The sequence below is a fragment of the Cygnus olor genome, chromosome 7 (assembly GCF_009769625.2).
Source record: "Cygnus olor isolate bCygOlo1 chromosome 7, bCygOlo1.pri.v2, whole genome shotgun sequence".
NCBI classification, from domain to species: domain Eukaryota; kingdom Metazoa; phylum Chordata; class Aves; order Anseriformes; family Anatidae; genus Cygnus; species Cygnus olor.
Genome location: NC_049175.1, coordinates 27,902,884 through 28,047,062, shown reverse-complemented (window position 1 = coordinate 28,047,062; position 144,179 = coordinate 27,902,884). Strand labels below are relative to the sequence as shown.

Here is a 144,179-nt window from a genome sequence, read left to right as displayed (position 1 = left end):
ATTAGAAAAAGATTGGTTTTCACCTTTCTATACTGAACAGCCAGTAACTTTGAGGTATTTATCTTACTTTATAAATTGTTCACATAAGGCTTACAGGAAAAGGCAAACATACATTCCTCTTTGTCCTTCCATAATACCTCAGACAGTATTGTTTTATTATATGTGACGCAGGTAATGTTCAAAACAAGATCCTGAAGAAGTTGTACCTGGGCTTTTATATTACTAAAGGAGGTACAGAACAGCCTCCAAACACATCTAAGTACCGATTGTGACACACCCCTGCTTCTTAAAATTTAACCCTTTTGGTTTTGTGGAGTGGAGTTACTAGGGTGAGGAGAGGTGGTTTCATCATTTCTGTGCTCCCCTTCTCCAAGAGGGGAACAAATTCTGAATGGACTCTGTAAACTTCTTATACCACATTTCTCATTCCGTCTGCTCTGCTGCAAGAGCCAATCTGTAAGTAAAAACAAACAAACAAACAAAAAAAACCATCAGTTGTAGTCTATTACACATCTAAGCTGAAGGGTTGATTACTTTTTCCTCGGAGCCAATGGGAGCTTTGTTACTTCACCAGCAAAACTATGACTTGCAGGCCAGGCTTACCCTTGCAGTGAAGTAACCTTGAAAAGTCTTGGACTGAGGAATCAGCTGAAATACTTGATTATTTATTTGAATTTTTGCCTGATGCTGTAGTTCTGGGATCTGCAACAAAATCACACAAAGCTCCGTGCTGTTTCAGTCAACCTGTTGGTTTCTTCCTAAATCTTTTCAGGTGAAAAGGATGTCTCTCTAAATCTCCTTCTCAGTTTGGTATTTCAGTAATTATACTGTTCCCTGGTGTGTGAGTAGACTAAAATCTTATGGACCCTGGAGTTTTGTTACCAGTTCTGAGCAGTGGACTCTGCCAGAAAACTGTTTTGAAAGTGAAAATCCCATCCAGTGAAGGATCTTAAATGTTGTTTTTCTCTTGTTCAGAAGTAATCCCAAATTCAGCTGGAGATAGGTTATTTTTTTTAAGATTTGTATTTTATTTTGGATCTTTTGGAACTGAATGCTTTGTTTTGTGCTTCCTAGTATACCGCTTGTAAGAGAAAGGGGGGAAACAAGGAACAAAAAGGCTGTGATTCATCGGGGGTTGTTTAAATGCATTCCCCTCTCTCTTCATCATCTAAAAAAAGAAAAAAGAAAACTTGGCTAAATCAGTTCTTTTATCCAAAGCATTTCTTTTGATTTTTGATTGAACTGTGTTTTCCTCTAAGAAACAGTTACAGTGTTCCAAATCAGTTCTTTGTTATTATGCTGTGGACTTTGATTTTAAGATCTAGGTTTAGATCCTCACTTCTTACAATCTCAAATATAAATCCCATATCTGATACTGGTTATTTTTTATCCTTTAACCTGATGTATGCTTTTAGGTGATGAGATCACATTTTCCTGATGCATCCACTGTTCAGACTAGCACGGAGAACATGAACATGACGTACCCTGAGTTAGTACCCATTTTATAAGTGCTATTACTGTCATCCAGCTACTATTTCTGTATTAAGTGGCTTCTGTTCTGATATACTCCATTCATCTGTGTTAGAAAAATAACAGTGGGCAAGAAAGTTAACAGAATCGTTTTCAACAAAATATATATAAATAGCCAGACATATTAGGTCAGGTTGGTAATGATAAAAATTAGCACATATCTTGAATAAACATGAGAGATGATTTCAGTATGTGGCAGATTGGTCCCTTTTTAGTTAACTTTGAGGGAGGAATTTTCAAAATATTTTCCAAAACCTTTCCCTAGCCCATCTCTCTTTCTCCTTTCTGTTACACAAACCAAATTGCTTTGGAAGATTTTTTTTTTTTCTTGGCACACTTTTCTTTCTATATCTGAATAAGATTATTCTTCACTAAAATTTCAGCCTCTCACTCCCCCATCCTCATAATATAGGGAAAATGGTATCACACAATCTGTTTCTAAGGAGAACATACAACACAAGTCATTCTGATAACTTCACGGGAGTGAATAAGGGGAATGGATTTAAATGGAATAACATTTGATAGTTTATGAAGCTGGCAGCGTAGACAGAGCTATGTCTTGGTGCACTACTGTGATCCTGAAACATTCAGGTGAATGCTGTGAGGCAAAGGAAAGCAGTTATTAATGTTTGTCAAGTATTGGGTTTGGTTCTGGTTTACCTGTTTACAAGTGGGGAGCAGGACAGTACAGACCACAGTAGAAATAATTACTTTTTTGAAAGGGTGGCTGCTTACACTGCAGTCTTGTCTTCAGTACTTCATGCAGAAATAAATGAAGGAGTGAATATTGCTGACTGCCAATGATTCTAGTGACCCACTCTGTCTTACTTAACTACCAATTATTGTATTAAAATGTGCATCAGAAATTTTACTGTCAGGCTCTAATCTTTGCCCTCCTTAAGCTTAACATGCAGTGTTATTAGAGAGTATCTTACCTTAACCAGCATTAGAAAAACATCAGAAAACAACAAAATGACACAGATGCAGAAAACAATATGGTAGCTATAAAAGTAGTTATTAAGAATCCAACTACTATTGATAGGAAAAGAAGTCTGAAACAGTCTACTTACGACATAGTCTACATTGTTAGGTTTGTTACAGATAAAGTAAGTACAAAAAGATGCTAGCATAACATGGACATAGTGAGCACGTGTTCACTTGTGCTCAGAATTATCCTGGCCCAGTAATTTATTTTCATCTGCTAGTATTGGGGGCTGTCACTTTTGTATATCTAGCCTGAAAGTTTGGTCTTGCCTTCCTTCCCATCCTTCTGTGAGATCTCACTCAGTTACCAGTTTGTTACTGCTAGAGATATATGAGAAAGCTAAAAGCAGCAGCCAGTCATCCCAGGCAGGGTGACATGACAGAACTTCCTTTGGAAATACTTGCCGTGTTCAGGTGAAGATTCCCAGGTGGTCTTGGGCAATCCACTGACTTCTGAATTACCAAACCCAAGAATGAAATGCTTTGTCCATTGGAGCAGTAGTATAGCTTGTCTGTGGAACTTGCTTCCAGATTGTTTCTATATTGACCAGTAAGCAGAAATACTAATTTTAGGGTCTAGAACTGTCATTATTTGCCCCCTCCCTCATTCAATGCAAATAAGAGTAGTGAGAGAAGCATTTCAAAATACAATAGTTTCTTCTTGAATTCACCTGTAAAAAAAAAAAAAAAAAAAAAAAAAAAAAGGTGATGTCCTTGTACTACCAAGCCTATCTGAATTTTATTTTGGCTGATTAACTAAACAAGAAGCTAATTAATTTTTTTCTTCTGATCCTTGATCTCATTGTATGCATTGATTTCAAAGCTGGTTTTGATTAATGAAGAATTCAGTGCCAGCAAAATCCTGCCAGAAGCCAACTATGTCCTCCAATTTATCACAGGTCCTAGTTCCCATTTTAAGCTGTGATGGGATGGTGTGACTGAAAAATCACAGGCCTGGTGTAGAGCAATCTGTAAAGCAATCACAGAACTATTAATGGTTAACCCTGGGAGTTCAGAGTTGATAGGGCAAATCCCAGGTGACTGGGAAAGGATGACCACAGTCCATTCCACAGAGGTAGAGTAGCAAGGGAATAAATAATTCCGTGTAATTTTAATCTTTAGATAAGTTATGAAATAAATTATTAAGGAAGCAATACATAAAAAGCGTGAGCATAAGAACAGACAGCATACAGGATGAATAACAGCTAACTTGATTTGTGAAGAAATAGTCATGTTGTCTAATCTAATTCATTTTATGGGCCATATGTTTTACTAGGTCAAAGCTGGCATCCTAAAACTGGCCATCAGGCACCAGCTCTTCTGTGAGAGGAAAGATATTGGGTGGAGCCAAGATTTGACAAAAGTGGAGACATGTTTGAGGCTGAGAAGAGAGCGGTGTGGGGACAGGCTGCCCTGGGAAGAGAGGTGGATCCTTGAGGGGTAGGAAAAAAAAAAAAAAAAAAAAGGAAATGCTAAGGGGAGGGCTGAAATAAGACCATAGATGCTGTGAGATGAGCAGTCTAGGGCTCTGGTTGGGATGGGGACGCTCTGTGACAGCAGGAACAGTGTTTCAGAAGCATGACAGATCCTGGAATCCAAAAGATTGTGTTCTCTAATACCGTAGCAGCACTCTAGCTTGGGACTGAAACATTTGCTGCTTCCTTTGCTGTATGTTCTTTTTGTTTTGCCAGGCCTTAGCAGGATGATGAAACTATTGCAGCCTTGAGTAAGACAGTTTCAAGCATTATCATTGTACAATATTTCTTGGACAGCCAAGGGAGACAGTGTTCTTGTTTGTTTGTTTGTTTTACCTTTTCATTAGATAGCTCTTATCTGTTCTAAAGATAATGAAAAAATCTTAAATTGTTTTTCCACTGGAAGATGTTTTCCTTGAACAGAAGCAAACAATCATTTGTTTTCGAAATTGTTTCCTGCCCTGTGAAATACTGCCTTTTTAATGCAAGAATTTATGGAAAACATTAAGAAAAAGTCATGTCACCTCTTGGTTATGAATTATCATTTCACAGTCAGTCCCTCAGAGGTGTTACTGAAGAGGTAAATACAAAGTTCATGTCTTCACAGAAGTCAGTATGTGAGCACAGTATTCTACATGGGGCTGCCCATCTGCAAGAAATAACTGACTGGAAGCGGACACAAATTCTACAGCCTCCGGAAGGAAGAAATCTGTCTTTGAGCTTTCTCTTAACAGAATTCTAGGCCCTTTGAGAGTAGTAAACAGTAAAACTGAGCTTGTAATGTGCAAAACAGGGCTGAGAGAGTGGCATTGGACAGACTTTGGTTGCAATGTCTCATAGAGTTTCAAATACTCCAGACTTTCTGAAGAATCCGAGGTAGTCAGTCCTCACTAACTGCTGCCAGCCCAGTTTTTCCCAAACGTCATGCCCCAGATACTTTCTATAAGAACATAATCCCATTTTTAATGATTCTCTTGGTTAGCCATTCCAAGGAGGAAGACAGCACATCGAACAGAATCATAACATATTCTGTGTTGGGAGGGACCCACAAGGATCATCAAGTCCAACTCCTGGCTCCACACAGGACCACCCAAAAATCAGACCCTGTGTCTGAGGGCGTTGTCCAAACACTGCTTGACCTCTGTCAGTCTCGGTGCCATGACCACTGCCCTGGGGAGCCTGTCCCAGTGCCCGACCACCTCTGGGTGCAGAACCTAACACCCAGCCTGACCCTCCCCTGTCCCAGCTCCATGCCGTTCCCTCGGGTCCTGTCGCTGTCCCCAGAGAGCAGAGCTCAGCGCCTGCCCCTCCGCTCCCCTCGTGAGGGAGCTGCAGGCCGCCATGAGGCCTCCCCTCGGCCTGCTCTGCTCTGGGCTGAACAAACCAAGGGGCCTCAGCTGCTCCTCATATACCTTGCCCTCTAGGCCCTCCACCATTTTCATAGCCTGCCTTTGGGCACTCCCTGATAGTTTTACCTTCATGGAGTATTCGAGGTGAGGTTACTCCATGCTAGTTTTTTTTTTTTTTTTCCAAGTTCCAATTGCTCAGTTTCCAGGAAGAGGTTACTTTTTTTTTTTTTCTTCTTTAACAGAAAAGTAAACCAAGATGAATCTTGCAAGAATAATGTTTCCCAAAGAATACAGTGTTAATGACATAAAATACGATAACACAATTACACTGAAAATCTGTAGTGAGTCAGAGTTCTGTTGTGGTGTTCCCTCAATTTGGATCCATGTGTTTTATAGTTCTGCTGGATGATATCCCATGGGAGATAAAATAAATATCCTATTTCTTAAAGCTTTATGAAGCACGGCAGGAATTTCTGAAACTACAGTCACGTTTTAGAGAAATAACCTCATTCTCTTTCTGTCATCTCTCTGATAGTCCTACAATCAACATACAGATTATCTCTCTCCCTGGAGGAATGCTAGCACACGTAAATGCTTTAGACAACAGTTGAAACTCTCTTTTCTGAGGACTCTGTTACAAGCCTTCAGACAGTGAGTCTGATGGATGTAATGCAAATAAACACCTATCTACTGTCAAATAGATTTTGAGAAGTTTGCTACCCCAAGAAGCTATCTTAGTATAAATAGAGGTTCATCCAGATTATAGTTGAGGTCCCTGTAGATGCATAAGGGAGGCAATCATTACTTACACGGTTACTTCTTTAAAATTGTTTGGAATCCCCAAGACATACTGCAAATATGAAAGAGAAAAGGAGAGATAAAGAAGGAAATGAGGTAGAAAATTCTGGCCTAACTTGTGGTTTTAGGTGCCAGGGCTTCTGTGCAGCCAGACAATATGTTCCAAGGGTTGTCGTGTATTTGTACAAGTCTTGCAAGCTAAATGTCTTAAGATGACAATCCACCTTCCTTCTGTCTTATCTCTATCTTAGTGTCTTCTTGCTCTGGTGTATTATTTCTTGTAAGAAGTCTTTTCATCCAGGAATCTGAGTCTGATGTCATAGCATTATTCTCTTTTGGAATTCTTTCCTTTCTTCACCATCTTTGTGTATCAGTACAGACTGGCTTTTAGTCAGAAGGGCAAAGTGCGGGATGCAATGCACCAGGTTTTAGGGTCTAGGCTTTTATAAAAGTTAATATAAAATCTGTTTCATTCTAGTATAGGGTACTCACTGACATAGGAAAGAGCATTTCTTTGCTACAGGAACTGAGAAAATTCTATTAAGTTAGATAAAGGGCTTCTGAGCTTTTACCTCTGTTGGCTAAAATCTGGTTTCCTTTGAATTCACCTCTTATAAAAGATTACAGAGTGCTTGGTTGCTCTGTTGATATGAAAGGAGAAGGAGGGTGAGTAAACTTCCCAGCCATTATTGTGCTCAAATGCCCAGTCAATGCACACAAACTCAGTTACAGTTCCTCCATTACAATTTACCTAATCTTGTCATGAAACTATCATTGTCATAAAAGAGCTCTCAGTCAAGACCAAGAAGGGAAAGGAAAGTATTTTCTCTTTTCAGAGATGGGGACTGGAGGTTTCTGCATGCCGCTTTTGTTTTTTTAACACAGGATTATATGCAGAATTTGGCAGTTTTCCTCTGCCTCATCTCCAATCTAACCAGTTCACCTTGTCACCAAAGCCAAGACAATCTACTGTTTTATTAAAAATCAGAGTTTAGGACAGCAGGTATAAGAGAGAAATTTCTTTTAAGGTTAATTTCACGTTTGGGAATATCAATCTATTCCCTTTTTTACTGGAAAAGTAAATATTCATATGCATGGTTTATTTCTATCTCTATTTAAGATGTGATGTTTGGAAGATAAGTGCTCTATGTAATACCCAGAAATTCTCTGAGGTAGCTGTTAAATCTTAAACTGCTTATCAGATGTCTGTCTTTGCTGTTTGAGAGTCTTGCTCACCATGATTAATTTGCACCTAAGTTCCGTTGAAATGTCTCAGGATCCTTGAAAGGGCTACATCTAATAATATCCTACAAACACAGTCCTTTCTCTTTAAGCTCAATATACCTTAGACCTTGTTATAACTGTGAAATAATATATTTCTGGAGTGATGCTACACAAGCAGACAATTCAGTGATGATACAGGTTTGACATAGAAAGTTTGTAGTAAAAGCTGCATTCGTAATGATTAAGAGAAGTCTTAACGATATATATAATTTTTTTGAAAACATGCCAATTATATGTTTTAATCTTATTGTTTTAAATTACATTTGACCACTGGTATTTATCAATACTCTGAATTATATATATCAAAAAACAACAACAAATAATTGACAGTTGAGAGGTTAAAACTTGGGTCTATACATTTATGGGTAGACAGGCAGGTGAGAATCATAAATACTATACTTTAGTTGTCAGCAGCTACTTGAAAGTAGCTTGATATGATGTAATACTAAATAATTCTTGTCTCAGCACAGTCTTATTCATCAGACTTTTATATGCCAGTGTATGTTGGTACCAGCCATAGTGCTATCTGGTGCATTTTCCCCATATTTGTTGACTGTTCACTTTACCTCTTTTGCTGTTGCAAATGTCAGCAAAACAATTAAAGAGTCTAGAAAAGACTGATGTAATATAGTTTGCCATTATAGAGGAAGTATTAGTCAATTCATTCTTGAGGCACAGATTATAACAAGGAAAGGAAACTGCAAATCCAAATCAGATTTAGTGAGACAACAAGATTTAATTCATTGTCACCATATCTGGGAACTGTAATGTAGAACCATGGAAGATAGAACTGGAAAATAACCAGTTCCATTATCTCATGTTGTTTTTAAGAAAACTCCTCCAGCAGAAGCTGAGTACAACCTAAAAAGAATATTCCTAGAGACCACCTGAGAAAGTGGCCATAAACCTGACTTGTTCACCAGGAGGATGTACCATATGTTCATCAAAATCTTGCACACCAGACTGGGCTGATTTCTTATCTTGTTTTGTTCAAACGTTTCAGTAAAGTTAGTAAGCTAAAAATATTCTGTACTAACCAGGGCCTGGTACACGCCATGTACTTTGCTTGCTATCACCAGCCTCATCCATTTCTTTCCTGTCTTCTTGGTATGTCTTGACAACTAACACAAAGAGATGTTACGATTTCTGTGCCAATTACCTTAAGCAAGGTTGGGCTCTGCTCTACCTTTACGTCCTTTTCCTTAAGATAGAAAAGACTTTCATGTCTTTCCATATGTGAATATTCAGACTAAATTTCGTAGTATTAATTATTACAAAGACTTTTAGGGCTGAAGAAGACGCAACATAAATAGCTCAGTATCTCTTTTTCCTTTAGCATCTGATCACTGCAAGCAGAAAAAGAAAAAGAAAAAAAAAAGCTTTTTAGCTTTTCTGATAGTCAGTGATGTCTGTGTAGCAAAGCTGTAAGATTCACCTTTGAGTTTGCTCTGCTGTAGATATTTCAGCAAACTTTTCTGTGAGAGATTTTTCTGTGCAGATCCTAAGTAAACATTTTTACCTTTGGCCTTGTAAGTTTGAAGTAAGACGGGATCAGAAAGTCCAGTAGCAGTCTGTGGGTTTGATGGTGTATGTTTTAAGTAGTAAACGTGGAAAGATGAAGGTTTTGAGTAACTCCCTCAGTGTGGTTGTACTGAATGCTAAACAAGAAAAGAAACAGCTGCAAACAGTTCACTGAAACATATTTTGCACTCTCCCTTACTCTTCACTGAACTCCACGGCAAAACACAGCTTCTTGCTTGGTCTGGTAAGAGTCTAATCCCAAGGGAAGCTGCTTTTAAAAAATTTCAGTAGGCCATCTGGCTAAATACACTTGTCTTTACATCTGTACACAGTTTGCAGTATAAGCAATGATTATCACACATCTGTGCACATCCAAGGACAACAGTTGGCTTCATCTTTAATTACAGTCAATGTACATTTAATGCTTGAGGAAAGCAATGGATTTGATATTTCTGGACTAATCTGTTAAAATAATAAACTTCCTTGAGCTGTAATGCTAGTGTGATTTGACCATACTATAGTGAGAATGCTGGTGAGTGGGTAGCTTGCTTAAAAACGGCATAAACCAGACTCAGTTCATGTAGACCATGACAATGTCAGCTTTGGCATCATCTTAGGCCATATTTGCACCAGTCCCCAAATAACACAAACTGTGGCAGCAACTTTGTTGAATATATAATCACCTCTGAAGCGTCCCTGATCACCAGAAGGTGCTAGGATCTTTCAGTCCAAGTGGCTTTGATGAGGTCTGTGCCCACTTAACTCAGGAGGTGGGTGGAGGTAGTTGGACTCTCATCATGAGTTCACAACTGCCATTCAACCTCTGCTGTTGTTCAGAGGTCCACCAGCCTGGCTGGTGTATCATCAGACTAGAGAGTTGTTTGTTTCCTATCTCCACTTCCTTGGTTAATGTAGACCTTTGTTTTCTCCATGATTTCTCACTCTCCGTGAGTGTGTTTGTAACTGTATATTTGCACTTCTAGAGAAATAGAATTGCTTATACATTAACATGCACTGAAATCATTTTGATTTGTTTGATGTATGAAAAATGTTCTATACGTGCACTTTTCATTCTGAGTCCATCATGACTTTAACTATACTTCAGCGAGCTTTTTAAAAATTACTCTTGAGAATAAAAAATTAATTAAAATAGTAAATAATTGTAGGACTTATGCATATGAGCTCCCGTTGGGTCTCTGCAGTTCTAGTTTAAGACTAAGATCCCCATTTGAATAAATGAATGATAACAGGGATTTTTTCTTATTATTTTTTGAATCATATTGATTCCTTCTCTATTGCTTCAGCACAGAGAAAGTTTATTAAAAAGAATGGAGTGATTCTGATAGATTTTTGGTACTTGGCAAGTGTAATTCGTGTTCTTTTAGAAATCTAATTTTCTAGATTAGTGAATCACATCTGATACTGCAAATGAGAAAATATTTATTACTTGGATAGCATAGCATGGAACACAATGTGAATAATGCGGATATTTTTTCTGGGTCAGCATTTCAGTAGTATTAGTGCCTAATATGCTGCAGCCATACAGTGCTTTTGAGTACTGTGCTTGTATTTAGTCAGAGTTCTGTTTTCTTATCAGAATGAAAGGATTCTTCATAAGATACAGTAATATCACCAAGCTGTGATTTGTAGCAGATAAACCTTCAAGCATTTGCACTTGTTTCTTTACAAAGTTGGTTACAAGAAATAGTAGTTGAACTCATAAAAGAGGTAACAGAATCAGAAATGGAAGGAGAGCACTACTTTCTAGACAGAACTGGAATGCCTTGCTTTTCATAGATCTACCCAACCTGTGTTTTGAAGTCTGACTGTTGTTTTTTAGATCAGGTTGGCAATGTTTTTAATACCATAAGGTTATGTCTACCCTACAAGCTGTCACTGTTTAGTGTTTGAGTATATTGAATATCAGAAGCAGGCTACCTTCGAGCTAATTAACCTGCGATACATTAGCCAGCAGAGAGCTCTATATTTCTGCAACTAGACTCCTTGAGACTAATTTAGATATTCTGGGCTGGAGCACAGCTATTTGCTAAGAAAACTGAAAGGCTGAATAACCACTCTTACAACTAATTTTGTTTAACATTTCCAGATTTCACATCTCAAAGAATGAACAACCAAGTCATTGGATCTCTTTTGCGAACATGGCTTTACAGCTTTATCTCAGTGCTGAGACAATGTTTTGCTTGGTTATAAGCTCATTTTTCAGCTGTTAGTGTTGTCACTCCTGTTGTTTCCTATTAGTACCATGCAAGCAGTGTGCATACAAGTTAGATACAAAGGTGCTGGCTGGTACCTCCTTTCTGCTTTACTGAGCTAAAGTGCATGGTTGTGGTTGATCTGTTATCTGGTCATTTACTTTTTAATATTCTTAAATATGTCATAAAATGTTTTTTTTCCCTGTTTTCATTTATTCTTCTGTTTTTTTTATTAAAAGCTGAAAATCCTTCCTTCTTCCACTCTAAAACCTTTCTAATAGCCAGTCTCACATGATTATTCATTATAAATGTTAAATCTGTATTATCAGTCAGAAATCCATATAGTCAAAATTTGACTCCTATGAATGTTCACGTAACACAGTAATGATAAAGTATCTTCATAGAATAATCTACACATACAATGAAAAGAGATTTAAATTATTTTACATTTAGAAATGAGCACTTAAAGAATTTAGCTCTTTTAACAGGGCTGTCACAGCACACATGCTACAGCAAAATTCATTGAGCTGATAGGAAAGAGATAGGATCAAAGGAGAATAGGACCGGACAGTATTTTAAGAGATCAATCCTGACAAATGTTTGCCTCTAGTGTTTCAGTGTTCAGAAGATTTTCCTACTAACTCACCTCAATCTTTCTGGCTTGAGATTGCATCTTATAAAAAGAACAGAGGTATCTTCTTCACAAGCACCTTTCATTTACCTCAAGATTTACCCTGTCCAACTTCATGCTAAACATCACTAGTTTTTTAGGTCTTCAGAGGTCGTGTTTTCTAGACCTGCAATAATTTTGTGATTTTCTTCTGGCATCTTTCTAGCAGTTCTGTGTCTTTAAGATATTATTCCCTGAACTGAACAGAATTCTAGAGCTGCAGCTCTTTACAGTAAATAGAGTAGAAGAATTATTTCACACATCCTGCAGCAATACTCCTGCTAAGGTGTCCTAAAATAAACTTAGAAAAATAAGCTTTCCCCAAAATATCCTTTGGTTTCATCATACTAAATCCAGTAAAAAGCATGGAGACAAATGGCTGGGAGGGATTGTGGGATTGTTTATGGTCTTAAATTGATGAAATGTGTTTTTCTACTATGCAGATGCAAGCATAATTTTTTCTGTGATTGATAGCTCAATCCTATGTGCCTAACTTGAGATGACATTTGAATTTTATTGGTGCTGGTGGTTTTGTTTTCTCAAAAAGGAGAATTACTTTTTTTCCTGTTTCTGCCAGTTTTTTTTTTTTTCTTAAATTTCCTCCTCTGTTTGCTGTATTTCGTTATGAAAGAAGAGAAAGGGAAAAGCTAGTGCTTAGTATGAAATGAGCTGTAACAACTAGCTTCATAAGAAGAAAATATGAAATTGAGACTAAAACTTTCTAGACTATGCAGATAGATTAAAAAAAAGATTAATTGATTTCAGTGGTCAATTTTTTATTTTTCTAAGTGATAAATTTTTAATTTTTGTATTGGTTCTTGTAGCCTCAGTTGCTGTATTCAAGAGTGTTGGTCATAGAGTAGTGGACAGAGAAGAAGAGGATGAAGTGCCTTTCTGGGGGAGAAAAATATACCTCTCTGCAGTAACCCTGAGGTGATTAAGCCCTTGGAGTTCCCTCATGCCGAGATATGCAATCTTTTACTCCTTGCTTACTGCAAGACACAGGAAAGAACGGTGGCAATGAACAGTTGAAAGAGGGAAAGTAAAACAGTTTAATCTAGTGAAGCAGATTCCAACATGAATACATAGATGGAAGAGAGAAAGTAAAAGGTAATAAATGCAGATTAGAAATAAAGGTGACATTTGTAACAATAAGAGTCAAACCACTGAAAGAGAGGAATTAGATTTTCAGTCTTTTGACATTTTCGCATATCTAAGCATCTTTCCATAAGTGCCTTTGCCACAGTCAGGCTCTTGACTGAATTAAATGTATGACCTGTGCCATAAAGCTGGTCAGCTCCTGATGAGGTAGTAGTATAGGTGACTGTCTGGGTAGACGGAGGTCAGAGTCAACAGACTTTCTTGGTCACTGGTTGGCTTTGTCAGCAGGTCTGTTTAGCTTCAAAGGTGATACTAACCGCTAATTAAAGGCTACCAAAGGCTAAATATGTACTTCCAATGGGCAGCATATCTCAGGGTTCATCACATTATGTAACGTTTTGCAAACTCAAAACTATCTTGGTGGGGCTTATTGTTCCTGTGTTTGCTCCCTGTCTCAATCCCCATACTCTCTGCAGCACCTGAGCTTCTCACACTGCCACTTGCACACTGGGCCACTGAAATCAGCAGGTGTCCCATAAGGTGTCCTTGTAGTGGTCTTTTTATGATCCTGGCTTATGTCACATAGTAGGTCAATATAAGCAGTAATTAAAAGCTTTTCCTGTTCATGAGGTTCTTTAAACATTTCTCCTTCATTATCCTACCTGCCTGTTTCAACAGCTATTGCTGTCCATGGGCTAAAGTTTATCATCTCCTTTAATTGCCTCTTTTTTTTTTTTTTTCTTCTCTCTGTAAAATTTACTTGCCTAAACGTATTTTATTCTTTATTTTCTATATTTATGTGGGGTCAATTCTGGTCACTTAGAAATATTGAATTACTAATTGGTATTTGAATGTACTGTGTGGAGTTATATATTAACATTTAGTACCCTAACAGGAATATGTGGATTAAAATGTAGAAAGCATTACAGAGATGTGTAGTTTTAATCAACTGCTGATCATTGTCATCACGTTAGCATTATTGAACATGATGACACTTTGCTTTGAATGGTGGACTGTATCCCACTTTTGTAGTTTGCAGAAACTTAATAGCTCTTTGTTGGGCTTGAATTTTTATTGGCAATAAGAAAGTTTTGAAATGTTATACAGCATGTTTTCTTGAAAAGAAAACCTCTTTTACCCAGCTAAGAGTAAGAATAATCTGGTCTTTATTACCTTGGTTGAAGTATATTTGTATTTTAGTTAAATTAGTTCTCTCTTTTTCTTTTATTATTATTATTTTTATTTTCATGAATACATTTCAGAAACCAGTAAGAAATGTTTATTTTGGGATCTTACATACATATATAAATCCCAGAAAGACTGGTATCATCTTCATAACTTTTGCACTACTACTTCAGTTTAACAGCTATAGATCAGACACACCAGATTCAAAGCTACCTATCTTCATTGCTCTCCACTCTGTTCAAGTCATATATTTAGTATAAGTAAAGGACCAAGATACAGGCTAGGAAATGAAGCTGTGCTGGTTTTATAATGGCCAAAAATCTGGTCATCTGAGACTCAGACCCCTTTCTGAGTACCTATAATGTCACAAAGAAACGACTTTAGAACATAAGGGCTGCACTGGTGAAACTGATAGCCCATCTAGTCCATATCGAGTCTCTTACAGGGGCTGCAGGCAGGTAACTAGGCTGGCGTAAATACAGGGCAAGCACCTATGATATTTCCCCTTGTCTCCTCAGCAATTATTTATTTTCTGATCAGGGACTTCCCTAGCTGGACATGATTTCTGTGAATGTAGTAACCCTCAATGCTTTTCTCTTCCATTAGTTAATTCAGTATCTCCTTAAACTCAGATAGACTTTAAACACCTACAGAACTCTTTTGCAAGGATTGCCACACACCTGCTGTCATGTAGTGATGCAGAGTTGAAGAAAATGTAGAAATTCTCATGCCGTCCTTCCTGACTTATGGTGTGGATTCCCTAGTGTATTATATTGTGTAGACAAGTGACTATCCCATCCCTAAAACACTAGAAAGAGATTAGAGAGAGGAACAAGAAGGATACAGATTAGAAATGCACTCTTTAATTCATAATTATGTATAGGGAGAGTGTGCAGAAAGGCTGCAAACAGTGCATGTTTCTATATTGTCTTATAACTCCCAGATTGGACATACAATAAAATTACTGTGTTAATAGATCGTGGAATTTGCTGGAATTTGCAATGAGGATTGCAAATATATCTGGAGTTACCAGATGATTACAACTTTGGCGGAGAATATTAAGCTTTTAATTCCGGGACTTGAGCTAATTTCTTGTCTACCCCAATTCATTCCTTTCCCTGATGTGATGGACAGATTGCACCATATCAACAAGGTTCTCACAGCTTCTTCAGAAGCACCCATGTGTCTGGTGGCTCCTATTAACCAATGATAAATCCTTTGCTCATTCTGTCACACTTCATTTGAGGTCTATTTTTTTATTTTTATTTTTTAAATTAAAACCCTTTAAAGATGCTGCCTTTTAAACCCTTTAAAGATAATGCAAAAGAGTTTTCAGACATATGCATTTAAAACTTTGGTGAAAAATCTCATGAAGTGAAATTGCCAAAACTTCCCCAGCTACTTTGCATTTGTTGCCAGCAGAGAAGAAGATACTTCTCTACTAACTCTCAAATGAGAAGCAAGTTTTGTAGGTATGAAAAAAAAAAAAAAAAAACAACATAAAGAATCCAAATTTTCAGGTCACAATACATAACGTGCAGCAGTGCAACAATTTGAAAAACCTATTTAAAGACTATGAGCTTACTATTGCTATTATTACCTTCCTGCTAACCCTGGTCAGAGATGTACAACAGGTACTGTGCCTGAGATCAAGAATGTGTTTATTATTCTATCAGTTAAAGCTGTTTTCCAGCAATTTCAACACCCCACCTGTGTAATGATGGCTTAAAAAAAATGAATAGCAACAACAAAAATGCCAAAATACAAAAATACCTCCCTATTTCCTCCCCCAGGGAATAATTTCACTGCCCAGAAGAGCAAATTTTCCACATCTGTTTGCAGTCATCCCATCTTGCCCTTTGCATTTACAAAAGCTATTGCTGCTTAATTAGCTACATAAGAAATTACAGGCAAGATAAGTTTAGCAGAATTTATTGTTGAGCTTCATTATGGAAAGATTTGGGTACTGTGAAGCACAAAATATTAATCTCTTTGCATTGATGGAGCTGCATCTTATTTACATAGAAGTAAAGGAAAAGAGGGTTGGCACTGGCTTCTACTGTAAGTATGAAAAATGAAACCATATTCTGCTATGATGTAAATCACCCTAAATAGGGATTTAGACCAATATGTATCTCCAAAGAGCTGGTCTGAAGAGTATTTTTTTCCCAGTGCCTTTTAAATAAATAATTATGCTAAGACTTCAAGTTTCACCAAAAAGGTGCATTTATCTTTGTTCTGAACTTTATCTAATAGCCTATTCCTCTTAATCATATTACAGGAAGACATATGAAGTTCAACCATACCATTAATCACAACTGGGTACACAATGTGCTAGTACAGAAGCTTTATTGGTCTGTCTAAACAGGCAATTAATGCAAATAATTTTGACAACTTGGAAATACTGTTTTTTGAGCAATTAAAACCTTACTGCCAATGCAGTCCTGTGCTAAGTGAAGTATCTTTAGAAGTCTAATATGGGGGTCTTTTTTACCTTAAAATATCCTTTTTTTTAATTTTTTTTTTTAATTTTTTTTTTACAGGAAAGACATTTAATGAGCCCTATGTTCATACCTCTAGCATCAGATTACACAAAGCTAATTGGCTAATTGTAATGTTGAAGCTACCATTACACACAGAAAAGTCTGCATACAAAAAGCATCTGTTTAACTGATGGAAAGCTGCTCATTGTTTCTCCTTCATTTCAGAGCAAGCAGAAGAGAGAATGAGATATCCTGAATCATTGATTCAATGAAAGCTTCAGGAGCTTTAAAAGGTGCTTTCTCTCTCCCCCTGCTTATTTCTTTTGTTTCCTTTGATGGAATGCTGAGGCTATACCTTCAAAACAGTCTTTAACTTGAGGGGCCAAAAAAACTACCTTTTTTTTTTATTGCTCATTCTGTATTCGGCATTTTGCTCATTCTCAGCATTTTGCTCATTCTGTTCTTTGTGTATTAGAATACACATGAACACAAAACATGAACTTGTGCTAATAAATCCCAATGAAGTAGATACAAATTTGTGCATGTGGACCAGAAATATGATTACTCAATGATGGATTTAAATCACTCAGATAGAAAAGCAGTGCTTTTAGTTCACCTGGCAAATGGGTCTGGGCTATTGACAAGGATTAAGTGTAGGTTTCAGTATAAATTCAGACGACCAACTTCAGATGTTTTCAAATTTATAGGTTTAGATTGAGATAATTTGAAAAAAAAAAAAAAACAAAGCAGAAAAACATATTTAGTGAGCAAAACTAAACTTTGCAACAACAAAAAATATCAAAAACCAAAAACACAACCACAAACAAATAAAACATCTATGACCAATGCCTGCTTGTCTAGTGAGTAATTTCTCTGTTATCTTTAAATATTAATTGCAGAACCTGAGGGTCTAGCCATTCATAGATTAGCAACAGAAAAGAGCTTTGGATTTTTCAGTGTGAGTCTATTCTGCCAGCAAAGTAGAAATAATAAAAAATCAAAGTGTATAGCTGCTACCAAAATGAATCCATTATCTTGTCATGTTTACCCTTTTAATGGGATATAATGAGCAGGTCGTACTGTGAATGAAAAAAGCTAGATGTTGAAGGCACCAATTTATAGTCCAGTGGTTTTCATCAAATGCTTTAATTTTTAAAATGTGATAAGCGGGGAACATAAGAAGTGCCATATGTAAAGCAATTTTCTGTTATCAGAAAATTGTCGTGCTTTGAGGCTATCCTGTTGCCTGTTACATACCTCCATTATGAAGAGAGTCCCTGAGCCCCTTAGCCTCTGGATTTCTATAAGATAATCACATAAAGGATATTTCCATTTCATCACATAATTGTCATATTCCAGTTGTCTAAATCAGCTATAAGTATCTATGATTAACTTACAGTGGTGCTGGATAACATACCTTTCCTAGTGCATCTGTGCATTGTTTGGGGTTATCCAATAGCCAGGCCCCCAGTCCAGGAGGAAACGCGAATGTATGGCTAAGTGCTTTGCTGGATATGGGCCACAAGTGAGTGAACAAAAAATGGTGTTTTGTTTCTCCCTTTGGTGAGAATCGTATGTAATAGAGTGGCAATGCTTTTCAAAAATGCATAGCTTGTTCCTATACTGGTTGAGAAAGCAGTATCTATTTACAGGAAACACGTTATTCAAATACTGCTGCAAGAACAGAAGTGGAGAAAGTAATGCACAATATTACACACAAGAAAACTACCAAGTAAATGAGGTCTTAAGGTGGAATTGTTGAGAAAATTCAGCTCTGTATTTGTGTTTCACATTACACAAAAAGTCTGCCGAATAGACTCAGTATCTGATTAGTGTGTATAAAATGAAGTCATGGTCTGAAGTTGGTAATGTAGCCTAAATTCTGATTGCACTGAAAATAGATTGACAACAAGGACTGTGGGAACAAAGAGATTAATTTGTATCTGGTTTTACACCTGAGCAGATCTGTCAGCTCTATTGATGTAATGGGTTTATGCTGTCATAATCAGGCTCCAAGGCTTGAAAATACAATAAATTCATGTTTCATAAGGTAGATCCAGATGTATTTTTCAAAGACCCAAAACTGGGAGTTCATTTTCACAGAACAGACATATGTTTATGCTACAGACTGCCAGACAGCATGTAGCAGTGGGTTTCAACATTGGATGAAGGAATCTGTGTTACACAGTGGAGAAAAAAAACTATTGTTAGGAGTCTAAGGTTGCTTTACATGGGGAGGAGGGAGGTTGCATCTCTGTTGAAACATTTTAGGAGTTTGCAAGTCAGAAAAGACTGAAAATCGCCGGCTAAAAGTCAACCTAAGTTAGTTTAAGAACCCGAGACAATTTATCTGTGACTACACAGAGCTTTGCTTTATCACTTGTCAAGAAAAAAATAGTCATTTAGGGAACTAGATTAATTGAAAGCCACCCAGGAGGAGAGATGGTTCTACTCGAGGTAGTAAAAAACCCAGGGCAAAACTAAAGGGGAATTTGTACTTCCTAGTGGTAGACAAATCACCTCTTCAACATTCAAAAATTGTCATGGTTGCTCTGACTTTAATGAAGCAAAGGTAATCACTATGTGTGAAGCATATTCCTTCTTTTGTTTTTAGAACAATGTTTGTATTTCCCAGGGCTCTGAATTTTAAGTCTTTTCCCTCCATAAACCAATCTGTAAAATTCCTTTGTTTGAACTGCAGATTAGTTATTATTTATTGGCTCCTTCCAGGATCCAAAGCTAGCAGAGCAAATATACAGCATATTTGAAAATGACACAGAAAAAGTAGGAGTTTTTGGAAGAGTGGAGTAACTTTCTCCAACATCTCAAGAAAAGGTCTATAAGAGGTGGGGTTAGAAGCAAATCCTTGTCCTTCAGGTGAGCCATTACCTGAGGAGACATGCAAGGAAATAGAAATGTTTGGCTTTCCTCACACCACCACTGAGATCTGAAGATCTCTGCTGTATTTCACTGGGAGACTTTAGAAATTTAACCTCAATTAAAACCCCTCTGAGCTGTAGCTCCATGTATATTCTGGAAATACAACACCTACCTGTGCACTTATTTATTTGGAGCCTGCTCTGCTTCTTATTCCAGCATTCTGTAAAGGAAAAGTTTCGTTAAATATATTTATGGGAAAATGATCTTTACAGTGGAGGCCAGCAGGCCAGCGAGCATCCTGAACTAAATCACTCCAAAAACCCTTAGAAAACATTTTAAACAAGCAGTTGAAGTCAATCCATTCATCTGTTTTCTGATATGTATTCTGTCTGTTCCTCTTATTCTTGTCCTGTATTTCTTTACTGCAGTTGCCCATCCTACTCTGACTTTGCATCCAAAACATCTCAAAATGTGTTTGCATCGATCCTAACCCTGTAGAAGTGATGAAAAGCCCTAAGGGTAAAGAGACCCACATGGTACTTGTGGGTGGCTTTGCTGTGGGTTGCAGTGATAACACTCTTCTCTATGGCCACTTGAGGGAGCTGCTATGAAGTATGTGAAAGAGATGGAAAGAGCTGGACTTTGCAGAGAAACAGATGTAGAGAGGTTCCCTGTAGGATCCTGACCTGCGAGTTTTTACGAGTGTTATGGCATTTATACTACACCAGCTTTTTTCAAAGTTACACTTTTTAACTTTATATGGCTCTGAATTACATCACTGCATGTACATATATTCTACAAAACCTACATCTTACTGATATCTGGTTTGGATTTTATCTGAAATGAAACAAATATCTGTTTCAATTACCTAAGCAAATCAATTCAAAGGGGCGATCCATTTTTGGCCACAAAAATTAGAGATTTGTAATAGTATATGGAATGGGATTTATTTCTTTATGTTTGTTTATTTTTAATTTCTAGCCATGCCATCCCACTTGCAAAAAGTAATCTTGTTAAATAATGTAAATATGAAACCATTCAGCATAACCTAAATCTAGTTCTCTGTGGTTTGCTTGCAAATCAAGATGATGACTGCATGCTCCAGCAGAAGTGGTAGATGTCATGGCAAAAAATGTAGACTCTGAATCTTCAAACCTAGAAAATGATTATAGAATAGTGTGTAAATAGTGAGTAAGGATTCAGTCCTGAGGCAAACCTGTTTGTGTTATTAGGCACAAAAAAAAACCCAGGGACATAAGAACAGGATTATGTGTTGTCAGGTCAAAAATGCAGCTTACTGAGAAGAATGAACAAAAGTTGGGCTAGAGACCATGTTTCTTCCTTCTCTCACAAGTTCATGCCAAGCACACAAGTGATCAGAAAATTAGGTGAAACAAGTCTGCATGAAGTTCTTGATATTTTAGGCTCTTTGTGTTTGGGAACTTAACTGGATAAACATTCTTATCATTTTGTTCAATTTCAGTAGGTGGTTGAAGAGCACATTACCTTCAGTGTTCACTCAAGGTGCCTGCAGAACCTCAGTGAAATAACTTTTAGCTGTCCACACCAGTAATGATCTCTTACTAATCCCATAATATATTTGTTTCTGCCAGATTAAATTGAACCCTTAGAGCTACAAACCAGCTGTGGAAGTAACCACCTGAGATATCTGAGAGGTCTTTCTGAAGTATCAGGTTATGTTGTCTCCTTCCTTCACAATATCTATTTTTTAAGATTTTCAAGGTATCAGGAGAAATGCCGCTTAATAAATATGTATGCAAACCATAAAAGTTTAGATTTGGTTTTAGCTATCCCTGCTTGCTTTTCTTTTTTCACCTCTCTGCAACTTTTCAGGCTTTCTTCAGCTTTTGAAATGCAGGTCAACACAAATGCAAAATGGAGCCCTCTGATAGTCTGTTTTCCAAACTTCTCCAAGAGTATCAAATTTTACAGTGGGGGAAGAGGAAGGAAACTTTATAATTTAGTGCTAGAAATATAGAAAACAGAAAATGTCTCAATTAAAGTTTACAAAATATCAAAAATGGTGTGCTCTTCAGAACTCTAAAAGAAAGGAAGATTACACTGGGGACAAAGCTACTGTTATCTGTTCTTTCTGAGAGTCTCTATAAATTGTCAAAAAGGCATTTCTAATATAAGGAATTGCATTCTTTATCAAATTTAATTTTGAGACATTAAGTCTTTTTGTTCCTATTTTCATCAACAGAATTTCTAGATGTGTCTATTTACCACGATATCTTGATTTTAGAATTATCAACTTGTGAGCCTGCATATGGGAAACCTGGCAGATAAAAGATGTAGTTGCTGACCTTTTTTTTCAAACTGGAAAAGTTTGTTTCCCCTTAGACAGTTCCTTTCAGCAGACTGAATCCTCCATGATGCCCTGTGTTCTGTCCTTCAGGAGGCACAGGACAGGACTCATGAGAGCTCATGAGCATGGACTGGGGTCGTGCAGCAGCTGTGGTAGCACTGGGTATGGACTGGACTGAAGAGGGAACCAGAGATGGGCAGTAGCTGAGCTACAGCTCTTCTGAGGCACTTCAGCGGCATTACCACATGGAAGAGCGAACTGTTTTGAGTTGTGGGTGTTTTGGTTGTGGGTTTTATTTGGTTTTGGGGTGGCTTTTTTTTTTTTTTTTTTTTGTGGGAAAAGAAAAATTTTTTTTCTGTATGTGGTTAGCAAGCATGGACAAAATAATAGTGGCAATTCAAAAAACAGTATGTAGCTGTGTTTTTCTGTAAACAGCTCTAGTAGAATGTTTATAAATGCCCCCAAATCCCACTTGGATACATAAGGAAATTAGCAGAAAGCGGTGCTATGATTGGAAATAAACAGGTCATCTCTTGGCTGTCTTCATGTGGAGGAGGCCAGTGCTCCCCATGACCAGCACCTCTGCTTACTGAAGACGTGGTTGCAGTGGGGAAACACTCAGCTGTTATCCATGCTGTCCACATTCTGGGGATTAATGAGAGATTTCATGCTCAGCAGTTGTCAAACCACGTGTTTTATAGGCATTAAACTTACCATGCAAAACTTCTTATGGTTTTGCATTGTTTCTCTGCAGGATGTGCTTGGGCTTAATTAATACACCAGAGGATGGTTTGTTCTTCAGAAAACATGAGCCTGTTAGTGTCCCTAAGAGCTCTGACATTGTGGAGATGTGAGTCACATCACTGAAAGCTGCCTGAGGCTACGTTTAACCTTGGGCACTCAAGCTGAAAAATAATTAATAAAATACTCCCAAGTGTTATGTTCCCCCCCCCCCCCCCCCCCCTCAAATCACCATCTTAATTACAAGGGAGTAGGTACAGAGAGAGCTGCTGTATTTGTAGAGCCATCTTGCCTTTCTTTCATGTCTTGTGACCTTTCTCACTGAAAAATGCTTGTAGTCTCAGAGCAGAATACCTGCAGAGATATCACCAAATTAATCCCAGTACTTATTTACATAGGTACTGTATTCTTCTTTAAGATGCAAGCTTAGGGGGATTACATCTTGCTCTTTATACACTGCCTGATATAAGTAGAACCGTGGTCCCAAGTGGAGCCTTAGTCACTATAGCAACACAGGTAACTATGTTGATAACATTATGCTTACTAACTCCATACGAATTATGTTCAGGCAGCCCAAATTCTACTCAAGTTCCCATGTCTAGTTAACGGAGAGAGACAAACATCTGTAAAAGTGACTTGGAGGGTTTAAGTGAGATGGTAAGAGGGAGACACTAGACACAAGAGCAGAGGTAGAATTTGTAACTTTTTTAGTTTAGTTATTGTTGTTGCAAGACAAAAAAAAAAAGCTTAAGAAAAAATTAACATGAATGAAAATCATGGGGCAAAAGGTAGAAGTTTTGTTTGTTGGCTTTTTTTTTTTTTTCAAATACTAAAGAAATTCTGATATTTGTAGAATTGTCAAATTTAGTGAGTAATCACAATTTCTACAAAGGATCAGGAAAAGACATTTCTGTTTTTGTTTAAAAATCACCACGTTTCTGCATGGCCTCAAATATAAAAGAGAGAGAGATGGAAATGAAGGTGTATAACCATGGATCTTTAGCACAGCTAGTTGCAAAGTTTTTAATCAAAAAAATTAAACCAAAATACTTTTTTCATTAAACGAAGGTGTTTCAAAAAACATATTTTTTCATGTGTTTACAAAAAAAGCCCACATTTTTTCATAGAATTGTTCTTGATAGAAGTGCTCATACAAAGGTACATTGTGATTAATTTTTCACTTTGGAAAACATGTTCTGGAATTTCAAAAAAAAAAATAGAGGTCATTGAAGGCTGTGTTTTATTACTCAAATCATAATACGGGGTACACAGTACTGAAATATTAGTTTCTATTTGAAATTACCAAGGACTGTTGCTGATGACTGAAATGTGCTTTCTGCATCAAACATCTTGTATTTTATGTTAGTCTGACATTTAGGATACTCAGATTTTCTTTCTATGATCTCTGTCTTAGATACCCAAGTATGGAATCTCACTCTACTTGAAAGAGCCAAGAGAGGTTATTCAAACCTCTAAATGAGGTCTCTGTAACTCTTCATGGATTATCTGGAGGCTTCAGCCTAAATCCTTACTTAGATTACATTGCTGAAGTGGGATGATGTGAATACTCCCTGGAGTTCAACTACAAAGGAAATATTTTGATCTAAGTGCCAAGTGATTTCAACACAGCAAGGGGAGATGCCTTGATTTGTTAGAGGAAGATGTTTGAGCTAATTCTAACTAGCAGCTATCACTAATGCTTTTAAAAACAAGATGGGTTGGTTCAATATATATGCTGTCCCAACACATGATGTCAGGAAGAGTGTTTGTGCTGACTCAGTTGTTAATGTGAAAACAAGAGCAAAACAAAAATGAAAAGACCACACAGTAACATAAGTTGGAACGAAAGTCTGAAACTCTGAAGTGGGACCTTAGGAGACTCTTAACCAGTTTGTGAAGCTGCATTCCCCCTCTGTCTTTTTCTTGGAGAAATCCTAGGGGATTTCATCCTGATTAGGAGCAATAGAAAGAAGGGGTTGAGACTTTCTGGAAAAATAAATATATATATATATATTTGACAATTCTAATTTTTAAATGTGACATGACATAAATTGAAATTTCTTTGGTGCAGAAAAGCCTTGATTCTAAGTGCTGTACGTATATTTAATACTGCTCTGTGCTTGCCATTGATATATTCTTCCACAGACATCTGCTGCCACCCATTTTGGAGATAGGACCATAGGGTCTGACCCTATAGGGCTATTCCTATACCCTGGGTCTAGAGGGAGAGGGAAATTCAGCCCACCAGGTGAATGGTCATAATTCAGTCTAATAAACCTGGTGCTCCACTGTTGGCATGTCATCATTTCTCTATTTTAGAGAGATTTAGATGTGAAGGATATCTGAGAGTATTTCAATTGGACAAAGATACTGAAATTGCCTGTTTGGAGAGGTCAGAGCCTGTGCATGGAGTGAGGGAATGCATCACCAGCAAGTAGCAGAAGAGGTATGAGAAAGAAACACAGATGAGCTCTAGAGTTGCTGTTGGAGTAACAAAAAGGATAGGAAGAGAAGTGACTGAGAGCAGTAGTGAAAGAAGAGAAGAAGAAGACAGTTTAAGTGTGCTAGCACTAATTTCATGTGTTACCCTATAGATTTGTTTCCATGATTGGGTCACAGTCATTAAGAACAACTGAAGTTTTAATTATTCTAGACAACAGCAGAACGTTTTTCTTGCACTGCTATCTCCCAGAGATATCTCCTGGACACTGGTGAATGTCATATGTCTCTATGGTTAGAGAAATAAACAAACAAGCCTGACAAATGTTGAATAGCTCATCTGCTATTTGCAGTGGAACAAATAAAAGCAGAGTGATGCCTAAGGGGAATTTGGGTTTGAGGATAGAAGGGAAAGTTGTTGAATACCAAATTCAACATCACTTAGGAAGACATAAGCAGGACTGAGAACTGCTGAACAAATATTTAACCAGTGAAGAGAGAAGGATATTTAAGCTGAGCTCACTTTCCTTTTCCCTTCATTTACCAAAGAAAACAAATCCAGAAGAGACATCTTCATGTATTGATTGATTGACTGATTCCCATGGCCTAGTATAAACCTGTGTGGAGCGCTCCTTGTTAGAAAGCAGAGCAACCCTGCTTTGAGGTTTTCATCCTTACCCCTTCTCTGCCAACAGCTTGCTGAACAGCCCTGGGTAAGGCTGCTCACCCCCTGTGATTCAGTGGTCTGATCTGTACAGATCTAGTAGTGAACTCCTCTGAGTGTCCCCAGAGAAGGGTCACTTTGTAAATAAGGCAGCAATATGCACCAATTGTAAGAGTCAGATGAAGGCTTTGCAATATGCAACAAAGACTGCGAGCGTTGTCTGCTGTAGGGTGAGGGCATGACAAGCTGTGGCACTGTGGTGGCACAGGACTCAGAGCAATTCTCTGGGGCTGCTGCCCAGGGTCCCTAAGAGCGTTCAGTGCCCTTCTGCTCCTGCAGAAGGACACTGTAGACTCAGCAGCCTACCAAAAGTAGGGCTTCTTGTTAAAAACTGTATTTGGCTGTAACTGTGGAACATCCTGCTGAAAGCAAAGAACTCTTAACATTAAGAAAGCCTGATCCAGAACTAAAACTTAACTTGCAGATACATAGTCTTCAGCCTGTGTGGTTGAATTGGCAGTGATTTTGTAAATGATTCTAGATAAATGTGGTGGAAAACATTTATGTTGCCAACACAAGGAGCAGGATTCTCTTGACTATAAAAGGAGTGGAGAGAATTAGCTCAAATGCAGATACTGACTGTGTCGGTATGTAAAATTGGTCAAATGAATCCTGACCTCTGTGTTTTGAAATAACAATGATGATGTGTGAGGTTTCCAGGCTACTAAGCTTGGACTTTTTATATGCTTGTTGTGGTTTCCATGCACTTGGGGCTCACATTGCTAACCTTTCCTCTGCCCTAGGCTGGGTTGCAAATCCCTGCAAAACAAAATCAGTCTTTTGTAATCACCTGAGACCAAGAGCTAGAGAAAGTAAAAAAAAATGCCTCACTCAGCTAAATATTGAGAGACTGTATTATAGCCACAAGATCTGACAGTGCTGAAATTTTGGCTTCGTTTCAGTTTCCCTCTGCTGCATCTTTCTCTCTTGCTTGACTCCCAAGCTCCGTTCAGAGGTAATCTTGGAAGCAGCCACATCTTACACTAGTGAATAAAGATGACATGCTGTCTTGTTTTCCTTCTTTCCTGACTCTACCTTCCAGTGATTTATTAAGCCCCTGAGTTTTGATGACAAACTGTTTTTCACCATACTTCTCTGAAAGGGCATTTATTATACATAGATTGTTGATGTTGGTCTGTGCTTCCTCTTGAGATCAGTGTCTGTGAATGTTTTTGCTCAGATTTATACTTGTTTACAAGCTATTCTGAAGTAAACAGTACTCATGCCGAAGTTTATTGACATGATTTTCATATGTTTTTTGTTTGTTTGTTTTCCCCCATTCTTCAGTGAAGTGTTTTGTCATGCTCCTGATGGGTATTGGTTGAGGTATGAGTCATAGAAATAAAACAGTGTTAGTGCACTCTTCACTGCTTTAAACAGATCACACTTAATAGAACAATAGCGCATTATGTCGCGTATTGTTCTATAGACCAATTACTTAATCAGATAATGTCAGGGAAGCAAACTTGTAGCAGACACTAATTATCAATGCATGGCCTGGTAGCAGATGGCAGTATTTGCAGTGGAGAATAAGCTGATGGTTCAGTGGATTAATTAAAGCTTACGCAACTTCATGCCCTCCTCTCAAAATCCAGTGTAATAATAAATGTGTTTTTTAAAAAGGGAAAACAATATTTAGCTGTGGTTCTTTAACTGATAAAATTTTCCCACTAATAGTAACAGAGAGTGAAAGAAATAGTCAATTTACCCCAAAAAAACTCCAGCAGTTGCCATGAGCCTCAGGAGTGCTCAGTATAGTTTTAAAATACTGTGTATTTATTGTAAAGCACATCAACAGTTCTGGGAAGAGGGACTAGATGTAGCTGTGTGCTTTGCTTTCTAGCTATTGGGCTATAGAATCCTACTTCATGTTGCTTTGTCTGTTGGCCACATTAATGGACATAGCTTTCCTCTGCATCTCCCGCTGGACTACATGAGAATAATGGGGTATCCATGAGATGTGAACGATCTCAGCACAAACAAATGAATGCAACTTTCTACTTGCCAAAACCTAAGTAAAAAATGTTGCAGTTCAGATCTCAGAGAAGAACAGAAGTGTCCACCTCCTATAAAGGAGAGCGTTCTTGGCTGGGGGAACATTGACCCAATATCCTGAATAATCCTTGGTGTTTTAAGTGACTCTGAGAACCATAACTTTCCCAAGGGAGGATATGTGGGGCCATGGCTCTTCCCAGGAACCTCAGGAGGTTTCTAGAAAAGGCCAGCTGGAGCCTTCCCAAGCCATGCTGGCGTGGGAGGGCATTTGCCAAAGCTGGCCAGGAAGCTGTGAATGAAACATCATGCACCAGTGTGGAGGTCCGAGGGGAAAGGAACACCAGAGCGGTTTCCCACACCCAGATACCAGGGAGAAAGCTGTATTAGAAATAAATTGATAGGCGTCTAGACACGGCTGGGTAGCATGCCTCGTCAGAAGCAGGTATTGAAAGGAAAAGGGTTACAGAAAGAAATATCCTAATTCTGTTACAGCCAAGTTTGCTGTGATAAATTGGCTAGGAGTGTAAGAGAGAGGCATGCTATCACATGGTCTATTCATGAAGGAAGAAAAAGCAATAACTGCTCCGACACTAATGAGGTATAAAATATCTCACCTGACAGCCACCAACACATACAGGTCTTGATTTTTCTCTCGGCAATATGAGCTCAGTCTAGATTTTATTATCTCCTGCTGGCTGTAAACTTTATCGAGAGACAAAACCGAGACACATTATGCTCCCTCTGTAAGGTATAAATAAGTTTAAAGATGCAACCGTTAAGGTTATTGTCAATTTTTGAACTTTTGACAGTGAATATCTGATTTGGTAAGCAATAAACTCATGGTACCTGGCACTTTCATGCACACATCTCAGCTTTTGTGGCTGCTGCTTTTGCATAGATCACATCTGGAACCAAGTGCCTCAGTTTTCTGCAAGCCCCAGTCCTCCTCCCGAAGACACTAGGGTAAATCAAGAATAATTTTACACAGGGTAGTAATTCACTGCTATAAATTTGTTCAAATGACTGAATAATTTGCCCAAAATGTATATTCTTATTGACATAATCTATGCCCCATAAAACCCTGCGCCTGGTCAGTGGGAAAGAAATCAGCATTTTTCCCCAGAGTCCAGAAGAATCCTACACAGAGATTCTTGCCTGATTATTTAACAAACACATTTTCTTTTTTCTTTTTCCATTTGTAATTCACTTTGAAGTCACTCTAGAAATGAAAGATAGCTTTCCCTGAGTAACGAAAGATTTTTGGTTTCCCTGTCTTGCCCCCACCTCCCTGCCCCATTACTTGGATTTCTTGACTAATCAGCAAAATTTCCATTTATAAACCACCCTCAATATAAAAAATATATATTGGCTTGCAAAAGCCTGACACAAAATCTAGAAGGAACTTTCTATACTGAAAATCTGCTCTTCCCAATTCAAAACCCTGCTCTTCTTTCCTCTTCTTCCCTAATGACTAAAGAGAGAGAGAGATCAAACTATCATGATTTAGTTTATTCATGGAAGTTGCAACGTTTGGGTTGGCTTTGATTCAATATTCGATCAATTTTTAAATTTTTTGTAAATATATATGTACATGTACAGACACATGCACATAAGGAAATGTGCTCTTTCAAGCACTTTTATTAAGATCTCCTTCCTCTAATCACGACCTGAGCAATGTAGTTACGTTACTGTCTTTGTGTGTCTGTACAGGCTGTATTCTACAGTTTTGGAGATGGACTGCAAATAGTTTCCCAGGAAGGAATAGATGTGTTAGTGTGAAGACCTAAAGCACGCTGCTGCTCTCTACCTCAGGCAGTAAAGATAGGTGTAGGGAGTTTCTTTGTAGAAGGAATGACTTGGGGGAATAAACATAGGGATGAAAAGGGAGGTTACTACTGATTCAGATGGGAAGAGGAAGGAGTGGAGGAATTTTAAACATCTTCAGAGCTTAGAAATCTCAAAGGGGGGGAAATGCTATATAATCAAGATTTTATTATCATTATTATTATTTGAGTGTTTAATCAATCTGTAATCAAAATGATGGAAAACTAAATCTGAACTACCACAAATACATTTTAAAAACTTCTGATCCTTTGGAAACTTTTCCACTTCCCCAAATCTCAGCAATATGCAGCATGGAAAATCTATTTTCTCTTTTAGTGCATTCAGTGAAACTGAGGGATAGGTAATAACTTTATTTTAAAAATTGAAAAAGAGAAGTCATTATCCTGCAGGGTCTGGCACTGTTTCAAGTCTAACCTCTGGAAGACATGGTTAGGGGTATTGAGCCAAACCCCTTGTTTGGTTTTTGAATGATATTGAGCCCATTCAATTTTTAATCACTTATTGGTAGTTGGGTTATCATAAGTTGGAGTGACTTTTTGAACATGTTCTGTTTGGCCAAGGAATTAAGAAGAAATCCTAGGTCACTTAGGTGGTCTGTGCATAAATCAAACTACTGACAGCTTCACAGTCATCTGTTCAAATGTGTTCATTGCCAGGAAGAGCAGCATTCAGGTTGTTTGCCCGCATGCATTCCAATGCGATAGCAAAAGCTGCTGCAGTCACCAACCTGCATATACAGATCTGTCCTTATATCTTTCAGTAAACTTCTGGAAAGTTCAATAGTGCTGCATGACTAAAGGCATGTGGAAAACTTAAGATTTAAAAGAGGTACTTAAAGGACCAAGGTCTAGATGGCTTGATGTGATATGGCTGGATTGCTTGGAAAATATTCACAGAGAGTAGGAGTTATTGCCATCGTGCTCTTACTCTCCATTGCACCCACTTCTGACAAAAGCTCTCTAGCTGCAAGAGCACTAGTTTGATTAGTTGACTCTACTTTTATTTTCCCACCCTATGAAACAGAGCTAGTCCTACAAAATCAATCCCAGCAAGACTCATTGGAACTTTCCTGCTGACTCCTTTGTGTTTCACAACTGGCTTGAGGCTAAAACTCTCTGACGTGGCTAAAACCAGTGTTCGGCTTTAATTTTAAAATATTGTTTCTCAGAAGTTCATTCAATATCTTTCTCATAGCTTTTTGCCAGTCACAAAATGTGTTTCCACAGTAACAAATAGAGCAACGTAATTGTCTATGTACCCTGCCATAAATCCTTCTGGTGGTGACTTTTTAAATGTGGATAGCATAAAGATTTGGACAACTTAGCTTTTTCAAAGTAAACTTGTAGATATCAGAGAGATTTCCTACTGAGTTTTGCTCAGCTGGAGTTGTGAATATGTCTCTGAGATTACTCAAACTCTGATTTTTCTGTTGTTGAGTTTATATTGTGTTTAAAATCCTTCCTATTCCCTCCAATTGTAGAAGTGGGTCAAGTAGAATCAGATGCAGGGAAGGATTTGCCAAATCGTTGGCATTTTTTTTTTCTTTTTCTTTTTTATTTTTTAATGTCATGAGCCCCAGCAAGGGCAGGGTTGATTAGAGAAGAGCCGATCTTCCTAAGTGCAGGAATCTAAGTGGTGGTCATAGATTAGGGATGGGAAATGGCTACAGCCTCACCAAACTCCTCCATATGTTATAATCTCCTCCTGCTGTGCATATTTCTGTTTAAAGAAATGTGTGAGTGACCCTGTGTATGTATCAAAAACAATCAGCAAAAATACTTATGTGTTTTTGAACAGATTTCATTAAAACATAGAGAATAATGCTGGACAGACCCCAGAGCAGTCCCCTAGGCTGACCACAACCTCCGTGTGAAATTTGCTCATCATCATGTGTCTAACACGCTCCCATGAATGTCTAAATATGGACAGTCGTCAACCTTTCTGGGTGATTTTTTACGGAACTTAAATATAAGTAAAGTCAAGGCGTTTTTTGTTGTTGCTGTTGTTTGTTGGTTTCTTTTCCCACTCACATCTAACATAAATTTCCTCTCTGCATTTGAAATAAAGCCATTGGGCTGACAAACTATTGTGTGTATTTGTGCCAAAGACAGTGGGTGATGTTGCCAGCATGCTGGGTAAAAATTGGGTAGTTGAGAACCAGCTTCCATAAGGCCTATTTCAACCTTTGCCACTGAGCTCCTGTAACAGCACAGTTAAGACACGTAACGTTCAACTGGGAACTCATGCTACTCTTTTAAGCAATTGTATGTTGTTCTGGCAGCACAGAGGTTGCAATGTTTAAAAGTCAGGAGGACAAGAAGGTTAGAGCTGACTTCAGAGGAGCACGATATTCCAGCCTTCATCTCTATCAGGTGTCTCTGCTATATCAAGGTGCTACATCAGCCTATCCTTCAAAGCTCCTTTTTGTGCAACAGGAGACCAATGGGCTGAGGCGAGTTGCTCCATAGAAGAATTTGACATCAATGTGATAATATATATGGGAACAGCATTAAGTCTAATTTTTAGTGCATTAACCTGTCTCCTGCCCTGATTACTAAACTCCTGTCTGGATCAGTAGAAATGTTCATATCAAACAGCTACATGAAAAGTACGTAGATTAAGGAGAAATGTATGCTGGTAATCCATTTAAATGCAAATAACTGGCTGTTTGACCTAAGATGGAAACGTTGAAATATGTTCAATATTAAATTCATAGATCCAACTATCAACAACAGTATTTTAAAAAGTACGTGCATATGCTTACTTGAGCAAAGTACTTGAAAGTTAAATTCAGTATGTTTCAGCTGCTGCTAAGGGAAAAAAAAAAACAGTTTCTTTCTAATTGGATTTAACTAGAACACTGCATTTAGGTACAAGCAAATGTTTTCTCTATTTAAACCCCCAGATTTTCATTTTGTTTTCCTCATTCAAAAAAACAACCTCAAATCAAGGCTGCAAAAAGGATGACTGTTTCATATAATTGTTTAATAAACTTCTAAAAATAGTGCTACCAAACACAGATACTTAGTAGTCATGAGCTGAACTTAAAAATCACAAGTTTTTTTTGTTTGTTTGCTTGTGTTTTTAATACTTACATATGTGCGTGTGTGTTTATATATATATAGTATATATATAATTATCTTTTGGGATAATTCCTGTATCTTTTTGATTTTTTAAAAATATTTATCCTTCACATCCCTGGAAAGTAGAGTTTATTTTTCACTCTAGATTCTCCAGATGGCCTCAGGAACTATATGTTCAATACTTATTTGTTTATTTATTTATTTATTTATTTATTTCTCTTTGTATGAAAACTCTACTCATAGTCTATCCCTGGATGATGAATAATTCTAAAATTTGAGTTAATTTCTGCTTAGGGTTTACGGGAGCTCAGCTCTCAGGGAAAAAAAAATCAAAACTTAGGCTAGATGCTTTCTAATCTAATTGCAGATTGGGAAATTTTTATTCTTGCAAATTCTTGCAATCAAGTTTGACCATTCTCCAGCTGCTTTGAAATAAGCACAGTGCAGGTGGGTGTAGGGAAGGTTTTAGCTACATAACAGTTCAGCAGCAATCTTGCATGTCTCTTCAACGAATGTTTCCAGCTTCCCTGTGATGCTCTGTCTGTGGCTATGCTGACTATCCCCTGCAAATGATCTGCTCTATGAGCACCTAAGTTCAGCTTCTGGTGCTTTTTTTCACTGGAATTTGGAGTCGTACTGCATCTTAGAGCCACAGATTTGTCAGATTTAGTCAGTCTGAACTCTCTCTTTGAGCACAGTCTGGATGGGATTATTACTGCGTGCCCAGCCAAAATTAGGGGCACCTTTCTCCATCACAGCCCCAACTATACACCTCTCATGATCATTTTAAAGTCTGTTACTTCTGCTACCTTACTGCAAAATGAGGTTGCTGCTGACAAGAGGAAATAATGAGGCTTACCGAGATGCTATCAAAAACCCATTTCTGTGAGTCTTCTTTGGCTGTGAGAAATAAATTCACACAAGAATTTCACGTGACTGTATGAGCACACCTGGACAAGAAAACATATATATAATTCTTTTTCCACAGTTCTCTTTGTTTCTGTATGTTAGACAGTGGGAAGCTGACTACCACAGAAAATAATTCAATGCAAGTAGTTTCTGTTATTGTAAACACAGCTTGTCAGTAAGAAGTGCTCCTGAGGCTCTCCTGGGAGCTGACTGGCAGTGTAGGTACACAGACACCTTCTAGTTTATAAACAAAATACAATAAAACATTCTTAGCACTAATGTCATTTCTGTACCCTTGGGGATAACATGAATATCAATTTGTATTCTTATTGGTTCATTAATTTAAAATCATCTGAATTCTTCATGGCAGACTGTGAGATGCTCTGGTCAACAACAGGTCTCTTTCAGAATATTTCCTCTATTGTTCACCTCTTTGTTCATTTTAAATGGATCCAATTGGCTTGAAAATGGGATTATTTTTTTTAACAAAGTAATCATCTGATATAAATGATAGTGGCTGAAAAGTCACTGCAGACACATTATTTGTATAATTTTCAAAATCTTGAAGGTAATGAATTTGACCATGGATGGAGGGGACGTGAAGTAGAAAGTCATCAGCAAGGAGCTCATTTGTGTTTCTTGATCATGTGGAGCTGGAAATTCTCCTGCTGAAACCTCTTTGAATCCTCTGTTTTCTTATCATTATTATGGAATATTTCACTCGCTTTTGTCAAGTTAGCTGCATTCCCACTTGCTGAGGTTACAGCTGATGTGCATCACTTTCGGGGCTGGATGCTGCCTGTGTAAGACTCTGAGAGATGAGTGGTGTATCATGTTAAATACCAGTAACCTCTCAGCTCTGCACCAGCTGGTGTGAGCTGTGGGAATAAAGCTCTCTTAGCAAGCATCTCCACCCCTGATCCCTCTGCCTGCTGTAAAGCCTTCTTTTGGATAGTTTGCCATATGGCTTGTTTTCTGAAGTATCTTTCAAATGGTGTCTTATAGCCAGGTATCTCTTCATCTTGTGAGAGTTATCTCCAGACTCTTAAGGACCATGAATGTGGAGCATAAACACCAATGTATGCCAGCCTGGCAATTTTTTCAAGTTAATTTGACAAAACTTGCTTCCCTAAAACACCGATCACATAAAAGCTATAATTTCTGGATCACAAAGGATGAAGCTGTCCAGAGATAGACATTGTAAGTCAGGCCTAATCAGTCTACCTGTGCTGATGGCACTGGAGCTTTACAGGTTCAGACCAGTTGATCAGCCAGCCAGCAGTGATGGTAAAGCTGGCCATGTAGAGGTAAGAATTATCAAAAGAAACACTAGGAAGGATACAAGGCCAACAGCATTAGGAAAGCAGGTACATTTGTGGCTCAGGAAGTCCTTGAGAAAAAATGTCCTTACAGTTAAGCTTGTGATAAGGTAGGATGGGACTTTGTTTCCTCTTGTAATGAAAGTGTTCTTGTGAAAAGAGAAAATTGCAGGTCAGAAAGTCTTGTTGTTTCTATATAAAAAATTTAATATAATCAGCTGTCAAATAACAAGTCGCCATTCACATTCCCTTGCACAGAGCTTTCACTCTTCAGGAAAGAAGCTTTTCCTCCCTCTCTCCTTTGGAGGAATCATCTCTGATAGCAGCTTCCTACCAAAGTAATGCTAGGGTCCATTAGCATCTAGAGTTTTAATCAGTATGTAGGATGTTTCAGTGGTGCAGTTTTTAAGGTAAAAGAGGAGAAATGCTGTGTCAGATCTTCAGGAAACACGCTGCCAGCTTGCTCATTGCAGGTGCCAAATTACAACAAAACTGGATTTCAGATATGATTTTTTTTTTACATCATTATGATTCAGAGTAGCACGTTGCTCTCCAAGCAGAGAAAAGAAGTTGCTAGAACATGAAGAGCTTTTATAACTAATGACTTAATCATTGGTTTTGACTGGCTTTTTTTTATTAATGCAGACATTATGACTCTGGTCATATTGCTAGGTGTTTCTTTGGCCTTTGATTTGCATGAGTAACCCCTGTTAGCCCTGACACCTTTTGAACTTTCAATTTGAATGTTAATTTTGGGAAGGGGGAAGTTGTGAGTGGGAGAGACAGAGAGGGAACAGACAAGCATTTCTTCATACCACAGCACTGAGCTGTGCTCTCCCAGCCCCTCATGTACCATGGGCATACAAATGCACTATCCCCAGTGAGAACGCCACGTGCAGGAACAAGACTGGAACAACTCAGTATACCTAATGCTTGTCAGCTGCTTGATCTTTTTCCCTTTCCACTTTTCCTTCTCTTGCAGATAAAACTGCCTACAGAAGTAATTACTAAAGAGACTAGAGACAAAAATATGCCACTAATTTGGGGTAACCAGACTCACCAACCTGTAACGTGATTAGTCATTGGAGCTCAGCGTGACAGCCTCCCAAACTGTTCCTCACGCTCTATTCCTCATCCACTGATGGTTGTCTTCCTCTTTCTAAGCTGTTCTAGTATACCTACAAGTACAGGAGCAAGCTTTGCCTGTTAATACTGAGGCAAGAAAGGCAGGGAGCTCTTCAGCTTTTTTTGTCGTCTAGTACCATGCTGTCTCCCCATTCAGCAGCAGACACACATTTTCTCAGAACTTCCTTTGAAAATATCATACCTCTTGAATATCTTCTTATAACCCTGGACATCCTTAGCTAGCTTTTGGTCCAGCTGGGCTTTGGACTTTTTCAGCCCTGCAAAAGCAGTTCTTTCATATTCCTGCTGCCTGTCTTCCTTTCCACTTCTTGTATACTCTCTTGCATTTAATTTCAGTAGTTTGTTAAGAAGTTCCTTACTTCGTCAAGTGGGCCTTCTGCAAAAATTCCCAATCTTCCTGCAAAGTGAAATGATATGTTCTTAAGTTGTCAGTAAATTTTCTCTAAAAGTCAGCCAGCAACTCCTTCTCTCCCATAGCAGCTTCCCAGTTGATTCTGGCTACTCTAGATGAGCCAACCCACCCTCTGTACTTAGCTAATGAGTGACTCATGGTGGATCCTAGTTCTTCATCCTTTATATGGACCAACATGAAGCATCAGTGAGACCGTCATTGGCCAGTGTGTTTCACAGGTAGTTTCTTATAGAGAACAAACAGATGTGGAAATTTTGGATGCATTTTAGGGTTTGGGGGAGATATTTTCTGCAGCGGATGGAGAAGCTCTTCTGCAGAGATTGCAGGCTCTTCATTTTATTCCCTTAAAATTGGCTCTCATCTTTTTTCTCCTCTGTGTTTACTTGTTTGCCTAAAACAGTGTGTGATCACATCTGGTTAACACTTATATCTGTTGAAGGAATTCATTTGAATTCAATTTGATCAGGTTGATTTATTTAAGATCCATTACCAAAGCGAAAAAATACTGTAAAAGTATTATGCCTGCAAGTTTCATAGCCTAACTTGAACCCAGTTATCAAATAAGGCAAGCAAACCCATGTATACAGAAATTACAGCTATGGTATTTTGCCAGTCCCAGAGGAGAGGATAAATGAGGGTAGAATATTTAAAATCTTAGTTCAGGTCTGTTAGTGCTGTTAGTTCCTCTATATTTTTAGTGTTTTTCTTAACATTCCCCAATAAAGTGCCTTCATTTTGCTACATAAACGTAGCAAAAGGTGAGCTTAAGGAAAGTGAAATCTTTGGAGATTAGAGTGGCTAATTATATAGTCTACAGAATGTGTGATGTGTAAGTTGTATTTTTTCCAGCCTTATTGCATGATCAAATTTGGAGAGCTTTTCACAGGAATGACAAAAGACATTGATAAGAGTTTATTTTCTCCCCAGACATAAATAGCTGCTCCAGAATGTAGGGAAAGATCACTGTTCAGAGAAATGAAGACCAGGATCTTACAAGTCAGTAAAGCCAGTGTTATATATTTTCCCTTAAAAATGATTTCAGCAATGACAAAATAATCATTTCATCTGAAACTACCCACAGTTTGTCAGTCTTGGATGGTCAGCCAGATAGACCTAATATGTAAAAACTTCATCTCCATATGGTGGCCAAAATTCTGAATAACTGATAATGAAGAATGAGTTTGCACAACAAATTCATTCTCTGTACTGTCAACTGTGCTTGCTGTAGGTATGATTGTGTAGAGGACACTTATCTCTCTGTATCTTCAGTTAGGGTATTACCGACATATATTACACAAGTCAAGGTGTAACACAATTGCCAAGAGCTCTGACTAAAAGCTTAAATCTTAGATTGTTTTTCAGAACAGAAAATCAGAACTAAAATTTTGTGGTAACACATGCGTTAGTCATTTACATTTCATTGCTGCAAGGACTGCAAGAAAATTCTTTTGCTTTCTGGCCTGTTGATGTCCCTGTATAATTAATAAGGTACTATGCTCCTTTAGATCTCTTTCTTGTTCTTCTGACTCCCTTTTCCATGTAATAAGAAAGATGAATCAACTAAGACTGAGTTGCTGAAGACGTGATAAGATGCTTAGCTAAACCAAATAGTTATAACTTCAAAGGACAATAGTATCTGAGAGATTTTTATGAGAGTTAAGCAGGGATTTGGAGATATTTGTGGATCAGAAAATACCGAGGTTGTTGAAATTCAACCTGCTCCAAGAAAGAGAAGTTAGCACATTTTTTATGTGAAAATTAAATTGATAAATTTTGCTATGTAACTCTGGCACTGGATTTCCTTAAGTCACTGAGTCCATTTCCAACATAAGTAACCAACCAGCTGGTAGATGCCTGGTGTATAAAAGTCCAAATAGTGTCTCTGTATGCCATCAATGTGTTGGCCTGTAGAACAGTCCATCAGGTTTGCATCAACTTTTCTCACACTAACATCACATCACTGCTCATAGTCATTCCCTGACTGAACTGTCTGTCAAGGTATATTCACTTCATCATGGCATTCATCTGAAAAGTCCCATTTTATGACAAAGTTACAACTGATCTTGAGGCAACTTGCCTTCAATATTACGTGTCAGTTCTTTGAATAAGCCGATGTGGAAATTATCCACAGCTTGATTTTGACACACTGAATAATCACTGATTTTCTTACACTTTAGAGGTTCTTTTTGCTTTGCTTTTTGTTTTAAAATTTCTCTTCATTTGAATAAATAGCTCTATTTGTAGTGGAAAAAAATATATATATAAAATTAGGCAAAATATCTATTTTTTGAGGGATTTTCAGTTTTTGGAAATTGTCTTTTGTGTCTTTATTCAGAAAGAAGAGACATAAGATTTCAAAATCTTGTAAGTTTTATTTGGGCAAGAATATGCTTTCCCTCTAAGTTCTTGTTTTGGTCATGTATTGCATAGTGATCAGGGGAAGCAGAATAAATGATTAGGAAGGAAAGGTGACATTTTCTGGACTGTTTTGACATATAATGTGAAAGCTACACCACTTTTCTCTTGCTTTCAATAGGACTTGGGTATTATACTGCAATTGCTAAACACAACAGAAGTGTCAGCTTGGTCATGGATTCTATATGCTCAATAGCAGTATAGACTGCTGGCAATTTGCATATGCATACAATTATTTTCTTTTCTGTCTTCTTTTGCTGTCATGCATACAGCATGACAACTCCTGGTAAGAACTCTCTTTTCCAATGATGTGAGTCACTCGGTCTTCGCAAGGTCAATCCGATCTCTCAAATGTTCTCCAGCTCCACTGCAGCAATCAGCTCACTCGCTATTGCCTGCTCACAACATGATGCCTCAATTGGTCCAATTTGTTGTCCTTGTAAAGGGCTGACCCTAGCCCTGGAAAAAAGGAAAAAAAAAAAAAAAAGGAAAAAAAAAAAGGATTAAGTCCACTGCTTTCAAATGAAGGAAGTAGATCTGGTTTGAAGTTTCTAATTCAGTCTTTCTAGTGGAATCCATCATTATTTTGAATTCTGTCCAAGTCTCTGGCAGCTCCAAAGATTGTCAGGGACATGCAGTGCAAAGGTACTGCTATTCAGCCCAATGTCTGATATAACATATCTGAGAGGAATATTGATTTTTCACAGAACATGAAAAACAGAAAAATAGGAAGACACTTCAGCATGACCTTCGCCTTCTACGTGAATAACCTAATGTTTATGGCTCAGCTTACTTTCCTTGTACTTGTCTGAAGTCCTTTGTGGAGCTTTTCTAAAGACAGTAATATCAGCTGCAATACAGATGTGATTTTGCAGTTCTCTGTAGACTTAGGTTGCTATTTAATTTTCATGTAAGATTTTTCCCTAGATGAACTGAGATGCCTTCTGGAGCACTGAGGGATAGCGTAGCCTAATCAGAAACTCACTTTAACATGACACAGTCAAACGTTTGTCTCCCACTTGAGTACTGTTTGTTTTGACATCCTGCTTAAGGGATACTGGGAAAGAAGAAAAAGGGCAGGAAGAGAGGTAGGTCTGGAGAAAACAAGTCTTATGAGACATGATACTTAGAATAGCCCTCGAGTACTGCCATCACTAGGCTCCTCAGGCTGCAGTTTTGTGATGGCTTTAAGTTAATCTGTGTGCGGTTAGTTCCAGTTCAACCCTGCTCACACTTTTGAACCTACTGGAGGCCATGGGAGCAAAATCTGGCTGCTGGGCTGCAGGGAAACCTGCCTTATGTCTTCAGAAAGTTGACATGAGAAATGGAAAGCCTTTGGGCAGTCCAGATGTCTGAAAAGTGATTGGAGGTCTATCCATTCTTGGCTCAAAAAATAGCTAGCTGTCACTGAAGAGTTGTTATGGAGAAGTAGTTGCATAATTGAAGCAAAGAAAAATTATTTTCCTTGCTTAGAGTTTAGCATTACCAAAACAAAAACTTCAGTTGCATTATTTTCAAACATGATTTTCATATATTAGCCTGCTAAACTCATAATAAGAAATGTAGTCAAGAGAATATCATGCTTTTCATTACAGCAAAGCAGCCATAAATATCATGACAGTTAATGATGGTGAGTCCTGGAGACCCTTCCAATATTATCTAAGGTCATTTTTATTTATGTCTCCACAGACACATCCAGTTATTGTTATGATGAATGAAATGGGCATTCTGGACTTTGTGTTATGGTGCTCCTGATGCATGGGAAGAGGTATTCCAGCTGTACACCAGCATGCCACAGGCATCCCCCAGTAAGTCAGAGAGAATGGCAGAAAACCATCAGAACAGAACCGTTTCAGGAGCTGAGGGATCATTTAATCTCTATCTGGTTTAGGAACTGTTTGGCTTCTGCTGTCTTCATTCTACCAGAGAGTACAAAATACGATACTGTCATGGTATATAAAGGAGTAAGATTTTGTATAAATTTGAGTAAGATGAACTTTAAGTTCTGGGACACTACATTGATTTTTCTATATTGAATTAATAGAAAATATATTTCTTCTGGATGCTAAATCAATAGCTTTAGTTGCACAGCTTAAATGCATTGCATCACTTAGGTTTTATTTTTTAACATAAAGAGAGTATAAAGAAAGAAAAGAGGTTTACAAAGTAAAAGCTTCCTGTAAGAGTTTCAAAAGGAAATGTGTTTGTTGTCAAGGTTGGATTGGGAGCACAGATTTAACAGCTTATGTTGGCTGTGATTAAAAAAAAAGAAGAATTAATTATTTATAAAATTAGCTTAAAATTACAAATGGAAAAATGGACAGAATCAAAAATTAAATGTGCTAATACCAATTCATCACTCGGCTTAGGCCCTGATGATAAATCACTGGCAATCCCTGATATAAACAGATGCATTAGAAAGAAGTGTAAGCTGAGTGGAAGATGGAGAGAATGCTTCTTCTGAGACTTTCTTTTTAATTTGATTCTGATACCAACAGAACAAATGTGCAGAAACAAGTAACCTTCTCCACCTTTTCTGCCCTCCTTTCAAGCTTTTAAGACCCTGCATCCACTGGAGTATCACTCAGCCTTTATTTCTCTGACCTTCTGAGGAACCCTGACCAAAGTTTGCCACACAAGTAAAATTAGTATTTCTCACCTGGAGCATAACTTATCCTCCCACTGCTGCATACCTCTCATTGCATGCTCTTTCTGTTTCCAAGTCTGTTTACTTTCTTCCTTCTTTGCCTTTAATGAAATGAAAGAATCTGGTTTGACCAAAAAAGACTGTATCTTTGTCTTTGCTGCTCTCAGTCTGGGGCCAGGGAGGCAGTTATTTCTTAGAGAGAGCCTAACAGCAATGTATGTTTAACTGGCTCTAGGCAGCTGACAAGGATGTGCAGAGAACCCATTTCCCACTTACATAGTCACTTTGAGCAAAGATCATTAGTAACAGAAACAGCGTATTTATCTTTGCTGTTGTTTCTTCCTCGCTCTCTGGGTATTTGTCTTATTTTGTCTTCAGGAAAACTTGTTCATATTCATTAGAGATATCAACAAAAACAGCCTCAGCAGATCATTTTGGCTTTCTTGAAGGAGGGCAATTAATGTCACCTTCATTACCAGCAGAAAAGACTGTTGAAGAAGGGGCAGCATCACAAAAATGTTTCTAAGAAAAAGGGAAGAACAACTAGTGTTAAAACAAAAGCTTCTCTTATTATTTTAAGTTTCAAATGTTTGAATTATCTGGAGTTTTGTTAGTTTGCTGGAGATGTACTCAACCTTGAATTAAGGATGAGATATTGCATCCAAAACTTTTGATCCTCTGCATTTTTTCTTTTAATGAAATGAATGCAATAATTGACTCCACCGGATTAAAAATCAGAATTTGAGATTTAAACCCCATTTAAACTGTTTTTGTACTTTCAGATGCCTGCAGTTTTGAACATTCCCTGACTGTAAAGCAGAGCATCACCTTAAGAAGAAAAAATTTTCTCTTGCAACTACTGCCACTATATTTTAGTACCAGTGTGCTGTCTCAAACAGCTAAAAATCAGCCATCTGGATTTCCTCAACAGCCTGGCTAACTGCTGTTTAACTAAAATTACCCTCAAGTCAAGGAAATTTTAAGAGCGAAGCAGTCATACAGCAGAGTTATATGATATCATTAACCAAAAGCTTACATTATCTCCAGTCTAATTAATTAAACACCAACAAAATCTAAAAGATTATTTGCATCATGGTGTCATCTGGTCCTTGAAATTTGAAGCCAATAGCGACAGAACCAGATTTATTGATTCTTCCTAATACTTAATTCCCATCACTAAAAATCTGTTACAGGGACTGCTGCCGTCCATGGGAAGTTATCAGTAAGCTTTTCTTTGATTTTTTTTTTTTTTGTAAACAAAGACAATTAATCTTTAACTAACATACAAATCACATATTTAAGATTATTTTTTTTATGGCTGTTAAGTCTTGAAGATGAAGGATAAGAAATAAAAAAGCCTCATGCTGATTTTCTTGTCATAGACGTTGCAACTTTGACATGCTCTTGACAGTCCCTGCATGATTTCCTTTTCTTGTCTCCTTCCTTAGTATTTTGAGTTATTGTCTAGTTAAAAATAGCCACTGTGCAAAGAGTTCAGCCCTGTGTTTCTTCTTTCATTGAACGTGTCAGGTTGTGATAGATTTGTATGTTTCTAAACCGAGTCTTGAGGACATAGAAGTTAGAAGCAAATAGCCTTAATTACACACATCACGTTTGAATACGAAACTCTTTGGCAAAGTAATACTCTCCCAGCTTTTATTATTATTAATAATATTATTTATTTATTTATTTATTTATTTCTCACACAGGCATAGAGATTTGGAGATATCAAAATTTCTGGCTATCCTCAGAGGTGCTGCAGACACCCAATGACCACTGAATTCAGAAGTATTTATCTCTGGATGATCAGCTGGTAGCTGCTTGTTATTTTGAACACATGCTATCCCGATGTGCTAGCTGCACGCATCCCCCTCTGGTTCTACTGGAAGAAATGCAGAACTTTTACATGTGTGTCAGCTTTACGTTACTTTTGATGGTAAAGGTAACTCCCCTTCAGTTTCCCATGTAAGAAATGTTTTTTGGGGGGAAAGGCCATGTGGCATACAGAGATTTAAAAGTTTTGCAGTTAGCAAATCTACATGCCTGACTGTTGTTTTTCATCCACCGTTAAAAGCAAGCCTAGTCTGCATTTGAACTAATAGTGAGGGAACTCTCAGGTTGTTTTCTCACTTCTTGGACAGTGTAATAGTGTTTGTCTTTATTTGACTTATGATTGCTTGTAGTCAAGTCAGATGCAACACCTTACTATTGAGTCTGCCTCCCTAGGCTAGCTATTAAGAGTGGTTACAAGCTCTGGAGAGTCTTAACTGATACCTAGCACAGTATTGCTGTGTATGTGTATTGCTGTATATCAGTATGTGTTGTCAAGTGGGCATTTAATTTCTTCCATGAAAATGGAGAACTTTTTTCTCATCACGACTGAAGTTCTGGGTTCCTCCTAAGATTAGGAATGAAAATGATAAAAATATAATGTGATTTAATCCTTTTTCTGGTGTTGTGGTCTGAATCTACCAGATGGATCTTGTTTTTCAAAGCACAGCCTGCACAGAACTAAGATTTGGAAACTTGGTTGAATGAATCAGCCAAGCACAATGCAAAGAGCCAAAAATGCAAAATCAAAAGAGACTGATATATTTGGCTTGAAAAATTAATGTTTTAAATTTTCACCAATATTTTTGCATTGAAAGTTCAGAAGATGTTTTTGGAATTTAGATCTTGTATTTCTTTCCTTTTTTTTTTTTTTTTTCCTGGTAAAAGTCCATTTAATAATTATTTGTAATGAATATCTGAAAAACATCCTGAAAATATGAATTATTTTATACCTGATGTGTTATTATTGCTGGGGACCTTCACATATATGTACATAATTTGTGTTAAAACATCATGCTCTAAATTATGTGGGCTTTTGTACAAGCCATCCTTAACTCTCTGCATCTCTGCAGTGGGCTCTATACTATGGATTAGAATAATCATGTGATGTTCCAGCTGGGATTAAGTTCTTGGTAAACTCTATACGATTTTAATGAAAAGAGAAGTGCAGTTGAAACAGCGCAGAATATACATGAAGAATACTGCAGAAGGACTGAGAAGTATTTACATTTGCTGCATCTTGGCTTGTGTTCTCTTGCCTTATTTGTTTTTTCTTTTATTAGCTTTTATTGTTGTCATTTGTTCAGTCCTGGGGTTAACTGCTTGGGTGCCTTAATACATTAAGCGTTTCATAGCACAGATTTCACTCTCTGATTGCGACAAGTCGGTACAGAGTTTTTACAGTCAAGTGTAACAAGTTAAACCATTTTGATCCAATTCTACTTTAATATGATAGGAAATACTGTCAGCCCTGTAGCACCTGCTCTGACTTGCTCTCCAGAGGAGCTTGTCCTACTATATCAACTAAATTGGGTGTCTTGGTACACTACTCACCCAAACTGAGTGCCTAAAATGTGTGTCTAAAGTGTCTTATGCCCCTTTTTAGTTGTTTTGGGCACACAGGAAATATTTTATGAAGTTGTGTCATAAATTCATTGCCCATTAATGGTTTACCCTATGTGTAAACATCTCCGGGCAGTCCCATATTTTCTATCTGCTTCCTCTGTCCTTCAAAGATACTACCTCTGGCTCAATTTTCAATTTCTGTGATTAAACTGAAGCATAACATTTTTTTCCCATGACATTTGTTTTGTAATGAAGGCATTGAAAAGAACTCAGCATTTCTAACACATTGTTTCCAAATCAAGCTAGAAGAAGGGCTATATGTATAAATGAGAGGTTACAGAATAGTAGTCCATGTTGGCCGAGCAAACAGGATACCTTGAAATACAAAGATGGGATTAACAAAATCAGATAAGATGTGAAGACTTAAGGTGTCGGGGACTCATTATATGTCGTCTTTAGATTAGAGTTACTATATTTGTATAGGTGTCATCAAAAAAAGTTGAACTAAAATAACAGTGTACTGATGAGTAAGTTTCAAGTTTGATCAAAAGGCAAGAAATTCCTTGCAAAGGCATCTTTACATCCAGAGGACTTTAGATTTCCCTTTTAGAGAGATGCTCAGAATATATTTTGTCACAGCTACAACTGTGGGAACAAATGGTCTCTGGAATAAAATTACCAGTGTCAGAGATGTCAAGACTTCTGTGTAACAACAAGGAAGCAAATAACCCTGCTTTGCTTTAGCTACACTTATGATTACTTTATTCAGGTGCATTGATCTTGCAGTACTGCTGTACTGACTTCTTTTGTGTTGCAAGTATCTCAGCCTGCATTTATATTATTTTTTAAAACCAAACACCTTTAAGAAAGAAGGAACCTGAAAAAGATAACTTTATTACTCTAGTACTAAATTGGACACACTAGCATGTTTAGAGAAAAAAACAAAAATACAGGATTTCTGTTACTGAGAGAGTCTGCTTTTAAAGTCTAAGTCTATCCAAAACAAAGGACTTCAGCAGCGGACTAGATATCTGTGTACAAAAGCAAGATAGCTTTTTTTAGCTGCAGCCAAAACATGAGGGCAGTTAATACTGTTCAAATATCTAGATAAGTAAACAAAATCATTATGATTTAATTATTTTGAATCAAAATCATCCAGGAACAACTAAATTCACTTACCCATTTTATTCTGTTTTGGCAGAATAGTGGAAGGAATATATCCAGCCAGCTCCCAAGTTTCAGGAGCATGGTTATAATTTCCAGATGCAGGGTGTTAATTCCCTAAGGCATACCAACTTTATCACTTGCAGCCTTCCAGAGTTTTCTACTCACCCTCTTCTGTAGTTGCACAGCTACATACCCAAAGCATTTAATGCCTTCCCTGTGCTTTTCTGACTGTAATCTGCTATACCAATAAATTGTGGTATTTCATGACAATTAGGACTATCTCTCAAAAAACTTCCTGTCCATCTTTCAGTTGGCAGGACGAGCTTGCTTACGTTGTTTCTCAGTTATTTCTTCATTTTTTGACAGCATTTGGTAAATTGTCCAAATTACAGTTTGGTCCTGGACAATAAGAAAGACTAAGAATGCATGATCAAACATCAGCTCAAATACTTATTTGCATAGATAAGCTATTTACCTCATTATTCTAACATTCATTCAACCACTTGAGGGCTGATACAGTGGCAGCAGTTCTCAACTATCAAGCCATAATAGTTGTTTGCAAAGGGGCAGGCACATTGCTTGATAGAGTCATGGCACCTGTTCCATTTCCCAAGGCAAGATATAAAGGTTCTCACAATGCAATCACATTTGTCTTCAAAGTTACTGTAAAACAAACAATAATAATGTAAAAGAAAAAGATGGTGCATCCCAGAAGAGAGGAAAAAAAAAAAAAAAAGAAAAAACATTTTCAAAACTTAAAAAAGAGAAACAGCAATCTTCCTGCATGAACTAGAAAAACATTTGAGAAAAGTAATTGTTTCTTCCTATGTGAATTCATGAGCTCAACAGACAATAATATTTTAAAAATATGCTTTAGAAGCATTTTTATTTAGTGTTTAAAGGAAATAATTAAGTTGGAAAATTTTGGCAAAGTGAGACAGTGTCTGTAACAGAACATTTTCAGCAAATTATATTAATGGAAAAAAATCAGAACTCTAACATTTTTGAGAGTAAACTTGCATTGTGTTTGTCTGAAAAACCACAGCAGTATCTTTGTTTTTTTCTTTCTCTCAATTTTCTGGTCACATTAAGACGTCTTTCTAGATCAAAAATATTTCTACCCTCTTTTCAGACAAAAATTGTTCTTTCTGATGTTTTCATGTTTCTTCAGAGAACAACACTAATTGGCTTCCATCGCAAGAAAATATCCCTCTAGAAGGAAATAAATGACAGCTGCTGTGTCTTTACATCACTTTTATGTTTGTTAGTTACATCAGCACAGTGAATGAATTTGGTTCCTTTTTATGAGAGGGGCTATGGTTCCTGTCTGACTTTTTTATTCATTATTACTTGTGGCAGATAAGAAACAAAAAGAGGCAGTTCAAAATATTTGATTTGGAGGTTATACTGTGTTTTATTTCCATTACTCTGAAATAAGTTGTTTTTGTAATGTTTTCTTTGGCTCCTTCAGGCTTTGTTCTCTTCACCAGTCACAAGAAAATGTTTGTGAGTCCAGGGACCTGACTGAATGACTCCCATACACAGACAACAGGAACAGGGAAACCCACATATATAGCAAACAATTATTTTATTTTATTTTATATTTTACTTTTTTTAAATTTACCTTGGACACATCAGCGCTGCTTTGCATATCAAATGTTTTCTGAAAACAGTGGCTTAGAAGTGATTCAGCCTGAAATCTTTGATTTGGAACACTCAATTTGAAGATGATATCCTATATCCATTTTTGTGGCAAACCCCCAAATCATTACTCTCAGTTTGTGAAAGAGCTTTCATCTACCCTATAGAGTGCTGTGCTGGGGTACTACTATGGGTCCAGAAAGCATGGAAGCTGTGTCAGCTCAACCTAATCTTTGCCTAGACTGAAGAGTTCTACTGTAGGCACAAAGGATACGATCTTGGCATTCCCAATAACTAGAATTTTCCTCTATTCTGTTCCCTATTTGGATAATGGGATAATAATAACAGCAATCCATTTCTCTACATGCCTTTTGGTATGTCTCTACTATTTAGATTTGAGGTGGCCAAACAGCGGCTTGTGGCTTCATGGACCATCCTGGTAAGCTGTGGCTCCTTTTTAGGCTCATATCACATGAATGGCAAAGAGACTCCTTCAACATGGTGGTGGTGGAGTAACCCCGTCACTAACCTCAGAAGGAAGTGAACCAGGAATGGCAGATGAGGCCAACAAGGTTCCCAAGTACATGCCCAGTCGCATCGAGATGATGGGACACAGCAGGGGCCAGTCTCTTCTTCTTCCAGCTGGAATTGCAACACAAGCAATACAGTCATGATGGTATGGAGAGAACAAACATCAACCACTCAGGCTTATGGTCTGAACTTTCAGCTTCCCAGCTCTTTGATTCCCAGCTAAGGAAATATCAAAGCACTTGTGTCTTACTTATCCTTTGTGGTCCCCCCTAATTCTCATAGCTGTTTGTATTAAAGTTGTTTCTTCTCAGATTTTCATGCCTTTCTCCAAACACTTTTGTAGAATGTCCCTTGGCAAACTCTGGTGTTCAAATTGTACCACTTATTCAGAAAAAAAGACAAAGATTACTGAACTTTTGGCAAGACACTATGGAGGTGTTTTGTGCTGATGTGATGTATTTCACAGTAGTCAGCAGACAAATAGGACTTGAGGTACAAGCAATAAAGGACCTTCTTCATCCATCCATTCTGTGCAGGGTCAAAATTTCAGGTAGCATAAACAGGAGTACCTTTGATGAAGTCGCCTACTTTTGCCACGTTAGGCTCAGTAAAACTCTGCTGGTTTGTGCTTGCCTAATAAATGTAAAAGTTTGTAAAACTGTTTATTCCAGGGGAAATTAAATGTTCCTAAACCTTTCATATTTCTAAAAGAAGACTTGAAAGGTGGTGAAAAGCAAAGATTGAGCTACTTCTGAAGTTTGTACCTACCTAAATCCCTCAGAATATGGTCAGATATATGACTGTACTGATCAAATTCTGAAATTTGGGCACTGTTCTATTTGGTAAAATGATGTGGAAGCATCCTTGCTGCTGAGAACTGTCAACAGGCTTTTCTCTAGGCAGGACCAGATTGATATTTGTTTTTCCTTCATGTAAGAAAGTAGAGCCTATCAAAACAAGAAATTTTCTAAGTCACAAGGTAACACAGGTTTCTTTAATCTTTGAGAATTGTCAATGTCACTTGCTGCAAAGGAAGATAAAAAATTGCAGCCATGTCACCAAATATTTCAATTAGAATAAAATTAAAAGGTCTATCACTCTTTGTGCTCTAGGGTTATAAGCTGATCAAAGGAAAAACTTCTTCCTGAACTCATCTGGTATTCACTTCATATCCTGAAATATAAAGTTTGATAACACTTATAATTTTATCCCAGCTAGTATAACTGCACCTATCCAATCCTTTTATCTCTACAGTGACTTTTTCATATCTCATTATTTTCCCAGACCTTCAGAGTCACTCCAGAGTACTGCTCCAGTTGTACGGCCATGTAGAAGCCTTGTGACCAGGTAAGTTATTGGATAGCAAACCAGAAACCTTGTTCATCATCTGTCTAGGGGGGAAAAAATGCTTAGGCAAAAAGAAATGGGGCTGCTATTGAGTTTGGTCTTCAAATCGGTAAAGTATCAGAAATACTATGAAGTGATTATAGCTCTGCTACAGATGATGATTTATGTAGGGTAAATAACAGGGAAAAACTGCAAGCCAGTAAGTATTTTGTAGTTACAAGCACACAGATTGCTAACATTCTTGTGCAGCAAAGACCAGAAACATTAAGACAATGACAACTTCTCAGCATAATTTTCTTGGAAAAACAAACAAACAAACAAATGTGTTGGACCTTTGCCATTCCAAAGATAAGGGTGAAACTGGCAATGAAAATCAAAAGAGAAAAGTTTGGACAATCCTTGGGAAATTATCTTAATCGCTTGGAGCGAATCCTCAGGCATACACTGTATGCTGGGTGATTAAAATAAGCAAGACCAATTACTGTGGAAGAAGTGAATCAGCAAGAGGTTCTTTTACAGGTCAGTCTGAAAAGACTGCAAAAAAAAAAATGTCACAGAACAAACAGTATCACTGTTGCAGTAGTACTAAATTTAAGCAAATTCTGTTCAGTTCAGACAAGCACTGGACAACAAGAGACAAATAAATTGGAGTGCGTTCAGAAAAGAGCTAGCTGAAATGATGAAGTGATTCACCTACAGTGAAAGATAAGAGAAAATATTTTAAGGAAGATCTATACCTCTGAAGACCATGAGCTCAAAGAGAGGTATGGAAGGGTTTTCTGAAGTACACCAGGAAACAGCTTGAAGCAAACAAATACAAACAAAGAAAAGCAAATACAAGCCAACTCTTAAAACCCTGCTGGCAGTGCAGCATTTGACACCAAATTAGCCTCCTCAAGCTAGTGAGAATAACAGTATCATCTGGATTTTTTTATAATGAGCCTAGGTAAAGAAGAATAATTAATAGAGACTAAAAAGTTAAATAGGTGCATAACTACAGCCAAAATAATGTTTTGATCTTTTAGAACAAATTCTCATCTGACTTAATAATGAGGGGAGGAAACACTGTTCATATTATTACTCGTGTTTGGCAGAAAGTTTTTCCATACAGTATGGTAAGTACTTTAAAGGCCCCATCAAGACAGTAGTAGAGCTGGTAAAAAATTCATGTGGTCTCCTGTGTGGTGCCCCTCCTCTGTCCCCTGTGCTTCTGTTCCTTCGGAGCTTTGCCAAAGGACATAAGCTGAGTTTGTCTCTCTGCATAAAGGCTGAGATCCTCAGATGGTTCCTCTCTCTATATATAATAGGTAGCATTTTTCAAGGAGATCTAAATGATTCAAGAGGCTGAGTCCTACCACTCTCTTGAATCACTTTGACGCCTTTGAAAAACATCCTATTTTCTCAATGTTCAGTTCCTGCACAGCACATTCAATAGCCAGCAAAGTTTGCAAAGCCTATCTCACTGTTATTCTTTGTCAGAATACATTGCCTTTGTGAGCAGGCTTTATCGATGTGTGGTTGAAGGATACTCAGGCTGTCTAAACTTCACCAAACTCTGTGTGGATAAAGGATGTCATCAGATTTTCACAGGGAGCTGACTGCAAACTGGACAATTAGAGTCATGGGAAAATCATGAGTACAGAATTTGTCCAGGATTACAAGGTTAGAAGCAGTATTTGTTAGAGAAAGATATTCAATAGGAGTAAATGAGAGAAGGTACTGTAGAATAAGTGATTTGCAATAGCTTGAGATTTGGCATGGAGTAGATTTCATCCTTTCCATTCCTGGGGCCACTTACATTAAGTTCCCACAACCACAGTTAAGATGTTAAAAGGAGTAGAAATACATACTGTATCTCACAGTGCTACATGAGGCTAAAGATCAGCCTCTGAGACCCAGAGGAATCCACATACCTGAGAATGCTGGTGTCAACGCGCTGTGGACAAAGCCACATAAGCCACCTGCACATGCTGTCCTAAATCAGTGATTCTGCTTGTAGTCATTTATCCCATTTGTATGTAAAGCACCTACTTTGAAACTGAGGAAGGAACGAGCCCAAGATGTTCCCAAATGCTAGGCCAACGCAGTATACTCTGTCTCCGTGCCTTTGGATCATGCTGTCATTTCTCACTCAAGGACTGAGATACGGAGGTTAACTGCCACTCTTAAATTCCTCTCCTCCACATTCAACTCTATTCCTGTAAGGTGGAGGCATTATTGAGAAAATATGAAAGCTGTTCTCAGGGGTATGTGTTTATTTAACATTGTCTGCAGATATAGCCATATATTTCTGACCACCGAAAAATTCAACCTCACATGGCTTTGTGCTAGCTGTTTCCCCAGCCACTGTCTGGTTCCTGGCTGCCTTTCTAAATGAAACGTCCCAGTTCTTCCATTGTAACGCTGGGCTGAATGTGCAGCTGACTGGGTGATATTCTCCAGCTTGTAGTAAGAGGAGGTCAAAGATCAGAAATTTCCTTTCTGCCCTTAAAAAAAGCTGTATCTCTATCTCCACAGTGTAATGCATGCTTCTATATGACTCTTGAATGTCAAATAGTGGTTTTATTTTTATTATTTATATTGTGTTAGAACTCCAAAACTGTAGCTGGCTTTGCTCAGTTTTAAACACAAAGTAGAGCAGACAGCAAGATCTCTGCTCCAGTGTGCTTCTGCTCTACAACCCTGGTTACTGGAACAAGAAGAGAAAGTGATCTCTGGATGATAGACAGAATGACTAAAGGGAAAAAGTAGGAGGAAAAAGATCAGCTCAAGAGTGAGAAAAACTGAAGGAGGGCTTCAGGTGAGATGAAAGTGATAGAACTGTTCAGAGATAGATGAGGTGAAAAGAATACGATGAATAGTCCACATTTCATACTCTGAATCACCTTTATGAGACTGGAGTGGATGACTTCTGAAACATCAGTCTTGCTGACTGACTTCTCTGAAATCGGCACACGGCTTATTCAGTTGTTCTTCTTGCGTGTGGGTTGGTCTGTTGAGGAATATTTACAGGCCCAGGTTTTTGAAATAGCTTATCTCCTATTGAGTCACCATTACAAGTGGCAGCATTGGATGCATGTTAAATAGATGTTTTCTTGAAATTCTGTTTAGTGGCATTACAAAAGAAGCAGCAAAGGTGCTGTCTCCTGCTTGAGTGCTTGCAAAGGAGCCTCTCTCTGTAGGAATAAGAAGCAATATGCAGGTACTTATTACAGCTGAAAAAATTCTGAAATGCTCAGACCTAAGACGTTTCATAAGAAAAAGAGCTTTAGATTTTCTTCCTCCAAGAAAATCCTTGTAGAGGATAGGGGAAAAAAAAAAAAAAAAGTGTTTTATTTTATTTATGGAAAAGTTATCTAACAGTGGTTAATACTTTGCGGTTTTTACCAGAAGTCAAAATGGCATGAGCCCACCAAGCAGGGAGAGGCATCACTTGTATACTTCTTCCTTAGTAAAGGTTCTCTTTTGCCATTGCACATCAAGCTGCATAAGATGTGAACAAGTGATCAGCAGAGAAACAGACTACCTAGTTGTCCTGGTTTCAGGTAGGACAGAGTTAATTTTCCTCCTAGTAGCTGGCAGGGTGCTATGTTTTGGATTAGAATGAGAAGAGCGCTGATAACATGCTGATGTTTTAATTGTTGTAGAGCAGTGCTTACACCAAGCCAAGGACTTTTCAGCTTCTCGCTCTGTCCTGCTAGCGAGCAGGCTAGGGATGCAGCAGGAGCTGGGAGGGGACAGACCCAGGACAGCTGACCCAAACTGGCCAAAGGGGTATTCCATACCATCTGACGTCATGCTGAACAATATATAGGGGTGGCTAGCCGGGGTGGAGAGGGGGGGCCGGCTGCTCGGGGATAGGCTGGGCATCAGTCAACGGGTGGTGAGCAATTGCATTGTGCATCACTTATTTCGTACACATTATTACTATTAATACTATTATTATTATTATTATTATTATTATTATTATTATTATTGTTATTCTTTTCCCTGTCTTAATAAACTGTCTTTATCTCAACTCACAGACTTCACTTTCCCGTTTCTCTCCCCCATCCTGGAGAGGGAGGGGGGAGGGTGAGCGAACGGCTGTGTGGTGTTTGGCTGCCAGCCGGGCTAAACCACAACACTAGTAAAAAAGAAGATTTTAAAACTTACTGATTTCTTCAAGTTGCAGCACACAAGAACACTTGCTGCTTTAATGAATTACCACTACTAAGAATACTGTTTCTTATCCCCTCTTTGCATATGGCTACATTCATCTTTTTCATTTATTACCCTTTCAGAAAAGTTGGCATCAAGCTGCTCACTTGGTTTTTTGAAGTCTCAAGGCTGGTTTTCTGCAGGGTGCTGGTTCCAGAGCTCAGCTAGCCCCACTGAATATTGTGGCCCTTGCCTGTTCTCCTTTCCCACTGCTTCTCTATTTTCACTGTCACCTGCATAGTTGAAGATATCAAATAAATCCCCTCTCAGACATCCCTTCTCCAGGTCAAGGAAACCTATTTCCCTCCTAGCTTTGCTCAAGGAATACCAAAGATAAGATTCAAGCCATAACTTCAGGCCAGGCATCCTGACTGAAAAATACTGATGTGTTTGCACTGTTCAGCAAGTCTGAGCCCAGAAGAAACAATTGAAAACCAGTGTGGCGGTGTGACAGCCATGAACCATACTTTATGGCAACTGCCAAAGGTATCGTTATTAAGAAACATAAACACATAGTTCAGACAAAAGACTCTGCCACGTGCTTTTCCATCTTTTGTGGTGGCTGGCGTGCCAAATGTTGTTTCATAGTTGTTAGGAGAATCTGCTTCACTGAATTTATGGTGGTGTGTCTCACTGTTTTCCTCAAGAAGGAGACCTTGTTGGAAGTATTCCAGGAGCAGGGAGACCGACCAAGAGAGAAATCAGATTTTATTACTAGAGATCAGTTACAGCTCAAGTTCTATTTGCTGTTGTAATAAATGGCTTGAGATTTATTCAGGCCTACAGTGCAAACAGCTGCTCCTTGCTATTTCAAAGGACTGCTACCAGGTTTATTGTTCCCATGCAGGTAAGCAGGGTGCTGTGAAAAATACCAGCATTTCAAACCTGGACTACTCAGATAATGCACATTACTGCTTCTGAGTCTTCTTATTGTCTGTCTTTTCAACCAGCTGCCTAACAGCTCTTCTTCCCACCCATAAAATCGGGGGGGGGGGGGGGGGGGGGGGGGGGGCGTGCACCTGTAGTGAGCAATTCAGCAACCACTTCCATGCTGGCTTTACGTTGTCTTTGTGTTTGATGTTGCTGCAGCTGCTGCGGTTGTTATCATGGCAATCCTGACAGCTCTGTTTGAGGGACTGACCTGAGCCACCTCGGTTTCAGTAAATCCTTCTGTACCAAGATTAATTGCACAAACATGAAGTTAGCACATTGTAATCAAACACTTTGGGTCAGTAGAGTGTTGCTGGACTGCTCATTGGCAGTACTTTCCCTGACCCATGGGTTTCTCTACACAGTAATTCACAGCAAGATGTGTGACAGGTGGCACCTCAGGAATGGGAGCTACTGAATTTTGGTGAAGAGAAAAATATAATTAGCAGGTTTGCCCAGTGATAATGTACTTCCTTAGGTGTATTCCTGTGGTCTCTTTGGCAGACAAGACCCTCAGCTAGGTGGACTTTTTCTGTTTAAGTATTTTTCAGTGTGTTTTGTTCTTGTGCAGTACTGGCACAATACTAGGCAGCCCCATGCCACATGGGGCTGAGTCACTGTGGCTCTGTCCAGAGCTGCTGGAGAGCTAACAAACATGTCAGGAGGAGTGCTGGAAGTCACAGCAGCCCTGCTTGGCTCTCTGGAGGTGCACACTGGTGTGCTTGTCTTTACACACCCCAGGAGGTCCTGAGGCACGAGGACCATGCAACATACCGCCCCACAGTGAGTTCAGCACCGTGCAATCCCCAGAACCCAGTGGCACTGTTTCTCCAAATGCCTCCTTCTGTTAAAGGTGAAGTCCAAAGAGTATGTTTGGTGAATTATATCATCTTGGTGAGTGTGGGCTGAGGGACTCCCAGGGGTGCAGAAGAAGGGGTTCTGTACCCAGCTCAGCCATACACTCCTCTTGGTTTTGCCATTTTCTTCCTCCCTGCTTTAGTTTTGACTAGATGAGAGAATGATAAAGATTGCTGCATTCCTTAACCAGTGAAGCATGTGCTGACTACAGCTGCATGACACCTCTTTTGGCCTTTCCAGGACCGTGAGCAGGATGGGCAGCTAAGGACACAGTGGCACTACCTCATTCACATTTTCATCATGCTCAATTTTGAATTTCATCTCCTATCGCAGAGTTTTTGTGGCAGCCAGCATATGGTGCTGTAGTACCTCACAACCCAACTGCTGTACTGGCTGCCTGGCAAAGCTGCCACTGCTATGGCTGTCAGACACACTATTTTTGCCCTTTAGCATTAGGTTGTTTAAGAAATCTGACAGGCTGTCACCCAACAGCTGGTCTTTTCACAGAAGCCAGAAAATTAACCTCCAGAGGGAGCCTCATCTTCACCAACGATTTTGTAACAAGCAAGTGTTTAAAGCAACAAGACCCCAAAGGGAAAGTGCTCCAGCAACAGGGGGACCATGTGTTCAGTGCTCTCCTCAACTACGCAGCCAGCTTCTGCTTTCCATCACTTTGCACATCAGTCGTGACCAGTTTAAAGCAAATTTATTAATCGTGCTGTATAATTAAAACCCCAATGTTGCAGTTGCGTATTTACCCACATCACAACTTGCAGTAATCACAGTGCATGGCAGAATTTCTGGTGATTGCTTTTTCCAATCACAACTGTGATTAGCAATATGCAGATTTTACAGGTATCATTGAGACTATGGGACATGGAGGGACTGAATAAGATGTAGCACAGGACCAGCCTCCGACGAGTTTTAGCACGAGGCAGCAACTAATTGACCCTGGGCAAGTCAGCCTCATTCCAGGCATCTATATACACAGTGTTATGTACCACAAGGCAGAGTAGAAAGCAGTCAGTTCTGTGTTACACACCGTTCTGACCGTTGCCAAATGAAAAACCCTAGGTAGTGTTATTTCAGATTCTAATAAATATTTATGTCAGCCAGCAAAGCTGGGAGATACAGAGATATGGATACTAATGAATTTAAGTGTCCACAATTTCAAGTCTCTCAGAAAGTGTAGTTTACAGAATGTCACAAGGATTTCTCTGGTGAAAAACCCAGCCTTTCTTGCAAGAGTGACACGTTCCCCCATTTAACTTTCAACTCATCTTCTCACTTTTTACCAAAAAAATTAAGGCAGGGTGGCTTTGCAGTTCTCTCAGCCTGTCCCATAAATAAAAGCAACTGGACAGAGGAAGCAAATTTCCTCCTGCTCCTTCATATCAAGGCCACCTTCAATTTTGTATCTATGCAGTGATACAGGAATGTCTTTTCTTGGGCCCAGTTTTATCACTGCTACAGAAGGTGTCATCATTGCCTATAGCAACAACTGCTTCCCTCAGCAATGGGTATGGCAAAGTGCCTCAGGGATTTACTTTGAGAATGAAGTTGGAGCTTGAAAACAAAATCAATTTATGCTCTCATGCATACTCCCAGATTATGAGAGTACTGTTATGAGATCACCCATAAGAGTTAGGAAACAGATCATTAGAGTAATTCACTCGATATGGTTATGCTAAAGTTAATTCACTTTTCAGACATGTAATAAGATCCCATAGGGTCATTACTTCTTTGCTACATCATCAAAAATAATGAGATTCATTTTTCTCAGTTTATGTGGAAATATACACTGTCTCTTGTCATCCTCAGCTGAGTGACACCAACTGCAACAGTTCCTTTCTTGAGGTTTTCCAAAGGTGAAAAATCCTTATTTAAAATGTGAGATCTGGAGCATTAATACAAGGGGTTCAGATTGTCTTTTCCTGACAGTTAAGTCTTTTATCACTAGCAGGATGTGTAGATGGATGAACAACTGCGATAATAAGATTTCTTGTATATTATTTCCTGGGATAAAAAAAAAAAAAAAAAAAAAAAAAAAAAAAAAAGAAGAAGAAGAAAAAAGAAGAAGAAGAAATTTGTCAGGTTCACTAATAAGGAGAAAACAGAACACAAAAACTGTTGAAATGGAAATTGATTCCCATCACATGCAATGTAATTACGTTTTGCTTATGTGCTTTATAAGCACTATCTTAACACATGAATCAGGGCAGAGAGAATATAAGTTACTTGAAGGGTCTATCAGTTTAGGAAGATGATATGTTAGGCTCTCGTTAATGATGCATATGCAGATAGTAATGAAGCTTCACCCATGGAAAGGCTCACTATTTCATCAGGCATCCCATTGGATAATAGATTCCACGCTGCACTTCGCATAGAGCTGAACAAAGACTTTTTCATAGTAGTTCCAGGGACTTGTGCAAGCATAAACAAGAAGCTTTAGAGTTTTAGCTGATGGGACAGAAGATCCAATCTTTTATACATCTGGCTGCTGAAGTTACATTTTTTTTTCCATTTTGTCAGTTGCTGGCCCTTCCTTTGTTATTTGCTCTCCCAGCTGGTTTGTTCACATGAGAGGATGGACTTGCAAAGCCTTTCTCAGTTTTCACACACCTCAGCATGTCATGAAATGTTGGGAATTACAGGGAGAAAGGCACCATGGTAGCTTTTTATCTGTGATATTTACACAGTTAACCAAAGACTTATCTGGGATGTAGTCTGCACAGAGGATAAGATAAACTCCATATATTTCACCATGCGCAAGAACACAGGCCAACTTGCAATGTGAAGGAATGATTTTCCCTGCCATACTCCTCACAGCAGGCTCAGAATAACACCTGTTAAACATACTGTCTCAGTTTGTTGCTCACGAGCCTCGAGCTTACAGAAACCTTACAGTCTTGGCATATCTACCCAGGTGTTTCACCTCTGCCGGGCTCCAGTCAGTACTCTAGTATTATAGTTGGCTGCTGCTTTGGACAACGTTCTGGCAGTATTTCTGTTATGATCCTCTTGCTTTTCTAATCAGTTTGCCTATCCTCTTACAAAATACATTTAGGGGCAAACTCTGGCCTACCCAAGGCCTTTTGGGTTTTGTGACAAATATATGACTCTACTGTGGTGCAGATAGCTGGTTAACTCCTTTCCAGTGGCATGCACTGTTTATCTCTTTGTTATCTCTTTTTCCTAAGTTATATTAGCCTGGCTACTGTGTGATTATTTTATTTACCAGTAATGATCAGCCGATTCACTGAAAATAGAGGAACTGAAAAAGCCTGACAATTTCAGTTAAGAAAAATATCTGCTAAGTACTGTTTTTGTTATAACAGTACCTTTTTTTATAAAGTTTTGTACTGCATGACACTGTGCTCAGGATCCTACAGGTCAGCCCAAATGTGTATAGCATCTGACACCAGTATTTATTTATATTAAAGAAGCATCCTGAAATTCCAATCACTGTCAGAGGCTGTTTGCACTTAAGAGAGAGAGAGATGGTCCTAGTGCAGAGAACACAGACAGCCCTTCAGTCCACATAAACAGACGGGATGGTGCAGGGTGTGAAAACAACAGGAAATACACAGAAAATGTGTCTTGTCCAGCAAGGTCATAGCAAGTATGAAGATAAATTCTTGGTTTCTTGGCTTTTGTTTATTCTTAGTGTTGTAAGGTCTAGATTTGGGGGCACTGCGGGCAGAAAGGCAACTGAAGGAGAATAACAATTAGAGCAACAGTGAAAATCAGAACTGCCTGAACAGAGGAAGGAGGTTTTACAGCAAAGAGATTTGGGAGATCCCCTGTTTCTGTGCGGGATATCATTTGCAGGGACTCCTCAGAAGACCTCGCTCCCTCTTTGCCAACAAGGGGAACCAGGTTGCTAGTTCTGTGGGTCTTGTGCTCACCACACTCCTTAATGTTGTGTTAGCATGTACTCAGGAGGCTGGTTAATAATGTGTCATGCTTGCTGTTTACAGTCCTGCTCTAGGACTTGTGGGAGGAACAAGGGTGCGTAACTTCTGAGATAGTTCTCTAGGAAAAGTACGGTACACAAGAACATTACTGTTCTCCTTACTAGTAATGCTTTTATGGAGCCTCCTTTTTACCATTCAAATATTGTAACAGCCAACTTCCTGTAATACAAATCCAGGAGAAAAGCAGCTGACAACCAGACCCCTTTGGTAGAATCCATCATGTTCCCAAGGAACTCCGTCTCTCTCCGTGCAACTCAGCCTGCATTTCCCAGCACTAACGACAACAGTCTGTGCACCCAAGATTCCTGTTAGCAGTAAGATAACCTTGTGTAAATTCCACTTTCCTAGACATCTTTGTGACATATTCATTGTGCACGAGATCGCAAATAAGGAAATCTGCACTTGAATGGCAAGTGTCTCCCCTCCGCTAAGTTTGCAAAGTCCCACTGATTTTCAGTAAAGTTGTATCAGTTTGTACTGATTAATAAACAGATTGCTTCAGTTTACTTAGTATATTTCCTAGCCTAGACAATAGCTGAACCTAAAATACACTCCTTGTATGTCACCTTAATTAGAAGTGACTAATTTAATGAGCATACCATGATTAATGTCTATTATGCCATGAAATATCTTATTTCCACAAACTGGATAGATTTTTGTTTCTTCTGTAACTGTAGCAGCCTGATTGCATTTGATCAATGTAATGAAAGGTAGAGTTGCATTATATTGTTTGCAGACCTTCACTGGGAACCTTAATTGCCTATTTACTAGTGCTCAGTGCATTGGCCATGGACATCCTTAACTGCAGTGTTCAGCACAGTGTCTCAGCGGAATTTTACATGATGTTCTAGTTTGAGGCCATTTCTCCATTTAGTTCTGAATTCAGATGATTCTTCGAAGAGAGAGAAAAGAATAGAAAGAACAGTAAGTACAGAGAGCTTGCAGTGCATCAAGGCCATTCAGCCTTCCCTGCAGAAGGGGAAAGAAAGGCTTTAGTTTACAAATGTTTTTCAGTTGTGACCTTCGCTTTCAGAATAACTAATTTTCGACAATGTCAAATATAAGCAAAACCACAAGGTGATGAGCCCTATTCCTGTTGAGCTTAAAACCCCAACAAGCAACTATAAATATGGGACTCTCAGAGGTAGGAGCTAGGGTCGCTTTTTTGAAATTTGAATTCTGGATTTTTCTCCAGTTGTGAGAATAATGCTGTAGTTCAAACTCAGTTCTCAGTTCTCTAATTTCTTCTAGACTTTATATGTGTTAATAGGCTAATTGGCAATGATTTATTCTAGGCCTTATATCCATGGTCTTGAACAATGGAAAAACTGTAGAGGAAATCCCCTTTAGAAAGCTGAGTTTCCTAGAAGAGAGAACTTCAGGGCTATGACGCTGAACATATGCTGTTGACTTTCAGGTTCTTTTAACAGAAAGGTCTTGTGACAAATTCAGAACTAACCCACACTTAGACCTGATTCTCATTTAAACTAGAGTAAGGAAGGAATAGTTGTGTTCAAGATAAGGAAACTTCATCAGCATACAAATATTAAAAACAAAGAAAGAATCAGATCTTGCTGTCTCCCAATATTTCACCTTGATTCAAAGCATTCAAGTACATTACTGGCAGTATTGAAACATGAACTTATAGTGGGATGAGGAACTCCTTATTTTCAGATGTCGATAACAATAAAATTTTGCAACTCAAGCAAATCATAAATACCTCCAAAGACCATAAGATTTCACAATGAAGAAATGGACTATAATAATGAATCATGTACCCAAACACCACAGAGTATAAATTGAATAAGTATCAAGGTCATAAATAATAAATAAGAAATAAATTTACCCCAAGTGTTTTCTTTTCAACTAAGATGAAAAAAAGAAAATATTTAAACATGCATACAAATATAAATAATGTGGAGAAGAAACTACCCCAAGTTGTACATGATAAGACAGCCTGGATAGCTCAGATAATACTTAATTGTCTTCATTTTCAACATTATGAAGATGTCTTTCAATATTTAAGGACAGCTACTTTGCTGAACCTTGACAGGATGTTCTTGGAGGCATGCCCATCTTTTTACTGTTCTTATTAGTTATGCTAAATTTAGTCTCTCTTAGTGTATTAGTAAGCATTTATCATTAATGTATATAAGAAGGACATTTTGACTTTTTAAATGGAACATAATAATAATCTCCAAAGTCATAGTTATCCTTGTAGACATAAAGACTCAAATCTTGAGTTTTGTCAAGGGTTCAAGTCTTCTTTCAAGCTCTTCACTTGCTTACAATTTTCTCAAAGTAGTATCAGAACCAAAACAGCTGCTAAAAGTCCTGCCAGTAATTTCAACTTAATTATAAATGTAATCTTCGTGAAATAACCTATTTACACCTAATGTGTTTGCAATGTTAGTGAAATATGAAGCTCTCCATGCTGCATAAAACAAAGTAGCTCCATATCTGATCAAAAAACATAGTGTTAAGGAAATTTCTCGTCTCTTCATGAACATGACATTTGATCAATTCCACTTTCCAACCCATATTCCCCTAGAGATAGTAGCAAAATTTATATTAACTGCAATAGAATCAGATGTGGCCTTTTATGTTTGTAAGCCCTCGTTATTAGAAATTGTGATGGCATGCTGGGGAAGGACTGGTGATAGGACATCACAGAACTGCAAGATCCAAACCAATTAAAGGATGTTATGAACAAAAGATGAATCTACTAAAACATGTACCTTCTTGCTTTATATAGGGCCATAACTGAGTCATGTCTTTCACCAATGAACTCAGTTGAGTTTTGATACTCAACTTATTTCATATCTTTCTCACCTAAGCGCACATATTTAACATTACAGCTATAGCTCACTGTGTAGCAGAGATCCCATCAGAATTGAAATCTCAGTACCAGTCACCTGTTTCATTTATTTCTTGCTGTGAGCCTAATGAGAAAACAGCCAGAGCTACCCTCAGAAACTGAGAGAAGAAATATCACTTTTCCAGAGTTACCAGGAAATTCAAACTGTTCTGAATATGGGAGCCAGTAAGAGCAGCTCAACTATCAAGAAATGTCATTGTGAAACAAATAATCATCTCGTTCTCAGTGTGATGGGCTTAGATTGTGAGTGTCAGAGCCACAGGAAGAAAAAAGGGAATTAGGCAAAAAACTTATCCAAAACCTGATGAAGTGAATTAAAGCTTATCTAATAGCTTCAATGGAAATTGCATCACAACACTTTTATGCCCACTTTCCTTTATGAACAAAATTCCCTCAGAATGCCCAAATAAAGTACACCCTCAAGGTTTTTGACTAATTCCTGAATACGCAAGAGAACTGGTATCTTAGAGATGAACAGTGCCACAGATGATCATTTTGAGAGGAATATGTGATGTCAAACCTCATGTTAATGTAGGAAGTTGGAAGTTAAGATAATGGCAAGCTTTGGTTGAGGGAATAGAGTGAGGAAGTAGTTCTTATTGCTCAGCAGATTAAAATTTCTTTGGTCTGCAAAGCCAACAGAAGCCATTACAGGAAGAGATGGTTGAAATTTTGCATTAAATGATCAGAATAGTTGGAAAATGTTTATGTTTGCTGTAATTTCTGTAGAATGGTTGAATTTGATAAAAGTTTTGACCACTGTTTATCAAATCTCAGCTTCTTTTGGTCAAGCTTAACATACTAAAAGATAAACAAAACATCCTATGTTCTTCTGGCAGAGCCATTTTCTGACTGTCACAGAAAATTAGGGATAAATAGCTGTGTGTACCTGACTAGTGATTTTTGCTACTTCAGATAATCTAGGATTCTTGAGAAAGTTTTTTGTTTTGTTTTGTTTTTCTGAAAAACCAAAGCTGCATGCTTCCTACAAATACATACAGCTCTCAAAATGGTTCTTCACATCAGCAGAACTCTCTGAATACTCCCAGCATTAAAAAAAAAGAAAAAAAAAAAAACAGCACATACTTTGGGGAAGTACAGGAAAAAAGATTAGGATTTTTCATCCTTTTGACTCTTTTAAAAGTACTGAGATTTTGTCATTCTTATTAATATAGCTGTGGTGTTGGTATAACTTGGAAGGCACTCAAACACAAGAGGATGGTGGCCATGAGACTCAAAGGCAGCTTAATAGCTGAACTGATTTCATGATTCCTGGGTGGAAAACATTTCTCATTTCCTAACTGTGCCATTGTTTGCATGTCAGCAGTACTAACAGTCGTTGAGCTTGATTAAAGACCACCATGCTGGATAATGTAAAAACACAAAGAAGGGCTTTCAGTCCTGCAGAAGGTTTGTGATCTCATTAGCACTAAGAGCTGGGATCTGTCAGATCATATAGCATGAAGAAGTTCAGTAATGACATTATTTTTTTAAATGAGTGTTTAAGTCAAATTGCAAAGTGGATATAAAAAGTCGTTTGATTGTACTTGCCAGAAAAAATATCTTATGGCAAAAGGCATAATGACCAGCTGTTCAACTGCAGAGTGGAAGGAATATATCCGAGCATGGGAATCCTCATGAAAACAACATCCAGTCTGGCACTGCTCCCAGGGAGAGCAAGCTGTGTGGTAACTGGTCAGGTGTGTAGTCTAAAAATCATTATGCTCTGCTGTTACAAGCCTGGTGGGTGATCAAATAATTCTATTGCTCCTCCCCTACCTGCAACTGCATCTCTGCTAACATGAAACATTTGCTCTTTCTTGTTGTGACCTAACCTTATGACTCAGTAACAACAGGCATTGAGCCAAGTTAGCTTCTTGCAACCCAGCTTCAGGATGCTGTTTGGTTATGTTTCCACATGCATTTCTACTCAGCCTGTGGTGGGTACAGATGCAGGTACATTCTGTCCTTGCTGTATCACTGACCCTCTTCAGCAAGTCCTTAGGATTGACACCATAGACTCCTGAACACATGCCAAGATTCCTCTTCTTTACAGGACAAGGATGAAATTAACATCTCTTTACAGAGACCAGAGGCTGTGTTGTGTAGATATGAACTTACCTGTCTGGTTTCTAGGGACAAATTGTATTATTTTTTTTGCCTTTGATAGTTTTGAGAATTGTGAAATTGTATAAAGGTTAGGGAAGGCAAAATTGAAAACCTGGCCTTAATTATTTTGAGTCCATTTATCATGTCTCCTCTAGATAGCTTTTGGACCAACAGGCTGCAGCTTCTAACACATCATCTAAGATGATGTGGTACTGAGTGGCACTTGACCAGGTTACAATGACCAAACTACAGGGAGAGATAAGGATTTTTTACACTTGTGTCACACAGGAACAAAGGAAACAACTTTTTTTCACTTATTTCACTTTCACACACTGTAGGATGTCAGGCTGTGCTTCATTTTAGGACTTCCAGTGAAAGAATTGAGTGGAGAGTTAAAGGAACCTCAGTGGGAGATGTGCCTCAGTAATAGACGAATAAAAACTGATTGTGGACACTAAGGTGTATGTCAGCCAGAGCCCAGGTTACAGCTGTGGCTGTTTGGAGATGAGGGTGGGGGTGAGAGGTTTCCTCTGTTCCCAGATGCATGTTGTGCAGCCTGTCTTAGGACTCCTACAGTTGTCATTTAAATCCTGTGTGCAAGAGTACCAAGAAAGGATGAAGAAACCAAAAAGTGCTTGAAGTGGTACATCCACCTGCATATATGTCCAAGCCTTAAAATATTTTGTAACATGAGATTATTTCACCCCTATTCTTATGACCCTTAGAGGTATTCTGAGAATTTTCCCCATTTTTTTGTTCTCTGAACCAACGAACTTTATTAGCTCTGGCCATTATTATATGGCAGAATATCACAGCTATCTGTTTAAAAAAAAAAGTGAAAGGTTGAAGAAGACAGGAGTTAGTATACTTGTCAATGAATAAAAGGGAAGATGCAAAAAAGAAAATTGAGGTGAACAGAGGTCCTGCCTTTCCCTTGGGAACGTCAGAACACTGGGATATCCTGGGCTGTACCCACTAAAATAGTGCCATTAGGATTGGTTTGTTGGATAGTCTTGATGAAACTGCTGTGTGACAGTTTTCCTTCAGTCTCCAAAGAAAATGAAGAGGTTACTGTGAAGGACATATGCCAAAGGAGTACCTTGGACAGAAAACATGTCCTCCACCCTAAATGGCTAAGGAAGCAGGTTATCTCCATGTGCGGTTTGCCATGTCTTTCATTGCAATATTTGCTATCAGTAGTTTCTACTCTGCCTAGTTAACAGAATACTAAACATGAAAGAATGATCAGAATAGTATACCTGACCACTTTCTTGCCAAGCACCTCAGTACTTTGTTTTGTTTGCTTGGTTTTTTTGTTTGTTTTTGTTGTTTTTCCCCACAACCACTTTGAGAGGAACCAGATTGTGAAGGAGTTAATGTAGTTTATAAGGCAAGTGCACGAAGGACAGGCGTGGAGAATGGTAACTGCTAACACATTTAGGGTTTGATGACTCCTTTCAGTACACTTTAGTTCAGCTGTGTTTTGCTGTTATTAACTCACTACCAATCTCCATTATGGTAACATGAAAGGCAAATCCTCACATAGTCTGGAAGAAGTCTTTAAAGTGTGACAGCTTCTAAGTGGTCCTGATGAAATTTTCATATTTTTTTTTCCGGCAGTTTCCATCCAAGGATTAGAATAAACTTTTAAATTCTTAGATACCCTAGTGCCTAGGACCAGAAGGTCTCACGGTCCTCCCCTCCTTGCAAACAGCAGTACAGGTTTTCAGTCCAGATCTATTGCTGAATACTTCTGTATTCCTGTGATCCTGCTCAGAGGAAGTGCCACAAGGAACAAACTTCTCTCCACCTCCTTTTAATAGCTTTGTTTCTTCACCCTTATGCTGCATGGGCGTGAGCCCTTTCGCCACATGCTTAGCAGGGGTGACCATCTAAAACCAAAGCCCAGAGTTTTGAGTTCAACCCCAGGTTTCCCTAGAGGTCCTCCCAGTTGTCTGCCTTGCAAGACCACCACCTCCCTGTGCCTTCGTGCAGTACTTAGCATGCTGGAGGCCCACTCTCTGCCCTGATGCCTCCAGAAAACATTGTGATAAACTTATACAAAAAGAGCTTGTTATTTCAAACCTTAGAGCCATCCCAAATGACGGATGTTTTTCAACTGTACTATCTCATTATAGATAGGTTTTGAGGAAAAAGAATAGATTTTCAAGCGTTCACAATAAAAGTAATTTCTTAAAGCAAAATGGTTCATTTATCCTGCACAGGGTAAAGTCATATACAAAACAATAACAATCTGCCTTTTGAGGCGTCTTGTATTTTTGACAGCCTTAGCCCACAGCCTTTGATTAGATAAAGACCTTAATATTGCATTACAGCAGAATTACCTACATTATGGTAGCTGCTTGTTGCAATTGTGTTGACATGACTAGCTTCTCGTGTGAATGTATTCTGGTCTTTCTAATCTCTTTAGCATCAGCAGCAGGACATTTTATTTGCAATTGATTTTTAAATTTAGGAGTAATTGAAGTTTAAGCGCAGTTACCTTCTTGCAACAGGGACAGGTTGATACTGTTTAAATCCTAATTATGCACTGATTAAAAGTGATTGCATTGCCAAAGTGAGCAAGGGCTACAATTTGTTTCATTCTTAAAGGCTCAGCATAGAGAATTAATTGTATTTCCAGGAAAACAGATCAACATAAAGAGGAAGCAATTAAGAATTTATTGCTGAATCATAAATTTCCTAGCAATTTTTGAAAGGTAGGCAAGGTAGACCTAACTTTGACAGCAGATCTTGTTGACAACAAAGATAAACCATTTACTAGTTATGGTATTTGATGATAAAAGCTTTGTCTACAGTCAGTTGTACTGCGTTTTGCTTAAGCTCATAAGGTAGGTATGGGTTTGCTTTCATTTGGAACATCTAGTCTTGCAGTGTTCTGGTGTTTGCTTTGTTTTCAAATTTAATAATGAAATGACAGCCTGCAAATTATTCTCATATAATAAGTAGGATAAACAAAACCAGTCACACTTTTTTTATGAGCAGGAGTCATTTCATAAACAGCATAAAAAATAAGAAAGCGCGAGAGGGAAACCAGAGCAGCAAAATACACTTGTACCTTAGTGACAGGGAAAAGCCTGGGGTCTAAACAGGTTAGAGCTGTGCGTTCTGGATCTGAGTTTTCTGAATGTCACAAGCAATGTCTGAGCTAGGTCTGAATGATCCCAGATTTGGGGAAACACTTAATACAGACCTGTGTCTGCACAGTATTACTTTTATTATTTATTTATACACAGGATATGTCTGTACAGCGGGCTCTGATATTGCCTCTGATCTCTCAGTGGTAGAATATCAGGATTCCCCAAGACATGTGCAGGCTACACGTGCCACCCTCATGTTGGAATTTGTAAGTTTCTCTTAATCCCAGTTATAGGGTTTTCTTTTTTCTCTCTTTCTTTAACAATAGCAGTGGTTTCCCTATTTTCTACCAGCCTGCTAATAGGAGAAATTTCAATCACAGAGAACAGGACTAGAAAACTAAAGTTGCCACATTGTTTTTATGGTTGCATGAGCTACTTGGTGCAATACACACAAAGCCGTTAAAATAATCAGATGCAGAGAATTCAGTGAACAAGGGATGTTTCTGTCTCTTAAACACAGAGAGTTATGACAGAGAAAGCTGACATTATTGGGTGGCTGGAAGCAGGGAAAAACAATATTCTTTCTACAGCAGTAGAGGAGCATGAGGTGGCATGTGTAACTTTTGATTGCTTTGGCTTTCTCACCGTGTTTTCCTGCATTCATTGTTCAGACAAAATGGCAGCTGAATACCACAGCAGCCCACCCAAAGCTTTGTTATTTTCAACTCCATTAATCTTCTGTCATTTCTGAGCAGAGTAACTCCTGGTCTATAACCCATGAAAGCTAAGTGGTGCCTGGTGCCATGGTGATCAGTATTGTCATTCGGAAGATGAAATTGTGCAACATTCACCACAAGCCAAATAAACAGTCACTGGAGGCACCTTTTGGCCCTTAATTTTCTTTCTGATGAATGAACAGAATTTTCTGGAAGAGGGGAGAATTGCCCAGGGCATCAACTCAACTCAGTGCTGTTTCAGAGAAGTGCCTCACATCACTGTTAAGTTGCTAATGCTGGTCCCTGGCACACATGGCTCTCCAATTTTTGACAGACTTCTAAGAATCTCCCAGTATTTCAGTGAGAGCAGTGGAGAGAACAGTGCCACCACTGGGTTAGGTTGGAGTATGCCAACAATTATCAGTAAAACATAGATAAAATTGAAAACATCAGGAAGGGCATACACAGTTTATTAACACCTCTTTTTAGGATATTAATAAATATATATATATATATTTCAATCAGTGTAAAGAATTGTCACTGGGAAACCACCGTGGTACAGGAACTATATGAATTCTGAAAACTTTAGCAAGTGATAGATACAGCCAGCCCATTCAGTTCTTTGTTTTTTCTGTGACCGCAAAGAAAGACAAGTTAATGACAATTGTGGAGATTAAGGTTGTTTCCAGACTGGTTTCATAGGAAAGCAAGGCTCACATGACAACTCTGAATGTCATTTTAATGACGGTTGAACAATTCTAGCCAATCTCTTCCAAATGTACCAGAGGAGCTGGGTTCCCAAAAAATGTACGTCCTACATTTACTTTTCCAGCTCAATCAAAAGGAGCAGCCCAAATGTCATCCTCAGCATCTTTCTGCTGTAAAGAGGAAAAATGACAGAATTTTAAAATTGCAAGAATAGACTATATAAACTCTAAGTTCTATTCACTCAGTATACATTCACTGAGAGATGCACATGTATAAGAAAGCAGGTATACAGAAATCCATGTTTTTCTTATACTTGTCAACTAGTAGATAAATCAAACCCCAGGGTTCAAGTCAAAAGGAAAATCTTTGAGTATGGACAAAGGAAAGTCTCAACCTGTAGTAAGAACATGAAAAACAGTTATCAAAAAGGTTAGATTTAGTGAGGTGAATGCAAAGCAATTCCACTGAAATAAAAATCTGGTTCAAAACCTGAACAGTTGAATAGCACTTGCTGCTTCAAATAGTCCTTCAAGGAGCTGTTGTCATTTTGGGTCACTCCCTTGAAACGATGGGTTGTTTCCAGGCTTATACTGGTGGCATTGAACTGAAACCTTCCTTAATTCTGAATTCTGGCCCTGTGATTACTTTCTCCCTAGTGACTTCCTATATTGGTTGAAACATAAACCACTTCAATGACTGTACCCAATACTTATTTACTGTTTCTAGTATAATAATTTTTTCCCAAATCATTCTTGAACTGTAAGGATCACCTGGGGAGCTCTGAATGCTGTCTATCCTGGGCATTGACACCAGACATTACCAAAAAAAAAATTTGTTTTTGCCATAATTCTTTTTATAAGTGTTGTTTTCTCAATTACATGATTTATAGACTATTTCAGACTCAATTTCTGCATTTAAGAAGATGCAGAAAAAGAGCAGGCCTAAAGCAAGAGGAATATGTGAGGAAAATCAAAAAGCTTTATGTTACAAAAGCAGTAAAAGAATATCAAAATCTCTTTCTTAAAGCAGTCTTTGTTGTAGCCATGAACACAGTATGTTTTTGACTTAACTTTTTCCTACCTTGGTTATCCAGGTTATCTTCATTTTTCTCTGGGGCAGCACCCTGACACCCAGTATATTCTAGGTAATACTAACAATTACAATTAAACCAAAGGATTTATGATATCTGAGGTCCCTGAGTCCCCCTTCAGTTGTACCGAGAGATGACTGTATATAAGGGTATTTCATCTGCCCACTTTCTTAGTTTATGAAAAGAGGTTTTGTGTTGTTTTTTTTTTTTTTTTTTTTTTTTTTGATGCTACCGACCAAGAATTTTAGTGGTAAACTTCCAATAGTATATATCTGATAAATATAACACAAAGTCTTATAATTGCTGATCATACACTGGTTCATAAAGAAAGTGGAATGTATGCCTAAATTGGTTTAGGGAAGGCTGACCCAAATTCCACTGGGGGAGGGGGGGGGGTTGGGAAGGGAAGTAGACCATTTTTTGCACTTTCTTCAGTGGGAGTTGTATCAGGCTCAGAGGACATTTACAGATCACAGAATATTGAATTAGAATCATGGAATTGTTAATGTACGATATATGCATAATAGAATAGTGGTTAGAAATCAACATTAGTGTTCACGTCATATAAAAATAATAGAAATCTGCTACTCATGCAATTTAAAGCAGGGTGAATACAAAAGAAACAGAGCCATGCTCTGAGAATTGAGGGGATTCTAACACAAATCAAAACCTTTCACACACTCTTTTTTCCCACATCATAAATGGATCAAAGTTTGAAAATATGACTGAGATTATTATGTTTTCATGAATACTTTACAGTGTATAAACAAGACCTTTACTTTGTAAGCAGCTTCTGTATGGAAAAAAATCAATTTCCCATAAAGAATTCACAGGAAGAGCTGTATGTTCAAAATGTACTTTCTATTTATTTCACCCCAGAAGATCATCTAACCAACTTCCTTTTCAGGAAAGATAAGTGAAAACACATGCTTGGTCATTCAATATATTTTTTTAACTTCTTGAATTTTAGTAATAAGGAGATAAACTTGACTCAATCTAAACTAAGGATGGATAAAGATTTTTGATACAGCTCTGAAACTTTCCACTGCTTTCAGAACAGAAGGTACAAACAGGTCTGTTTCTGCATTTTTATTTTTTATTTTTTCCTGTGTTATACCTAGAATATTATGAAGCATCAAGTATATTAAAGAAAATGATCTGTGGTCGTGGTAACTGTTACCATCACTTTTGTTTACATTCAGTTACAGACACTGGCCTAGTACGGAGCGGAGTATTCAGTACAGTGCCCTTTTGCAATATTCCTTCCTTATTCAGAAGCTTTTGCTTCTGTTCAGAGAACCTGTTTCTTATTGAAATGTTTGAGCAAAGTTCAGTTTCCTCAAATATTGCCATCACACACCAAACATTTGAAGAACATCTGTGGGCTTTGCAAGACTTTCTTGGATTGATGGTAGACTCCCATGATTTCCATGAAAATCCACACAACCGTAAAAAGCGGGAAAAAAAGAAAAAAAAAAAAAAAAGCCTTGGACTTACAAGGACATTCACCAACAGTTTTGAAATGTGAATTCCCATTGCTGCTTTGAAAATGAGCCAAAAGAGCATTTTATTTTGACTTAGTAATATTAGAGAGCTCTCTACTGAGGCTGTCCAGATCTTTTGAATTATTTGAATTTAGATAGGATGAAGTAAGAAAAGCAAGCTCCTGTTCTACAGATTTAATATTACAGAATAGTAGGTCTTCCATACAGCTGAACCTAAAGGCAGAGTTTAGGTCAGATACTTTATTGTAACATCGTCATCACCTCCTTTAGATTTTTTCTATCACTGTACATCCCAGCTGAGCAGACTGTGTTAATAATTATTCTTTTTTAAAAAACTATGAATGTAACCCCTGTTTGCCTTCTTTCAATTTTATATTTTTCTTTCTTTTGATCCAAAAAAAAAAAATTGTTGAACTAGTCAAAATGGTGCTGAAGAATTATTTTCTCTTACACAAACTATGTGTTTCTGCTACAGATGAATTTCCTCCCCAAATTCTGCAGGTGAATTTACTCCCAAATCAAACTCTTGCTACCTGACACCAGCTGCACAGAATTCAAACCAATATAAAAGGCCTCATGCAGAGTTGATCTTGTTTGGGTGGTTCAGCAGTTGTATTTAGCTGCTATGTGCTGGTTTATAGAGAATACCTAGGAATTAACTTCTTATTAATGAGCAGCTTGAGTTACAATATTCATGTCTGGCTCATCAAGAGAAGGTAAGCGCTGTGGAGTTCCTGTAGCAGCCTGTAAACTGTATTGTTTAACAGAAACTTCTCTCAGAATTTTCAATGACAAACTTGATGGTCTTGAAAAGATCTGAGCTTGTGTCTTTGCAGTGACAGTGAAATAAATGTGTTAGTTTAAAGAAGCATATGGATTATTATTACTTTTCTGTGGTTAAATGGGTAGTATGTACTTTAAACATCAGTAATGAGTGATTGAATTGTACATTGCCTGACAATGAAACTATGCATTCAAAGTCTGTAACAGACGGTATGTACTGTTTAGTGCATACTAGAGCCTTAATCAACATCTTGGAGATAATCTTCATTTCAGTATTTCCTAACAAATGTTTAGATTTGGAAATGTAACTAGTTTTTTATGCTGGGATTTGTGTCTGTTTAGGTACTTTCAGAAATCAGCACAAATTCTCCCATAGTTTTTGACTACTGGCATCAATTCAGCAAGAAGAAACCACAGGGCAGTGTTTTCCATCTGTACATTACATAGCGGAACAGGGCTTGGGAAAGGAAGCATACATAGCCACTCACTAAATCTAGCAGAAGAATGAAGAATTCCAGTGCTAAAACTTTGTAATTAAAACCTTGGCAAGATGTTAGAGACACTTTTATTTTCCCATCATTTTAAGCAATGCAAGAAGCAAAATATTTTACTGATAAAAATGGTTTAATAATTTAAATCTCATAGGAGATATTATTTTTAGACGAGTTTTGTTACTAAATCCATGAAAAAGAAAGTCAAATATTTTGGTACATCACCCTTTAAACTGATACAGGAATATAAACACAACTTTGTTTCAAACCATTTATGAAGAACTGGTAAGTTTAGGAATAACAGTGGTGCTGGGCTTCAGCCTTGACTTCTGGCACCACCATTTGGAATGAAAGTTTATTTGAAATAAACAGGCAAAAATTCCTTTAATGCTTATGCCCATGTATGACAAGGGAGAAGTCAGAGCAGTGAGCGTATGAAATGAGATTACTGTTTAGATAAAATCTACAGAGTAAAAGTGGATCCTCTATTACTGTCTTTGTCTACTCATGAAATGTCAGACTTTTCTTGGATTGTTTTGATCACAGAGTGGCCTGCTTATGTATAACCTGAGAAGCTGAAGATAAGTTATTTTTCAATAATTAAGTCACTTTACTGATTAGGCTTGACTTTTCATGCTCAGTCTCATTTCAAAAGATGATGACAAAGGCCCTTAATCTCTTGAAAATTATGAGAAAAATAAAACCTGCAGTAAAATGACTGGATCATTGGTTTCTAGATCAAGGTGGTGTACATCTTCACCTAGTTCTGCATTTTGTGGTGTGCATGAAGCAAAATGAGAGTGAATTCCAGGGATAGCATAAGGGAAACACATGAGTAAACCACATGAACGTGAAATTTATGTTTAAATAAGCCTTTCCAGACAAACTAATGTTTTCATAGCAGGGTCAGATAAAGACAAAGTGGTTCCTCTCCTGAAACAGGAGTTCTGTCTTTATTTTCAATGCTTTTGAAGTTTTCAATGCTTTTGAAGTTGTCACCTGAACTGCTTAAAATTCATGGGAAGGCCAGAATATTGCATTATCTGAACTCATGGTTTCACTTTTGTCTTAGTTGTGGAGTGCTGAAAGTCACTGTGGTTCATCTGGTGAAGACCATGGGACCTTCCATACTAAGCAACATATCTAGGCTTGAGCAAATCCATGTGTTCAATCAGAACAACAAAGGTAACTCTAGAATGGTGGCTCCTGTCTTCAAACATCTGACTTTAGAAGTAGTTTACATTGTTTTTGTTTTTTTTTTTCTGGCTAATACAGTTGTCTGTCTGAAATATCCCATTATGGGAGCTAGGAATGGGTGAGGTAGTGTTTTCTGCTGCTTAATGTAAGAGTAGCGGAGTGCTAGTTTTGTTCTAAGAATCATTTTGAAGAAAGTGTTAAATAATCAGGCTGGGAGGAAAAGTGGTGGGCAATGATGACAAATTACTTTTTAAAAAGTTTTCATAGAACTTTTAAGACCCAAATTGCAAGCTTTTCCTGGCATTTTTTCCTTGTAGAAATACGTGATGGTTTACAATTTGATCTTGCACCCAGGTACACAATCTTGCATTTTGTATTAGATGCTGCATTAAGGATGCATTAAAGTGGATTTGAAGAACTTTAGGTCTGTTTGTATTTTATTCTGAATCAGTAAAAGAGAACTGGTGAAAGCAGTAGCTATGCTGTAAATTCATTGTTGTATCCCACAGAAGGCTTTTAAGTTATTCAAGCTGTCTTTTCACAAATCTAATAATTTGTGTTATGTGAAAAGTGATTACGTTAACTGTGAATTCTTGTCTACTTGGTGATAAGATCATGTTATTTGCTCTACTGTTGTGGTGAGCATCAATTGCTACCTCTTGTTACTATACATGAAATAAGCTAACTCTAGAGATCAACAGAAAAATGTCCTTCCCACCGAAAATACAACTAGTGCTTTTGCTGGCAATAGCTATGGAGGGACTGGTGATTAATTTTGCAGGCATGCCTTTGTACTATTTTAAGTTTCCCCTTCCCATGGGGAACTCTGAGCTGGTTGACCTAGTTGAATCCTAAAGACCTCGTATACAGCTAAAGAGTCAAAATGGAGCCAGTCAATTGACACAAAAGGTCAGAGATGCCGTTAGGGATGTCTTGATGTACTAGAGTCTTTTGTAGAAAAATGTCTTTAACCAACCTGACCCAAGATGAAATTTCTCATTGAAACAGGAGAGGTGTTACAGAAATACTCAGGATTAGAGTATTTGTTTAAGAAATTGAATTACAAGCCCATGATTCAGACCAAGAATATGAACTTGAGTTTTATAAATCCTGGAAAAGTATTGTCCTTACTGCTAAGTTATCAACAATAAATTTTCTGTCACTTCTCATTGCAATGTTTGATTTGCAAATCACACAACAAATCCAAAGTATCTTCTCATGTTATAGTTTTAATAGTCAGCCTATACATTAAAGTATTGCTGACCTATACTTTCTGTATTTTTACAAATGATTCTGAATAGTCTTAATTTCATCCTGTTATAGACTTGGACGGTTTCTGCTATGTTTCATTTTTCACTCCGTTCGTAGCCTGTTACCTGGGAGAGTTCGGTGCTATAACCTCTGGTTTTTCAAAACATTCCAAAAGAGAAGTGTGGTGTGCAGAAATGAAACATGAATGTAGTCAGGCAATGTGTTGCTTTTACTTTGTGATTTATTGGAGAAAACACTATTGATTTCAGGCATCAATGGCAAAATTTGTTGACAATAAGTCACCTAAAAGGTATGGCAGGAATAATAGGTAGGTCAGGAACAGAACATAACTTGAGACTTAACTTGGTTCTTGTGTTTAGAAAGCAGGTTGTAACTGGTCGTCTTGTCTCTGTCTGAAGTCTGGATGAAAATAGGTGGGCACCTGCAAATGATCATTTTAAACTTCTGCTAGCTTGATATAAAATGTAACATTGCCTAAAAATGTCCATTTCTCTCCATTGACTGCAGCAGTATGTCTTTCAGAAAACTTTTTATATTGTCATTAAATGTGGCTGGAGTGTTTAATGATATGGCTTTATAATTCACTAAGTATTCTGAGGAGCACTGAATTAATTTTTCAATGGAAACAGTTCATTTACCAGAAAGTATCTACAAATTTTACTGCTGCTACAGTTTCTGGTGAGAAAAACTATAAATCACCCAGCTATGTTATTTCTCTGAAAGATACTAATCAGACTATTTGCCCGTGCCCCCTGTATCTTGAGGTTATTTTGTATTGTCCAGCTCATATGGAAGATTTGTGGTATAGAATGGGTCAAATAACATAAATCCATTACCTTTTCAGTAATTAAAGGTGAGGTTTCTTAACTTAAATCAATTATTTTAAGGGTTAGCTTCTTTAACTTACAGAAGCTGTCTATCTGTACAGCTACATTCTGCTGGAAGTAACTTTGGAATATTTCTTCCTTTGCCTTGAGGTAGTTAAAACAACTAATGCTCTTCGTGTTTTTCACAGCATAGCCTTGGTAAGTCCTTTTTATGAGGTGATAACTTCGGGTCTTTACAAGATCTAGGGAGTCTTCTCTCTAGCTCTGTGTTCAGTGGGTAGTGTTCAAATAGAATGGAAACATCTCTTTGGCTCTGAAATGCTGTGGAAGCAGCAGTACAAGTGTTTTTCTGTTGCAGAGATTTTTTAATTTCTTGATTCAAAACACCACTTCTGTACTGAAAGCTTAGCTCTCTATACAGGATATTTTTGAGTGATGGGGAGATGGAAAGGGAAGCAGAGGTTTAGGATCAAACATAGCAACACAGTGGAGCTGAATTGGATGGCTTCGTAGCTCTTCTCTATAGCAACTTCAAGCTTTAGAGTAAGTTGAATTTGCATAACATGTACTGGAAAAAAAAAACACAGCAGTCTTGCTGTGTTTATTACTGTCAAAGAAATTTTGGGCTTCTTTTTAAAGTCCCAACCATAGAAGCTTCATGATTATACAATCTTTCTTCTAGAGAAAACAAATTCCTAGTCCTTGTGTTTGCAGTGAAAAGATGAAAGATGCCTTAAAGGTTCAAAAGCCAGAAATGCTGAATTTCCTACTGTTCAAGTTAACTACAGTGAAGGAAAGAATGCCTATGTATTGTACTTCTGTCGGAATATTCAAGATAAAAGAAAAATCATTGATTGTTTTCCACATAGGAAAAATAAGACATTAACATAAGTTCTTTGCTCACTGTGCTGGCATAGGATCTTTAAGAATTCCAGCAAAGACCCCTTCCTTAAAGCTAGAAAAGCTTCTGAATTGCCTTTAACAGGAGAATTATAATGGGATTTTTTTGACAATAATGAGCTGCCCAAGCATTGTTAAATAGATAATTCTGAGAAGTCATTGAAATCCTTGTTTTTACTCAATACAGATTTTCACATTCTGGTTATGGTTTGGTTGTCTGAGCAGGACTTCCTCTACTTCTGTCTGCATCCCTCTCTTGCTCCACCTCTTGCCCATCTTTTTACACAATTTGCTTATCTACTTATTTCTGTGTTCCTTTGCTTTCTTCCATGCTACAAAATAAATGAACCCTTGTTTTTCTTAAACCATTGTAATCTGGAATAAAAACTATTTTTTATTGATATTTTGTGAAACATGAAAATTTCTTACCTGCTGCATTTACTAGTAGCTCTGAGTGGGAAGAACATTCAGCTAGCTTTTATAAGAGATGAGAATTTAGTGGCTATGATAAAATTGAGAAATCTTTTTTTCCTTAAGTGTTTTTTTTTTTTCCTGGAGCAAAGGTCAGAAGTCTGTATTTCAGCACAAAAGGAATTTCAACAAAACCTGCTCCAAGCATTTTTTATTGCTTTTTAATACTTACCTTTTAGCATGCTTCCTTCTCTACTTTGACATTTAGCTTTAATCTGTGTGTAGCCATAAACATCACTTCTGTGCTCAGATTTGAGTCTGCCCTAGTGCCCTTGAGACAACTTGTAGAGGTGAAATGCATAAGAGGAACATGGCAACAATGTCATTGTGTCATTTAAGAACAGATCCTTTAAAAAAAAAAAGGAACAAAGTCACAAGTATTTTATTTTTGCTATCTAAAATATTAAGATCAACCCAAAATTCCCTGCATATGAACACAAGATTTAAACTAGAAAGAAATTCAATTCATACAAATAACTTTTCACTGTAATTACACAGGAAGAGATCTGTATAGCAAGCTGCAAATGTCAAGAGTCCATTTGGCTTTTTGTTCCCAGGAGGGATGTGTTGAACACAAGTTATTTGAATTTCATTCTGAGGTAACTTACATCCTGATCCTCTCAACCAGACAATCAGAAAAGTAGGACTAGAATTGATCTCAAGAGCTTATCTAGCATAATTCTTGTTGTCAAACAGGATCAGATGTTTCTGTAGCACTACTCTTTGATGCTCATCTAGCTTGCTAAGATTCCAAGATTGGAAGCTTCACCAAGGGTTTTGAAGAGGGATTACTCCTTTCTTCTTTGCTACAGTGTATTGAGTATATGAAGATCTGCATTATGTTCATTAAGCTTCTTTATGATCATCCTTTTCATCTGTCTACTCTGCATGAGTAGATACCTGGAATATGGGTGGCTTTAGATATCTAAATTCTCCTCTGTAGGCCTGATGGAGAATTTTACCTTAAAACAGTCTTGTAGGTGAAAGGTGCAAACCGCACACATCACAGTCTCAAATTTTTTCAACTGAAAAGATGAGCTCTTTAGACCCATGTTTATTTAATGCTAGAGTACTTATATTTAGGCCATTTTTTTAATTAGATGGATTTACTGTAAGGCCAAGACAGTGGTGACTATTTAGTACAACTGTGTAGCCTTTCAACAGGAAAAGTATTTTGCTGGTGTAAAGCAACACATCCTAAAAATCCTGCCAGGATGTCTGTTTTCAACATGATTATGGAATAAGCCATATTGGACTGAATGTCTAATAAGGTATAACCAACTTCAGTTTTTAATATGGATTGGGCAATATGAAACACTTTGTGTTTTGTCTCTTCCTTAATAGACTCCTGACTATGTTCAAGTAGGAAACGCATAGAAAAACTTCTCATCCTGTTTCTAGCTCAGATTGCAGAAGGAAAATAAGTGAAGAGAGCAGCAATGCTGAAAATCAGAAAAATAATTAGCTATTCACTTTTGAAGTTCTATAAAGACTACTGGGCTTTTATGCTGGAGAGTCTGTAGAGAAATTTTGCATGAAAGTACAAATTTGCCAAAAAATGTTCAATGGGAACATGCCAATTTCAGTAGGCTTCCTTCAGTACAGAAAAATAATAAAAAGTGTCAGCACTTACTATCTGTTACTTGAATAAAAAAATTGAAAACTTATTTTTAAGTTAGAACAGTAACAGTACTAACTAATTTAAACTAACAGTAGTTAGTTTAAATACAGTAAAGGCCAAAAGGAAAGACGGGGAAGTCCCATTATCATTCAACTTTGGGAGTGGGGCAGGGAAGGAGAGCATTTAGGTCTACCCCTGAAGGCTTACGCGTGGTCACACAGTGGAGCATCCTGCAAAAAAAAAAAAAGGGGGGGGGGGGCTTTTTCTGAGTCTTCTACAAGCAGAGTCATCTCTGCTCAGACCATAAATGTGACTTCCTTGAGGACCACCTCAGATTCTCCTTAAAGGAAGAGTTAAAAATGCACAACTCCCACAGTTCCTCTGTGGGTCTCAGATGATCTGAAGTCAGATTGAGATGATGCCTATGCTCTCTGGAGTCATTGTGATCTGGAGAGCTTGTTTGGCATCTGCAGCTGCTCACATTTGTTGTCAATTTCCTGCCAATTCAGGCCTTCTAAAACAACCAAACTCCATTCAGAAGATCCAGGCTGTAATACAGTAATTTCTAAGTGCTAATATTATCTACCATGAAAACTAATTAGGCTGTTTGATTACACTGGTCACTTTTGCTCTGGCTCAATGAACTCATGACTCAGCCTCTCAGTACAGATGTAAGAGGAGACAGTTTAAAGCAGAGATGCTTTAGTTTTCTTTTCCTGGAACTCTGTAGTGAAAATTCCATAGTTTACAAAGTTTCATGTTACCTGCAATGTTTTTCCCTCTATGTGAAATCCCTTTAGGACCTCATTCAGGAAAGCATTTATGTGTACACTCAGCTGGAGATACGCAAGGGGTTCTACCATCTGCTGTAAGATTTCTTAAATGCTGACATTTAAGTGGATTTAAAGGAGCTGAACACTTCTCAGTTATTTTGTGTGCCAGGAGACTTCACTATAACTGATTTATGGTCCTCTGTCCTGAAAATTAGTCCATAATCCTCACTGGACATCTTCATTGTGAAACCTTAAGGATTTTGTACAATCTGAGTCTTCATTTGGAGCTAATCTTTGCATGCATAGGACTCTCTATTTTGATTTACCTGTTCCTACTTTGTGTCTTTTAAGCTGGGGGGGGAGGGACGAATGCTGAAATCAAGGGGACATTTTGAAGAGGAAAAGATTGCCACTTTTCTTAACAGTGGCCAAAGCAGTGTCAGAACACTTTACCACAACCTCATGCTTTGTCCTAGGGAATGGGATGTTGTTATAGGAGGATGACCTTTGTGGTGCTCCATATGTATACTTAATTTAGGGAACCAATGTGTTACCTGTTTTAAATTAAGGAAGCCAAGAACTTCAGGAGAGTCTTCAGTAGAACTGTCGTATGCACCACAGTCTAAGCTTAGACAGCAGGCAAGCCCTCTCCTACAGTTGTACCAGTCTTTATGATAATCAACAAGTGGCTCGGAAACCCTGCTACCCAGCTGATTTTCTGGAGGGCTCCCTCCTGCAGAGATCAACTATGTACCACCCAAGGAAAGAAAAACGATGTACTGTTGGACTGATAAATGCTTTTGTCATATTTAATTGGGATTATTCATTTAGCCTCTTCCATTTTTCCCCGCAGAGGTTAATCACCAATGCTCACACAGCCTAAAATGTGATCTGAGTGGAAAATACAAAATCTTTGAATTACAGCAGTTAAGGAGCCCTCTGATTTACCGTTTACATTTTTTCTACAGTGCTTGAAGGACTTTGCTTTAAAATTACATTAAAACAAAAACAGCCAGAGAGCTGTCTTACTCAAAATGTATAATTAAGACTCTATTCAGGATTTGTTTTAGTTTTTTGTTGTTGCTTTTTTCCTCTTCATTCCTTGTTCTTTCAAATTCCATTTCTTCGTAGGAGAACGTTTCCTGTACTGTAAGGCAACCTGTGCTGCACCACACCGCACACCATTAAGAAAATACTTCCTCTCCTGCCAAATGGGAAGAATTTGAGGATTTCAAGGTTGAAGTTACCTTTTGTATTTTCAGTGTATTTCAAAGATATACAATATTCCTATTATTTTAATTTATTACCTGATAGGTCACTTCTACCCTGAGTAGTAATTTTTAGTTCAGCTCTCCGTGATGGTATCCAGACCGCTTTTAAGTCCTTTGTTAGTTTTTAGGCCAACAAGTATAGATATCTAACAGTATTCCTTCAGTGTGTGATTGAGTCACAGTAATCATCTGTAACCACGTGGTCTTCCCCTTAGGCTTGATCAAATCCAGACTCAACATTCCTGCATAACCATTTTTATTCTAACCATATCTAATGTAAATTGTTCGGTCTGCAACTTTTCTTTAAACCAGGTCAGGACATGTGCTACAACTTTTGCAGCACTATGTGTTGAGAAATGAGCGTCCACCTCTGTCTCAAGAGATGCAGATCTAAGCCAATAGCCCCCTATTGTAGCCGTCTATCCAATATGTTATGGCCATGTTTTCATGTCAAAGGTCGGCATATCTTCACATACAGCTATCTGGTCAGATGTGAATGTTTGAATGTCTATATCAGTTACTATACTGATATGCCTTGGCTAATATCACTGAAGCTTCTGGCTTTAAGCTTGATGTTGTAGCTTAGGCTCAATGTGCTGGAAGAGTTGTGGACTGTGGTTCAGGTTGTGCAGGTCTGGAGTGGCAGGCTTTGCCAGCAATGTTCCCTTTCCTACTCCATCAAGAAGGCATCAGAACATGGTGGTGTTTTCACAACCTCTTCTCCAATTCTCTCAGCACTTTCTCAAAGTGTACTTCTTATAACTACAGCTCCCCATTACTCACTCAGGTTGATAAGTAGAGACATGCACTTCATCCGCTTTTGTGTTGTTCCAGAGCCTCTCCTGAGAAGGTGGCTTCTGGAAACATGTCCTTCCTCAGCACAGTTGTCATCTTTCATCAAATCAACTGTTATCCTGGCTGCTGCTGTGATTTACAGATTTCCATCAACTCTGTAGCAGTCAGATGCTGTTTATTTGATTTAGCAAAACGTTTCATACATATAAACCAGTCTTTTCAAGGTAGCATGGAAAATACCTAACATCACTGATATGAAGTAAATTTATTATTTTCTCTGAGTAAAATAATTAAAAGGTCACCCCATGGCCCACTGAGCACCAGTGACCTCATTTCTGCTCTGTACATAGAACTTCATGTTCTGGTCTCCAGCCACTTCTGGGCTGCATTGCATTGATCACCTCCATAATTCATTTTTCTGTGAATGAGATATCACTGCTTTGCTGCCAAAGGAATTGAGTGATATTCCTGGTGCTGATGCTTAAGAAATATCTTTAAGATCTGAACTCTTCCTAACCAATGGATAACTTATTTCCTTTGCTGGCTTCCAAGAAACTCTCTGACAATAAAATACTGTTTCTGCCTTTTGATATTAAACATATCTTCAACAGTTTCATTGCTTTATCAGCTTCATTATGTTATTCAGTGAGCTGGTAGCATATCAGAAATACAAGGGTGATCTGTGTATATAACAAATTCTAAACATCCTCTTGAAGTTCAAGATGAAGAAAATTGGTTAAAGGAAGTTACCAAGTATGCATGGTTCAATTTTTGATAATGCACAATATGCAGTCAAGAATACAATGAGTCTCTTCTGTTTTTTCTAATAGTTATTTTTTTCCAGGCAGAGCTGTTTGTCTTGTATGTGACATATTCAGAAAGTTTTCTGCTATCTACTTATTTCAGTGAAAATGAACCATAAATTTTAATGTAAGTGCTGATGAATTCAACCTCAAAAGTGCAGGTACTTTTTAGTTTGCTAAGAAATTGATCTTGCTCCATCTGCTCCACAGTTCAATAATGCTCCAGGATTTTTCAGAAGGTTAGGTGGACCACAGCATTGTGGCTTGGAGGCTGGTAGCACATGGTGTTCTCTGCAGACCCACATGTGTCAGGGTCTGATCTAATACACATCTGCAATGAATGCAGGGGACTCCATGACTGACAAAATTCCTCTGAATTCTACATCCCACCTGAATCAACCACTTTAAAAATAATCTTTGGTTTATTATTTGTGTGTGTGTGATACCTGACCTAGACAACCTTCAAACAGGGAAACAAAGGAAAAGTGTCTTCTCAGTCCTTTAGTGAGATGCTTCTGTCCTTCAATATCCTTATTCCTTTCTTTCTGGGGTGATTTTGTCAATCCTTTAACATCTAAAGACACAAAATTCTGAGGTTTGCTAAACAAGTGGAAATTCTGTACTGACTTGCAAAGCTGCAGATTTAATACTGCTATCTAGAATCCAAGCTTTGGGGTATTTACCATTGTTCTTGAAGTCATAAGCTTCTTTTCTCCAGGGGCAGAAAAGAACAACATTTCCTTCTGAATCATTACATTTAATAATTGAAGATCTAAAGTGCTAAGTAGAGTTTCCTTCTCTGGAAGCAAAAACAATTCCTGCAGCCAACATATAAGGCTAAATAGCAAAGTGTCTCATTCCACTTACTCTAATGCTTCCCTGACTGAATTTTCTCAGATTTTACCATATTCTGAGTGGATTATGAACGTGGTTAAAGTTATGGAAGGAAGCTGTCAAGCAAAACCAGCAAGACAACTTAATTTCCCAAGTGTGTTTTTTTATTTAATACAAAATCTTTAAAAAATCAAGCTATACAAAATTCTGAATACCAAGTGAAAAAAGAAAACTAAGTTCTATCTCTTGACTATAGTGCTTTTGGAGGTCTTCTGGATTGTTCTGGTATTTTTGTCCCACTAGCTATATGCAGTTTATATAAAGAAGGAATGAAAGCGTCTTTTAGCTTTAACTTGGGTTATTCATGGACCACATCAGAATACAAAATTATCCTACATAGCCCATATAGCAGTAAGCCTGATTTTTTTTGGACTTGGTTTAAAAAGGTTTAGAAAATGCCTTGTAAGATTTGCTATAAAGAATTTTATTAAAAACTCTGTCCTCCAAGAATACAGCAGTAGGAGGAAGAATAACACCCTTGCCTTGATAATGTACTCAAATCTTTACACATTGTTATGCAGTAGCATCTCAGTCCAAAGACACTTGGAGGATAAGAAATTTCCTGTCCATTAAGCCAAAAGCATGGACTCTAATCTAAATATTGCCAGAGTCTAAGAGGGTTTAAAGGTCTAATTTTCCATTTGGTAATAGTAGTTCTGAAAGGAAAGCTATTGAACTAGAGCCAATGGGCCAGGGGAAGAACGAGAAAACCTTCATCACCATCACCAACCTGATACTGTGTGGATGTCTGTTTTTGGAAGAGTATGGGAACAGTGTCCCAAGAGGCAAAGATCTTTTTTGCTTGAAAAAAGATGACATAGCTACCCAGACAATAAAGCTCCTGATAATACTCTTGTGTAGAAATTGTTAAACCTTTATAAATTTAGTTGTATGCCCATCACAGGAATAAGCAGCTATGTACATCTGAGTCCTCTGCTCTTTATAAAGTTTTAACTGGGGGGGGGTATGGGGTTTTTTGTCTTCGCTTGTAGAAACTGCATTTCCAGTGCTTGGCTGCATCTGTCTTTCTCCAAGTGAAAGATAGGTTCAGAGCATGTATACTCTTGGTCTTGCTTAGCATAGCAAATCAATGTTGAGACACTTGAACAGACCTCTGACCGCAGGAGAGAGGTAGAACATGAATAGGCTGCTTTTCTGGAAACGTTTCTTCTGTTTCCAACGCATAGTTATGCCCAAGCACATGACAGAGAAAAGACTGCTCTAGAACCATCTGACTCACATTCACAGGACCTGATTTTAATTTAAACATCTCTGAGATGAATCTAATGTGAAACTTTCCCTGATGCTGAATGACAATGTTTAGGAGTGTTACCAGTCCTGCTCCAAACATCCTGTGTCTACAATTACATCTGAGACATGTAATCGCCCACATACTTGTACCTCTATATGTAAGAGGTGGAGATGGAGCTTCTGCTTCTCAAATGAGCATGGGGCTGCTGAGCAGGAAAAGTATTATCCAGGCACAAGTTATCAGTTGGTCACTAACCCTCATCAATTCATTAGCTTAGGCCAGCTGTGAGTGTAGACTGTCAGAGCTGAACACGACTGGTTACACTGGGGCTGTGTGAAGGCTGTCCTGTCAGCTCTCAGTTTGGTGCCCTCAACAGAGGAATAAAGGGAATGGATCCCTTCCCAGGCCAGCATGATCTTGTACAGTTAACATGGAACAGCTAACAAGGTTAGTGCTGATCCAGGACAGAGGTTTCCTACCATTCTGCCATCTCCTTCCTAAAGCGGAAGAGAATGAACTCTGCAGCTTGCTGAGACAGCATCCCTTTTCTGTGCTGTGAATCATCACAGCAAGTGTTTCCATCTGCAGGGAGCAAGAATCCTGGCACAAGCTGGCACCTTGCAGTAGTAGGTCAGTGTGCAGGGGCACAGAATGGAGAAGGGACAAAACAACACAGGAGACACAGCAGCTCTTTACCGGGGGGGGGGGGGGGGGGGGGGGAGGAAGGAAGGAAAAAGGAAATCAGTCTCCAGTCTAGATGTAATAATATATCACTGGAAGAACACCCAAGAGCATTCCCAGCCTGTACCCAGCTGAAAATGTCCACTTCATTATCCACTTCATTATAGTCCCATAGATAAGTCATGAACAGCTAATGGTCAGAAGTAGCCTAGTATCTACTTTTGCTTTTGATCCACTTCTTTTTCTTGCCTACATCCTGTGAAAAAAGTCTGCAACTAAGCGGCCAAATATTTTTACTGCTGTGGGTTTGTGGTCAGCTTTTATTGGAGTTGATAGAAAATCTCCCCTTCACTTCTGTGGATGTTGGATGAGACTTTGAAAAAGTGGCATTTAAAGGGGGGGGGGGGGGGGAACACAGAAATTAAGAGTGTCTGAGCTAATTAGATGTGCTGGCATATGTACTCTTCCCTCCATCTGCCATGCTTCAGACAGCTATATGACTAGGAACAATAATTCTTCACAGTCTCATGGCAGATACCATATGGCTTCAGAAAAATCCTCTGGCTCTGACTCCTAATGGTATTGGACTACAAGTTTGTGTGCTCTAACACTTTTGTTACATCAGATTTCATGTTAACTAGTTCAAGTTTTACCTGTGATTCTTTCTGAATTCAACAGCGGATTGATTTTAATCAGCTTTTGGGTTCCAAAGTAGCTGGCCAAAATGTTATAAATCTAACATCTGAACAAATTGCCTGGCAAAAGAGATGTAGGAGATATCATTATATAAATAACATCACTAGAAAAAAGGCCCAAACTTCTTCAGGAAACATTCCCCACTTCCTTTCCTCTTTAGATGGTCCAGTTATGAAACATTGACATCATTTACTTGGTTTAAGTTTGCACAGTCATTCTCTCTGTGCCTCAAAGGATAATGCATAGAACTTGTCAGAATATGCACATTCAGAAGATAATAACAAAACCTGAATGTGGATATTCATACAAAATTTGTTCAGAGGTTTTGCATTTAAGACTCCTTTTCAAACTTTCTCTTTCAGCAAGGTTGTAACAGACACAGAGGCTGTAGACAACAATCTGCAAAAGTTATAGTATCAAAGATTGTTAAAATCAAGCAGTAATCAGGTTAGTTCATCACTGCTAAAGAAATGAACCCAGAAACTAGTCAGATTAAATGGTATTCTTACAGTGATTAAAACCTTTTTTTTTAATCCCTTTTTGGCTCTGATACCAAACAAAGACAAATAGCTTCTTGGAGGTCTTCTTGGAGGAATTCTGCCTTAAGTGCAAGTTGACTCAAGGGCAGCCTTTCCTTCTCATGACTCTGCATAAGCCACCTGAAAATAAGACAAACTGTCTTATTTGTTCTAAGCTACCACTGTGTCATTCTGTGTCTCTGTCAAGTGGCTTTATCTTTCAAGCCTCAGTTTCCTCAACAATCTTTGAATACTTGGAGGTTAGCGACAGAAGGACAACTGGGAGGACTTTTGTTTAGAAATGGATTGTTTACCTTTACTGCAAGTGAAGTGGTCAGATCCAGGCCTTTCTAGAAAGACCTTGAAATCCAAAGCTCTGTGTTTTCCTGCACATTTCTGGCGGCCTTGCTAGCATCTCACTGCTTGTTTTTCTGTCATTTATCAACCAGAATGCAGATCCATAAAATCATTTTCCTTTCGGTGAGCCATTTCAGGAACCAATAAAGGAAGAAGACAGTAACAAGACTATACCCACCCCTACGGCGACCTGCAGTTTCCTAGAAATTGGACCCAACTTCCAGCATCTGGTATTTAGTCAGGAAAAGAGCTTCATTAGAGTTTTGGTTGAGAAACAGATGGGATGGTTGTTTATCTGAGGAGCTGAGGGATTGACAGAGATATAAATGCTTGATCAAGGCAGGCAGGATGCTTAGGGTGGAGACGAGGGGCTCTCAGGTGGGATTCCTATGCGAAGGGATTTAGAGTAATGAACACTGAAACAGGGAGAGGATTTGTGTGCCTCATGAAGGTATGATGGGAAAAGAGGGGCCCAGGCGGTCACCCCAAGGAAAAGAGGAGATGCCTTGGTTCAGTGCCACCAGGCTGGGGACTCCAGGGAAGCGTGGAGCTTCTTCCCTCATCGTAGCTGTGCTCATGCCTGAGGGATGAGGGCCCTTGCAAGGGGGGAAAGGCTTTAGGCGGCTCAGTGGCAATGGCAGTGGTAGCAGCAATGTGAACCTGACAAGGTAACTCCCTATCCCACGATGAGGGTAGTGGTGGGAGGCAGCAACCATGGCAGTGGCCACTGCGGCCTTCCCAGACTCTGCTGAAGCTTTGTAAGCACTAGGAGCTCAGAAGGAGAGCAGAAGTTTTTCATGTGTCACTGAGATCCTCAGGGAAGAAAGCTCTCCAGGGGGGCTGATATGTCTGAATAATATTTCAGCATTTCTTGCTGTCAGTGGAATGGGAGGTTTTTTTCACTGAGGCCTGTTGGTGCCTCATGATGTAACTGGTAACAAGTACCTGGTGTCAATTAAGAGTCCCAAATACTTCCTTTCCTCTGTGGAGGAGGTATGGCAGGTACTGGCCACTGCAGTCTTGGAGGTTCACTTTGCAGAGAGGAGTAAAAGGCAGCCCTTTGTAAAGGGAACTGAATGCCTTGCCAGCAAGCATGCATCTTGATCTAGTCCATGCTGTAGTTTGAGTCAATCAAGGACTGATTTTAATTTTAATGGATTATGTTTGCTTCAGGGATTTAGCAAAAGTCAGAGGCAAAGCAGGCATGCTGGTTCTCTGATCTCTTCACCAGCTTTCAATGCATTCCTGCAATGCCTCCTCTCTGACAAAAGACATTCATAAATTAAATAGTAATGTCAGGGAAGTTACAAGTGTCTGACTCTGCCAAAATCAGAAGAGAAATTACAATGATATAATATCTCAGATTGCGCTCTAGTTTATGCTTTCCTTGACACACATGCTACTTGGACCAAAGGATGCAATACTGAGACCACCTCTGCTTCATCTCTGAAGCTCTTTTTCTTTGCCTTGATTTTTTTTTTCCTTTTCATGAACAAGGTTTTCTAGACACTGATTTATTTGGGCTGTTGTCTCTCAAGTAGATGCAAACATAGGGAAAAATTATCCTCAGGACAGTTTAGCAGAGGTTTTTCTCTGTGAGTAAAAGGGCTTTAGAAGACCTTTCCTACTGAGTTTATTGGTTTTCAGATGGAATCTAGGGGCCATTTATAAGGAGGCTTGTCTAGAGATTGCACACTGAGAAGGGACTGTCACGTAGAGACCGTGATTCACTTCTCTGTCAGTTTGCTGGCTGGAGTGTGCTGCATGGAATAACTCTTAACCTAGTTGTATCATTCACAAATATCAGAAAAACAAGGCAAAACTAAATACTCCCTCCTGAGCCATGGATGCTAACAGAAACTGGTAATAAATGCAGAGCTTTTTCCCTTCAAAACTATGCATTTCTTATGATCAATGATTAAAATCTTTAGACTCTATTTTCAGTCAGTACATTAAGTTTTCTAAAATTCTTATTTTGAACGCTAAATGTATTATATAACATTTATTTCCGGTGTCTGGTGCCTCACATCTTGGAGGTGAGGTAAAGAATCATAGTAAACTCTTAAAAAGAGGGCTTTCTTTGCCTTTTTTTAAACTAAGTAGAATTCTAAGTGCATGTCAAAAGAACAGAATGTATTTCACTTGTAGAGGTGGACAAACCAAGGCAAAAATAGTTGATGAGGTTTACTTGGAAGTGATACAGTACAGAACAACAAGGCGTAGCTAGAAACAGAGTCCAGGAGGCTGCTGGCCTGTGTAGTGATAAAGTTGTATCTCCTTGTGAGGCTCCTCTTGCTTCTTAGATTTACAGGTTACTCAGTAGTATCCAGTGATATTGCCATTTATTGGCTTAGCTTCCAACAGTGGGAGAGTGGGAGGTATTTTCTGCAGAAGGATAGTTTTAGACAAGTGAGAAGTGCAACTGTGAGGGACTGAGGGAAAGGGTCTTTAAAAAAGTTCTGCTTACAAAGAATCTGTGTACGTTACTGCAGAAATAAAGCAGTAGACTATGGACACTAGATTGTAGCATGAAATAGCTAATAATATGCTTGCAGCTTGTAACTACTTTCTTCTATAAAGAAGAAGAAAAAACTCTTCTCCAGTACTGCACCTGAACCACATGTAATTTAATAGATCATAGGTCAAGAAGAATCAGCAGGACATATGGTTTGGAAGGCTAGAAAACAAAGACTATCAAATTTTGTCCTGTTTCTCCTGTTGAGACTAGTAGACTCAATTTGACAAAAATTTATCTTTTCAGAAGACCTGTGGTGCTCAGAGGAGGATTTCAGAAAGAAATAGGCTAGCCTTTGTAGTTTTTACTCTACCTGAAGTTTTATTCTGTATTTAAAAATGTGTTCTAAATTTAATATTAAATGTTTCAAATTCAAATATTTCAGATTTAATCTTCTGTATTTGAACTTTCCACATTCAAAATACTATTATTTCAGTGAGTAAATATAGTTTTTCAGATTGCATCTATATATGGCTAAAGACATCTGAACTTCTTTTGTTTGGCAGTCAATTTTGAAATTGTCTGCCATTTAATCTTGCAGGAAGAGATCCTGAGATTTTTGCCACTCCCAGATGAGGTTTTGATTCATGCTTATGTCCTGAATCTAAAAATTAGCCAATCTCTGAAGTGCTCATATTCCTGTCAATTCATCTTCAAAATTACCACGGGTTATACTATTTTTTATCTTACTAAGTTCCCTTATGCCTTACTGGAGAAAGATGGATTTTGTATGTCTACCCATCTAAATGCATTGTTTTCATCATTCCCTTTGTTGATTGTTATCAGAAAAAAAAATCACAATGTTTTCCAGGAGACTAGATATTTGATTTGTATTTCAGGAATAGAAATAACTAATAGAAAAACAAAACAAGGCAGATGTAAATAGTCCTGATTGGAAACTGCATGCATCAGGGGAACCATAAAAGCATAGAGTGCATGTATCTCTTAATCATGCTTTTATATTCAATTCAGGTCAGCAACAACTGGAAGTCTTTGCTGTATGGTAATTCTTTGGACATTTTTTTTTTTTCCTAAATGGCACTGATCTCAACTGTCTTATGGTGTGCATTGGTCAACAGTACAGATCACCCCTAATTGACACACATTAGATTACGAAGTTAATCTTCAGGTGGCAATGTAGAGAATATTTTTGTCACTATCTTGGCTGTATTTGTTCTACTTGAGACAAATGTTTCATATAAAGGCAGTAAAGCTAATATCACACTCCTTCAGGAGGGCATCTCAAACTTGACCTATAAAATGAAAGAAAAAAATACTTGTGCAGTTGCAAGGAGAAGTCAAACAATATGTTTAGCCGGTTACATATTCTGAGGGGAGGCTTGTCAGGGTACACAAGGGTCAGGTTCATAGACCTTTCAATCTCTGTTTTTTCCTGGGAATTTATCAGTATTTATACCATTCAGTGATAGCTGTAACAGCAGTGGAGATGTTCAGTAGAAACAACCTTGAAAGCCTGATCTACAAATTTTAATGATTTTTGCCTCCCCTTGTGAAAACTGATGCTAGCTTTCAATCAGATATTCAAAGCATTTTCTTTATCAATCCTCTATTTCCAGGGTTGTAATAGAAATTTGATAATTTCAATTGATTATCCTTTCATGGAGGGAAATAAGAGATGGGTGCCTCTATCTTCTGTCCCAGACCGAGTCTGAAGCCCTTGCTCTTGATGATCAGCCTGCCATGAACTGGTGAGCTTGGTCAATCATTAGTTTTCTGTCTCTTTGCTACTGCTATTACATCTGATTTTTTTTTTCCATATTATCTCTTTTCTATGTTATTTTCACAAGAAAGTACTTCTGTGTCCCCCAGTACTATTCAATAACACTGCTGTTCTTAATACGTTCTGAAAAGCAAATTGTTGGGAGCAGTTCAAAGTGATAATTAAGTGGAGCCAAATCTAAATCAGTCTTTTAGAAGGACAAGCTTATGTTACCTGTCATTTCAGCTATATTTCCCTGACCCAATTATATAGGAGAGTAAATAAATAAAGTGAGAAGCTACAACAGAATTCAGGAAATGAAAGAACCAGGAATTGTCTTCAAGCCAGGTATAATTTCCATGTGTGTATATATATATATGTAAAAATTATGTTTTTCCCTACAATTAGGCAGACTTTCTGAAAGGGCAGACCAGATCCTTTCTGTCCAGGGCAGAAGTTGAGCATGTCAGCACACATTCAAGGATCTTGGCCAAGTGCAGAGGGCAGCTGGAGTTGAGAGGCAAGTTAGAAGAGCTTCATGAGCTTACAATTGTCAAATGGTGATAAAACATTACTTAGTGCTGTGAGTTGTACAGCTTAGCAGGAAACTGTGAGGTGTCGTCATCTGGGCTGCAAGAAATGAATGGCAATTTTTTTTTTTTAAGTCTGAAAGAGAGTTGATAATGTATCAAGGGAAAGTGAGGAAAAGCCTGTGTGTGTGTGCGCCTCTACCTGTGTTATTATACCTGTGGTGTGTGTCACTTCAGACTTAAGCTGCTTTGACAGCCTCAGTGCCAGAACACACCAAGTGCTGGACATGCTCAGTCCTGACAGCAACAGGGCAAGTTTTGAAATGCCTGGAAGGACAACTCTTCAGATCAGCTCTTCTGCCCAACTGGATTCAGCTTTTCAAGGGCTCTTTGCTCCCTTTCAGGCACACAACTTGACAACTGGCATCTAATGAACCAAAAGCTTCTGAAAATCTCACTACTGACTTTGCCAAGCTGAACTCTACCCATGAGGTGAGTCCCACTACCAATGTCCTTACTGAAGCAGACCATTTTTGCCAGTCTTGGAGGTTGTTTCACCAATGTGAGCACTTAGCCACCAGAAGCAAAACTGAGAAGAGCAGATGCGTTCTATTAAAACTAGAGTGCAGCCAAAATAGCCTTTTGAGTATGGCTTCATTAAGACACAGGTGACTGAAATCTTGATCACAACTCTTCTCAAAACAAACAAACAAAACAAGAAAACCTCAATATCCTATTTGTTGCCTGATTTCAACTGCAGGTTGCAAAGCTGGTGCTATTTCACAAATACTGTGCATGGTATCCATTTTCACAAAGTGTATTAGATCCACTCCTTACAACCCCAAATTGTTTCTATGCCCTATTTCTGTATGCTGTTAGTAGAGAAGGATTAAACCACTAAAACAAACAAAAAAAAAATACAAAAAAAGCCTCACATTGTATAAAACCTTTCTGGAATGCTATTGCTACTTGTAGATTGTATCACTAAGTGGTAGAATACTTATAATGGTTGTATGTAAGCGAAAACATTTAAGATTTTTGTAGAGGAAGTATTAAGGGGGGAGAAATCTGATAAATTCATAGGTGTTTTTTTTTTTCCTTACTGGGTGCAAAAGCAAAGCTTACTGAAGTCATGGTATATTTCTTATTTGAAGCCGGTGGAATCTTGGTTCTTTCATGAAACCACAATTTTTTTTACAAGCCCTAATCAGAGACAGAAAATCTCTGTGGCTGAAGAAAAGAGCACTAAGGTTTGTTTTTTTTTTTTTAAAAAAATAATAATAATAATAATTGTGAGTGTGACCCTGAAGGAAGACACTCCCAAAGCCACACTGAAAAGACTGCAAGAGGGCTAACACTAAACCTGAAGAATCCAATCTCTTGCACTGTCTCTAAGCATTTGACAGGACTGCTATCATCAGTATACTTGGTTTTAAAAGATTAATTCCTACTTACTGAGTATTATGCTACCTTCCTGCCATTCATTCATTATGGGACAGACAGCATCTCATCATCTTGTTAATACAATCATCGCCATGGTTGTGGCATTATGGTGAACAATGAACATGAAATATATGAAGAGGGGTTAGATTTGATACAAACACAGACAGATTACAGTCTAATCCATTTTGCAGAATAGGATCTCATGTGGAATTCAAAATTAAGAAGATACTAAAGCATAAATCACTCTGAGCCTGTGCATTGTAAATAAGTCTTCCCTTAAGAAAAAAAGTTAATTGTATCATTCAAGATGTTTGTTTTTCCATGGAACGTATATTTTAAAAAGTGAATATATTATTATTATCTCTGTAAAATATATATATATATTACAGGTAAAAGGAAATATAAAATATGCTAGCCTAAATTCCTCTCCCCAGTGGATAATACCAATTTCCTACTGACTTCACTGGGGTCTCAATTCTCCACTATATAAATTACTGAATTCTGTGGTCACAATCAGTGTTGAAACCTCTCTTGGGGCTATTCCAATGGCTGTTGGTGTGAGAAGTATGTAACATCCTAGTGAAGCACGTGGCATCGCTTTTTGAATGCTCTAAGGTAGATGGGTGTTAATATTGGCAGAGGGCAAGAAAGAGCTGTCTGGAAATGGGGACAGCTCTTAACAGGAATTTACTGAGGCAGCATGAGCTGCCTGGGCTGGTTCAGAGTCCTATATCAAGATCTGGCAATTTTTATAAAAAAAAAAAAAAAGAGTCCTTCAAAAAGGCAGCTGTTCTCCCTTCTTTCCAGCTAACCTCCAAGCCTAGAGAGCTGACAGTCACTACGTGTTAATTCCTACATCTGGGACTGGTCTTTCCTTTAGACAGCATGGTCTGAATTATTCCTAGTAGAAGAACAGCTTTAAAAAGCAACCAGCCAGGAACTGCTTTATATTCATAACAAATTTAAATCTAGGGAAGAGTATGTACTGTACGCTCAGTATCACAGCAGACGGTACCTATAAAGCATATACACTAGGTGTTGATGTCAGAGACGTGCAGCAGTATACGACATGAGAGAGTTTCTTGGGGCGGTGGGAAGAATTACACTCTTTTGACAAAAGTCTCTTGTTACATGGAGGCTGGACAAGAAAGTCACAAGAAAACTCATTTTGGTGCAGACATAAGCAAAGCCAACCTTTTGCAGAGCTTAGACTTGGATTTTGCTGGCCATGTGGTTGGGTATTATGCATAATGGCATCCTTTCCAAGTAAGAATGTGACTTCAGTGTTTAGGTCGGAGATTTATTGGTTACCTCTTTCCTATTTGGAGAGAAGTGACTATTTGATTTGATAAAGTTGGCAGCTATTTCTGGACACTAAAGGAGTTTTTCTGAGCTGGAGATATTTCAAAGTTATTTGCATTTATCTTTTATAATTAAATGTCACTAGTTTAAACAAGAGAAAAAAAATGTTGTTTTTTGGGTGACCTAAGTGACTGTTAATATCTTCCAAATGACTCATGGGGAACTACAATATGTTTGGGGGCAAGGGAAGCCCTTCCTCCTGCAGTGGCTCCAGCTGTTTCACCCTCCCTGCCCATACTTTGCTGTCTGCCCAGGTTTCCTCTGGCACTCAGAATTAAGCATGGGACTTCCACAGGAAAGTTGTTCCTGTGGACAGTATATTTGTCAAAGATTAGGTGAAGCTGTTTTCTCCAGACTTTTCCATGGGGGGTTAAGGTGACAAAGAACACTAATTTTTCAGCTTTAAAACAAGACTAATAGCACCTGTCAATCTCGCAGGAGTGTTATGCAGATAATTGCATTAGGACAGACAGATATACTGTGGAAAGGGAACTTGGTATCTTAAAGTTCAGCCCAAACTAATGGTTGCAATATCAATGTCCTGTTGATCTTATAGCTCATGCTAGATCTTCTTGCCATGTCTCTAGTAGTATTAGCAAACTAAAGTCAGCTCAGATTTGCTTCCCCAGGCTGCAGACATTCCAATGTAAGTTCAACTTTTTCCACTTACCTTTATTTCTGAGGTTCAGGGCAATGCAAGGAACCTAAAGGAGATTGTATAGAAACCTATGTTTCTCATTTTCTATCTTATTCTGGGCAAGTTCTTCCTTTGAAACAAATGGGAGAGACACACAGTATGTTAATATATACAGCCTAAAAATTTAATTTTTTGAGTCAGTGAGGGAGCAGGTTCAGAGATTCCCATAAAGATACAACTGTGACTACAAAACTTGTGAGCAACAGAAGTGAGATCATCCGAGACTACTGATACAGGAATGATTCAAATAGTTCAGGTTGACCTGAGTTTTTAGAAACGAAGATAAAAAGAGATTGGAGATCGCAGTGACAGATGCTTTAGGAAGGATTTTTGGCTAGGATTTTCAATGTTTTCATATTTCTTTTGTTTAAAAAAAAAAAAGCTTTCAGTATTTTCTAGCTGCAGCATTAACCCTTTTTTCATGTCCAGGTCTTTATAATTAACAAATAAAAAGGCTTATGAAGAGAAGAGAAACAGCCAATATCAGAGAAACTCCCAGCAGAACTCTCTGTAAATAACATATTTCTTAAACTGACTCATCAGTGTCTCTGAAAAATCTCACTTTTGTATCAATAAAAGGTTCAAAGATATTGAAATAGAGAGAAACTTGACAAAGATATTAGCACATTGTCTGAAATGGCAGCCTTGCTCAGAGTGTTAAGTACAGTGCGGTGTGTGAGGACAGGCAGGGATGCGGCTTTTCACCACTAATTAAGAAAGATGTGTGGAAATGAGGACTTGTTGGCTTTTAGTATCCCACACAGCACTTGCTGACACAGAGAAAGGGTGCTATTTTTCACACTCTATGCTGGACTTACCAATAAGAGAAGATATTTTAAAGTCTTAATGAGAGACCATCATTTGTATTCCTCATTGGCATTTTTCTAAGGCAGAACAGAACAAGATTTGAGTAACTAATCTTTGTTCTTGTTTTAAAAAGAATTGTCACTTGGAAAATCTGTTCTGACACTAGAGACAACCTGCAGGGCAACATGAGATAAGCAAAATCTCTCCATGTCTTCCTGGAATGACCACAAACTCTTGAAACTCTTCATATCCTATGATTACATCTTGTGGTCTAGAACAGCTAAAAGTCAGGAAGATTTACCAGTAGCCTAGCCGTGACCTTATAGAAAAAGTTATGCTCTGATCACAGGAGTTTGCTACAGCCACAAACAAGAAATTCGCTTACCTTTCTTCTCTTCTGAGACACAAAGCTGACTGAGGAGCCTGATGAACAAGGCAGTTGTTTTTCAAGAACCCCTAAACGTGTTAGATTTCTAGGCTGTGCTATGTGAGAACAAATGTCCACATAGCCCATCTTAAGCAGTGCCCAAACACAACTGCCCAGGGAATAGAAAGGACAGGAGGAGAATATCGCTTAGAAAACATATAGAATTGCCCCCCTAATATTCTTCCATCCTCTAGAAAATTTCTATTTCTGAGCCTCCCTCAGTCAGGCATGATTTTTATATTTGTAGTTTTTCCCAATGAATTTTTCTTCTGTGAACTTACCTAGTTGTTCTTGAATCCACCGTTTACATCTTGTTACTGTGGAATAAATTACAACCAAGTGGTGGGAGCTCCCTGTGGTCTCCTGCCTTGTGTGTTTTACCTGAGGACTGAACCTACCTGGAGAAAAACATGTACACACAAAAGGAGATTAATCTGACTAATGGAAGGTGGAGAGCTCTCCTGATTCCCAACAAACCAATTTAATGAATGTAAGCACTGATGGCATTTGAGTCAAATGGGGTAACCTTTGATATGTTTAAGGAAAGCAAATTGTGAACACAAATTCTTGCACACCAACAATGAAGTTAGGCTGTCAGTATATTTACTATACTGCATGACACCTGTCTAGTTATTAGTAGTCATATGCTCTGTGCCTTCACCTGTCATCTGTAAAATAAAAGTTCTCACTTGATAGGCATTGCAATGATAAACAAATATTAAGAACATTAATATGCTCAACTACAGAGCTGATCTACAGATAGAAAATGTTGAGTTTTTCCCTAAAGAAAAACAGTGGGCAAAGAGTTGTCAGATACAGACTTTCACGTGACCACTATTTACCACGGAGACCAAGGACCATAGTGACAGAAATGGCATTTGTGTTATCTGTTATTTAAATATTAGTCAACATCCTATGATGTAACTCATAATTAAGTAACAAAACATTCTTAAAAAAAAAAAAAATCTGTAAAACTTTGGCCAGAAAATGCCATGTTACCGTAAATTACAACGTATTTATGGGTTCATCATACATATTAGTAACACAGCAGGTTCTTACAACCCTGTAAAGTCTCATTGACTTCACTGTGGTATGAATTACCACCTAGAAATAATACTTGCACAGATATTATTATTACTGCTCCACAGAAGTATGGCCATTTTTACATCCCTGCTCTTTCATGCTTTCATGTTATGTTACTCTAATTGTTTTTGGTATTAATTACCTGTCAGTGCAACTGAGCACTAGACAAAGAAAGGCTGATTAGCTTCTTATTCATTTCATGACAGTATTCAGCATTCAGGAATGATTTTACAATAACAATCTTAAGGACACCTTCCCAATCAAGTGATTTTATTTTATTTTATTTTTTTATTACAGAAGGATGTGAATTCTGTCCTCTCAAAGATAAGCAGTGGCCTGACACTGCTGTGAAAGTGATGCATGCCCAACCCACAAAAGCAACATGTACTTAGAAATTATCATCCTTTCACATAGGGAATTTGTGTGTGCCTCTCTTAACACTTCCATCTTGCAGACAGCATCCAGAGGATATCAAATGTACAGTATCAGCCTTTTTATGCCTTTTATGATGATTTCCAAGAGTAATTGGTGCTCATTACCATTCAGCTTCTATAAAATTGTACTTAGAGTACACGATGAACTGGTAGGAGGGTTTGCTGTTTTTTGTCTGTTTTTATTATTTTTCTTTTATGGGTACTACATGGCACAAAAAATAGTGGAAGAGAAAATAATATAAAGGTGAGGAGACCTTGGAGTTGTTTTATTTCACAGGCTTGCACAACACTTCCAAGGAGGACCTATAAATGGCAGCAGTATGGAATTGGAAAGAAAAAAATAAAATAAAACACTCTTTTTATGACTCCATGCACTGTTTTAGGCAAGAAGCCATAAATCAGCAGCAAGGTCATAGCAACAGGTCACACTACAGGTCGGTCCAACACAGGCAAGAATTTACTCTGGCATGGACGTAGGCAGATTTTGATACTGCTGTTTTTGCTTAGTGTGGAGTGAAGTACTCAAGGTAACAATGGCACTGAGTAGCATGCACAAAACTGTGAACGCCACAGACCTTGAAGGTAAAGTCTCTTCCCCTTTCTCCTTCCCTCCTTGTGCCTGTTCTTCCAGGTGTCTCATGATCATACATTACTGACATGAGGAAGGAAGGAAGGCAGGCAGGCATAGGTCTGCCCAGGTTGAATATACCTCTTTTCTTTCCTTCCCTTCCCTCTTTCCTTCTCTCCCCTTCCTTCCCTTCTCCATTCCTCTCTCTCTTTCTCTCCTCCTTCTTTTTCCAAAGTATCAAAATCCAAACATTGCAAAACAATATTTAGCCCAACTGAACCTAACATCCACGTAACACCCCACCGTTGCTCACCACAGCTTCACCTGAGTCCACCAGTCTGGATATGTGGGATCACTTGGAGTATTCTGAGCTAAGATACTTGAGGTCTCCTTATAGCCTCTGATCTACGTAGTCTCCTAATTCTCACCAGAGGAAAAAATTTTACTCCCTCCTTTGCCTTCTGCTGTAAGTTAACATGACCCGTGCTATTTTACTTTCTTTCTAATGCAGTTTTTATGGGGTATTATTATTACTTGCTTTCATAACGTTAATTAATGTCATGTATTTTTACAAGTGTTCTAAGTCTACTTAACCTGTCTAGCTTGTTGTATGCAACTTATTATTGATTCAAGCCCTTTGCTAGACCTTGAGAAAATATTAGATAATTAGTTAGTGGAATGCAGCCTTTCTAAAAGCCATTTTCTTCAAAGGTCTTGTAGGAGTAAGACCTTATTCTCTTTTCTGCATGGGCCTATCTTTCTCAATCTGTTGCTACCAAAAAGAAAAAAAAAACTATAAAAAATGTATTTTCCAATTTTTATCACTGAAATGAAATTTGACATTGTCGTAAAGAAGAGAAAGAAGCAGAGCATAGGCTGCTAGGCAACAGTCTGTGGGAGAAGCATTAGTGAGAGTCATCTGAGCTTGACCTACTGTGTAAGTTCCAGCTATTCCCAAGCATCACTTCCTCAGACTCCTCAGGGTATATCATCCAGAGTTAACAAAGGAGAATTTTCTTAGATTCTTGACTCCTCCTTGGCTCCCCTTCATTTGGAAACCTCATGCTCATACTAATCTCCTTAGGCTTGGCTGGTATGTCTAGGACTTTGTCTATGTCTTAAAGACACTCCGCAGCATGTACTTATCTAAATTACTTCCTCAGTTTCCCTGATGTGAGAGTGCTCCTTCCCTAAGTACTATGAAACCTACTGCACCTAGGTTCGTGTCTGTGAAGGAGACAAAATACATCTACAGAGCGATGCTAGTACCTTCTTGAGCGTACTCTATCACCTAACTTGTGGTCACATCTGAACTTGTTTCATATTGGCTAAAGTGGGATAACAGCTGGAAGATCAATCAAATTTCTAGGTGTAGCACAGGCAGGGTTTCATACCATCTTTTCATAATGTCCAGTGTCCATTGACATCTCAGTGCAGAATGTGTTGTAATTTCAGGACAAAACAAAGTTGATTTAAACCCTAGGGAGATTAGTTCATATTAACTTGTTTGACTGCTCTCCAACGCATACTAGAAATGTTCAGCTAGTCAGTAACACCTAAAGGTGCCTTAAAAATAATAATAATAAAAAAATACAAAGCAAGCAAAAAACAATCACACAAAACACCCCACCATCTGCTATTGTCATTACAGATGATGAAAGATGGGTTAGTTGAGTCTTGGATCTCTTCTGCTTTGACTTAGGATATTCAGCATATCCTCAAGCACCTTCAGCATTAAGCTAAGTTACACTTTCTGACTTTGTTATGAAAACACTTGTTAAGTTGGCCGTAGCTGAGAAACTATTTAAGAAGTTGTCCCATAGGGACAGCAAGCGGCTAGGGACTGACTTCTAGTTCAGACCCCCAAAATGACTCTGTTCAGAGTCCAACAAGGTGCTGCTGTAAGTTGTTTCAACCTGCTCATTTGACTTCATGGTAGAGGGCTTTGATTACAGCTGGGAGGTGGGTTAGGAAGCCATTGCATCAATGCTGCAAGGATGAATCTGGTTCAAAAGCATACACATGATTAGGACGTGCTGATTTCTTAAACGGGAATGCAAATTTGATGTAATTGCAAGTGTAGTGAAGAATATAATCTAAATCAGCCAGTCATACCTGGTGTCTTAGCAGCTATCATGGCTGGGTGGAAATGGTCCCTGCTGCTGGACGGGAGGGGGATGGGGCGTAGCAGAGAGAGATTGGACTCAGTGCTATGGGGCATTGCTTCTGGGTGTGGAGGCACAGATACTACAGAGCTGAAGGGAGAGATGAGTGAATCTACATAAAACAGGCTACAACCTGAGAGAAAAATGAGATGTCACAATAAATTGTTCAAATCTCTCCTTTTGTGAAGAATGAAATAGTTTACAATGGTGACATCACATTATTATCCCTGTGTATCTGAGTTAACGTCTCATTGAAACAAATGGGACAGTTCACTCGAGAGTTATTGTGCAGCTGTCTGCAGATACAGGAAGAACATTATATCTTTTGTCTTCGGTCCCCACTTAGGGGCTTGTCTTCACTATAGTTACCCCCTAGGACACTTATTTTTAAGGAAAGCTAATGATAATAAATAAAAAAAAGAATTTTAAAAAATTCAGAGTTGTATCAGCGCTGCCCACTGTTGTATGTTCCAGACCAGCCCATACTTGGCTTACAGGTATCAGTGGACAGAAAATAGTAGACATGTTTTTTCCTAATAGGTGGGAAATCAAGTAAATTTCAAGTAAATGCTTGCAGTAGAAGACAGAGTCCAATCTTTCATGACAGCCTGGAACTCTAATAAAAATCTTCATCACACCAATTCCCAGAGGTACAGAATGATACAATTGTGAATGATTGATATTCATCTGCAATATTCAGACTCTGTGCCAGCCTCCCAAGCAAGTTAGATTAAATAACCACATTTCAAGTGCAGTCAGATTGGTGGGGTTTTGTTTTGTTCTTTTTGTTGTTTCTTTGTTTGCTTGGTTGCTTGTTTTCATTAAGTAGGTAAGGCAGCCTGTGGAAGGCAGTGAATGTCAGGTGTATGCCTGGAGCTTTATAAGTTTCAAAAATTTGTCTTAACAATCATAGAGTATAATAAATAGCTCTCCTTAAGAAACAGAGCCTTTGTCCATCATGCATTCATAAAATATGCATACATATGTCATCATGCATACATAAAATGGCACCATCAACATTCCCCGCACTCAATAACTTGTGTTATTGAGATGAGCTGGCTATGACAAAAAGAGAAAAACTGGCAGGAGCTAAAAGACAAGATGGCCAGAGATGGTATCAATTGGTGCACAAAGTTGTGTTTTCTGTGACAGAAACTTCCCTGCAGAGGCTGAATGGAGGGTATCATGATTAGATAGCTTCCCAAAAATAGTTTTAAGAGGAGAAGACTTCTCTGTCACCTCTGTCTTGTTCAGATGTTGTTAAAACTTCAAGTGTGATGCAACATGCAACCCAGCCAGCTGGTTTCAGAAAGATGCATTCAGGGTAAAACAGGCTCAGATAGCTATTTCTAGAAGTAAGAGGAAAACAAACTCTATCTCAAAAAACTATAAAAGTTTGTCTCATTTAGCTGAGCCAAAGTGGAGACTGAGGAGAGTTAGGTGGGTACTGCCAGATAAGTGCTTTAGAGATTAAAATGAATATGAAGGAAAAGAAATAGTAGAGCTAAAAGAAAAATCTTAACATGGGATGAGTGTGTGGGAAGTGATGAGTGGGAAAAAGCTGGACATGAATGTATGTTGGAAGTTAGAAAAATATTTTCCATTTACCAGAGATGCGTTTTTCTGGAGAAACCTTCCAACTAGGTCAGACGACTACACGTTGTTGATGAATTTTGGATCCTATGTAATGATTTCTTGGAGTGGTGGTAGAAGACTGGAATCTTAACTTTCCTCAGAAGGTGAGAAAACCAAAGCCATAGGTTACAATCAGTTTGGAGATCAACTCCTTTTATGAACCAGGCATTTTCCTGCAAGTGTTTCATAATTTGTGATTCAAAACCACCAAATTCTGATCTTATTATAAAGATCATAAAGATTATAAAGGTGCTATATAAGATGAATGCACATTCCCGACACATTGATTTGTTCAAGTGATACTGGTTTCAAATTAGACAAGTATGAAGAAAAGCAGTGGTACATGCAGCTTGTTTGCTAGACTTCCAGATATGGTGGAAATATCGATTATATTCAGTGGTGTTTTGATGCTGGATGATAAGGTGATTCGTAAAATTGGTTGAGCAATATTTTTTTCTCCTTTAAAATATACTATAAATGTAGTTTCTGTGGTTGCTTTGAATATTTTTCTCTTTTATTTTTGCCTAAACGTTCATAAAAGCAAGAACAGACCAGGTAATATTTGAAATTAAAAAAGCAAAAAAACACTTTCTACCATGCAGAGATTTAATTGACTTTTAATGAGAATGTCTATGATATTTAAAGTCAAGTTTCAATCAAAGCACAGTTTCAAAGAACTTTTATTTTTTATCATTTTCAGTCAAGCTGTCTTTGGGAGAGAGTTGTCGCCAGAGGTTTGCTGCCTGTCATCTGTGAGTTTTCAAAATTTAATATATAAGGTTCAAGGGAGCCCTGACCCATTCAAAATACAGAGATGTGCTGTGCTTGTGCTAAAAAGGTAGAAAAAGTGAATGTGTATACTACAATCACACAGACAGCATCTGCTGTATTCGTTCATCATTGCACATAGAGTTATAAACTACAATGCAATTCTTTTTTGACACCTGGGCTTGCTTTAAAACAAAAACTGCACTTATTCCTTCCTTTGTATCAATCAATTACTAAAGCTTTTTTTTTTTTGTCTTCATTTTTTTCCTGTTCTCTTTGTCCTTTTTCTGCCTGTCCCTATCCAAATAACTTCTGCTTGAAATTAACAGGTTATTGTGTTTCTTGTCTCCTAAGAGTGAGAGGTGCAGCACGATGGACTGCTGTGGGGGTATCAAATACAGAGAAGTGAATTTTGGCAGCACCCTTTATTGGCAAAGTGCAAACCCTATTAGGATTATTTGATACAGTGCAGTGATAAGAATAATTTAAGATTTAGGCAATAATTGAAGAACAAGCCATTCTGAATTCCCTGACTACATGAAAGGATGGGGTTCAGGGAAATGAAGATGAATAACTGGGAGAACGGGTATTATCTTTCTCGTTCATTGCCATACAAAGCCAATCTGTTTAAACTCTTTTCAAATAGTGGAACCATAGGGTCACTTGACTTGCGTTTTATAAGGATGATTTATAAAGGGCACTGTGGTAGATGGTTCTTTCATGTGAATCATTGCAGCCTTTTTAAGAAACAGATTATACTGATAAAGAAATAGCTCTCACACACACCAAAAAAAATAAAAAAAATAAAAATAAAAAAGGATATTGCTGATATACTGGTTTCTTTCTTCTTTCCTTAGAAGCAGGAAGGGCTCTCACAGACAGCCTGAAGTTTCTGCTCCTGTAGTTAACATGGAAAACATGTCATCTATAGAGGGGATGTTTTAATTAATTACCATAGTTGCTTCAGCTGTCTCTGAGGATTTAATAGATAGCTGGCAGCAATTCTTCAGCAGCTTTTCAGGAGTGAACTTCTATACATTTAATAATATTTTTTCTCCCTAGACTCTAAGACATTGGTGCAATTCCTACTTACGCAATGTAAAATTTTAGCCTATATATAAGGTGCTGTAAAAGATTGCATCTAGGAATAATTTATTCCAATGTACTCAGTGATGTTTTTGGAAACAGTGTCATATATTGTGGAGCATTAACTAATAGAAAGAAAGCCAGGAAAGAGGTCAAATGATGTACTGTGAGAGTAGTCAGGCTGTGCAGCTCTCATGTATTAGAAATGCACAACTGTGCTCTTTGAAAAGGAGAAAAAAAAAAAGAGTCCAAGAAAGGTGATTTAATCATACCTTTCATTTTTGATGAATGTCCTACACTGCCTGGTTCTAAAGAACAAATTCTTTATCAATGAATCCCTCAGGATGATCAGGTTTTCTGTGGTGAAGTTAAATTAATAGTTTCAGAAGTAATTAAGTTCTGGCTTAGCTTTCCAATTTGCTCCCCAAATCATGCAATAGAAGCTTGACAAAGAAATTGAAAGTCTTGTATATTTGTTATTGAGTTGATTTAAAAGAGTGAGTCCCTTTGCAGATTTAATCTGTCATCAGTTTATTAATTACTATGAAATCAGAACATTCTCAAGTATGAAAAATGGGGAGATGTGTGTTGTAAGTAAACTACAACTGAGCTTGATATGTAATAATGAAGTTGTTCTAGTTCAAACGGAAATTAATTCAGATCTTTTACGCTTTGCTGTACAGGGGATAGACTGGATGATAACACCACGTATTCTGGTTTCTTAACATATGAATCTTAACATATGAATCTCTACCTTGTTTATGATGAATATATCAAAAGTTTCAAATCCATATCACACTTTGTTAGTACAATAGCAGTAGTGAGTATCCTAATCTATTTTATTCTCTTTCATTTTTCAGTCAGATAAGTAGATGTTTGTTACAGGTAAGGCTTAAGGGGATCAGCGTGCATACAAAGCCTCAGCTGTCAATATGGGCAATTCTTATCAGTGGTGTGAAATTTCCCCCACCCACACACAGAACGCATCTTTTTCAATCCTGCTGCCTGGACCTGATAATCATATTTAAGAGGTGGTGTTATGTTCCCATCCTTCACCTCTTTGTTGATATAACATGGAGGAAGAGGAAAAACAGCTGTTTTCTGAGGGAGTTTTGGCATATTCTCACTGGGTGCAAACTGAGATATTCAAAATCAAGGCAATGGTGCATTAACTTGGGCATGTGAGTAGTGATGGTTTGTTGTTTGTTTTTTTTTGATTCCTTGTGACAACGACTATGACAGGAACTGGAGAAACAACTGGGGAAAGGGAGGAGGAGATACAGATTTTTACACGTATCAAAGTGAGGATTATTTTTGAAAGCCTGTGTTTAAGACACTTGTCACTGTTGCTCCAGTTATTTCTGAGAACCCCTCTGTATTTCCAGGAGTTTTCTTGACTCAGAACAGCTGAAAAACAGTGTTGGCAGCGTGTAGGTTTTCATATACTGCTCTCACTACTGAGCTTCACCTCTCCCCATGAAATGCTGAAGGAAGGTACTGTTACTCATGGTGAATGCCTAACAAGTGGAATAAGACAGTGATGTTTGCTCTCCTCCAATGACTTCCTGTTTATGAAATACTTACTGAATAAATAACCAAAGCCATCATTATTTTATTTTACTTTTTGTCTTTTTCTTCTGAGCATTTAATGTGGTGGTTTTCAAGCTGATTGCTGTCTTTCATGGAAAGATTGAGATTGAGTAGTACGAAGAGAGTGCAAGAAATTATACCAAGCTGTCTTTTTTTTTTTTTTTTTTGCTTCCATTGACCCTGATTGCCTTTACAGATATGGCACTAGCATTTTAGCTGGTAAAGGAGAAGAAACAGATTCTTTTAAATGAAATTAATTCACTTTTATTCTCCTCTATGGAGACTCTCTTGTTTGTTTGGATGTAGGGAGGAATAAGTGTAATAGGAATGTTCTTTTACTTCCAAGATGAAAGCTAACAGTCAGTGCCACTGCAGCAGAGACATGTAAGGTTAAGGAAATAAGTCATACCATTATTCAACAAAATATTCTCTGGTTAAAACAACTGGTTTCAAACGTTGAACTCGTCAAATGTCAGCAAAACCCAGCCAGGTGACTTGAAAGAGTCTCATTTTAATGAGCCCTTTTTAAAGAGCTCTGCCAATTTGTGTCAGGTATATATTTACTAGTTTATGCTGGCAAATGCAGATTTCCAGGCTTTTAGATTAGCAAAGACAATTTATTTATTTATTTGTGTGTGTGTGATTTGGAGGCAATAACAGCGTTAAAAATCAAGTGAATTTTTACAGAACAGAGCTGGTGAAAAGAAATGCCTTTGGTTTTAACCTCTGCCTTTCTCCTTACTTAAAACCTGCTGACACTCTCTCATCACAGCACACAAGTTTGGCAGCTGATTTTCACAACCAGTAGAAGCATGTCTCATACAAAATTTAACACCTTGCTAAGCTAGTCAAGTACAAAATCATGTTGATTACATGACTTTGTGTCATTTGTTAGCTCCTGATAGTTCACTGCGATATATCAGTTTAGTCATAATCTGTACAAATTGCACGTGCAAGCAAAGCATCCTGTAGATCCCTTTCCAAAAATGATGAGCTACCAGAATGAACTCAAGACAGTAGGCAAAGGATGCAATAATTTTGCCTGTGCTGGCAGATTTTGCTGCTTCAAACACAGAAAGAGATGGAGAGAAAGAGACAAAGGTTTCTTCTAGGACAAATAAACCCTTCTTAGTCCCTCTTCATCTCTCACACCTGACCTCCACCAAAACCCTGCTAGCTCCTCCCAGCTTTTCTGAAATGTCTGATATGCCTTAAGATGGCCTTGAAGACCCTGATAGATAATTATGTTAGAACAAAGTGAACATTTATTCATAAGCTGCAGTGGACTTACATAATGCATCTTTTCCCCTGCCAAATGTTTTTCCCCCTAGGATTAATATTGTTACTGATTGCATTAAAGGAATTAATTATTTCTACTTCTTTTTGGTAACACTTTACAATAAATTTGATGTCTGTTTCTTGCTTAAGTACCAGTCATTAAATAGGACAACATCTTTTAGCCACTGAATACTAAGCTTTCATTTCAGCCACATTTTAGGACATATGCCAGGAGTATTCACAGACTTAAGTTAAGCAAATGCTTAAGTGTTGCTTCTTGGATGAGAACCACTGATTAGAATTTCAGAGGACTGATGCATTAGGACACTAATACATCACTGGAGAGGAAGATATAATTGAACAACAGTCATGATGATGTCTAAATTGCCTTCTGGATGGGATTCCCCATGTTTTGAGTGGGTGTGAAATAATTAAACTTTAATCAGCTACAGAAATGCTTAAAAAAAAATACATATTTACCAGGTGACTGAATGAGATAAATTAATACTTACAAGCATAGTCTAAGTTTTTTTTTCTTTGTGAATAAGGAAATAATTTACTGATAACAGGCCTCTAAACTAGTATTTGGATCAAGAGCATGGAAATGGACTGCAAGAAATACTAATAAATGCTAAGCAATCTGTCTCACAAGCAGGTGATGTTAGTGTTTGGGGAACTTTGCCACAAGATTATCCATCTCCTTTCTGCTATTATTGGGGGCCCACTGTGATAAACCATCAGCTTCCAAACTCAGAACCTTAAGATTTCAGGGTTATTCTAACTTGTCACTTTACTCTGAAACATTAGAAACAGAAAGATAATGGGAGATGGATGCAGTCTGTGAAATATAGATATAGAATCAGATTAAATACGTCTTCCACATTTGGGAAATATTCACAACTGGGGTTGTGGTTCCAACGTCCTTCCAGCCTTTACAAACTGGTCCCTCAAATTAATTCAGGCCGTCCCTTTTCCGTACGTCCCTGAAACTCTTGGTCTTCTTCCAGAGACATCAAAAAGCCCAGACTCAATTCTCACTTTGAACATTGGTTTTAACGAGCTGCAAGGACACCTACTTCAAGCCACAGTTACACCTGTCTCAAGGCCCCCAGGAACACTCAATGTGCTCCCAACTACAAAGAACCACCCCCCTTTATTTTTTGGATAAGAGATGTACATCAATAATCTATATGTCTATATGTCATGTACAGCTACAGATGTAGTTGTCAATATAGAAAAAATATCATCAGTCATTTTATGTCTGGCTTTGTTTTTCTGATAGAATCCTGACTTTTCAGAGGTAAAGTAACTCAGGTTATGTTCCAATGGGCCTTTTGTTCAGTGACTTCAGTTGTCAGTTCTTGCCAGTGGCTGAGGGATTTGGCTTTGCTCTTCACTGAAGCATTGTTTGTAAGGTTGCTTCATTTCAGATTTAAATGTTCCATGCAAAAACACGTCAGGAAGTTATATTTCTTATTCTTTCTGTCTGAATTTCTGCTTATGAATCTTAATGTCATTGTCCTAAAACTTTTATCACAAAAGAAGGATTGTGCTTAAGTAATTGATGAATTTGGGGTTTTAATATATAGAAACAAATACATTAGCTACATTAAGACCTAGCTTTTTGCATGTATTCCTTCATGTATCCTTCCAGTTAGTGCCATTTTACAAGCAGTCAAGTTTTAGAACTATGAGCTTTAACCAGTTCTGCCATGGACCATTCTACATAATACAGGCTGTGTTAGGTCAGTCGTGTAGGACTGATACGTGCTATATTGGCCCAAACCAAAAGAGAATATTTATTCTAAATAATTGTGAAGATATTTTATTTCTATTCTATCCAAATACTTACCTGGTGACTATTAGAAGAATATCCATCTTTTGTTCATTTATCTTAATTACACACATTTAAGTAAGCATTGATAGCCTGTTTTCTTTCTTTCTTTCTGCCTGCCTCTCCCTCCACCAGTGTAACTAAAAGAGGAGAATTAGAAGTCAAATCTGAAGATTTCAGATTTTATCTCATCAACAGTGAATTTGATGGAAATTGTCCTCTTGACTTCAAAGAACATTGAATTGTGCTTCGTTATATAAAATGTCTGTGATAAATCTGGGAAATTAACCTACTTATGCTTAATACTCTGTTCAATATCTTAATCACTCATTGAGAAAATACAAAAGCACCATCACTATTATATATCTTCATTAAAATGGTTGGGAACAGCATCTTTGATGATCATAACTTAACCAAAGCAGTAAAAAAAATCATGTCTAAAAATAACCAGCCTTCTAATACGGATCCTGGGTGCTTGCAATTTTGACTCCCTCACCTTCAGTCCTTAGCCAATTATTAGCCAAGATTCTCTTTTTGCATGTAGTCATTTAACTAAGCATCAGTTTTGTGTAAACAGAACATGCCATTCATTAATCCTGCAGTAACAGCTAGTGTGTAACCTTAGGTTTCTCAGCAATGTACAAATGTTTGACAAAAGACTAACTATGACAATTAAAGCAGCTTCCTTCATCAAAATAGAATGGTTGCAAAGAGCTGTTTCACTATTGTACAGCTATCAATAAAACAGCTGAATGTGAGCTAATAAAAAAGTCATTTTCTTTCTGCGGCCTACAGCGAGAGAGAATAATAGTTGAGAAAGGGCAGGAATGGGAACACCTGGAGTAGATAATTGCATGCTGCTTACTGGACTCTCTGGCTCTATTTTGAAGCTTGATACAGTAATAAGGAATAATGCAGCAACTGTATAGTCTAGGGGAAAGCAGGATCAGCAGGGCAGATTATTTTCCCTTCTTCCAAGTCCATTTGCTAAATCTTTGTATTTTGAACTGCACTGAAACATCCTCAGAACTAGAGATGCAGCAGGAAGCTAGTCAGAACTGCTGAGTGCCTTCCTCTTTGTGCCTTGGTCCTAGCTTTGAATTCTTCTCTAAAGGTTGCAGAGAAAATAATAATAATAATAATAATAAAGTTCTTCATCATCAAAATATGCATTTAGACAGTGCATCCACAATTGCTGACTCTTTTCTTGGAACAGGTTCCAGTTTATAACCAGCACAGGTTGTCTGCCCATGTTGGGAGTGGCTGCACTCTGTGGAAGGACTTGAGGACCTGCTTTAAGACTTCTCTGAAAGAAGTCATGGGCTATCTTGAGGAAACCAGGATAACACTAGAGCTGGTGAACACATCCAATTTGCTTTGATCAGAAGTTAGGAGATAGCTGGGACAAACCGATCCAGAAGGTTAGAAGCATTCCTGGATGCACAGTATGTCCTTGATGATCAGGGACAGTTCAGTTGACCCAGTGTGCTTTTGGGAATCTGACACACTTCTCTGGGGAACTGTTTTCCAGATACAGGTGACAACAAAAAATATCCCAACTGTTTCAGAGAAGACAAGTCTGTGAGTTTTAATTAAAATCCACATCAGTGACTCACCAGGAATCGCTGTCACGCTCTCTGAATTGCGGTCCTGTCTAAGAAGGATATTGTAGCCCTGAGTACCATTCGCCCAACTTGTGTGAGAGAGTTTTCCCACAGAGATTTCACAGTCTTTGGGTTAAGGTACAGTGGGATGTGTGACTGAACTAGGGACCTCAAGAGAAGGAAGGATATCACCAGGATGTGTTATCATGGATCATCTGCAATAACTGACCCAATATAAGGCAAGCATAGGAAGTAGCACACAATTAGGAGTATTTTAAGTTGGCCAAGTATGAAGTTATAAGGGAGCAGAATACTGTTGGAGTTTGCAGGACAGCTTACTTCAGGGTGAGTTACTTCCCCTGACAGGACAAGAGCATAAACCTTTACTGTTTTTTTGTCACTCAAGCTTTACCTACTATTCCTACAGCCATTGTTACAGTGTCTTTGAGCTCCAAGAGTCCAGAGGGAAAGGTATAGGCTTTGCAGCCTCTCTCAATGCAGAGATATTTGGAACAGCTGAGTTGTTGTGGGTGAGGAGGGTAAGACCCCCACCACTCCACCTGTTAGCACATGCAGTCCTTATTTCTTCCCTAAAATGTTCTAGGACTTCCCAGGCAATTCGTATGTTGGCTTGCTTCCTATCTGTAGGTTTTCTCTGATCGGTATCAGTGCTGTGACACACTATATATGCTGATCTGTTAGACTGAGACCCTCCGTGTGATGCTGCATACCCTATAAATTTTAAATTTAAGCAATTAGAGACACTTTCTTCATTGGATTAATGGAGAATAAAATGAAACACTGACAAATTTATTGTCTCTCCTGTAGGCAAGGCAAGCAGAAAGGAGAAAAATAAAAAGAGGAGAGAAAAGAGAAAAAATAAAAGCAAACAAAAAAGGATGTTCACTAGCCTTTCATGAAAGCAAATAGCAAAGTATTTGGCATGTTGATTGACCCTCTATCAATCTGCTTTCTATGTACTGACCAAATCGCTGCAAATATTTGCCTCCTGGTGACAGGCAAACAGCAGGTCAATGCTGAAAAAATGGATTATATTGGTTTTTAACTCAAAATTGAATACCCGTTATTTTCTGGCTGAAAAAAAAAAAAAAAAAAAAGGTAGAAAAAGAGTCATGGAGGTCAAACAATAATTATTTCAGTAATTTAAACAGCTGAGATTGAAGGAAAAGCTTAGGGAGAATCAAGAATATCCTGAGCTGAATATCCACAAGAGTATCCACAAGCATCATCAAGTTCACACTGATTCAAAGCTGGGTTTGTTATGAATGCTAATACTAGAAGTAGGCATATCTTGATTTTGAGGAAATTTAGTTTGTGCTAGAAAGGCAGGCTCTGACTCGAGAACCGTTCTGCACAGTCTAACCAGCTAGCTGGGCTCTGATCTTCTACCTATAGTGACTCGTTTGGACAGAGAGGATGTATTCCTATGCTGCTGTCTCCTGCACTGTGCTGAATTTCCATAAAGAGTACCATGGTCCATGTGGAGTTTGTGGGAGGACAAGATGCTCAATTGTAAATTAAAAGGGTAGAAGGAGCTCTGGGTAGGACAGTGGTACAAAAAAAAAAAAAAAAAGAAAAAAAGTGTACCACTCTTGGGATATTTTGTTCTTAAAAGAGAAAGAGAGAGAGAAAGAAGACCTTCGCCCCTCTGGGGAGGAAGCTTGTCAGCTCTTCCTCTCTCTCTCTCTTGTTTCTTGAGAATATTAATATTTTAGCACTTCTCATTTACTAGGTAACCTCACTCATATGTATTTGACACACTGGAAACAAAACTTTCCTCAGTGCAACAGGAACAGCTTTAGACAAGCCTGCTAAAGTCAGAAAGGGAGCTTCATTCCATGATGGGAGATGGATGATACTGGTGAAGAAAAACCATGTGAATAATTCACGCAGCATATTCAGATGCCATGTGATCCTGAACTAGCATGAACACACTATTTGCTTTGCATTCATAATGTTTCATTAACCACTGTAGAGATGAGCAAGGCAAAGTCATTAAGTTTAGTGTAATGTTGTTTTAACGCTAATTCTTGGTTGTATTACTATGCAAAGACTGTGACTACAAGGGACTTGGGCTGCTTCCGTGAGTTTGCTTTCAAAATCACTCCCCACTCAGGGGAATATTTACTGGAGAGCGACTTCATCCTCCCATCTCCCAGCTCATAAAAAGTGCTTGAATCATCTGAGATTTCAGAGCAGAGGGATATCTAAGTTCCTGTAAAAGAGTGCTGGCTTGAGAGATCCTTTTCAGGTAAACACTAAGCAACCCTTTCCCATTGCGTGCCAGAATTATGTTCAGACTGAATCAAGTTAGAGAGAAAAATAGGCTCCCGTCTGTCATTTTTAAAGACATCAGTTGAATTTATTACTGGAAGGTGCAACATAGTGAAGTCTGAACAGCCAGGACCTAGTTGTAGAGGGGAACAGAACATGGCCACGAGGAGTTGAGCCCTCTCAAACTCTAGGGGATTCTGCTACACAAAGAGAAAGCCTGGATGAGAAATTCTGGCTGAAAAAAAAAATCCAAATTTTGAATAAAAATTTCACCCTGATATTGATTTATTCATACCCATTGAGACTACTTTTAATGGTTAACATTTTCATCTGGAATATATTGTGACCTTTGTGAGAAATATGTTTGTAAATAACTGTTTTTTCACCCATTCTTGCAGAGCTTATCCCACATTTGCTTAGCTGTTAGCATATCACCCAGGTTTTATATGACTGCTTTAATATTCAGCTGACATAACATCCTTATCACAGGATCCTTTAGTCCCTGTTCTGTGTCTCACTCTATCTGAAAAGAAAATATTTTTTTGTCTTGTTTTAAAGGGTTATATCACAGAGACTTGCATGAGCTGCAGACTTGCCTGAATTAATTTTCAAGAAATCTGGTGCTGTGTTAAGTAGCACATATTAAGGAGAATCTCTGATTCTTGATGATGGCTGAAGGGTGAAAAGGACAGGTGATACGTATTCATTGAAACCTTATCGAAGACTTTTTCTACCCAGGGTTTCACCTGGTATGATGCTCTCCGGACTGTTTTTTTCTTGCTTCCTGCTGGCTGGAGTGCAGAGAAGTTCAATAAGGCTCTTGCTGCCTCTAAGCAATGAACCTGGTGGTTTTAGCTCCAGTCATAGTGGATTATAATTACAGTCACAGAGTCTGTGAGTTCAGGCTCTGCGGATGATTCAGCCCAAAGCAAGTTGTCACATGAGCCAACCTTGTAACCTCAGTGAGATGTAAAGTGGACTGGAGCGGGGCCTGGTTATTTTCTCTGTGTACAGTGTGCCATTAAACATGAAAGGTTCCTGAAAAGTCATGCCAGTTCTTGTGACCGTTTTGCAGCATTGCTCCAAGATTAACTGTGTAAAACTCACAGCAATTCTGCTAGCAAAAGCTATACAGAAATATCTGTGTTTTTCAATAAATGAAATAAACCGTTTGTCCAGGTCCACACTCAGCTCCATTTCACCATTAAGTAACATAAAGCTAGACCAAAGGTTTGAAAGTCTCTGACCTAGTTCAGAGTTATGATTGTAAGAGAGGAATTCATTCAATGGAGAACACAAAGGGCAAACAATTGTATAGAAAGCAGAGAAACATGGGCAACACACGAGCCAAGGAAGGCTGCTAGCTCTCACGTAGTGCATTTCATCCCCAGAGATCTCAGAGCTTAATAAAGGAAGGCAACACCATTAACCACATTTTACAGACGGAAAAACTGTAGCTATAATTTAATGTCAGCAAGTATTCTTGAAAGGTGGGGACAATCCCAGGACAGCTTTGTCCCTTGACTGAAGGAAAATTTCCAGCATGCCATTTTGTCACAGATCTCAGAAACTTATATTCACCGTAATTTTCTTTTAATGAACTATGATGCCCAGCAGGCATCACTTGTCCCCATTCTCATCATTTCCCAAGCAAGGTGGGAAATCACAAGGGACAGAAGGAGCTATTGAAGTGCAGGACCCACGACTCTGATTGGTGTTTTTCTTTTTTTCTGCCTGTCTCCCCTTAAGACATTGGGTGAGACAAGGGAGACGTGTGAAGCTGTGACCATGAGACTCTAGTAACTTCATTTTTTTTTCCCCCTCAGGAATTACTGTCACCCAAATACATAAGACAAAATACAGACTGGCCAGGATGCTGCTGTGGGCCTTATGACTGCTCCCTCATTACTGTATGCTGTACAGAGTATCCTGTCTTGGGCGAAGTTACAATCTGAAAGCAACACTATATTAAGCAAGTGGGTGAGTAAACAAGCAAAACTTGGGTTCCCAGTAGGTGAATACCATTAAAGCTATTTAACATTAGTATACAGTCAAGCCTGGATCGTAAATGGGAATCAATAGGAAACAGGAATTGATAGTGAACAGGGAAAGGAGAGAGCAAAGGGCTCAGTCTGAATCTTGCTCAATCAGTGGAAACTAGGTCATGTGCAGGGAGTGGTGATGGAGGAAGGGAAATGGCAATGTCACCACATCGGGGATACTTAAGCAGAAATCTGGACTATGTCTAAGTCACAGGAACAGAGCAACAGGCTGGGGAGAATGTGGGGGCAGAAATGTTGTACAGAATTGACTGGAGCAAATAGTCCTGATAAACTTTTTAGAAATAGGTAACCAAATACTTCAGCACCTCATGTCTTTGTGTAAACATTTGGGTCTCTCCTTGCTGAACCCACACAGTTGCAAGTATGGTATTGGTATAGAGGTGATGTCCAAGCTGCCAAGAGAACTGCTGCCTACTTGCATCATCAGATTTCAAGACTATCTTTGTGGCCTTCCTACCAACATTTACATCAGCCAAGAATCTGCCTCAGAAAAATATCATTGCTTCTATTCCTGAACTTTAGTTCATGGAATCACTTAGATGGGAGCATAGGTAGTTTATTATGTCTTTTGCGATATCTTTGGGCCCAGCTATCTCCCATCTGAAGTCAACAGTAAATTTACATAAATTTAAGAACTGTACTCAAGTAACAGATGCACATCAGCTTTGGAATGCCATAAACATTATTTTCAGCTGCATTAGATCCTTTAAAAAAAAAAAAAAAAGAAAGAAAGAAAGGAAACAATATAGGAGAACTAGATCATGTTGAATCTAAAGCATTTGACCTTTGTTTTTATGTACTTGAGTGCCTCATGCACTGAAAGTAGAGGCAGTGAGCTGCTTCAGTAATAATAAGTTTGTTTTCCTAATTTTGCTCTTGCGGTCGTATGAGGAATCTTAATGAAAACCATATGCTAGGACTAACCACAGTTTATTTACATTTAGGAATGGAAAACAGAGATGCATGTCAAGCACCTCTTCAAACAATCGTACCCTCCAAAATCTGGGGCTTGTTTTATGGATGGTAGAAAATTCACTGGATAGATTTATGTGGTGTATGAGAAGGCAGAACAATGGGTAAAAGGAAAAAAATCTAAAATATGGGCTGGACAGCACTTTTATGGGAAAAAGACTATGTTGCCTGCTCTTTGATACCTGGGTTTTCTTCCAATAACATTACTTGACTGGTTAAGCATTCTTAAATATCTTATTTTTTAATCATTATTATTGCTGTGAGCATTGCAACAGGAACAATGCTATATATCCCCAATCATTTTAGCTGGTATTGGACTATGTAGGTTTAAAATTTGATCAGAAACAGTGACCTCCATGTAAATTAGAGGAGGGTTCTCTTTCCAAGTACAGTCATTTGGGTGGGTAGGATAAATATAATTCATTTCAACACCTGGGCTCTGAAAACATTTATTATTACGCAAATTTTATACCACAGACAAATTACTGAGCAGATGTCCTCCCACCCCAGGGATCTTCTTTGTTGTCCCACATCTCTTGAAGAATTCTTTCTTTGTGACTGTGTCTGAGTGTGCCCTAGGAGAGGCAAAAAGCCCTGGAATACTTACTTCCCCTCCTAAAACTGCACTTTCTGCTTATTTTCTTAGCATAGTTCTTGAAGCAGGTGAACACTTGACTACAGCAATGATTACAGAGAAAGTATGCACCAACACTACCTTTAAACTACAGGGGATGCTTTTGCACTAGCAATGCTTCCTACAGATCCAACAAGACTGGCAAATCTGGGATTATGTTTCCCATAAGTGAGGGAAATCTCCATGTAACAGGACTGGTTTACATAAAAGACCTCAGTTTAGTATGAAGATACCCAAGCTAGCTGTGTATGAATGAACGAGGTGTTGGAAGCAGTCCAGCCATAAAAGCATAAATCTAAGCACAAACACCAATACTTTGATGTGTTTATTTGGGAGATCTTTTACTTAGGTAATGAAATTTTGCCATTGTGAAAACAGCGGAAGAATTCTTTCCCCACTGAGGTGTTTGGTAAAAACTCCCATCAGTTTCATTATATAAGAACAGCAGATGTGATTTACATGATACATCCACCTATCAACCGAGAGACACCAGTCTCTCGGTTCCAGCAGTGGCCAATAGCAGATGCTTCTTGGAAAATATAAAACAAGATGTCTGTATGATGATACCCTCCTAAAATACTCTCACAGCCTCCAGGAAATTGTGGTTGAGAGACTTCCTGTGCCAGAGGTATATTTCTGCATTTAATAGTCCTCCATGGGTTTGTCAACAGTGCCAGGGTTTAATCCCTAAGTAGACATGGAACGTATTCTCACATGGGTATTTTGAGACTTATAAGTATACAGTACATTCAGTTGACAGTAATAAGAAGTTAGCCCCCTTTGGGGACTATACTTTCTATTACCCACAAATGAGAAGAGGACAAAACTCAAAAAAATTAAAATAATTTTTTTAAAAAAATTGATCACATCAGTCATGCATGGGTGGATGTGGGGATTGTAGAAGCAGCAATAGCAATCAGCTTGCCATGTGGCTGTTTCCGCCTGTCTGATTCTATTGTGGTCTTGCAAGTCACTGTTAGGGCTATCACAAATTGTATTGCACAAACATGACTACAGTTGACCAAGGAGATGTTTCTAAGATGGGGGCCATAAGTGAATGAGACAGATGGTCAGAAATGCCCAAAGGAAAGCAACACACACAACCTAGCTTTTACCTGGAGTCAGTGAGAGCTGGAATGAGGTGGGAATAGTGAAAAATCATTCTGGGAAGGAGCACTGTAATCTCTCTGAAATGTTAATATTTAACTTAATAACTGGGGAAGGTTGGAATTTTAAACAAATCATTTTTTAAAGTCAACCACAAGGTCAGAAAGAAAGTTGTTTGTTCATGAGGGAACACAAAATTAGCAATAGCAAACAAGTAATGAAAATTAGGAAGGGAGTGGGGGGGAGGAATAAAACATACAAAAGTGAGTACAAGAAAAATAAGTGTTTGACAGCAGAATTTTGGATTGTCTCTAATATCTGTTTCTGAATGAGACCATTCTTTCAAAGCAATTCATTCAGGATGGGTAAAACATTTAGTTATTATAAGACTTGTTTTTCTTTCTCTTCTTTTCAGTGCTAGTCTTCATTCATTGAAGTTTTCCTATCTATCCTCTTTCTCTTAGTTTTTATGAATTATTTGAATTATTACAATTATTATATTCACTGATGAGTTAACAAGGTAGTTGATCTTGTCATATGTTATGCAGTTGTTCAGATAGTTGAGCAGGCCTTCTCGGGGATAAGAAAAGCCTTCTTTGTCCATTCTTGCTATGTATTAGTTACAATGCTCCCATCAGAATGCTTCTCATGTCACTAAAGATGCAGATGCTGAGACTATCCTGATCTTATCGCTGAACAGATGTAAGACATAGGACTTTTCAATGAAGATCGATACAGCCAAGGGGAACCTTATAATTCAAGGCTTTTCTGTCTTTGATTTCAAGTCAGTTTTGTTATTTTAGGGAGCAGAGGATGGAAGTCTTTTTTCTCTGGTATTTTCATATAATTCTATCATACATCTCCTGAAAAATCATGCCACATACATCTGTTACATGAGTTTCTTCTACTTAACATTCTGTAATTCACATACTCTTTCTCTTGTTTGAATGATATGCAATATAGAGTTGTTTTCATCATAACATTCATAGTACTAAATTAGGTTTTTTTTGAATATGAGGCATTGCAATTTTTTTCTCTTTTTTTTTTTTAAATAACTAATGTATGTGGTCGTATGCATTATGAGACACTCAGATTCAAGTCAGAAAACAAAATAATCAGAAAATTTGGTCTTTATTGAGATGTCAGTGGTTCTTCAAAAACAGAAAATTCAGACAGAAACACAAGAAATATAATGAACAGTTCAATGACAGTTTGGAATTTTAATTTTACATTTGTCTAAATAAATTTTAAACAATTTTAATTAGCCTCGCTTGAAACAAACACCTAAAATAAAAATAATTTTTATCTTGCTGAAAGAACTATCAATGACTCCTATCTTTGTTTTGCAAATATATCTTCCTTTTTGTGCTTACACCCAAGCGTATTCAACAAGACTTTGGGGCTGAGGATAGTGTCATAATCATGATCCCATTACTACTTTGTAACTTTCAGTGTGAGGACCATCCAGGGTTATCTGTTGCCGAGGAGGGGACTTCGGTGTGCGGGTTGATAGCAACTGCTGTTTATTTTCCATCTGACAGTAGAAACATTAAACTCAAATCTTTATTCCTCTTGGACAGACCCAGCTCTGTTCCTCTTCTTCTACATGATATCCTCATCCTGACCAGGACCTGGATCATCATCTTCAGGATAGCAAGTTTTAGCTCTGGAGCCCAAGAAGCCTTGAGCTGGCAGTTTTTCATGGTCACTGCTGGAATAGCTCTGCAGCTCCTGTGAATGTATTGCTATATTGACTAAGAAACATTTGAACAGCGTTATCTGTTTCAGCAGGACTTTCAGGGCTACCAGATGATATTTTTTTCTCTTCTACCTAGTGAGCAAGCATGATTACAAGTGCAACTGTGAGTCACTTACCATTAATTCCTGTGGGTGTACATACAGATGGAGATAGAGACCCACCTCCCTTGGGAAACACCAGCTTCAATCTCTTCTTCTTGTGACACAAGGTGAGTAACAAAGTGGAAAATGCCCTTTCACAAGACTCACAGCTAAGGGGATTCTGGTATCCTGTGCAGAAAAGACTACATGCAATTAACAAACCCATATACCTTCCAGCCAGCTGAAAAAACTCAGGAAGATTACATCAACTGCTTCATAGATTACAGTTTTTAGGAACTACGTTTTCAGTAATAAACTTGCAGCCTTTGTAGCAAGTGACTTTTTTCTCCCTCTATGTTGACTTCAATTACCGAATCATATCAATAAAATATGGCTAGAAAATATTTTCAAATATAAAAGTAAAACAGAAAAGGAGAAGCAAAAATGATACAAATAGTACTACTTAGAAATTACTTTCTTAAAAATTAATTCTTTTCCCTTGGAAGAAACTTAATTTACTCACTGTTTTTATATGGCATATAACACATTAATCTTCAAGTCCGCATATGAAAACTGAAAATGGGTAATAATAATTCAGATGCTTGTCACTTTGGGGACTTGGAGAACAATTTGACTGCCCATGAAAATCTGATCTGATCAACAAGCTGAATTATAAAAGCAAACAAACAAAAGTATATTAGTAGATGTCCTCCAGTTTATGATACAATGTGTGTAATGAATAGTGAGGACTAACAAAAAAAAAAAAGAATATTTTTGTGAGGGGGAGGGGGAAATATTTAGCCTCTAACACAAATGTATTTTCACGAAGTTGGTTCACAGCTAATATAAGAAGTTCAGAAACAATCCACTGTCCATATGCTATGTGAGTATCTGTAGGAAAATAAAATTGCATAACAAAAACAAGATCATAGGCATACAGTTGTCTCTCATGGGCTCTTGATCTGTCTGAGACTTTGATCTTCTTACCCACAAAATTTACTTTCTGCTCATGTCTCTCTTTCCAGCAACCAGGGGTGATTTGTAGGCTGTTACTATAAGAGGGAGGCCAATTCTCCAACAACACGTTGGCGTATGAATATGAAACAGACAACTGTTCCTCACTTTCCCATGTCATGTTTTGTTTCTATAAAATGAAATCTACCCATTTGGAACTTTTACTTAGATTAAGAAGCTGACAACTATTTTAACCTTTTTAAATAATAGAAAAGACCTGTCTTATTAAATAATTGCAACTACTCCTACTGTTTTTAATGATCTTTGAATCAAGCTGTAGTTTTGGATCAAGATGAAAAGCCCGATGGTATCTAGCTGGGAGTGGATGAAATTTCTTGTGGAGCAAAATGAAGATTCTTCATTTCTACATCTGAAGGGATGTTCAAATATGAACAGCTGAAATTGAAAGACATTTTTAAATGTAATGGGTAAGGAAGTAAGAAAAAGGGACGTAATTAATGTTAATCAACATTGCTCTGTGGAAAAGAGGTCTTCTCACACAAAACTTAATTTGTTCTTTGACAAGATTGCAAGACTGGATGATAAAGGTATCTCTGAAATTGTAATATTCTTAGAACAAGATATTGATACAGCCAGTCCTGCCTTGGGGTATGAGATAGAATTGTTCATCCCTTGTATTTTCCCCAGCTGTACTTTCCATTAATCTATTATGTTACTTTTTTTTTTTTGGATGTGTTTGAAATAGAATTACCACAAAGTTTCATTAGATATCAAAACTAATAAAAAATACAATATATGGACAAAGAAGTGGCTGACAAGTCTTAGAACATATCTACCAATACAAAATCATTAGCAAAAGGTGTAGCTCTCAGGTAGATGTTCTGGAAGTGATTCTGCTTTGGGACTACACTGTTATATATATTTCATCAAGGAGTAGCAGGGAAGTATGAAGTAATTTTTGAGTATGGATGAAGACTGGCAGTCTGCTAAGTAAAGATAAGGGCAGAAGAGTGATATAGAGGGCTCTAGCATCATTTGGTTATCTGGCCTATTTAAATGACTTCAAGGTACTCAGCAGAAAAATGGTATGTTGAGACATCATGGAAAACAGGGATTCTGAAAAAAAGTTTTAGGAGTCATATGCAGGAAACAAATTAGTGTAGCTGCTTAACAAAGTGATCTGATCATAGGAAGTTTCTTTAAGAACGGTTTACTCAGATGCCTTTGGAATTATGCAGGTTACATCTGAAGGTGATTTGGACAGAAGAACAAATTACTTCTTGAAATCCATCTCTCCTTTTCTATGAATCTTGGCTTCTATAAACACAAGAGAGAACAGAAAACAGGAAATGACTTCAGAATTTGTAAGGTCAATATTTGTAGTATGGTGACTTTAATCTTGCAATATATTTTACACAGAAAGCAGATTTTTGCTGTGCAATAGAGCCCTGAACTAAACCTCTCTTGACCTGCAGATTCAGATCATATAGCAAAACATTTTGCAGAAGTATAACTTCAAGCCTCAGTAGCAAATAAGAAGTCCTACCTACAGGGGAAGATCTCCGAGGAGTATTTTCTACAGCTAAAATATAGTATGCAGTAGAAGTCTCCTTAATCTGGAAAAGTATATCAAGCCAGACATAGTCAAGTGAGAAATAAATGATAATGTTTGTTTAAGCTTTGGAATTAATTAATCACTTAATGAACCATCCAGAGACATGGTGACCTCTCTAGTCCTTGAGGTCTCCAAATCAAATTATGAGCCTGATACTGACTTACTAAGCAATGGTAAGACCTCTGGCATACCTCTGAGTGGGAAGACTTGGCTAGTACACTCTTCTGGCCATAAAATGTGGATCTCACACAAATCTTTTGAGTATGAGTTCCCAGCATTGATTCACTCATGTTTCACAATCAGATCCCTCAGCCCCCATTTGCGTTCCAGACCCTCTCAGGTCAGGGGAAGCAGGGCATGGAGAAGCCCAGAGCATGACACTCCATGGTTGAGGCAGTGCAATGCTTTTATGGCACTAGCTTCTAGATATCATCTCATGAAGAATTTGATATTCCTGTAAATCACTGACTTATGCAAAGCACTTGAGTACTTTGACGCAACCAGATGAGATGGCTGAAAAATGTCCTTTTTTTTTTCCAGCTGTCATCCAAAAAAAAAAAAAAGAGGGAAAGAAAAATTTAAAAAGCCAGAAAATAGTTTGGATTCAAATGAGGAGAAACTGAATATCTTTCACTTTCTTCTGAAAGCTAAATAAAATAAAATATGAGCTCTGGAAATATTTTTTATGGAGAAGAAAATAAGATATTTCCCATAAAAATTCATTCAAAATCCAAAATAAAAGAACTAGGAGCGTAATCTTCCAAAAATCCCAAGTGAATAATGAATTATGTTAGAAATACAGTAAAAATAAGACTAAGTATTTTCTCTTTTTCTCCATATGTATGGAGGTATATCAAGGAAGAAATGCATACATATTTTGTATGCCAGCTATGTATTCACATCCAAACCAGATATTCTGTGGTACCGTATGGACTTTCTCTGGCTTTCTGTAAAGTTCCCAGGGCTTTAGGATGTGTTCAGCAGGTGCAGAAACTACTCTTTAGCCAGAAAATTTCAGCTGCTATCACTAGTGCACTGGAGAGTAGAGCAGCCTCTTAGTAGCAATGTTAAATGCAATACAGACAGCTACATTGTAATTGCTTCTGTTATGAGAGAGAGCATTATTTCATCTGGAAGCTTTTGGCTTGTGGCTATACTCACTTGCACTTAATCATCCATTTACCTCTGTGACAAGCTACAGCATGCAGCATGAGCCTTCAGATAGCAGGGATCTCAAGCTAAGGTTGTATTTGGCACCATCCGACAGCATACATACCTGTGGGTGTTTTTTCATTTCAGCCGTGAATGCCATGGAGAGATAAATTCAACTACATTCTTTCCTGTAATGGGAATGGTATTTCACTATGCTGTTACCTCCTCCCATGTAGCCTCACATGTGCTCAGAAATGCAACAGATTCTACAGCAGTTTTAAGATTTGTCTTCTGAAAATGTCATTTTGAAGCTGTGAAATCAGCTGTGCTCAAAATGGAAAGCACGCTCAATGGTATGGAAAGAGATAAAAGCTAGAATTTCTTCTTTACGCCATTCTTCTGACCCCAAAAAATGCTGACCTCCTGCATCTGTCCATTTTGACTGACAAATAAGTGGTCAGTTTGGATAAAAACCAAAGATCAGAACTAATAAATGTGTTGGCAGGAACATCCATGGAAACTAGTTTATTTAAGACAGAATTAAAAAACATTTGCCAAGGGGGAATTTTAAATATATTGCCCTCAAACGCATGCACTAGGAAATCTGGATTACATTCAACCAAATAATGAACAGATACATATTGTATTACTTAAGTGAGCAGTCACAGCAATGAAATTTTGATTGCACAGTATTCTCAAAATGGTTATAAAGTGATCTTCCAAGCAGAAGTGATTCACATGAATAAATCTGAGAATTCAGCACATTGATCCTAAGGATGAAAAAAAAGAAGAAAAAAAAATGCTGTGAAATGTACAGATACCTTGTCTTTATTAGCAGTTATTCAGTCCCTCCAAAGATTTTGTTGTTGTTGTTCTGTAGAAATATTACTTCAGCTGAATGAATTCATTTCTTAGTCTTCAGTGGACAGACTCCAGTGTGATGGAAGATACTCAAGACTTTGCAGATCTTCAGAGAGTTTTCATTTTTTTGCCATCACCACAACCGATCTCCTTTGGATATTTTACAAACCTTACAGCCAATGAAGGCTCAGACATAACTGGTCTGTCCACAGCGTGGCCAGCCAGAATTGGTTTTGACAGTCATCTCAAAATTGTATCCTTTTTCTGTTTGGCAAATGAATGGAGCTTACGAGATGACAAACAAGCTTCTTAAGTCAACATATTTACCACAATTTCCCTTCATTAATTCTCATATGGTTGAACAGAAGGCAGGACAATTGGTTCACCTGGTGCAAAGGCAGAACAAGCTGATTTATGCATTGAACAAGAGAGGGAGTATCGCATGTGCTGCTGCCAAACTCTTGCCCAGTCACAATTTGTTTGCACCTGGCTATCAAAACCTCACAGCTTCAAATGGGCCTGGTAGTGATCTGTAAGGAAACAGGACAGCTGAGAATGGTTATCACTGGTTGCCCTATTCAGCAGTCACTGGTTCTTCAGCTGATTGCGGCTCCTCACCCTCAAGATCCTATCGTACCTCTGGGAATTGCCCTAGGGAAGGCTGGGAGTGAGTGAACTTGGGCTGCAAAGTGCAAAAGGTGCAAAACTATTTCTTGATGCCTCAGAGAGTTGTTCTTTTTTTTTTTTTTCCCCCTTTGTTCCCACTGGCTCTGACCCTATTTTTGCCTTCTTGGTTGGACAGAAAGAGCTAACAGAGCTTTGTGCCTCCCATCTTCTGCATAAAAGCAACACTGGACCTGGCAAAAAGTCATGGCTTCGTTTTCTTTAATTTTTCCGGTCCTTTCCTGTATCATCTGTGGATTTGAGCAGCCACAGAGTTGTGGCGTCCCCAGCAAGGAGTTCTGCAACATATCACCCAACTGTTCCACACATGCCCGCTTTCCTCCAATTTTCAGCTTCTCTTCTCCCATCTTCTTAGGGGATCACAGCGGGCAAATAACTGCTGCTCACCTCACTGTGCACAGTCATCACACAAGCAGTGCCAGTGGTGGTTACAGCAAAGTCTGCTCTAATTAGCAAAGGTAAAAAAGGACTTGTCACGCTTGTGCACTGCAGTGTGAACGTGGGCAAGGCCAAGTTATATCCAAGAAAACACACAACCATTTTTTGGAGTGGTGGCCAAGATCATTGTGTTAACTGCCAAGAACTGGGGAGCATTGAAACCCCACTGCTTTTTTCTCTCTGTATGAGGAACATTGGTTTTGACCTGCCTTTTCCAATATAAACATCATTCTTTGTGCGTATCATAAAAATGCACACACACAAAGAACCGCTTCACTGCCCATTCATCCCATGCTGGGAAGAAACAAATTGAATAAACAAATGGCATATGTTAGTCACATTGCTTCATGCACTGCTGGAAATGTGTTCAGATACTGTGGTGTCTTCTATTACGATCACTGTAGAATTAAATGTATACATGTTTCTTTTTAGGATTGTACTGTGACATCTGAAATGAAGTATGAGTTACTTGAATTTGGATAAATGTGATATTTATTAGAATAAGCATGTACTAGCCCTCACAAAATAAATGTGTGTTGTGAAAACACTCTTTCATCTGGCTAAATTGTAAAGAACTGTCTGAGGTAAGCTTTGATTTTCAGTAGCATCACTATTCATATTATTTGAGTAACCATAATTTTAAGGTGGCTTTTTTACAGATAATGTACAACCTCCTCTGGCACAAATGGCACTTATAATATTCTCAAGTGGCTTCACTGAAGTTGGGCAGTCAGATAGCAGCTGACAAGATTGAATGGAAGGGTCTTAGACTGGTCAAAATCTGCAAATAGCTTTGTGAGAAACAAAGTTCCCAATTTCAAAATTATTTTCCTTTTGAAGGATTTGTACCTATTTCACTTTTAAGATTATTTTTTCGTTATTCTTGTTCACAGTATTTGACTGAACAGTTTACACAATTGTTAAAGGTCAGTCTTCAAGGACAAGAGTAGTATCAAATCAAGTATTTCATTTAAAAGATCACTTTTTGTTTATTTCCAGATGTCGTTATATCCTTTTGCTTAAAATAAAACAAAAAATCTATCCTTTCATTTCAAAACTCTCCAACAGGCATTATGACATTTTGCAAATCTCTCGACCACTTCAGGGGGATTAGGAATGGGACCAGCATTTTTACAGTCAATTTCCTCAATATGCCCAGTAGTTAAACGATTGTAATCCTCTCTCAAACCAGAAGGTGGCAAGCACTCTTAAATTATGAGCTGCACTGAAACAAGACAGGCTCTCTTCCGATAAAATCTCAGCCACCATCGTCCTCTGCTTGAGCATTCAGCCTTGGGTTTTCCAGCCAGAGATTTGTGTTTAACAGTGTCCAGTAAATCACAGCAGGACAGGACTAAAAAGGGAAGCATGAAGAGATTGAAACATATCTTCCGTTATAACTTAAAAAAAAAAAAAAAACCTCCCTGAGACAAAAGTAGAAAATAATTGTGTAGAAAATAAAGCTGACCGGAAAAATGAAATTTCCGCCCCACAGCAGCTCTGGCAAAGGGAAGGCTGCGTAGAGATCGGGCTCGCTGCCAAGCCTGGCCACAGAAGAGGCACAGGGCACCTGGAGCAAACCATGCCACAGCCTGTGCCTGTATGCAAATGTTGAATAATCTGCTAAATATTAAGTAATGTTTTGCATGTATTTTCACAGAAGGAAACTAGCCCCAAACTTTATTTACTGTTTTTCAGCAACAACTAAGCTGCAAAATTTCCTGCTAATCTATCAGTCCTAAATGATGTAATTTGTGTGTACACATAACAAGAGTAGAAAGCTAATGTATTCTTGGGTGCCAAGTTAGATGTATCAGTAGGAATTTACTTCCTTTCTTCTGAAAAATTTTAAATTCCAGTCTGTAACTTAGCTGGGGAAACAGGTCACCCAGGACGTGCTACACAGGAGAGCCTGAAAGGCAAATTAATGCATATAGGTAAATATGTAATAAGAAAACCAATATAAGCTCCAGTTTTTAAATGTTTACATCACAGCTTGATTTTGGCATTTGGGCTGAAGACTTCATGTCAGTTGGATTCTTTCTCTGACAGGCTATTTATTTTAATACTATGTTTTAAGAATTGGTGGGGAAAAAAAAGGTTTTCAGGTAAAGGAAGTAATTTCTGAGCTTCTTTTTCTGAAGGCCTCAAAGCATCAGGAGGGCAACGCAGCCTTCAGATGCCCGTGACAGCTGACAAGTGCTGACGATTTGAAAGCAGTAATGATACAACCCTCTCTGCTGTTGGTCTTGAGCTGAGAGTGAAAGGCTGTTCCTGCTGCCACTCGTGTCCTCCGCTATTCACAGCCACTACACAGGTGACTGCAGCACTGAGAAACTGTACTCGTCTGTACCAGCCTACGGCAGGCACTCGGTGAAAAGGTGATCTCTGCCCTTTGAGGTTCCACATGCAAGTATGAGAAAAAAAAAAGGATAAAAGGGCATGCCAGGAAGCGGGGAGGACAATACCTCAGTCCTCATGGCAGGCCACAGCCTCAGCTTTCCCTTTGTCTTGACCCTGCCAAGTACTGGGGAAGGAGCTTGTTGGGGTCTTCTGTTTTTCAGAGGTATTAAAATAAAGGTGCAAATTCAATCACAAATGGATATGAGGAAGAACAATGATCCTGCATGCATTCAGTCCATACTCAGAACACGCTAAACTCTGTGTAAGACTGATTTACCATGTCTAAGTGTTCCTAACGTGTCCATCCTGTACCTCTGATCACCAAACCCACACCCAGGAAAAAGGAAACAACTGCCCCATCTTGCAGGTGTGCTTCATGCGAAGCTCACTGCTTTACCATGGGGCCTGGCTTTGCCCTGGATCAGAATAATTACAGCATGTTTCACCCCTTATCCTCTGGTTACCTTGCCCCAAGCTGCAAGCCAATGCTGTTTGCACTTCTGACTGAGATCAGCAGTGAAAAGCCTTGTGTTTACTGAGCCTGAGGGCTAAGGAAGCTCAGAGTCCAAAGTCCTGCTACTCTCTGCAAACTTCATGCTGACCTACCAGGCTGGTAACAAATCCACGATAGCAGGAGGAATGAAGTGGGATAACACCTGAGATAATGCCAAGAGATACAGTGCAGTCACAGAGGAAGGCTGTGATGACTACAGAGGAAGTTTGAGGCAAATAGGTTTTAATTAGAGTATTGTTCAGCCCTTTGGATATTTGCTGAATACTAAGCCAGATTTAACAAGGCATTTCCTTGTCAATCATCACGTTCATTAAAGACTGTAAATAAAGAAGAATTAAAATCCTAAGGGAATCCTAAACAGGAGAGACCTAAATCAGAGTTTAAAGGGTGAATTGTATCATTTAGCCCGCTTACAAGTATCTACCAAGGCAGCAAAATGTTGTTGCCCACTCAACCCAGCTTCTGCTTGATTTTACCAACTGCCCTTATTAGCCTGGTTTTAATAGGTGTCACTGCAGAACAGGACCACTAAATAGGTGCCTTCTTCTGGACTGGACTCAAAGTAAGCACAGAGCAAGGACCAGAAAAGACAAGAACCAGAATAAGGAGCTAATTAATTGCACCTGTAAGTAAAGGCTCCTGCAAACAAAAGACTGAGGCTGAAAACTGAAAGCTGCAAAGACTTTCTGACTTTTTCAGAGAAAGACACTGCTTAATCTTTTCTCCTGATAGACACTGGTACCCTCTGCCTGCAAAAATGGATGGATGCTCAAAGCCTGCTCTTTTTCTGTTGGGAGAGTTGCACTAGACAGCTCAGCTTCCTCCAGGTACCACCCATAGCACATCTGGCCAAGCAAAGGAGACCAACTTGTGTCTCTGAAGGGAGAATAATGATCAGGCTACGCACCAGAGAACTTATCTGTGATACAGAAAGCTTCCTACACAGAAAGATAAAGCAGGAGCCATAAACCCAATACCAGGTGAATCCAGGTGAATACCAGGTGAATACCAAATACCTCAGTGAATCCTCTCAGATAAACAGAGGATTCACCTAAAATAATGGAAGAAGTGTCAAGTTGGGTGAAGTTGTCACATGGAGCTTTTATTCCAGGTGGGCAAAGGGGCATGAAGGGACAACCAACAGGGACACAATCACATCTTATGTCAGCATTCTTAAACTGGAAATTTCTCGTTTTTTTCTTTGCCTTCTAAATGGCATTTTTACCCCATTAAAATTAAACTAGATTTTAATATTAAAATAACTGTTAAATAATGTGAAAACAGAATAGGTTCACTGATATTAAAAATTCATATATACATATATTTTTTTTCTTTGCTCCATTTCTCTGGATTCTTCCAGCTGAACTCAAACAAACTTCTTCGCCTGCCTCTTGTCTGCCCAATCTGACCATGATTTATTTAGCCCTAAGCTTATGTTTAAAGATGCTTCTGAAGCTTTTTCCAGCTGTTAGTATCACAATACCATCTGACACTGTGCTGTGACTTTCCTGTGATTGTGCACTGTGACCCTCATACTTGCAAATCTTCTCTGCCTTAAACTTTTGGAGAATAAAGAAATATCTACAGTTAGTTTGCTAGGTCAAAAGCAGTCCATTTCAGGGCTATCTGAAAACAGACTATATGTTCCACCTGACTATTGGCTTCAATTGAAAACAATGGACTTTCTTTTCAAATTTCATCAGCTTTCCATCTCTTTCAGGAAAGAGATTGAAAGGGAATAGCAAGGAGGAAGGAATATAATCCTTAATGTGCATACAAATGTGGTGGGGAGTGAATGCAGGGAGAATTCACACTCCAGTTGGCATCTTCTCCCCTGTAGCCCAGGCTGACACAGCCCCTGTGACTATTGTGTCTTTGGCAGGCGTTCAGTGGATCGCAGCTGAAGATGCTCATGTGAACCCATGGGAATCCAACCTGCCAAATTCCTTGTGGCTCCACTTGGTACAGTCTCATCTTTATTTAACGCTCTTTCCTCCGCTGCTGTGGCTTGGTGCAGCTCTTTTCTGCAGCTGCCCTTAAGATGCGAGAGCAAGAAGTATCACATACCTAGAAGTGTAGACCTTTCCACCACCCTGTCAGCCTGGTCAGATGTGAGATTCAGACTGGAAAAAAATGGAAGATTCAGTCAAAAGTGGCCTGAGAGTCTGGTGAGGAAGGAAACATTGCAGCAGAGGAGGCAGTCGCTGCTCATTGCTAGCTCCAGCCCCCAGAGAATGCACAGTTTGACCATGGTGCTGACAAGTCAACGAGAACTATTGAGTTTCCAAAGCCCAGTGAAATCCTGAGGTACAAGACAGCAGGCTGTCTGCTGGGGATTTTTTTCAGAACAAAGAGGCCCAAAAGTCGTGATTTACCCAGGATTTAGGATGCTCCGGGGTGGGTCTGTATTTTCCCCTTTTCTGCCTGTCACTGTTTGGAAAATGTGTGCAATCACTTACTGCAACACCCGCTTACCATCCATAGAGCTGCTGAGGCAGAATCAATATTGCATTGAGTTCTCATTAACTTTTGGGTGAAATGTGCATGCTCCTGGCTCCAGGAAGAAAATGGCTGTTATTTCCCCTTTCTACAGCTGTCCCTATTTGTCACTACATTTGCAAACATGACCCTGGAAGTCAGACTTCATTATAGCAACAACCACCAGTCCAGAGGGAAATTAACCAAAAAGGATATATTTTTTTCCAACAGCAAACAACCAAACAGCAACAAAATGCATCTTGGCAAGGTAATTGAAAGAAACTCATCACTTTTAATGAAAGTTAAAGTGATTGCATTCTAAGCAAGTTAATTATATCACTGTATTATTGCTGCTTGACAGATTAATTTCATTTATAGTCAGTGGGGAGGTAACCCAAACTAGAAGTCCATTGCAAAGCTTTTCATTGATTTTTAATGGGCTTTGGATTGGATCTTTGGAGGCTTTTGCCTTTATGCTTCTATAATGCTGATCCATGTAAGAATGGAATGTCTAATTCTACATTTTTAAATTTTTTTTTCAGGAGGAATTTCTTAATGATCAGCAGTAATCATATCAATACTGTAAAGTGAACTAGATTTCTCTTCTGACAAAACATTCCAAATCAAAAATGTTCCAAAACACGACAAAGTATTCCAAATATCCAAAATATTGTTACCAACGTTATCTTCTTGCTGGAGGTGTAGTAAGCACATGTTGAAATAGGTGTTCCTAGAAAAAGGTGTTTTTTTCTTGCTTCAAACACTACCATTTAAATACTGCCATTTTGAAAAGGTCATTTTTTTCATTATTTTTCACTTAAAAGTTATTATAAAACCTGTATCATACAATAGCTGAGAGCAGCACCTTCACAGTTAAGTGTAACTTTTCACTTTTGAAGTAACATTCCCTCCTTTGGTGTTACTTAAAAGTGAAGATAGAATTTTCAAAAAGAAAGCACTTTGTCATTTATTTTCTGACTATTTTTCAGCTTTTTAAATATTAAAGAATTTTCTGTGATTAAAGAAAGTAGTAAAATTTTTACCTTTTTTTTTTTTTTCCTATTTAAAAAAAATACTTTCTATGGGGAAAGCTTCAAAGGAGACCTTTTTCTGTTAAAATCTCTTTGGGAAAAATTCTCCTCTGCTGTGTATGAGATACAACCTTTTTCTTCTTCATCAAAGATTGAACCCAAACTCTTCCCAATTGAATGATGAATGCAATGTGTTTACTGGTTTTACTTCTTTATGATCCACATAATAACTGTAAACTAGAAACAGTCTTGAGACAGTTAGATATATTTGTGCCCTTCTAGCCAGATTTTCAATTCTGCAGCTGCTCAGCAAGACCTGAGCCATTTTCAAATTAAATCAGTGCTGTTTAATCTACAGCATTTTATTTATATTTGCTTTGAGTCACAGATGTGGACTGTACATCCATAGAACATGTCCTATAAAAAATGTGTAAAGTAGGAACAAACAGTCAGAATTATCTATATACAGAGATGGGCTGAATATTACAGAAGAGGATTGCCCTGAGATGCTCAAATCAGTATTTCAAACCATATATTTCAAAGTACATTGTGGTTTTCATTACTATACAGACCGGAGTATTTTCCTGCCTCTCAGCTACTTTTTAATGACAAGTGTAAAAAAGTGGAAAGTTTCTTGTTGTTCATGTACTTGCTGGAAGTGCAAAAAAAGTAAACTTAAGCAGCCTCTGCACTAGTAGGCAATAGTTGACAGGGCTAAACATCTGGTCTAAACCCCCTGGAATTTTAGGTTCCAGACTCAAAAGCATCTGGCTGATCCTTTATGTGTTTACAGAAAGCAATGTCAAATATCACACAGCTTAAATGTTCACTCACTGAAATGCGCACAGGCTCAACAAGGTTTAAAGTTCTCTTTTCTGTATAAAAAAGCATAAAAAAGCTATAAAAAGCACTGCAGCACCTCACAGTTCCCCATGATGAGGGTTTGTCTCATTGTTTCTAATCCAACTTTCCATCCCACCTGCTCTGGTTTAGCAGGGCGCTGAGTGGGTCTCACTCCCTACCCCAGAAGTGGCTGCATTTCAGTGAGTAGTATTGAAATGTAAAACACGCAGCTGCAAGGCATAGCTTCTCACTTGAATTTCCAGTCCTTTTATGCTTTAATTTTATATTTTCATTTTACACTGAAGAGATTCACTTACCAGTCCAACGCATTGGCTCAGAGACTGAGGAGCGTCTGCTCCTTGTTGCTAGATCTGCAGAAAGGGAGGTCTCGTGAGAATAAATGTTTCAGTAGGGTGAGAAACTCAAAGGCAGACCAGGCTGTGAAGTTACAGACAGCAAAATGTGAAATGTGGGAAATGTTAGAAGACATAATTAGTTCTAGCTCATTGAAAGAAAAGTCTGTAGATGCCCTGGTGTGATCAGGAAGGCTCATTCAGGCTCTGTGGGAAGAGGATCTGGGAAGCCCTCAACTCAGGAGCAGATCCCTTAACCTATAGACTCTGGAGTATCATGCAAGTCACTGATGTCTACAGTGACAGGCACAAGATTGTGTCTTCCACATGTTGTAAATCTGCAAGCATGCTACTCACCATGGCTAAAATCACCTTTCTCATGTGGGATCACAGTGCTGCCAATGGCTTTGCCCCCATCTCAGCAGCCACAGTAGCTATTAGGTGGCCACATAGCCAGAAGAGAATCAGAGCTACGCAGGAGCTCCTCTAGAGTAGATTCAGACTGCCTTACACTTAAGACATGGCTAATTATTCACATGGTGGCAAACACAATTTATTTGTTTATAACATTTACAAGGTTCTCTAGATATGGACCATGCTCACTGTTGTTTATGGTTGAACTCACCCTGACCTGGGTAATTTCACAGGATTTCAACACTTTTATGGAGTGATAGAGTAGTTTACACACAAAGAAGGGGAATATATGTTCGGTGACTAGTCTGGAAAAGAGATGAATGAGGGAAGGGAGATGCTGTATGATAGAGGTCTATTAAATCTTGTGTGGTATGGAAATGGTTTGCCTCTGGCAAAACACCAACTAAGATGCATTTATAGTTTCTTCACAGAAGGCAGGTTTAGAACAAAGTATATACTTCACACAATGCAGAGTTATGGATCTCTGCTTCAGAATATGTGTTAGTGGGTACTAAAAGTTTATGGCTTCAAAAAGGGACTGGACAAATGCATAGTGGAAATATCCCTTGGGATCACCACCCACTCCACAAATACACAAACTCACAACTGAAGGTTGGGAAAGGAGCCTTCCCAAATTTGGGCAAACATTTGCCTTGTTATACTCTCCCATAGAAACAAGATCTTGGGTAGGGGGGAAAGTTGGCCTTACCCAGTGGGGCTGTTAGATTCCACATTTTCCCCACATTGCAAGCTTGAAATTCAAAGAGAAATTTACTTCTATAAAACAAATTATAGAGCTAGGTCCTCAGTAGACATGTGGACTTAGTTGTTAGTCATGAGGCTAATTTGCCCCAAACAAATAATTCTGCCTCCAGAAGGCAGTTCTGCCTCCAGAAGGTAGCTGTTTTCAGATAACAAATATGGTATCAGCAATTTTGATAGCCTTTTAAAATGTTTTCTCTTATGACAGTGTTACATGGAGAATTGCTCAATGTACTAAATTGCAACAAATTTTAGCAACCAAAAAATGAATTTATAAGGCTGGTTAGTATATTCAATGTATTGTCACTTGCCAGGAAAATACCACACTGTAAGCAGAGAGAGCAAGACAGCATGTTTTCCTTACAGTGGGATTGCACTTTATTATTTGCAAGGAAATTTAGTACAGAAAGGAGCTAAAGTCTAACTCAAGGTATGGTCCTTCTATGACAATGCGTAAGTGGCCTTAGACAGGGGAATAACTTTCCCTGAGACAAGAGTTAGCCAACTAACCTTAAGGGAAGCCAGCCCATACAGTAAAGTGACATCTGGTCAGACTGAGCCTGTAAACTCTGTGAGGACTTGACAAAAAAAGAAACCCAAGGCCTGTAAAGTACAGCTACAGTGGGGATCATAAGATCCAACAATCTCAGAAGTTCACGAAGAGAGTTCCACAGATGTCAATGTGCTTTGTGTCAGGAGTTCTGGAAATGCCTCTACATTTTTCTGCAGAAATGAACAAATTTTTCAACCACGGCTTCTTCCTGGTTTCTTCCTGTCAGTGAATATAGATCCACGATACCCCTCAGGCAAACCAGTAACACGGGACTCCCTCATGTCATGCAGTAATTGTCAGCTCAAAATGGCCAGGTTGGGAAGGGAGCACTCTGAGAACGGCATTGTGATTTGAGTGCAGCCTGGGGCTCAGCCACAAGAAAACCCTGGTGCCTAAAGATCCTCAGTACCCACCTACAGAGCAGCAGATCCATAACAGGTAACACCAGGTGAGCTTGCCAAGGGAGAGCAGTGTTAACGTACGATAGCTTCCTGTGTTTGAGGCAAGAGTCATCCCGGTTCGGCTGTCACACAGCAAAGCTGTCACATGGCTGCAACTTGCTTCTCTGAGAGCTCAGCTAAACCAATCACTGCCATTATTAGCTGAATCACTGAAACGACACGTCTCAAGGCTTTCATTCTAGGGGAATGTTTTGAAAAGCAGCTTGCCTGTTCTATGGTTTTCATTTATACAGCCAATGCTAAGTCCCATCTTGCCCTCAAAAGGACCACAAGATTTCAGCCAAAAAGCAAACCACCAATGACTCGTGATTCAAGTGCAGGTTCCAAGCCCAATTGTTTATCAGTTTCCTTTATCATGAGATTCGCCCTCTGTATATCACCACAGAAGAAAAGTTATATGCAATTTCTCTTTACAGGAGTAATAAAGACTAAGAAAAACAGTTCCAGTCCAGGACAACATGGTAATAGATCCAGATTCACGTGGAGTTAGGGACATATTCCATATTATATTATCTAAAAGGACTTTACTGTAATATTTAGAAATCAACTATATTGTCAAGAGGTTGCACAGAGTACCTGCAGAGATAATAAGTACAATGTGCAGCACAGAAATTAATTATGAAGCCAACCCCCTAATTATTTTCATGCAAATTGAAGACTGCTTGCTTAGTTCTTGGGAAAGTTTCCAGCTAATATGCTGTAAAATATCAGTGCCTCAGCAGATTTCCAGCTTGGCTCCACATTGGAGCTAAGCCTTGAGAGTTCTTTCCCATTTTGCCTGCGAATGATCCCGGGTATGAAGCAGTACATCAAGCTGAACTCTAAAGAATACTTTGAGTATAGCAGTCTTTGAAGGCTGTAAAATGTCTCATAACTAAGCTCTGGCATTTCCCAAGTGTGCAGAACTGTACCATTTAACAGCCTCGCAGCAGTTTTATGTTTCTGCATTTGCAGCTGTAGTAAAAGCATGATGTCTTCTTTTTATTCCTTTGTGGCCGGCGCACACCAGTGATTTCCCTGGGACTGCTCCTTGCCTGAAATCTTCTCCTGCCTCAGAAGGACTTTGTCTCTCCCCGTGTCGTGCATCAGGAGCCCTTCCACAGGCTGGAAGTTATGGGCTCACCTGTGCAACTCTGTAATGACAGATGTGTGAAATGAGCCAATTAAAAGAGCAATTACAGAGCAACTTTACAAAGGGAATTAAGGTTAGAAATCACTAAATGACCTGCTGCCCAAGGAATTTTAACATGGAATCAGTGCCAGTGCCAGAGATGTGCTTACCCCAGTAAGGTTAGCTAGATTTCCTGGTAGGTATAAGTTTTTCCTTGCTATTCAGTGTCCTTTGCAGCTTCCATAGCCCAGAAAGTGAAAAAAAAAAAAAAAGAGCTGACCAAGATCAAGATTTCTCTGTGAGAGTTTCTTTCAGGAACTTTGGGGATTTTTTCTTTCCATTTAGTTGTTTTTGTTTGCTTGTTTGTGTTTTTGTTGTTGTTTTATTTTATTATTTTTTTCCCAACTGTGAAGGGTGTGTATCAAGAAAAATAAACCAACATTCTTGAAAGGTATGAATTCAATCCAAGGCAAAAGGAGCTGTGCTTCAAAGGTTCCAACTCAGACTTAAAAACTGAGGTCTTTTTTGTTCTTTCCAGTAACTGTTTTACTATGGTCATATTCTTTTCTGTTCCTTGAATCTGTTTGTAAATGCTCTTGTCCCATTATTTTAAAGTCCCCAGAAGGAAGATCTTGGTTTTCTGTACATTACAATCCTTTTTCTACAAAAGCTTTGAATCAAACTGACCTAACCAGATTACCCTGTAATGCAGCACTGTGTGAGAAAACGCTGACCAAATTGTTCACTGCAACGTATGGCATCTGCTGTGCCACCCTGTCAATCTCCAACAGGAATGGGGCACACATTTCACTTAAACACCTATAAGTTAGATGATATTCTACTCCAGCTGTCTACAGCTTGGATAGCTGGCCTAGCTAGCCAGACTCTCTACAGGTAGGATCATCAGTTACAAACTGGTGTTTGTCTGTCAAGGATTTCACCATCAGTTAGCAGTTTATTCTGGTGGTGATGACACAGAGCTGACTAGGAAGGAATTTCTATTGCAAGTAAATGATAGCAGAATCTCTGCTAATGTGAAAAATCATGGAGCTGGGTGCACACACACTTCACTCTTATTCAATCTAGTGCAAACAATTGGCTCACACTGATATTAGCTAAGTCACTGCATATTATAGTACCTAAAGTAGTATCAGGGGTCAGAAAAACAGCTTAACTCCATGATCCCTAGAAATACATAAGCCATATATTTACTGTGAAAGCTTAAACTACAAGATTCCACCCTTTCTTATATTTTGAAAAATCTTCCTTTTTAGACTGTAAATTCATTGTTGCAGAGACTTGATTAATGCCTGTTACCCACATCTATATAAATGTCTAGATCCCTGATGTCTAACCCCATGAGGTTAAGTACCTGTGTGGCCTGCTTCTAATGTAATAAAGAGATTTACATTTACTTTTAGCCCTGTTTGTACTATCAAAACTTCACGGGGTGGCCTAGCCCAAAAAAGAATGAGCTGCTTGTTTTCAAGGCACTTTTCCTTTTGCTGCATACTCTTGGGAAGTCTTATGTCGCTGAAAATTATCCACCCCTATAGACAAATTCTCCACAGGCATTCACTCTCACTGACCTTTCCCAGCACGTGGGAATGATTCCAGCTGTGCTTTATGAGCAGCAGTTCTTCATCCTTGATCTGAGTTGTCCTAGGGGATTCCTGCTTTCATAATCCTCTTCCTGCCCTTGTATGCATGTTTGTGGCAAGAAGAAGATGTAAAGAGAAAACAATAATAACTCTAGAGTAAGGAGGTGGGGAGGTGGGAGCCATCATACACAAAGGGGGACACACCAATACTCCATGTTCAGGAAAAGAAAACCTATACTTCCATTAGCAGTGTTTGTGTCTGGGGACTTATTTGCACTGCTGTAAAACGGTACTTAATTGTATGCTTAAGTTTAAGAACACGTGTAATTGTGGTCTGAGAGCAGCAAGCTGGGCTTATCTGTTTAACAATTTTCCTACAGGCAAACTGTCCCTGCTTTTCAGAATCACAACTTAAGAAAGAGGCTGGAAAAATGAGCCTGGGACAGAAAACAGACCAGCAGGCTGGAAAGATAAAAAGCAGAACAAAAATATGTCACAGGCTATTGTAAAAAGACATTTCTAGTTAGGAAATAGTGACTTGCAAGACTAATTTGAGAATATATTTGTCATAAGCCAGATAAGATGAGCCAAGATTTTTAAATCAGCCCATCCTTGCTTCCTTTGGCTGGTAGCAAAGAAGAAGAAACTTTGCACAGCAGGGAGAATCTGATGCTGAGCTAATCGAATGTGCGTGCAGAGCGAGCAGCAGATGACAAGGACGGGGTTGGCAGGATGTCGCCAGATTGTTTGATTAGCAATGGGATGGTTCAAGAGCTCCCTGTCCTACCAGGGACTTGGCACAGATGCTGGCACATGACTCAGTCCTCAAGTAGTTGTTCGCTGCAATACTGTTTGAGAAATTGCTCTGCTTCTCTGAAAACAGGAAGGGTATTAACAAAAACAAAAACAAGGATGAGAAAGAAAGGCTACGAGACTTTATAAATGTTAGATTTTGGCTATTCTTTCTGCTAATACCATTCAAACTTCAGATGAAATGAGATATTTGACTTGGGATAAAAATTGGATAGTCTGAAATTAAACCCGGCAAGAGTAATATGAGGGAGCGTTGATGAGTGGGTATTTTCTTTCCCCTACTGTTGATATCCATGTTATTGCTTTTTTCTGTGTGTCAGTTTAGACCAAACAGCCACATGAAATGAAAGATTTTATTTTTTTCTTTGGGACAAACATGGTGAGAAAAGCAGCAGCACTTTCTTTTGACACACCGAAGTTGCAACTCTATTCTGGGGGAGCTAAGTGAAAAAAGTAAACTGATTTTAGTGATGTGTTTATAGGGATAGGAAGAAAGCCCCAAACATCAAAACTACCTATCAACACAGAACAAGTATAGCAATTGTCTTTGATTACTAACAGCAGGTTTTTCAAACTACAGACAAAATATATATGGATTATGAGTAATTTTCTGAGCCGTCCAACTAGGCATCTTCAGGTAGAGTCAAGATTTTTGAAGCTATAAATTCACAACTACAATCCAATTTGTGTTGCCCAGACACAGATAAATATAGTCCTTGCACTAAAGCCAGCTCAGAAAAATTGGGGGGTCTGACATCTTCCCCGAGATTTTTAAGATCGTTTGAATTATAAAATAACTAAGTCCCCCAGAAAGAAGATGCACATTGTTGTTATCTTATATATTTATCACAATGCATAATCAGCTGTCATCAATTTGGATAGCTCTGTTAGCACCAACTAAGCAGAAATATATTTTTTTTCGTGGGATAGCTAATCTGGAGTATATATGAGACTTGTATGTAATGATTATACAGATCTATGGAGAAACATTTTAACACAGCCAGCAGTTTTATAGTGGGCTTTCATATGCCTCTATACTTCCAAATCGCGCATGTAACTACATTCCTGTCAGTATCCAGCATGTTCAGATGGCTATATTGCTTCTCTCCAGCACGTCTTCTGACTAGCCTGTCATAACAATCTATGACACCATTCTTTGACAGCTTACCACTGCTTTACATGAAATGTGAGGATTTTTCTGCAGTCACAAGTTGGATTCATATTCCTAAATAAGAGTGTGGGGGAAGTGTATATAAGTATAGATGTGTGTATGTATGTGTACGTAGACGGACACATACGCAAATCCAAAATATCTGCGTGTGAATCATTAGAATTACAATTAGACAGAATCAAGAAGTGCAAGGTCGGATATCTCTCCTAAGCTGCATATCCTTTCTTGGCTTTGTGGAAGACTCCTTTGTATTTTGTGACAACAGATGATACACTCAGTGGAGTGTTGCCACATTGCTGAGAAAGGAACTACTTGTTTGAATGGACTTTGCATTTGTTTTAGAAGAGACTCCAGTTTCAGTCAGATTCATTTACTTTGTATTACTTTTAATAAATAAGGCTAAAGGACATAACATATAGATGTCGTATAGATACCTATAGATTATAATGACAAATCTCTGTCACAGGTTTTTCTACTAGATGAATGTGGTTAATTGGTCAGAATGGGAAAACTCATGGGGAAAAAGGAGTCAAATTAAAATACAAAAGATAACATAAGAGGTTTTGTCTGTGCTTCTGACAATACACAGCTGTTCTCTCTCCTATTCTTGGCTTTGTGTAAGGGCTGGCAAGAAATCCAACATAACCAAATGTACCCTTTCCGAGGTGCAGCAGCCTTCTGGAGCTAAGGAGAGGACCAGTGCTATGGTGACTTAGTCAATTAAATTAATAATTAAACTCAGAAAGAATAACAACTATTAAATATCTCTCCAACACATCAACCAGTAGCTGAACAGCTACACAATGCTCTCTCTGACCTCTCAGCCATGAACACAGTGAGAGCCATGGACAGGTTGAACCATGGCTCCATTCCCTAGAAAGTGAGCAGGACCTTTGCCATCTCTCTGCAGTGCTGTGCAGACCCACGAAGTTCAAATCTCCTGCGCTGCATAGTACCAACACACCAAATCCTCCTCAGCAGCTTGTAATTAAAGGAAAGCCTTCAGTTTGGAAGCTTATGGACATCAAAACTACATGCTCCTGCCTACAGAAGAGATAGGCAGCATTGCCAGTGTCCCTAAAAAAAAGGAAATTTTTGTGGGACCTGAGAGAGAGGACTGCATCCCACATAGAGAGAAAAACAAAAACAAACTCCTTGTTTCCCATGAACTTCATTTTTCCTCCTTCCTGCTTGCAAATGAAAACAGTCCCTGCGGGTTGGATCTGGGGGAAAAATCTTTCCTAACAAATAGCTTAATCTTATATATTTGAAAGAGAAAGCAAACAGGTCCCTGAAAGGCTTCTCTGTACCACAGAGAACACCAACTTACCCTATTCCTCTCATTCTAGTTGAAGCTAATCTTGAATGTTTCAGAAAAAAGATGAAGAAAAATAGCCCAGAAGATAAGCTTTGTATAAGAAGGGTGTAAAACATATTTCTAGCCTTTATACTCATTTTAAGCTACCATCTCAAAATCTTTCCTTTGTTTCTGGGCATCCTGTGTGACCCTTGTAATCACAATGAATGTCTCTCAGGCAACCTTACCCCCTGCACTGATCCATTTCTAATAGTGATTGTGCTAAAGACGTTTCTGTATCTGCAGCTCTTTAATAGTTCACTGCCTGGAAAATGCCACTGCTCTATGGCTGTGGCCATTAGCAATGACTAGCAAAGTCTGCCTGAAATGAAGAATGGGTCAATGTGAACTGGCTTAGATTCTGTCTTTTACAGGCACATCCAATAAAGAAATCTTCTTCACATCGGGACTGTCCAAAGCCCATTGACGTCAGTGGAGAGACCTGATCTCAGCGGGTTCTAAATCAGACTCTGTAGCTGAGACTTCCAAAGCAGCCTGGGGGATTCAGACACATATCTTTCATTAAAGTGAGGGTGTTTTAAAGCAAATGGAAGATATGTGTCTGAAATCCCCTAGACTGCTTTGAAAATCTAAAATACTGTGCAAGCTATACAGCTTTCCCCATAAAAATAGCTGCCAAATCTTGCTTTGGTAAAGGCAATAGAACTGCATGAAAAGATCCACACAAAGGTCTGGTCCCCCTCATCCTTCAGGAAAACAGGGAGAAGGATGGCCAGAGTGCTTCATTTTTACCATTAAACCCTCCCCATGTCAAAGTCATTTGGTGGAGCAATTGGGTTGCTCTGGACCAGCAGGACTGTCCCGACAGGGACTTCAGCTTTCCATGTACAAGGGGTTTTATTTCAGCCTACCCTAGCCTGGCTGGGGAGGATGAAGTAATCAGCAAAATTATTGCAGGAGGAGGATGATATGGAACAAGGAGCAGGCATGACCAAACGACATTTTCTCCCATTTGAGGGTCAGCAACTGAAGTTCCTAGCCATGAGAATACGATTTAATGTTCACTTTTAACAACAGTCTTACCAAAACAAAGTCTTTCAGACTTTTGAATTTGTGATTTGTATTTTCCAGTGGGGGTGCTAATCCAGGGCTGCCATTACTACAGAGGGACTTAGACCTTGAAATACCCAAATACCCACAATAATTCTTCTGTCATCTGACCTTAGGCACCAAGGAAGTGCATGTCCAGTCCAGGTTAGTTTCCTAAGGCAAACTGTGGAAGAAAGGTGTCTATGGAAACGCATTCATCATATGCTGTGAGGTTACAGAACACTCTCCCACCAGAGCTGCCTCAGTGGAGGAAAAGGCTACCTCCAGCTACCTTGGAGACACCTAAGTCTCTGATGGCTAAAGCTGGCTGAAAGGAAGCCATCGCCTTTTAATGTCATAATACCTGAATTAATAATACCATGCTTGAGGGGCAGCAAACTGTGAGCAGGCCTGCTACATCCCCTCATGGACATTAAGGAATATTTGACATGGAGTTCCCCGTCAGCCTATGTGCAAGGCTGGTCTGTCTGCACACTCAGTGTTGACGAGGCTGAGCCCTCCAGAAGAGACTGCCCAGGAGGGCTTCACCACCATTCCAACAGCCTCTCGCAGGACAGGTCTTGGTGCACATCCTTTGCCTCCTGTCTGGCCTTGACAAGGACACAGCATTGTACAGCTCAGCCCCACAGAAAAATCACCTCTGTTTTGTGAGAGGTGGTGAGAAAAACCTTCCTACAGACCATGATGACAATCTACTTACTAGTCAGACATAGCCTCACCCAATTACATTATTACTTTGCAGCAAGCTAGAACAAGGCAACACCATTAACTCTTCATATTAGCAGTCCACTGCCTTCACATCCAATTTAGAAGGTGGAGGGTGAAGAGTATGTTCAGTCACACAACCCGTACGGCTCAGGTTGTCATGCCACTAGCATGCCTCAGTTGTGTGGGTGCTTAAAGCCTTTTCCCTTTATTTCTTGCATTTTAGGACTACTGAGAACAGGTTACATTCTGCTAGAATGACAAAGAGTAATTGTATTCAAGGTGTTATTTCTTGGTGGCAGAGATACTTCAGACCTCGGGTTGATTCCAGATTTTAAATATCAGAAAGTTTGAGGCAGTCAGCTCTGGGTTTCCAATACTGACCTGTCTCCTGTAAACACAATCAAAAACTTATTATAAGACTCACACTGGACAAATGTTAAGCCGAGTCCAGGGATCTGCACATAGTTCATATTTTTAGTGCAGAAAAAAATGACTCAAAGGGAAAATTGATGTACAGGAAAATTTGATAAAGCTGATGTCTGGACAGCTTTTGCTCTGGAGAGATGTTACAACCTGTGCAAGACAATCTCTGAAAGAGGTAATTGAGCATTTGAAAAGAAACTGTTAATCACAGTTAAGATAACCTCAATGAGCTACCTGTCAGGGCAAGTGATGAACTCAGCTTCTATTCTATGTTTGCCTGGAGAAAACTCTGTCGAGAAACTAGAAGTATACTCACATCTCTATCTAGAGAGAAAGTTCATGATAACAGAGGATTTGAATAGACAGAAAATTGATTTTCTTGGAAGGTGAACTATTTGTATTTCTTTTTCGTTTTATCACACAGCTGAAATGTTTTATCTAGCTTAGCTTAAGAGGAATGTAAATAAATTTATGTTGAATGTTAAATAAACCTTTTCTTTCTTTTTTAAATTTCCTTTTCTTTCACTTTTTAATAAATCTTATTTGGGCTGAGATTATGCTCATAAAGTCAATTCATGCAGGAGCCGCAGAGAAAACAGATGCTGTAACCTTTGAACAGAAGTGCTTAGAAGCAGTGCAAAAGAGAGCTTGGAAATGAAAATTACCACTTTTGTCTGAGGGACTTATAGAACATAGAA

General features: G+C 38.4%; 2 long non-coding RNA genes across 4 annotated transcripts; both read left to right on the top strand.

The window, feature by feature from the left end:
• Nucleotides 1-43,192: 43,192 nt before the first annotated feature.
• On the top strand, nucleotides 43,193-50,716 carry LOC121073294. Its single transcript, XR_005821596.1, has 3 exons — nucleotides 43,193-43,442; nucleotides 49,497-49,559; nucleotides 50,585-50,716. It is a non-coding gene; the product is annotated as an uncharacterized LOC121073294 (long non-coding RNA).
• Nucleotides 50,717-72,236: 21,520 nt separating this feature from the next.
• On the top strand, nucleotides 72,237-126,796 carry LOC121073381. Of its 3 annotated transcripts, XR_005821665.1 has the most exons (5): nucleotides 72,241-72,347; nucleotides 73,978-74,090; nucleotides 114,901-115,054; nucleotides 119,686-119,817; nucleotides 123,579-126,796. It is a non-coding gene; the product is annotated as an uncharacterized LOC121073381 (long non-coding RNA). The 3 variants fall into 3 exon arrangements; XR_005821666.1 differs by lacking the exon at nucleotides 73,978-74,090 and having other exon boundaries at nucleotides 72,237-72,347; XR_005821667.1 differs by lacking the exons at nucleotides 72,241-72,347; nucleotides 73,978-74,090 and adding an exon at nucleotides 105,590-105,654.
• The last annotated feature ends 17,383 nt before the right edge of the window (nucleotides 126,797-144,179 follow it).